This window comes from Podarcis erhardii (genome assembly GCF_964252035.2).
Source record: "Podarcis erhardii genome assembly, chromosome: Z".
NCBI classification, from domain to species: Eukaryota; Metazoa; Chordata; class Lepidosauria; order Squamata; family Lacertidae; genus Podarcis; species Podarcis erhardii.
In genome coordinates, this window is record NC_138504.1 from 28,642,653 (window position 1) to 28,786,831 (window position 144,179).

Genomic DNA, 144,179 nt, shown 5'->3' on the forward strand with positions numbered 1-144,179 from the left:
AAGGAATGGTCCACCTATCGAGTACTGCTAGGATTTGTGGAAGATAAGCCAATGCTGAAAAAATATGATGAAATTAAAAGCCACTTGACAGATAGGCTCCAATATTTTCAAATAAACCAAAGATTGAGTTTAGACAAGAGAGATGGTCTGGCAAAAGGAACATCTAAGTTTGAAAAAGAGCTAACTCATAATAAAGGAAAACATATCTCAGGAATATACAACTATTTATTAGAATGGGAAGTGAAAGAAGAGCAAGTTAAAGTTGTAATGGTGAGATGGGCACAAGAGCTTGGATATAATATCTATCTGGAACAATGGGAAAGATTATGGAGAAAGGACATAAAATTCATGGTGAGCTATAATCTTTATAGATGGCACCACGCTCCAGCAAAACTTGCTAAAATGTATAAAGGTAGATCACCAACTTACTGGAGATGCAAAAAAGAGTCAGGGACATACTTACGGTATATATGTGGTGTAATTGCACAGTCATCCGTGTATTTTGGGATAAATTATATAATGAATTCAAAAAGCTATTTAGATTTACATTCAGAAAAAGACCAGAAGCCTTCCTCCTAGGAATAATGTCAGCAGAAATTAGAAAAGATATAAGACCATTGTTTATGTATGGAACAACAGCAGCCAGAATATTAGTGGAAAGAAAGTGGAAAAATGAAACAACACCCACGATAATAGAATGGCAGGCTCTTATGATTGAATACCTTGAACTGGCAAATATGATGGGGAAAGTAAGAGGGCTCTCAAACCAGAAAGTAGTATACAAAGAATGGAAAATATTCAAAGATTACCTAAAAACATATTGTTCAAATAACATACGCAACAACAGCAGCAAGGATACTCGTTGCTAAGCATTGGAAAACCCAAGATTTACCCACACTGGAAGAATGGCAGACGCAACTGATAGGCTACATGGAACTGGCTGAGATGACTGGCAGAATCTGAGACTGGGGAGAGGAGACGGTAGAGGAGGACTGGAAGAAATTCAAGACTTACTTGCAAAAACATTATAAACTGTATGAATGTTAAGTTGGAGGCTAGATCATAAACAACTTGGCACCATTAAAATAGATGATGTGATTTATGAAGAGAAGTTCAAATTTGACAATGATTAGGTTAAATTTAAAATTGTTTAAGATTTCAAACAAGTGTAGATAAAATGTGTGAAATAACATCTGGAGATTAGCCATTAAAGAATAGAAACAGGGTGATAAATTGCTGGATTAAATTTTTAAATTAAGAACGCAGGAGTGGGAGATGCGAGGAAGTCCAAAGATGATAAGAAAATGTGTTATGAGATGTATTACTGTGTTTTATTTATTTGTATTGTAATTAAAAACTTTTAATAAATATATTTTTTTAAAAAAACAAATAACAATCTCTTCGCGGAACTAAACTGATCCTTGTAAAATAAAAGGTGTAAATGTTAATTTACTAGAGTAAAAGATAAAGGTACCCCTGACCGTTAGGTCCGGTCGCGGACAATTCTGGGGTTGTGCGCTCATCTCGCTCTGTAGGCCAAGGGAGCCAGCATTTGTCTGCAGACAGCTTCCAGGTCATGCGGCTAGCATGACTAAGCCACTTCTGGCAAACCAGAGCAGTGCACGGAAACACTGTTTACCTTCCCACCGGAGCGGTACCTATTTATCTACTTGCACTTTGACGTGCTTTTGAACTGCTAGGTGGGCAGGAGCTGGGACCGAACAACAAGCGCTCACCCTGTCATGGGGATTCAAACTGCTGACCTTCTGGTCAGCAAGCCCTAGGCTCTGTGGTTTAGACCACAGTGCCACCAAAAACAAATCAGGGTAATAGAAGGATGTGTGTTAAATGTAAATAACAATACAAGTACAATGAGAAGAATTGGAAGTCTTTCTTTAGAAATTCACTGAATGATTGTATAATAATACAAAAAAATGTGTATGTTTTCTTCCTTCCTTCCTTTTTCTTTTTCTGTCTTAATCTTTTCTTTTTTATCTCAATGTATGTATATATATAGGGACGCGGGTGGCGCTGTGGGTTAAACCACAGAGCCTAGGACTTGCTGATCAGAAGGTCGGCGGTTCGAATCCCCGCGACGGGGTGAGCTCCCATTGCTCGGTCCCTGCTCCTGCGAACCTAGCAGTTTGAAAGCATGTCAAAGTGCAAGTAGATAAATAGGTACCACTCCGGCGGGAAGGTAAATGGCGTTTCCGTGTGCTGCTCTGGTTTGCCAGAAGCGGCTTAGTCATGCTGGCCACATGACCCGGAAGCTGTACACTGGCTTCCTCGGCCAGTAAAGCGAGATGAGCACCGCAACCCAAGAGTCAGCCACGACTGGACCTAATGGTCAGTGGTCCCTTTACCTTATGTATATATATTGGTCACCCAGTCAGTTTCATGGCTATGTGGGGATTTGAACCCTGGTCTCCTAGGCCCTAGTCCATGGGTAGGCAAACTAAGGCCTGGGGCCCGGATACGGCCCAATCACCTTCTAAATCCGGCCCACGGATGGTCCAGGAATCAGCATGTTTTTACAAGAGTAGAATGTGTCTTTTTATTTAAAATGCATCTCTGGGTTATTTGTGGGGCATAGGAATTCGTTCATTTTTCTTCTTCAAAATATAGTCCGCCCCCCCCCACAAGGTCTGAGTGATCGTGGACTGGCCCCCTGCTGAAAAAGTTTGCTGACCCCTGTCCTAGTCCAACACGTTAATCACTTCACCACACTGACTTACATTGTTATGAAGGTTGCACGACTCCCCCAATCTCTGCCAAGCAGTGGCAAGATTCCAGGGTGTTCCAGGTGCTCACAGAATTGTTTCCCCATTGGGAAAATCAAGCCACCAATAACCTGGTTTATTGACACAGATTTACACCTGGATTCGGCAATGGAGAGGTTGCAGAACATTGCACCCCAAGAATGTCTCTCATTGCCCCCCTCATATATTCAGCAAGCTTAGGTCCAGAGCATCAGTCAGTCCTGGGTCCCATTCTTTTGGTGCAGCCTCTTCCAGCCAGTGCCAAGGGGGTCCCGCCTGCTTCCTCCTTCTTGTTCCCAGAACACGTTTAGATTTCAAAAAGGACCATTTTTCCTGTGACATTCCGCTCCCCTCACTTTGGCAACGTGCTAATTCTCTCGTCTCTGTCCACTCCTCAAAGGAATGCTGCGGAGGACAGTAATTTTGCATTCCCAATGGCCCTTACTGGATCACTCCTTGGTTCCCCATTGCTCCCTAATAGATCTGCACTTACCTTTTCCTGAGAATTTCCCAGGAATTTCTTGTCCAACACAGTTTTGCAGTTTGCATTTTCCCTTCATATCCCAAGTATTATCTGCATGCTACTGTTCATTTATGTCCACCATTCACTAACAGACTCTGGTACCCTAGAACTATGACATCCCTACCCAAAACTCAGGCTGTCATTTCAGTACCAGCCCAGGGATCGTCCTGGCTGCCTCCGTACAAGACTGTGGGTGGTGCGTGTTCCTTTGTGGCTTGTTTTTAAATCAATAAATGGAATTGCCAGAGTATCAGAAGAGGCATTTCATAACTTAATAAAAACCCAGTAGTACCACACTAGAATGGGCTGCCTTTGAGGGCTGATAAAAATTTACACAATAACCTACTGTTTTTGTGGGGATGCTTTTGGTGGATACAAACCTGGTAAACCTTGGTTTTTTATTTATTTTTAAATCTAGCATTTGGCTTGGGCCTGGGGCTAGAGGGCCATAGAACCATGGAATTGTAGAGTTGGAAGGGACCCAAAGGGTTACCGAGTTCAATCCCTTGCAATGGATCAGGTCCAGTGGTGAGAGCCAAAGGGTGGAAACAAGGGGATTTGTTATTGTTCTGGTCAGCAACTCTATGTAGCTAGGCGTTGCAGTCTCAACTCAATGGAAAACAGCCCAAAATATTACACTGGATGCTTGGTACAGCTCACTCTGGAATATAGCTAGAGTGGATAAAATCACATATCATATGAAATTTTGACAAGGACTAGAACCTCCAGACATTTCTTTTTTATTATTATGTGTCATTCCTTTATGACATATAGAGTGGAACCATCATTTTCAAGGCAACCCTCTTCACAATCTTGGCAAATCTAGAACTATGCTTGATGATCTAATAACGTTGATTGTCTTTAATTTTGCTTTGTTGTTTTAACTCATGTGTAATTACTCATCCTGCCTATTTTATAGATTTATTTTTCATCTTTTTATTTTTGTGTTGTTATAATTGTTCTCTGTTTTATATACATTATAAAATGAAATAATTTTTAAAAAAACCACAAAAGAGGGATCTCTTTTTTTTATGACTACCAATTACTGCAGTGCAGAAATGTCACATCTCCTTTTCATTCCCCTTTGCCTTTTCGTAATCAACAGAGTCTTCTTTGCTTGTCTTTGTCCAGCCAGCCAGAACAGCTGAATCCTCAAAGGGGGAAAGCATTTTTCAACGACACAAAGGAAAATATGCAACCACATTCAAGCATATAAATTTCTCTGCTGGAAGCCATTTGCAAACACAATCTATTTCCAAATGCTGACAATTCATACCAATATGACCAACATCTCAATTTGTATTATTTCAAGAAAGCAGATGTGTGTGGCTGGGAACAAGCTCCAGGAACAATCAGCAGAAATCAGTGCTATGTTAAAGATGAATTAACTTTTTTCTTTAAAAAAATTTCTTTTAGAATTTGTATTCCTTTAACTACGGTGTGCCATGATGTTCAGCTTCCTGTGATGTTTGTATGATGATCATGACATTTTGATTTGTTTTGCCCACTTGGCTCTGCAAAATTAGATGTATTTCCAAACCAAACAAACTTTGCAGCTGACGTTACCTTTGACGAAAGCAGATGCAATGAACATAAGAGGAAGAACACCTTTCTCCAGAGGTGAAACACAAAATATTTGCATTGTGACACAATAGCCTTTGAGAGACATCAATGCTTTGATGCATTGTTCTGAAGTCAGAGTTACACAAGGCAAGTTACAGGAATGAAGCAGGTAGTAGCAACCTGTTTATTTGGACCAAAGATCCAAATATATTTCATTTGTCACCTCACCCCACAAATCCCTATAATTTAAAAGGGATCAACGAGGTTATGAGTTTGGGGCTAACCTTGCTGACACTGACTTGTTCTATCCACAATAGCTTTGCTTTGAAGCAGTGGCACAGCATGGGAGGGGCACAGGGGCGGTTGCCCTGGCCACAAAATCATTAAGGGGTGCAAAATTTCAACACCTGGTGCTGCCTCAATACAGCTGTGTGCTTCTGGCACTGGGCTCTGTTGAAAATGGCTTCTCAATTTGAACCAGGAAGTGACCTCTCCAGAGTGTCTCTTCTTTTCTTATCTCTGCAGCTGCAATCTCCAGGGTGATGTGGATGCCATTGGGCGGTTCAATGTGCATGCATACTCCATCCATTTCCGTCCCTCCCACCCACCCCTCCGTGCGACCCCCCCAAGCACTGGCAACCCACGCTACACCACTGCTTTAAAGTGCTACCTAAAGGGAATCCAGGACTTGACAGAATAACTTAATCTCAGTGACTATGGGGTTTGTTTATTTGTTTGTTTTACTAAATTGGCAATCAAGTTGCAGGACTGAAAGTCTGAGTGCTGAGCTCCACAGGTGATGTATGTTTTGCACTGGATGAGATGGTGGCAGAACTGCAATCAAACCTCCCAATTTAAAATGGATTAATTAAAAGCAACCTTGGCAGGGGTGAATGAGCCTGCTGCTCCCTACTCTACCACTGCCAATGGTTGTTATGAGGATAAAATGAGGAAGGGTAGAACCCTAGAACATAATGTTATAATAAATTAAGCAAACAAAGAAGCATGGAACAGCTCCCAAAGGTAGTGTCAGTTCTCACAGACAGCACTTCTATGTGAGAGTATTGCCAATAAATGCTGTGAGGGTGGGAACCAGCCCAGGCTCTTGGAAAGACAAGCAAGACAGAGCGAGTATGAGGTGGTGGTTCTGCCTATTGTACCTCTCATCACCTCTTTTTTCAATCTGGACAGCAACAGCCCACATGCTAGGAAGCACACTGAGGCAGGAGAGCTTCAGTTTTGGAACTGGCTATGGGTTAGTACAGTGACTCCCAACCTTTTTCAGGCCAATGCCCCATTGGTTCCATAAGCTCATTCCCAGTGCCCCCTACCCTGCCCTATAAAAAGCATTAATCAGAGTAGTGCAGCAGTTCCTCCCAGAGCAGGCTTCTTCAAGTTGGAAGATAGCTGAAGAATCCAGGACAGGTAAAAGGAAGTTACATAGTTAAATTATGTAGTAACTACTTTCCACAGGGGCAGTGATGGCCACCAACTTAACATAAGAACATAAGAATAACACATCTAGTCCAGCATCCTGTTCTCACAGTGGCCAGCCAAGATGCCTGTGACCTGAGCAGGACATGAGCACAAGAGATTTTGCATTCCCGTTGTTTCCAACAACTGGCATCTGGAAGCATTTCTGCCTCCAACTGTGGAACTAGAGCATAGCCTTCATGGCTGGTAGGCATGAAGTCCTCTCCTCCATGAATTTGTTTTTTCAAGCTATTTAGGTTGGTGGTCATCATTGGCTCCTGTGGCAACGAGTACCACAGTTGTGCTGCATGAAGTGCTCTCTTTTCTCTGTCCATGCTCCCAACCTTCAGTTTCATTGGATGTCCATGAGATCTAGTGATATGAGAGAGGGTGGTGGCCCTTTTCTGAACCTTTTCCAAGTCTAAAAAAGTAAAGGTAAAGGACCCCTGACAGTTAACTCCAGTTGCGAACAACTCTGGGGTTGCAGCACATTTGTCTGCAGACAGTTTTTTGCAGGATCATGTGGCCAGCATGACTAAGCCGCTTCTGGCGAACCAGAGCAGTGCACGGAAACACCATTTAGCTTCCCACCGGAGTGGTACCTATTTATCCACTTGCACTTTGACGTGCTTTTGAACTGCTAGGTTGGCAGGAGCTGGGACCGAACAGCGGGAGCTCACCCTGTCGCAGGGATTCGAACCGCCAACCTTCTGATCGGCAAGCCCTAGGCCCAGTGGTTTAGACCACAGCGCCACCCACTGTCTACAATATCCATTTTGAGGTGAGTCAACCAGAACTGTAGACAATACTCAAAAAATGGTTGCACTATAGATTTGTACAACAACATTATGATACCAGTCGTTTTATTTTCAATTCCTTTCCTAATGATTCCTAAGCATGGAGTTTGCCTTTTCACAGCCACTGCACACTGGGTTGACATCTTCATCAAGTTATCTACTATAACCCCATGAGGGTATACATCCCATGAGGGTGTACATAAAATTATTATTATTATTGTATCAATATGCATCACTTCACACTTGTTTACAGTGAATGGCATTTGCCTCTTTACTGCCAATTCACCCAGTTTGGAGAGGTCATTCTGGAACTCATTGCAATCTCTTTCCATTTAACAACCCTGAACAATTCAGTGTCATCAGCAAACCTGGCCACTTCACTGCTCACTTCTGACTCAAGATCATATATGAATAAGCTTAAAAGGACCGGTCCCAATATGAATCCACTGTATACATCAGGGTCGTCCCTGATCGATCCTGGATGATTGCATGATCCCGATAGATCGCCTCCCCAACCCCCCAAAGGTCAACAACATTGGGTCTTCCTCCCCCCAAAAAGCTCAACCACCTTGGTCAATACAATGGGTTGATCACTGCCAGTTTTTATTTAGTGGGAGTAGATCGCAGTCTCTTGGAAGTTGGACATGCCTGACATATACCTATTTGCTTGCTGAGATGCTGAAAGAATTCCAATAGGTTTGTGAGACAGGCCTTTCCCTTGAAGAAGCCATACTGACTCTACCTCAGTAGTCTTGTTCTTCTATGTGCTTTATCTTTATTTTATCTTTAACAATACTTTCCAGCAGGTTTCCGGGGACAGACATTAAGTTAACCAGCCTGTAATTTCCAGGATCTCTCCTAGATCCCTTTTTTAAAAATTGGCGTTACATTGGTTACTTTCTAGTCCTCAGGTATGGAGGCTGATCTGACAGACATGGTACATACTTTCGTTAGAAGAGTGGCAAATTCACATTTGAGTTCATTGAGAGCTTTCGGGTAGATGGCATCTGGACCCAACGGTTTGTCAGTTTTTATTTTGTCTGTTAGGCCTAGAATGTCATCTCTTGTCACTGCTACCTGTCTTAGTTCTTCAGACTCAACTCCTGCAAATGTTAGTTCAGATAGATTTTTAAAGAGGATTGGACAAATTCATGAAGGGTATAAGATTATAAATGGCTACTAACCATGATAGCTATGCTCGGCCTCCGTGGCTGGAGGCAGCAATGCTTATGACTACCAGTTGCAGGAAACTACAAGAGGGCAGAGTGCTCTTGTGCCCAGGACATGCTTGCCAGTTTCTGACGGGCATCTGGTTGACCACTGTGAGAACAGGAAGCTGGCCTAGATGGGCCACTGGACTGATCCAGCAGGCTCTTCTTATGTTCTTGTATGTTTTTAGCTTTTTGTATTTTTTTCTGTGTTGTTTTAATCTGTGTAAGCCATCTGGAGTCCTGGTCTGGGGATAAGATGGGATATAAATAAATATTACTACTATTACTATTACTGCTACTACTAATTGCATTCCTGTTGAGATACAATAGGCACTCACTGTTGGGACTTCTTGGAAACATTTGAAGACATTTTTGTTCCTACAGTGAGGTCTAGCCCACCCATGAGAGCAGGTAAGGCGACCGCTTCAGTCAAAAGGATGCAGAGGGGCAGCAGATCTGGCCTCCAAGGACAGTGTTACCTGCTGCTGCTGCACTCCCCCTCCCCCGCCGCCCTTGTTTCTGAGGTAGGTCTTCATTCACCCTTTCGTCCCTGGTGGGTGGGGGGGCCCTGTTCTGTGGTTTGCCCCAGGTGCCAACATATCTTTGACCAGCCCTGCTAACAGGCTTCCTGAGGGAAGGGTATGCAATAATAGAGGGTATGCAATAATCCATTCTCACTATATAAAGCTCCCAGATTTATACATAGGACTGCCTTTGAATAATGCTGAAAAGTACCATGTAGTGGCCACCAAAATATAGCTATGAGACTTTTAACCAGAGCAGGTCAGGTGGTGCATGTACTGCGACGTCAGTGCATTATTATTCACTGGCTATCTGTTGGCTTTCAGGCCCAATTCAGTGTTGTTTGGTGTTTGATATATTAAATCCAGATGAGGAATCCTTTTCAGCCTGGGGTCCAGACCTCTGAGGGAGCACATACCAGTGATGGGTGTGGCCAGAGGCAAAAGTGGCTATAGCAACAGATATGACACCTAGCCTGGGGCCACAGGTTGTATTCTAGCCATGCAAAAATCAGAGGATTCTACACATACACGCAAACACTCTATAGATATCTCTCGCCATCCAGACAAGCAGGAGGCATTATCACAGTGCAGTGATGCCAGGCAAAAGCGCTCAGGGGTGTGTGTATGGGGAAAGAACTAATAAGGGACACGGCTTGGGGAAAGTCCTGAGGGCCAGGTAGATGTTTGTCATCCTGCCCACCAGTTCAGGGTTTGAATGGAGGGCCTTGCTCCATGTCCTGTTGATGGCAGAGACCCCCAGGCTGTGAACCCTCTGCTATAGGAGGTATGTCCATCTTCCTGGTGGCATTTAAATGCTGGGTAAAAATGGGTATTTTTCCATTGCATTTTTTGTGGTAGATGTTTGTATTTCAGTTTGTAAACATAACCTGTGAATCCTGTGTTGGGGAAAGCGGTAGGCAAAGGGGAAAGAGTTAAGTACTTCCACTACCCCTCCACTTCAAATACTTTCCTCTCCACAATGCTTTGCATTTAATATTAGACCCCACCCCTTGCTTTTTATTACACATGCCTGTGCTTGCATGCAATGCTTTCTTCAACCCTGGGACAATGGTTCTTTGGCCAGACTGTGCAACCTTTGTATTTGCTAAATAAATGATAGGTTCATCTAGCAAGCAATAGCTAAGTCCAGCCCTACAAATGTGTGTAATCACAAAGCTCTGGAGGTGGAGCAATAGAAGAGCTTGCAGCTTTGGGCGTGGGGTGGGTTCCCTTTCTTGGTAGTGTTTGTGTTGTTTTAATTCCAGGCAGAGTGTTTTAGGAAAACAGAATGGATGTCAGATTTCCAAGTCAGATGAACTTAAGAGCAAGAAAGAAAGAAAGAAAGAAAGAAAGAAAGAAAGAAAGAAAGAAAGAATTCTTCTGGATCAGACAGAAGTCAAGGCCTTTCATGTCCAGCATTGTGGCCAACCAGATGGCTGTGGGGGGAACCCACAAGTCTGACTTAAGGGTAACAGATTTCCCAGCAACTGGAATTCAGAGATCTACCTGGAGGTAGCATACAGCCACCAAAATTGGTAAAGGTAAAGGTACCCCTGACCATTAGGTTCAGTCGCAGACGACTCTGGGGTTGCATCGCTCATCTCTCTCTATAGGCCAAGGGAGCCAGCGTTTGTCCACAGACAGCTTCCGGGTCATGTGGCCAGCATAACTAAGCTGCTTCTGGCGAACCAGAGCTGTGCATGGAACCGCCAACCTTCTGATCAGCAAGCCCAAGGCTCTGTGGTTTAGACCACAGCGCCACCCGCATCCCTACCAACACTGGTAGTCATTGATAAACTTATCCTGCATGAATAATCCCATTTTATCTCATGATGTCTTGTGGGAGGGCATTCCATAGTTTAACTATGTGCTGCATGAAGACATCCTTCCTTTTCTTTGTACTGAATCTTCCTCCATTCCCATTCAGAGGGAGAAAAATGTCTATCCATTTCCCACATACAATGCAAAACTGGCAGGGAGAGGCAGAGATCCCAGCAGAGCCAATCATGGGTGGAGCCAACTAATTCCAGCCCACCTCCCCACCCACCTCTGTTTACTTCTAGAAGAGACAATATTAAACGGGGGATAATAATAATAATAATAATAATAATAATAATAATAATAATAATAATTTATTATTTATACCCCGCCCATCTGGCTGGGCCTCCCCAGCCACTCTGGGCGGCTTCCATAGAAACCAAAAATACAGTAAAATATCACACGTTAAAAACTTCCCTGAACAGGGCTGCCTTAAGATGTCTTCTGAATGTCACGTAGTTGTTTATCGCTTTGACATCTGCTGGAAGGGCGTTCCACAGGGCGGGCGCCACTACCGAGAAGGCCCTCTGCCTGGTTCCCTGTAGCTTTGCTTCTCGCAATGAGGGAACCGCCAGAAGGCCCTCGGCGCTGGACCTCAGTGTCCGGGCAGAATGATGGGGGTGGAGACGCTCCTTCAGGTATACTGGACCGAGGCCGTTTAGGGCTTTAAAGGTCAGCACCAACACTTTGAATTGTGCTCGGAAACGTACTGGGAGCCAATGTAGGTCTTTCAAGACCGGTGTTATATGGTCTCGGCGGCCGCCCCCCGTCACCAGTCTAGCTGCCGCATTCTGGATTAGTTGTAGTTTCCGAGTCACCTTCAAAGGTAGCCCCACATAGAGTGCATTGCAGTAGTCCAAGCGGGAGATAACCAGAGCATGCACCACTCTGGCGAGACAGTCCGCAGGCAGATAGGGTCTCAGCCTACGTACCAGATGGAGCTGGTAAACAGCTGCCCTGGACACAGATTTGACCTGTGCCTCCATGGACAGCTGTGAGTCCAAAATGACTCCCAGGCTGCGCACCTGGTCCTTCAGGGGCACAGTTACCCCATTCAGGACCAGGGAATCCTCCACACCTGCCTGCCTCCTGTCCCCCCAAAACAGTACTTCTGTCTTGTCAGGATTCAACCTCAATCTGTTAGCCGCCATCCATCCTCCAACCCCCTCCAGACACTCACACAGGACCTTCACCGCCTTCACTGGTTCTGATTTAAAAGAGAGGTAGAGCTGGGTATCATCCGCATACTGATGAACACCCAGCCCAAACCTCCTGATGATCTCTCCCAGTGGCTGCATGTAAATGTTGAAAAGCATGGGGGAGAGGACAGAACCCTGAGGCACCCCACAAGTGAGAGCCCAGGGGTCTGAACACTCATCCCCCCCCCCACCACTTTCTGAACACGGCCCAGGAGGAAGGAGCAGAACCACTGTATGACAGTGCCCCCAGCTCCCAGCCCCTCAAAACGGTCCAGAAGGATGTTATGGTCGATGGTATCAAACGCCGCTGAGAGATCCAGCAGAACTAGGAAACAGCTCTCACCTTTGTCCCTAGCCCGCCGGAGATCATCAACCAGTGCGACCAAGGCAGTTTCAGTCCCATGATGAGGCCTGAATCCCGACTGGAAGGGATCCAAATGGTCCGCTTCTTCCAGGCGTGCCTGGAGTTGTTCGGCAACTGCTCGCTCAATCACCTTGCCCAAGAATGGAAGATTTGAGACTGGGCGATAGTTGGCCATTGTGGCCGCATCTAAAGATGGTTTTTTAAGAAGCGGTTTAATAACCGCCTCTTTCAGCAGGTCTGGGAAGGCTCCCTCATGGAGGGAAGCATTCACCACCCCACGAAGCCCATCGCCCAGTCCTTCCCAGCTAGCTTTTATAAGCCAGGATGGGCAAGGATCCAGGAGACAGGTGGTTGGTTTCACTCGTCCAAGCAGCCTGTCCACATCATCGGAGGTAACAGATTGGAATTGATCCCACTCAACTTGACTAGACAGAACTCTAGCACTCTCCCGCCCCGGCACTGCTCCCACGGTGGAGTCTACTTTTTCCCGAATCTGAGTGATTTTATCTGCAAAAAACTTTGCAAAATCATTGCAGGAGAACATGTGGCCCGTACTGGGCGCCGATGTTGCAGGTGGTTCTGCTAAATTGTGAACCACCTGAAAAGTCCCCTGCTGCTGTTTTCTGCAGATGCAATAGAGGCGGTGAAGAAATTCTTCTTCGCCGTCGCTATCGCCACTTGGTAGGCTCGACGTTGAGCTCTAACCTGTGTCCGGTCAGATTCGGAATGAGTTATCCGCCACCGGCGCTCTAGCCGTCTCAACGATTGTTTCATTGCCCTCAGATCCGTGGAAAACCACGGGGCTGTCCGGGCTCCATGCAATCGGAGAGGGCGCTTCGGAGCCAAACAGTCAATAGCCCTGGTTAACTCCACATTCCAGCGGGCCACCAGGGAATCAGCTGAAAGGCCATCAACATGGGATAAAGCATCCCCTACCACTCTCTGGAAACCATTTGGATCCATTAAGTGGTGGGGGCGGACCATCCGAATTGGTCCCACCTCCCTGCAGAGGAGATGGGTCACAGAGAAGTCCAGTTGCACCAGGAAGTGATCTGACCATGGCACTTCTTTCGTTTTGCTTTTACTTAGTGTCAGATCACCAACATCCATAGAGGTAAACACCAGGTCCAAGGCATGTCCGCGGCTATGAGTTGCGCCAAACTTATTCAGGGACAGCCCCATGGATGCCATGCTTTCCACGAAGTCCCGAGCTGCCCCTTGTAAGGTCGTGTCGGCATGGATGTTAAAATCCCCTAGGACAACCAAGCTAGGTGTCTCCAGGAGAACATCCGCCACAACCTGAAGCAGTTCGGGCAGGGAATCCTTGGTGCAGCGGGGAGGTCGGTACACCAAAAGGAATCCTGTACTGCCCCTATTGCCCAATAGGATGCCCGGTGCAAACTAATGACTTCCTAAAAATCACTGCAACCCCCCGTCCCCGCCCACATGACCTGGGTTGCTGTGCGTAAGAGAAACCTGGTGGACAAGCAGCGGCAAGGACAGGCCCATCTACTTCATCCAATCAAGTCTCTGTTACACATGCCAGGTCAAGTCCTCCATCCATGATCAAGTCATGGATGACAGTGGTCTTATGAATCATTGACCTGGCATTGCACAGCAGCACCTTCAGGTCATGTGGGTATCCCTTGCTGATTCTAGTATCCATCCGGTCAGGACCAGACCCGGGATGCTGACAGTGTCTCCCCTACCTCAACTGGACTGGTTTTAAGAAGGCAGGCAGGTGGCGAGTGACTGAGTGCAGACTCAGGTTTATTTGTAATTTATTCCATTAAAATTGTACACCGCTTGTTTTAAAAAAAGAGAGTTAAAAGCAACATCCCTTAAAGAGGCTTACAAAAAAGATAAAACAATAAAATTATCAGTAATAAAAAATAACAACAATTAAAGACTTTTGAAGTTAAAACAATAGACTAAAAGCAGATTCAATCCATCTCTAACACCTGGGCAGGCTTGCCTAAGCAATGTTTTTAGCAGGTGCAGAAAAGAGCACAGTGAAGACACCTGCCTGATGTCAATAGGCAGCGAGTTCCAGGGTGTAGGTGCTGCTACACTAAAAGATTTGAGTTCTTACCAGTGCAGATTGGGTATTATGTGGCATCTGTAATAGTTCCAAGTCCACTGATCAAAGCAGTCAAGTGGGCATATATGGGGTTGGCAGAGCAGCCCTTCATTTCCCTGGATGGATTCAGTCTCTACCGAATCCTCTGCGATGTCTCTCTTATTCATTTCCCTCCTAATCTATAAAAAAAAGACCAGGAGTTGTTACCTTTCCTTGAGGAGTTTGCTCCAGTCCATTGATAATTCTGGTTGCCTTTTTCTGATGTTCATCAGCTCTACCATATTCTTTTTGAGATATGCATACCAGAGCCATGTATGGTGTTTCAAGTTTGAGTGCTTTGCTGAATCAAAGAAAGGGTCGAAGAAAGGGTCATTTTAATAGTGGCATGAAGTTTAACCCTAGTTTAAATTAAGCACAGATTATTCTGACCTAAGGGTAGCTGAATCCAGCCTGTAAACTATGTGGTCTATTTGTTCTTCTTCTTCTTGATTTTTATATATTATCATATATTGTGTTTCTAACACTGTTTTGCTTGTAAGTCTCCCAGGGAATATTTATTGAAGGGAAGATATATACAGTAGTGATACCTCAGTTTACGAACTTACGGTAATCCGTTCTGGAAGTCCGTTCTTAAACCAAAACTGTTCTTAAACTTTCCCTAATGAGGCCTCCCGCCACCGGTGCCCTTCCACCATTCGGATGTCATAGTGCTGGTTAGGCCTTCTTGTAAACCATAGCAGAAAGGTCAGTTTTGAGTACCTCTCTCTGTGAGTGAGTGAAGAGGCCGAGAATGTTTCAGGCACACAAACACACTCACACTCAAATCCATCTCTTCTAGGTGAGGTCGGCAGTGAAATGGTTGTTGTGCTTCCATTTTATTTTACCTTTTGCTAAGCTTTCTAGAAGTGCTCTTTGCTTTTTCCTTGGGGGGGGGGGAGGTACTACTCCCTGATCCCAAGGGGAGGGGCTGAATGGCCCCTTGGCTTCCTGGAGGGAAGTGAAAGCTGCTTCCAATGGGCTGTCAGGACTTTGGGGTTTCGCAGGGGAAGCAGCAAAAAACAACAAAGGTTCACAGCAGAAATCAAGGGGAGGGGAGCTATTTTCTTCCTGGCGTGGTAAGAGGTCTTGCATTTATAGCTCCCCAACCCCTTCCTTAAACCACCAGAGTTCACTGCTGAGACACTTGGCACAGCCATCCCGATTTCCCCTCACCCACTGGGTGGGTGCCCATCCTCTCCCAGTCACAGCACCACCAGCCAGCCTTCTTGGCTCCCACTCCTCAGGGTCTGAGTCTGGCAGACACCTGAGAGTCAAGGAGGCAGCATTCAGATCGCTCTGCCTCCTTATCCAAATGTCATCTGCTGCTGGTGGGAGAGGGGAAAAGGACTCAGGTTGCTGCCCTCGCATACAGGGCAGGGAGGTCTGGAGCAGCAGCTGCTGCCCCATAGGATTTCAATCCTTATGGATCTTCTGAAGGCAGGCGTGTGGGGGGAAATGCTGCAGCTGTCTCACAAGAGCAATCAGTAACAAAATAAAAGCAGTAACAATATAACAACAATTTATTATGATGGATCAAAATGCGAGAGCTTCACATGGTCTTCTGTGGAAGTAAATGCGCGTGGGCACACTGCTTGCGAAACACACCCCCCCCCCATCTCAAACGCATCAACCTGTTAACTGATGGGGGGGGTGTAGGAAGGAAAGAAGGTAGTAGGAAGGAGCCATTTTGCTGAATCTTTCTCCCCTTCCTCTTTCACTGGGCCCACCCAATAGCAGACTTTTTTTTTTAAAGAAAAGATAAAATAAGACACCCAGCTCTTGAAAATGTCCCACCTTCTTTGAAATTTGTTTTGTTGTATGAGGAGGACCCAATATGTGCCAAGCAGATGCCTGGGTGGAGGTAGTGGGGAATCCTCGCTTGCTCCAAGCCTGCTGGCTTAATGTAGACTGGGTAAGTTTATTTGGAAGGCCCGTTGTATTCAATGGGTTTTACTCCCAGGTAAGTAAGTGCTAGTGACCAGCGGGGGGCGAAGCCGAACAGCGCAATCCTCTCCATACCTGCTCAGAAGTAAGCCCTGCTGTGCTCAGTGGGGCTTACTCCCCGGTGTGTCATTGCTGAAGAGGGGCGGCGGCGTGGGGGGAGGGGAATCATGCATCCGCACAGGCAGGACAGGAATTGCTTTTCTCACCTTCACTTTTGGGGACTTACACTCTCTCCATTCTTCCAAACGTGTCTGATCACGCGCTCAAGACCAGTTTTCTACTACTACGACACTGAGTAGTGGTGGCGAAACATTTTTTTACACGCGCAAGCATTTTTCACCGTACAATAAAGTGACCTATATTTTAGACGCCATTTCACCCATTTAGCAACCTAACCCACTGCTGCCATGGAGGGGGGGCGTGGATTATCCCTGATTCTCCCAATCTCGGGGTTAATCTGTCGCCTCCCGTCGTCGGCCAAACCTCGGTGAACACACCACGCCGCAACCTTGCGGGCAGGGGGAAACGGGACATCTAGACAAGTGGGGGGGGGGGCCGCGATTCCAGAGCCCCTGAATCGCCTGCCTTCCCCCAGCCGAGACGCGGCCGCTCGAATTTTTCCTCCTAAATCCAACCATGACTTCAGAGGAGCTGCAAGTGCGCGCAGTTGTTGTTTCTCCTGGTGGGCGAGGGCTGCCATTACTCTCCCCCTCGGTTTCCTTGGGAGGAAAACAAAGGCCCCCAACACCCCCACCCCCACCCCTCGGCTGCAGGTGCTGCACTCCTATGCCCTTCGTATTCAGAGGCAAGGCCCACCAATACATTCTGGGTGACTGACAGCTGGGCTGAGCCCGGATTGCAACCGCCGGAGCGGTACCTTTGCAGAGCGGGTGGGGGGCGACCCCATCGCTCGCATCCTCCGCGGCCTCCTTCCTTTTGCACAAACAGCCTACCACCCTCCCGTAGGACGGAGACGTGACACCCCCGAGGCAGCTTCCGGTGGAGAATCGGGGCCGTGCAAGGCGGCGGCTGCGGCGGCGGCGGCGGCGACAGCAGTTCCGGACGCGCTGCCTCCCCGCCCGCCGTGAGCGTCTCCAAGCAGAGCCGCGCGTGTTTTGATCCAGGCGGGAGGCAGCTCGGCAAGGCGGAGGGGCGTGGCGTGGCGAGGCTTGTCTGGGCTGGACGCGGAGGGGGAGGGTCCCTCTCGCTGCGGCAGCAGGAGGAGGAGGCGGCGGCGGCGGCGGCGGCGGGATGACCACGGGGGAAGCTAGAGGAGGAGACCGAGGAGGAGAGGCAGGCAGCGGAGCAGGAGGAGGCGTGAGGGACCGGCTTGCAAGCGAGCTACAGCGTTAGCAGCCAAAGCACCAGCACCAGCGCCTCCTCCTCTTGCCGATCCGAGGAGCTCGACCGGCGGGCGCGATGGCACTGCGGAGTCAGGAGCAAGCGCTGTCAGAGAAGGGGGCCCTGGAAGACGAAGGGGAGGAGGGCGAAGGAGGGGAAGCCGCGGCTGGCGGCGCTGTGGTGGCCAGAGGGGGCCCTCCGGGGGCCGCGGCGCAGGGCTTCACGCCCCCCGAAGGAGGCTTCGGCTGGGTGGTGGTCCTGGCTGCCACCTGGTGCAACGGCTCCATCTTCGGTATCCACAACTCCTTCGGGATGCTCTACGTCTTGCTGCAGGACGACGGGGCCGCCGAAGACCCCTCGCTGAAGTTTAAGACAGGTGAGCGTCGGTAAGGGGCGGCTGCAAGGGTTAGGGGAGACCACTGCGCGGCTGGAGGGAACGAACAACGCTGAAACTCCGGCCTGCTGGATTTAGGGGAGCCTAGGCAGGCGGGCCAGAAGTAGATGGTAGTAAAAAGGTGTGGGGTTTTTGGAGGGGGTGGGAGGTAGGATGCTTCCTTCAAAAGTTCCGCTGGGGAGCTTGATCGGCGGGCCACCCTCTCAACACCCCTGTTTAGGGTAGCGGTGTGGAGTCCATCGCCTCAGCCATAGCTGTCAACTTTTCCCTTTTTTAAAGGGAAATTCCCTTATTCCGAATAGGATTCCTCGCAAGAAAAGGGGAAAGTTGACAGCTATGGTGCCGGTTTCCTGCCACCGCTCCCCGCTGCTTGAAAACTTCCCACAGTTGCAAAAGCTACTCTGAATCCCCCGAGCAATGACAACAAAAACAACAGCGAAACGTGTACAGCGCCGAGCGTGCTGCCGGCGCCTGATAGTAAATAATAGCGGCAGTGTGTACATTCACCCACGAGGAGGAGATGTGCGATTTTGGTCTCTCTGAGCATCAGAGCGGCTTGGAAGTCTTAGAGCCTCGCGGTTCCTTAGCAGCAGCCTATTAAGAACAGGAACACACACACACACACACACACACACACACATTTTGATCCTATTTTGAACGTTTAAAAACCTCCCTCTCCCCTCCTCTTTAGTGTGCAGGCCAATTAACCCTGTTGCATGCAAGTAGTGTATTTTTCGGAATCACAGTATTAATTCTCTAGTCTTGCTACCTAGCTGCAAATCATATTTGTATTCTCTATCTGGAGATGGTACTTTACACACCTCCTCCCCCTAGGTAAGCTTGGAAGCCAAACTATAGGGAGAAAATGTGGCGACTGTGTAATGCTAGAATGACTCTAGGAGTCCTGGAAGCTCAGCCTGGCACTCACCCCATCTCAGTCTCATTGTACATCTTGCATTGAGAACATTTTAGGTACATTACGTAGACCAGCGTGTGCCAACAGGGTGGCAGGCAATAGCCTGCACAGCCGCAAGGTTCCAAAAAGTGATGGGAACTTAGCCATACTGGTCAGGACTGATGGGAATTGTAGTCCAACATTTCGGGGGTGAACCAGGTTGACGAAAGCTGGAATATACTGTTCCTTCCTGGAGAACCTATAATCTTTCTTGGTTGACATGTCAAATGAGAAGTGGGCTGGTGGAAGAATCTGCTGGTAACGGAAGTCCAGGTAAGATGAGGGCCTAGAGCTTGGGATAGTGGTGGAGTCAGTGAACCTGTGGCCCTCCCAGTGTTTTTGAGTATAATTCTCATCACTGCTTACTATTGGCCATGCTGTTGAGGGATAGAGTCCAGCAGCATCTGGAATCCTATAGGTTTCCTACCCTGCCTTAAGAGGATCATTTTATACCAGTGATGAATTGTAGGTTCCAGTTACCGTGAATAAGGAAGACAAGAAATTATGCACAATGGCTTTGGATCATTGTTGTGTTTTAGTTTTGTTTTGGTGGTGGCGGTGCTGTCAACAGTTTTATTGTTTAGCTCCATCAAAACAGTTCTAAACTTACAATGCTGAAGTTGTTCACCATTTAACATATCTGGTTACATTTGTGCCCTCCAGATGTTGGGGCTTGAACTTCCGTTCGCTCCAGACAGCATTTCCTGAAGAGCACCAAGTTGCCAAAGGCTACAACAGATGTATCTGAGTGTAGGAAACTTTGAAACCGTAATGTTGAAACTACCCCATAAATCCGGATGGTGAAAGACTTTGGAATGGAAGCAAACTGAGTTTGTTTAGGGTGTTCCTATACTGGCTCTTGATTCTTGGAGTTCCGATTTCTTGTAATGTTTCACTTGTAGTTTTGGTGGGTTTTGTGTGTGTAATGGAATTAGCAGCAGGGTGGTTGATAGCTCCACCGCCCCCGCCGCTTAATAGGGAAACATTTAGTTTAACACTGATGTATGTAAACAAACAACTCTTGTGAACAAGGCCGGGTCAAGCAATATTGCCGCTCTAGGGGAAACTTAATTTTGCTGCCCTAGGCCTGCACTGTGTCGTTTTGAGGCTGGGAGAATTTACCATACTTCTGGAAAGGCTTTTAAAAATGCAGTCCTTTCCCCTGTGAATGGGGAAGGGACAGGAATGACAACTTGGAAAATGTATCCTTGGGACGCACCTATTCCCTGTCCCTTATCTTAGTTGTCTCAAATTTCTCTGACATGTGAGTGTAGCCACCCATGTCCCCTCTAAAGCATTTTGAATGTGGCTCCTCCTGAATGCCAGCTCTCCACAGAAGGCTGTCTCTGCATATGAATTTTTAAATGTATACACACACAGCTCTTGCATCAAAATGGCTATTTTCAGAATTTTGTTTCTACTTGGAAGGGGAAAGTCTGCAAGGGCTGAGGGACTGTGCGGTGCCAGTTGCTCCCAGGATGAGTTCTCCCTAGTGAAATCCTGTTGGGTATCACGTGCAACTGAACCATTTCATGCAAGGTGCCTCATGCATATGTTATTAATTATGTAACTGGCAGCAATTGCTTATGCAAAAATGCAGCAGTTCCAGGGTTTTCCCATCCCTGACAGGGAATTCTCAGACATTTTTGGCTTGCTCCTTTCAGAGGTTTGGATCTTGTGAAATTCCCTCTTGCTTGATTTTCCACTAACATACCTTGTGGTGCAAACGAGTCTCAACTTACGCTGGGGTTATGTTTGAGGGATAGCGCGTAAAGCCAACATTGTGCATAATCAAAACACATCGGGTTCAATGGCAGATGAGATTCCCAAAGTCTTTTTCTCCTGAATGTGCCCCCCTTAATTTTAAAAAATTATTTTTCCAGGCATGTAAAGCTGAATGTGCACAAGTTAAATGTGTGTAATTTTCAAGTTAACTCTGCTATTTTTGTGCAGAAGGAATTGCTACTAATTCATTTGCTGACATACACACTTAATATTAGTTACCGTACCTTATAATGGCCTTGGAAAAGAGGGAGAAAGCCAGTACTTCCAGTTTAAACAAGCTCCTTTACCTGGTCATATGGAGATGATTTCAACTCTCCACAGGTGACATAGTCTCCCCCCCCCCCATTACTTGAATGCATTCTGTTCAGAAACTTCCTGCTAAGTTTATGGTTCTGTAGAAGGCCAGGCCCCTGCTACCCAATAGACACCAATGAGTCTCATTTGATCTTTCACTGGGTTTTGTGAACAGATACACTGGGGAATCCCAGTCCAGATGAATTTGAGTATGTTCTAGGACTCACCATTTCATCAGTGTAAATTTCATTATTTTTAGCTTTTTCTTTTTTCAAGAAAAGTGTAGTAGCAGGGTATTACCATTTACCAGGGTATACAGGAAACAAAAACAAATAATAATGATAGTAATAATAGTAATAGTAATAATAATAATAATAATAATAATAATAATAATAATAATAATAAGGTTTTTAAAAAGAGTAAAGGACCCCTGGATGGTTAAGTCCAATCAAAGGTGACTATGGAGTTGTGGCGCTCATCTTGCTTTTCAGGCCAAGTAAGCTGGCGTTTGTCCACAGACAGCTTTCTGGGTCATGTGGCCAGCATGACTAAGCCACTTCTGGCGCAACTGAACACCGTGACAGAAATCAGAGCGCACGGAAATACTGTTTACCTTCTTGCCACAATTGTACCTATATATCTACTTGCGCTGGTATGCTTTTGAACTGCTAGGTTGGCAGAACCTGGGACAGAGCAATGGGAGCTCACTCCATCGTGTATATTCGAACTGCCAACCTTCTGATCAGCAAGCCCAAGAGGTTCGGTGACACACCAATGCAAATCAAGGCATCCATATTTCCCAAGCTGCTCTGGATGGTGAATCCTAAACATCTAAGTCCAAAGCATAGGAAATATAATCCCACCAAATGACCTTGGGGCGTTCTAGATCCTGCACCCTCCTGAAATCATGCACTTTGTGTGCAATTTTTCAGTAATAGCCCAAATCCAGAAGTTCTTACACTGCAAAGACAAATACAGGTTTTTTTAAAAAAAGTTTTTCTGTTGCTGCGCTGTTGAAATCATAGCTACAGCTAACATCTATGTCAAAAGCTCTTTTTATTTTATGCATTTAAAGGAGCTGTCCACTTGTAAAAGATTGTAAGGCTGCTGGAAGTGGTAATGGTGTGGAGATATGGTTCACATTTTGATTCTGGGCTGCTTCACATGTTGAAAGGCAGCAAATGCATGTTTCTCCTGGAAGTCTTGCTCCACCCAGCCGAAACTCAAATCTTGTTTCCAGATTGTTCCATTTTTGTTTCTCTAATATGAAATGCTTTTAGGCATTGATTACTTTTTGGAGAGTGGGGCATGAGAGAACTGGTTGCAATAGGAGTATACTGGAATTTTTGCAAGAGTCAGTAGTTCCCTTGGAGGATAGTTCCTCCACCCCTCCAAGCAACAGTCTTCTGTCTTTTGAGACATCATTTTAGTCCAAACTTACATTTGATTATCCACTTATGATTGTTTATTGTATGCTGGTTGTGATGTATTGTGACTTGATTAGCTTGGGCTGCAACCATGGATGTTGCAAGTTGCTTAATGATTCAGGGACATAGGCCCTTAGGTACAAATTTGAATATGCTGACCTGCATGTATGGAGAAAAAGTTAGAATACAAGCCAACTAATTTCCAGTCCGGAACACCCCTAATAATTTTTTCAGCTAATTTGTACCTTGAGCCAGAGCATCAGCTCCTGTTCAATTGGTTTACTCTAGTTAATTTCCCAATAGATCCTGCTCCTTATCAATTCCCTTCTCCTCAGTCATATGTATGTAAGTAAAAGTTAACAGTTCAGTTACTAAACATCATGTAAAATTCATAAATATTTAAATCAAATTCCTGCTGTAAACATTTCAATATGTAATAGCAATAAGAAGTTCAAAGAATTACAGCTCTCTCAGGTCGGTACGCAAGGCCATTAATATGGTGATAATGCAGGGTACCAAGACTTAACCATAGCCCACAAAACCCTTCATGTCAACTCTGCCCTCTCATCATCACAGGCTAAAACAGAGGTAGGTGAAAGAGGCAGCCTTTTTCACTACCCTGACTAATATAGCCCAGCCTATAAAGTGCCTTCACAGGGTACCAATGGTGCATTTTGAGATAGTAGATGAGCTGCTCCTGGCTCCTGGGGAAACGTAGGTCTATGATCCATGTGTTTGCAAATGCATTTGACACATTTCTGCTTTACATTCTTTGATGTACAGTCCCATTGTAGTTGTACAACTAAAATGTAATGAGTAAAGTGGACCAGTGCACCAGGGTTCACCTACCCAAACTGCTTTTACTCCACGTTCAGCAGGGTAAAGGTTATAGGGAATAACGGGAAATTCAGGCCAGACACTGTTGTTCCAAATAAACTTGAACAGAAGTTAATGAGCTTTGCCATTAACTGTCTTTTGGTTCGTTGACTTTTTTTTACAAGAAGGCTGAACTCAATGCTGAAAGATGCAACGCAGGTTCTGGCAAAAAGATGTAGTCCTGTCAGCTTGCCTCTTAATTCTCCTCAAGTGAAAATGGAATTGTTTTTGTTTCAGCCCATCAGGCACCACCAGCAGAGTAACAGTATTGTGTTGTGCTCTCCCTGACAATAAACCTTCAAAGTCAGCTGTGGTTATTCCCATTTTGCACATTGGGTATGGGAGAGACTGAGAGTAGGAACAATTAACTTGCTCAAAACTGTACAGTGCATTTGTAGCAGGGCAAATGCAGGCATATTGGATCCCAGCCACTACTGCATTTTAATAAAATGAAAATCTGAGTCCACAAACCATTGAGATACTTCTTCAGTATTCATTATCTGTGGTGCAGTATTCTTATGTGTGTGAGGCTGAATCCTAAGGATTGCTTTGGCTTGACCATGTGACTGAAAATACTGAATTTAACACAATGGGAGGCAGTGGAAGGGAGAGGGAAGGGAGATGGAGAGAAACAGGAGGAATATGTGATCATTTTAGTTATGCATACTTTGGCTTCATTGCTGCGCAGGATGGCTGTGCTGGCTGGGGCTGATGGGAGTTGTAGTCCAAAATAGCTGGAAGACACCACACTGGGGAAGGCTGCACTAAGGTTCTCAGGGCAAGACCTAAACTTTCTCCCAGCAGTGGTCCTGAGTGCACCTCTGTTCAACATGGTTAACAGGCAGCAATACAAGTCATTCCTGCACTTACCTTGATCCCCAGTGCACACACTTACATACATATTATATAGCTGCCTGCCAACTGCTGCAAGTACCTGGCAGGCAGCAAAATAGAGTAGTAAATGGGAGGATCTGGGGACTGGATTATAAGTCAGAAGCAAGAAAAGTTCACAAAATAGGAGGAGTAAATAGCTCTTAAGGACCCCAGGGATTGAAACTCATTTACCAGTCACAGCTCTGACCTCACCCATTGGCTTAAAACACTGGCAGGCGAGTTCAGTTCCCATAAAATGACCCCCCTTGCTAGATATTCCATAGGCTCAAGGAGACGGACAGGCCTCTGCTTGAGAGCTTAGTAATGAAGTGGACAAGGTAAAGGGGAGGGGGCAGAGGCCAGCTGTCCTGTCCATGTTTACGTTGCTGGAACGTGGCAGAGCTAGGAATGCAAGTTGGACCCAGGGACTACTTGAATCAGCAGCTAGTATGCCTTCAGTGAAGAAATAGCTTCCTAGGGAGGTCATGTGGTTAGAAAGTTCCAAAATGACTACAGTTTTTTTGTAATTGTGTCATTGAATGAAAACATATTTCAAATGGCTTGTTTGCTTGCTTGTTAGTTTAAAGAGGACCTTTTTATTCTAGCTTTTGAGGGATTTTGTATGCATTCGTTCTTTTTTTGGTTGGGGGGGGATAGAAACTATTTTTACCTATTTGAATTTTCACTTTAGAGGTTCACTTTGATAAGAATCCTGCAATTCCTGTCTTGCAAGGCCTTTCTTGCTTAGCCAGTCTCCCACCATTCCTTCCAGCCCCAAAGCTTCATAGACTTCCGTCACTCAGGAAGGTCCTCCCCCCTCAAACTTTCTGTTCTAGTGTGGAACATAATTCACATGCCTGAGCCACCTGGGTAGATTCTTCTTATTATTATTTTACACATTGGTTTCAAACAAAGTTGTATTTAGTTGTTTGCATTAGTTTTCTGCTTCTGCCAGCTTGTTACTTAGCTGACCTAGTCTGAAATGGGAGTCCTGTTTGGAGGATCCTGCCTTGAGGCTAAGGACTGTTCTCCCCTTTGTCCTAAGCCTTTGTTTGAGCTGTACGTATTTCGACCGCAGGTGGAGGCTTGCACGTTCGAATGCCTCTCTGTACAAAATAATCCTCTGCTCACCCCCCCCCCCAAGTTTTGGGGACAGGACTACACTGGTACCTCGGGTTAAGAACTTAATTTCTTCCGGAGGTCTGTTCTTAACCTGAAACTGTTCTTAACCTGACGTACCGTACCACTTTAGCTAATGGGGCATCGCGCTGCTGCCGTGCTGCTGCTGCATGTTTTCTGTTCTCATCCTGAAGCAAAGTTCTTAACTCGAGGTACTATTTCTGCTTTAGCGGAGTCTGTAACCTGAAGTGTCTGTAACCTGAGGTACCACTGTACTCTAGATCCTTACATGTAGTTTACCTTTGCAGAGTGATTTTTAAAAAATATGACCCAGCAATCTATTGCATGGGCCTCCCCCGGCAGCCTAAAGTGGTATAGCAAAATGCATGTTGACTACCTTAGGGAAAACAAAGCCTAAAGTCTGGTCTGTTCCATCCTGTGGCCACAGCATTCTGCAAACTTAAAAAAAAAATTGCTGGAAAAATTCCATTTTTGTATGCATTTTTGTATATTTTCTGAGCTGAGAACTGTGTTGCAAAATTCAGAGAAGTATAAGAAACAAAGAGATAACAGTGCTCTGTTCTATGCATGGGAAGTACAGACTGGGCCAGTTTGCTTTAAAATGTGGACCTTGAGTATCCTTAACTAGTACTGGGAGGCTTGGTTCAAATCCTCACTCAGCCATGATGCTTGTTGAGTGTGTCTGTCTTTCAGGAAAGCCTGCCTTGCAGGGTTCTAGATTCGTGCTGGTCTGATGCAGTAGAAATATATGTTAAAAATTTAAAAAATTATCCAGTAGCACCTTAGAGACCGAATAAGTTTGTTCTTGGTATGTTCTTGTTCTCATACCAAGGTATCTGAAGAAGTGTGGATGCACACGAAAGCTCATATCAAGAATAAACTTAGTTGGTCTCTAAGGTGCTACTGGATAATTTTTTTAATTTTTTATTTATTTATTTCTACCTTGCAGGGTGGTTCTGCTGATAAAAGGGATGGGAGAGAACTTTGCATGCCTCCTTAAGTGCTTTGGTTTGACATGAATGAAGCAAACCCTGTGTGGCAATATATTTCTCATTTTCCAACTGCCCATTCTTATTTGGTCAAAACAGAACCATATACCCACAAGAAGTAGGTACTGGGAGGCTTGGAGAGTCCCCACAGTTTGCAAAAGTACAACAAAATGAAATCCCAGTGAGAATTGAGCATGCCCAGTAGCTACACAATTCTTGCTGAAGATTGGAAGGGAGTAGAAACGGATTGAGGGAATGGAATGGAATATCCTGGAATAAGGCATGACTGACTGAGCACTGTACTGCTGCATTTTATTGCAGCTTCCACATCTTAATAACATGTGTTCTTGAAAGCTGCTTATCTCCCCGGTCTTTACAGGAAAGACATATCCTAACATTGTATTTTTATGGGACCACCTCATTGTGATATAGAAGAGTTGAAAAGGCATATCACTGGGCATGTTAGTGCCTATACTTCCAGTAAATGTTGTATTTTACTTTGAAAATCTGCCACAGCCTAAGCATGGGTCAGAAATTTACTGCAAGTTCCTTCTCTGGCACTGACTCACTTTATGGCCTTAATCAAGACACTCTGTGTGAGCTACCCTTGAGTTTTCCTTGTTCTTTTGGTGTGTTGAGTGTTGCACCTTCAGGCTGAAGTCTGCCTATCTCAGTGGATTGAGTGGCTGGACACTTGGGCCATTCTCTCATGGTCTACGTGCGGCACAGTTTTATGGACACAGTGTATGCCTGTAAAAATAGGACTTATGCTAAAGAACATCAACAGATGCAAGGTGTGGACCCAACCCAAACAATAACAGCGCACAGGGCTTTGATTATCCGTGTTTCAGCCACCTCTTGCAATGTCACGTTCTCCAGGTTTTGATCTTATACAAGACAAGGTTCCTTTAGATCAAATTTAGGACTAGGCTATCAAAACAACACCGGCAGTTCGTTTGTTTACATATACTGAACAATATACTCCTTTTAAGTGAAGTAGTGAAGAAGACAAGCAAGTACTGCTGTGACTCCAAACACACCCTTTAGTTGGATTGCTGTCTCTTCCCATCTCTTCAGCTTAGAGAGCTGCCTTGTGTTTGAGTCAGATCATTGGTCCATCAAGCCCAGTATTATCTACACTGACTGGCAGTGCCTCTCCAGAAGATGCCATGCCCTACCTGAAGATGCCATGTGGGATTGAGCCTTACGCAGAGCAGATGCTCCGTCACTGAACTGCAGCCCTTCCCTGCAAAACCAGCTGTGGTGTTTTGGAGTACTGTTTTTGCTCCAGAGAAGTGTTCAATAAATAAATAAATAAATAAATAAATAAATAGCAGCAAAAACTATTGGTGACATCTAGCAAATTCTGATGAGAACACACACAAAACAATCACACATTGCCAGGGAGATGTTGGCCTGAATTCTTGGGTTCTGACTCATGTTGGAACTATAGCTCTACCTCCAAAAGTCCTTAACCTCCAAGGACTGTATGCTGCTCAGGCAAGGAGGTTTTTTACTGTTTCTTCAATGCATTCCCATCAAAATGCTGACCCGTATTATTTTCCCCTTTCACAATTTTTGTGGACAATCCATTAAGTTAAAACACACACACACACACACAAAACACACTGGAAATGGCAAACCTGGATTAAAGCGGATGAAACCCTGAGAAGAACAATGTTGCGTGCATGCTGCAGAAACAAGCAAACAAACAAACAAGCCCTTGCATGCATGAGTGGCATAGAGTCCACAACAAACTCTCCTTGTGAAAACAAAACAAATTCCTTCCAGTAGCACCTTAAAGACCAACTAAGTCAGTTCTTGGTATGAGCTTTCGTGTGCATGCACACTTCTTCAGATACCAAGTGTGCATGCACACGAAAGCTCATACCAAGAACTGACTTAGTTGGTCTTTAAGGTGCTACTGGAAGGAATTTGTTTTGTTTTGACTATGGCAGACCAACACGGCTACCTATCTGTCTCCTTGTGAAGTTATCCTAAGACTCCAGGCCAGCCCATCAGTGCTAGCAAAGTCCACCCCCACCATCTGGGACTTGTAAAAGGGCCATAAGGTTCTCTTCTCTTCGCTCTACCTCTCCTGTAGTTTCATGCCACTTTTTCATGTTTTGGTATCTAGATAACATTGCACTTTGGGGGGGGGGGTGTCCAGGTGGCATTCTCAAGCTTTCTGCTAGAGCTCCTCCCCCTTTTTTTCAAAAAGAGACAGCACCATGAAGATGGAGTGAGGTGCGTGCTCACCACTTGTGAAATCGGATAAACTAAAGCAACTGCTCAACATTGCCACTTGTTAATCCTGATCCTGTACGGGATTATAACTTTTTCAAGGAGCTGCAGATGTCTTATTATACTCATGCTGCCTCTATTCTCACATGCCAGGGCTGAAGTTCACAGTGGGTCTTGGAAATGATGTGCAGTTAACCTGTGCATCAGGGGCCAGAAGAGGGATTTGCAAGGAGACCTGGTGGAACAGAAAGAGTATCTTCTCAGCAGTAGCAAGTCGGAGCTGGTAATGGGATAGTCCTTGGCTGCTGTAAAGGCTTTCCTGTCAATAAATGCACCTTAAGAGGCTGTCTTCTCTTCCTGCTCCTTGGCCAGCTTCGCCTTTCTCCCAGGTCTAAGCCAGGTCAGCAAGATGCTTTTCAGATTCTGCCTTCACTAGCTTTGTGAAAACAGGTAGCTGAATTATTCCCATTTTGCAGACCTGCACCTGGGAGGGAACACCTTATTCAAGGCCTCAGAATGAGGATAGGTAGGGCTGAACACTTAAGTGCTCAGAGTGCTTATCCAGGGATGGTAAACTTCCCCATGTTTTTGGAGGCCAATCTGTTTTCCCAACAGTGGGCTGCAAAAGTGCTGTGCCATGCAGCAAATCTCATGCAATTCTGATGCAGCCAGTGATGGGGTGCCTAAGCAGATCTGGCAGTGCACTTTAGAACAAAGTTGTCATTAGGCAATTAAGCACCGTGGACTCTTTGTTAGAAGCATACTGTCTGCCTCTCATAGCAGTGTGGAAAACAACTTCCCTCTAGGATATGTTGGCAGAGATTTTTATTACAGTATAGGGATGCCTCTTTGGAATCAAAGGTGCACATCCAACATTATATTTAATTTCCTATAAGCTTGGAGAAAGTATCAGGCACAGAGCAAAAGTGCACAGGATATTGGAGTTGCTAAATGTGTAGGACACTTGCCAGTGCACTTCGTTAAGTTCAACCCTGTCTTGGCTGACATAGCATAGAAGATGACCTCAGAGGGCTTTTCTGGACTACATTATCCCTTTTTTTTAAAAGAAAGAGAGAGAGAAAGAAAGAAAGAGAAAGAAAGAGAAAGAAAAGAAAGCTGAATGAGAAAGCTGAATGCATGTATGGGCACCTACATTTAGATGAAAGAAATTGTACCTACAAACCTGCCTGTGCATTCCTTCTAATTTTCCTCCTGCCCAACATTAATTTGCTTGGAAAGAATCCTGGGAGAAGAGAGCACATCCCTTTGTGGAGTGGGTGCATCAGTTTTTCAAATAAGTATATGCTCCCTTTTTAAAACAACATTTCCCCCCTTTCTGTGTGCAATTTATTTGCACACACAGACACTAATAATAATAAAAGAAACTTCACACACACAAAAATGGGTTGTGTGTTTCATCCACCCTCTCCTTCTTCAGTTTCCCCCAGTTAACTGAGGGAGGGAGGCAGCAGCCATATACCACTTCAGGCCATTGGCCCAGCTAGCTCACTATTGTCTACATTAGCATTCATCTGCCTTGGGTCCCCAGATGTTCTTGGACTACGACCCCCATCATCCTTTACAATTGGCCATGTTGGCTGGGGATGGTGCTCTTTGTAATCCTAGCAACAACTGGAAGACCCAAAACTGGGGAAGAATGCCTTTTGCAGGCAGCAGCTCTCCAGTTATTTCAGATGCTCTGTCACCAAGCTACAGACATCCCTGAGCACAGTATTCAGAGCACAAAGGCAGCAGCAACCTTCGCCACCAGACAATTGCGCTATAGAAGAGGCCCAGACTTCAGCTAGGCACCCTTCTCAGTAGAGTCCTTAACCTTGAACGACTTGTAAGCGTACCACTAGCCTGAAAGCTGCTGGTGGCAGATGGAGAATGGAAATTCTTGTAGAAACAGAGATATTATGAGACATTCTGCTGGGAGGGAATGGCTTTCCAGAGGCAGGCCGAAACCAAGCCCGGGGACTTTTCTGTGTGAGGTCCTGCTGGCTTAGAGAGGAAACCCTAATGGCACAGTGTGCTTGGGACAGCAGCCATTTTGAAGCCCAGCTGAGTAAAGCCGGCTGTATCCTGCCACAGATTGACCACAGTTCCTCCTTCGGATGGCTTGCTGCGAAGTGCTGTGGAAATGGGTGTGCCCTAAGCTCCCCTTCATCAACTTGGTACCTCCCGGAAGCTGTTGGAGTACAACTTGCATTAGCTGCTAGTCTTTTCAGGTGGGTAAAGACTGTTCCAAGCAAATGGGAGATAACTTACTAATATCTTAAATGACTTGTACTGCATTCATGCACCACCACTTCGGCCTGAATCATAATTTTCCTCTAACCCAGCCTTTTTGTCAACCCATTGGAAGTATTGCACTCATTTTTCTCTGGGAGGGTGGTGGAACAAGGTATGGCAATTGGTAGCAGTGTTATGCAGAGCATAACACGCAGCTATGGGTATGTCAACACTTCTACTTGTCCTGCCACTCCCACCCCGCACCCCGGATAAAGCGCTGCTTGCCACTAAATCAGAAAAAAACCAGTCCTCAGAAACTGATTGATGTTTGTTCTGATTGAGCAGTAAACGGGTTTTTCATGGAAACTGGCAGGACAAGTGGAAAACCTCTTGGACCTATGCTTTCTAGGCATGGGGCAAGCAGATGTGCGGATGAGCCCTTTAGGGGAATCAAATCTTAAGTCATTTGTTTCATTTACTTGGTTTCCGTTTACTGAATTTGTCATGTGTCAGCCCCTCTCCTGTCCTGATTCTCACCGTCCCCAGTGGTCTGGTGTTATTCCCCAAAGACATCTGGCCCTTGGCTTGAGTTTGCCATTTATTTGACATCCAAGTCATTACCTGATCACTGGAGGGATATTATTTCTTTTGCTGTATAATTTTTTATTAGCATTTTCAAACATTTTCACAATAATCTTAATATCAAATAATTGCATTGTTTCATAGCTGACTTCCCACCCCATCTCCACAGTGCTTTTACTCAAATCTTTTTGACTGCATTATATCTTTATTTATTACAAGTTTCTCTGTTACAGTTATTTTATCATTTTTATTCCACTGCCTTTATCTCAAATCCTGCCCGCGATTTCATTTGACTATACCATTTTTTTTAATAGTCCGTGAAAAGTCTCCAGTCTTCTATCAGGGATGTTGTTTTTTACCTTGCCACTGTGTGGTACCTTTTGCTCCTTTCCCTCCCCTGATTCTCTTTCTTTTGCCAAAATGTACCAGGGCTGGATTTGTTGATGATTTGTGGTTTATGTCCTGTGTTGCGTTAAAAATTCTCAATAAAAACTAAATTACCGACAACAACAATTTGAGATATCACGGTTTGAACCTGGGGTGTCTTGTTTCTGCTGGATCACTATGTTGCCATTCCGTCTGAAGCAGGTCTAGAAGGGCTTGATTTGTATGTGAAGGGGGGGAGTGCAGAAATAGGGTTCAGGGTACTTCTACCTCTTCAGTGCTGGGCTGGTAGAAAACAGCAAAAAATGAAACAAAAATAAAAACTAATCCTATAAATTGCAAGCTTTCTAGTGATGCAAACATACTTGAGGACTCATTTTATGCACACTTAAGAACTGTGACCCTGGGAAGACCTGAAAGTTATGTAATCAAGGCAGCGGGGTGGGTGGGTGAAATTTGAGAAAAGCAATGCAGGAGTTGGGAGTGCTGTGCCAACTCTTCCTTTCTTTGTTCCTCTAGCTGTCTCCATTAATGTGCATTTGCCATAAATCACCCAGAGGGTGTGTTCATTGCCCGGAGAATCTTCTGCTTAAGACAGGCTTTCTAACCACGTTCTGAACTTTAAATGCCAAGGGGTGTTTGAATTCTTCAAACACCATCTACTTGGCGGCGTTTCCTGCCTTTGCTCTCCTCACCCACTTCCCAAACCCACCCAGCCCTGCCTTCCTTTGAAACTGAAAAGAAAATAAGAGAAGTGAGAGAGAAAATGAGAGAAAATCGTATTGTAGCTCTGGGCAAAAAAGGAAGGGAGCAAACGGGGATAAACGAGCAGTTAGCAGCTATTAAACAGCTGTGTTAAAGTGGCATGGAAAAAGAGCATTTTCCATTGCAGGCTGGTCCACTAGGATGAATGGCTGTAGGAAGAGTGAATGGTCAAGGAAAAGCTGTAGCTCAGTAGGTAGAGCATCTGCCTTGCGTGTAGAAGACCCCAGGTTCAATTCCCAGTGGCATCTCCCTCTCTAAAATGCTGGAGAGCTGCTGCCAGTCAGTGTAGACAGTACTGAGATAGATGAACCAATGGTCTGACTCAACCAGGAGGCAACTTCTTATGTTTCTAACGGGGCGCAGCTCAGCCAGTCTCGGTCTGCCCCATAGCAAGCCTCCACATGTCCTGTCTTCTTTCTTATATCCTGTCCAGGAGGTGGCATAGGCTGCCACCTTCCTCTTTAGCTTCAACATTTCCCTCAGCAAGGAGGAAGAAGATGGGAATAAAACAAGAACCTATTGGATCTGGCTTTGACTGCTCCTGGACTCCTGTCCCGCTAGTTCTAATGGGCACCAGACACCACTGGTTAGTAACCTCCCAGCTAATACCCCTTTCTGCAAGGCTAGACAGGTGGTCATTAGGGTCAGATCACATACTGATCCACATTCCTTGTCTTGGACGAGAGCTGCAGCTCTGATCCACATGGAATAGGGTCCCAGATTCAATCCTGTCTGGCATCTCCAGGTAGGACTGGGCAAGGTCCCCTCCCCCGGTCAATCTGCTGCCAATCAGAGTGGGCAGTTCTGAGCTAGATGGAGCAATGGGCTGACACAAGATTAGGCCTGTCATCGTGGTGTTGAGTTCTAGCTTAGCTGCAAATCCATTTATTCTCCGAGCCTTCAAATCCTGCCCACTTAAAAATCAATGTGGGATTTGGCACAGGTTTCTTTGATTGTAGGATTACACACCTGAGCTGCAAAAACTATGCCTGGGTGCAAGCATTGATGGGGAACTTAAGAAGCAGTGAGATCTTCTCAGAGCCAGAGACCTGCTTCTTGACCTCCTAAGCAACCCAGTTCTTTTCTCCATAGGAGTGACTGGCATCCATTGCCCTATATGGGAGACAAGGAGGTACTGAAGTATGACGGTCCAACTTTTCATACCAAGTGGGCTGCAAGAGTATTTCAATATGGAACCCATGGGCCACACACTGCTTTGTTGCGTAGGGATGGAGGTAGGGAAGGGGAAGTGGAAGTGGGCCCAAAATTTGACACCTCTCCCACAGCCCTTGTACTGTGAGGCACTGGCAGGGCCCTTAAAGCCTTCCTACCTCCTTCCTAAAGCTGGGTAGTGCTAGCTAGACTTTGGGAAGGATGTGGGAGGACTTTAGCATCCTGTCAGAGCCTTAGGTCTTCTTCCCAAAGCCCAGAGCCTCATTTACCCTCGGCTTTCGGAAGGCGGCACGAGGGCTGTGGTGGTGGGGGCATCAAATGTTGCCAAGGTCCTCCAAAGAAGGCCTTGAGGGCCACATGTGGCCCTTGGGTCGCGTGTTGGACCGCCCTGTGCTGAAGATTGGGGACCAAACCTACTTCTTGCCCTAATTGATCATGGACGTTAAGAAAATAACCTTAGATTTGGATAGCCACTTCCTGGGTTCTGTTGCTTGGTCACGCTACAGTAGCAGACTGTAAACAGCTTTAATAAAGTGAATCTTTATATTCATTAAAGATAAGTACAAGAGCCACTTTAAAACTCAACTTTAAAAGCAGTTTAAACTCCTTCAGAATTGTTCTTACTTTCTGTGTTTATACAGCAAAACTCCCTAGTGAGCAAAAGCCTGGCAAAGGATTATCTCGATCTGCCTTATTAGTTTTGGCATGAGTTTTTTTTAAGGGGGGGTGTTGTCCCGTACTTGAAAGTTCTTATAAAATGTTTTAACCATTTCCCTCAAATACTGAAAATTGCAAAGAAAATATCTATATATTAGGGGTGGTCTAAAGGAAGATCAGGATATATAAGTAGGTTTCTGGGTCATTTTTGGTGGATTGGCAAAGATTTCCATCCCCTGATTGTTAAGCAAGAGCTTAAAAAAGCAAAAAAGGTGTGTTTCTGAAGTTAATGGACCTTGAGGAGAAACAGAAGTGTTGCAAGATTCAGGACACAGAAAAGAAAGTCCTTCATGCAGTGAATAGTTAAACTATGTGATGGCCACCAACTTGGATGGATTTATAAAAAGATTAGATAAATATATGAAGGACAGGGCTATCCAAAGCTGTTAGCCACAGTGACTGTGCTCTGCCTCCACAGTTGGAGGCAGCAATGCCTCTGAAGACCAGTTGTTGGAAACTACTGGAGAGACGAGTTCTCTTGTGGTCAAATCTTGCTTGTGGGCTTTCCATTGGGGCATTTGGTTGGCCACTGTGAGAACAGGATGCTGGACTAGATGGGCCGTTGGTGTGATCCAGCAGGCTCCTTTATGTTCTTTTGTACAAAGGGATCGTGAGTTCAGTTCCAGTGTTGACAACAGAGTCCTGGGTCCCACCACAAAGCTACTATTTCACATCAGCCTGCCTCTGTGAGCCACCGTTTTGCAGCTGGCTCTGGACCAAGGTAGATCCCCCAAATCTGAAGTCTGTTCACCTCCACTATACCTCTTCCATAGGCTTTGTGTGCCATGTTTTAAGCATTTCCATGTCACTTTCCAAACTGCAAAGAGCCAATTTTAGCTTAGTTTTCTTAGTGGATTTGTTGCACTGTAGATCTGAAGTTCTGAGATGTGCTTGAATCTCTACTGCAAAATACTGAAAGTTGGGAGGCCCCCTGAGTCTAAAGGCTGACCTCATAGCTATACCACCAGCCATTTTTTAAATAGTTCTTTTGAGTTTTTGCTTCCCCTCTCCCTCCTTTGCATAACTTTTCTGCTGAAGGATGCTAAAGCATTCCCCTGGTTTGTGGATTTTGGAGTTATTTTTTATTTACCTGGCTGCCATTGTTTTTTATGTGCCTTGAAATATAATACTTAAATAGCAAGAAAACCTGTTGGTAGAAAGCTTCAGTATTACTGAGGCATGTTCTCAGCAGGATTTAAAGACTAATGCAGGGCAGTGAGGGCACGTGGATTTGTATTAAGTACAGTGGGGGACGTGTGTGTGTGTGTGTTTGTAAGATTTGTAGGTGCTTGTATGAGAATGTTAATGTTTTATATGAATTTTTAATAACGTAATGTATCCATGTTTTTAAATGAAAGTTGGAGAACTTTGTAATAAGCAACAAAAAACCACAAAACTTTAAGAACAGCACAGTGCAGCACACAAGGAACAGCATGGTCCCAAATGGAGGCCACAACTTTGGGATTGTTATGATTATTTACTGAATTTACATACCGCCCTATACCCGGAGGCCTCTGGGCGGTTCACAGAATTTATAGAGTATGCAAAGGTTATCAGGTACAGAGAGAGAGAGAGAGAGAAGGGTAGATAAGAGGGATCATGGGTATAGAGATGCTTGAAGGTGTTGCAAAGTGATGAAGACTTTAGCTTTGAATCAAGATGCTCCTAGTTTGAATCTTTCATTTGCCATTCAGCCTTAGGCAAATGACTCTCACTGCCTCTATAGTGTTGTTATTATAAGGAAGGAGGTAATATATGTGAAGTACTTAGAAAGTGTGAAACAGAAATACAATTTTTTCAGTGTTACTATCAATGTTTACATGGAATAAAAGTGAAATTGCTTAGAAGTTGGGAACGTTTGTATGAAGTCATTCTCTTCTATCACCTCCCAACCATGCAATTCCCCCCCCCCCTTTATGTTGTAAATTGTTCCTTATCAATTGGCTCTTATTACACAAGTAATTAGCTTAATAGCACTCTCAGAATTCTCATTTGAGACCTGCAGCTCCTTGAACATCTTAATTTAATCAGCAAGCAGCCAAGCCTTGTTAAGATGACACATGGCCAGGAACTGTAGCAAAAGGACAAGAACGGGCTATCTGACAGAACAGGCCTTGTGGTCCTGAATAAATAATTAGAAAATAATGATCCCTGAACATGGAAAGGCCCTGGACGAAGAGGGCTACTGGTCTGGACTTAAGGGAGGAAACCCTGCCCTAGGCTGTGCCTCATAGAGGCATAAATAAAGTAAGGCCCATTAGTTGTGTAAGAACATAAAAACAATCCTGATGGGCAAGGCCCATCTAGTTCAGCTTCGTGTTCTCACAATGGCCAATAACTAGGGGGGAGTGTGCCTTAGCTATCAGAAGTTCGAGAGCAGCTAGTTCTCTTCACGGGCTCAGAGTTGACATGATGAGGGAGCAAATAGGTCTGTGCTCTCTGGATCCACCCCATCCGGCCTCACAAGAGGTGGGCAGGTCCAAAGTGGGGCTCTTGCTTTCTGCAGAAAAGCTTCTCATGTGATGAATACAGTGGTACCTTGGGTTAAGAACTTAATTCGTTCTGGAGGTCTGTTCTTAACCTGAAACTGTTCTTAACCTGAAGCATCACTTTAGCTAATGGGGCCTCCCACTGCCACTGCGCCGCTGCTGCATGATTTCTGTTCTCAAAGTTCTTAACCCGAGGTACTATTTCTGGGTTAGTGGAGTCTGTAACCTGAAGCGTATGTAACCTGAGGTACCACTGTAATCCCATGTGCTCAGGGATCTGAATGACTGAAAGGTGGAGAGCCCTCACACACACAGGCTGTGAATGCCTGAAGAGGGCTAATGTTGCCTTCACCAAACACAAATTGCTGCTTGTGTGGATCTCCTGATTTGCACCGTTTTCCGCCACACAGCTGGTGGGGGGGGGGAGGGGGAACCTGTGGCCTCCCAGAGGTTGCCGGCTGTGGTGTTTGGGGTTGCGTGGAGTTGGATCCCAGCCACATCCGGAGGGCCATAGCACCCCCCAACCCACCCCGTGCTATAGCGATGCTAGCTTTCGAAGTAATCAGACAAACTGAGGTGTGTTGCATGAGTCACACCATTATTTGCAGGGTTGTGTGTGTCTGCACACACCCAGTCTCCACTGGTCTCTGGGCAGAAGAAGCAGATATCTTGTGGATTGGGCCTCAGATTAAGCACAGAAGGCCTCCATTCATATTTCTGTGCTGCTTGGGGTGTGTTGCAAGCAGGCTATTTGAGGGCTGGAGTCTCGCTAGGCCTGTAGAGAGAGAGGCCTCATCTGAGCTTTCTGTTGCAACTTGCAGTCTGCAGAGCGTTGAAAATGGGGCTTTATGGCCCAACTGTCAGTTAGAACCCGAGCAATATTCCGGAGCTAAGAAGGAGCTAATCCTAACAGGAAATACCTGTCGGTAGCCTGTATATCTTGCAGAAATTTGGGCACCGGGTGCAGACGCCACCGCCACTTCCCTCCCCGCCCCCGGCCCCCCAGCTGCCTCTAAAATTAGCGACCTGGGAAGCTTTCCCACCCTCCCCTTCACTTGTACAGCGAGCCTGTTATTCGGTATTGCTTGGCAGAGAGCCAGAGGTCAATGACTAGAATAACAGGGGATTTGTTTGTATCTGGCCTCCTGGTGTCAAAGTTGCAGAACGTATAATGTTATGCTATAAATAATATCGAAACCCATGGCTAGCAAACAGTTCAATCTTGTTGTTCTGGCTGAAGAGCCTCCCAGACTTGAGAAGTCTGCTTTTAAGTTGTAAGAGGCTTTTCTCTCTCGTCTCCCTGCCACCCCCACCCCCTTTTTGCAGCAGCAGTCTTAAGAGCAAGGCAGACTCCCCCGAGGCCATTTCTTCCCCTTGCACCATTATTCATTCATTCATTCATTTATTTATTGTATTTATATCCCACCTGTTCGTCCAAAGGAACTGAAGATGATGTACGTGGTTCTACTGCACCTATTTTGAACACCACAACAGCCCTGTGAGGTAGGTTAGGCTGGGAAAGGCAGTGGCTGGCCCAATGCCATACTTGGTGAGCTTCATGGCTGAGTGGGGATTTGAACCCTGGTCTCATAGAATTAGAATTGTAGAGTTGGAAGGGACTCTGGTGGTCATCTAGTCCAATCCCCTGAAATGTAGGTCCTGATTTGACACTCTAACCACTACACCATGCTAGCTCCTTTGTCATAGCAGTACACATAGCAGTAACTGCTTGCTTTTTCCTTAAATACTTTTTGCATGAAAAGGAAAATGAACTTATGATATCTGGGTTTGAGGGCTGAAGATAATATTGGTTTAACAGGAAGCAGATTTGTTGGGTGTTATCTTGGAGTGGGCTACTAACATGAGTTTGACCAAACTGCGGGAGGCAGTGGAAGACTGGAGTGCCTGGTGTGCTGTGGCCCATGGGGTCATGAAGAGTCGGACACAACTAAACAACTAAACAACAACAACATCTTGGAGTGAATGTGTTGAATAGGTTTGGTTGGGGGGGTTTTGCATTTGGCTAACAGATGAAAAATGAGAAGTTCTCTTTTTCCTTTCTTTTTATTTTCTCTTAATCTTTTTTCTGTGTTTTTATTTATATTGTAGATTTGTGTTTTAGTTTATAAAGATACCTGATAGTAATATTTGTATTCTTGTCCAAATTTCATCTCTCTCTCTCTCTCTCTCTCTCTCTCTCTCTCTCTCACACACACACACACACACACAAACTTTGCTCCCTATCCACAAAAAGCCCACACTAGGATTTGGCTTCTGGGTTTAGGCCCACCCACTACCAGAATGTTCTGCTCAACCATTGGTTGATATCACCCTCTTGGCTGCATCCTTGCTGGCTCATCTATCTACACATGATGGGCCTAGGTCTACAGCAGGGACTTTCATCCCCTTTCAGCCCAAGGGTTGCATTCCCTTCTGACCTATCATCTGGATGCCACATTCCTGTGGTGGCCAAAACCAGAGGCAAAAACTGGCAGGAACACTGAATGTAAATACTACCGTCGTACAGTACACTCACACACCCCATCTCTCTCCTTCACCCAGGCAAGCAAGAGGCATTGTTGAATGACAAATTTAAAGCCAGGCAAAGACATACATGGAGGTTGAGAAGTAGGGGCAGTGAGGGGTGTGGTCGGGGAAGAGTCTCAGGGGCCAGATAGGGAGGCCTGAGGTTCCCCACCCCAGGTCTAAAGTGAAAAGTCTACATGCATATAGCATGCTTCTTACTTTTGACCTTCCCATGCAATGAGTAGGTGAGGATGGCCCAGCTGGGGTGACCTTGATCTTCCCCTCACATGATTGTTTGGATCCAATGTATTCATTCATTATTTCTGGCCACCAAAAGCCAGTTTTCATTTAAAACAAAAAGAGAAAAACAAAACACTTTCTGTGCTTCCCAAGGATTCCTCTCTGTGCGCTTTTTGGGGAGCCCTGACTTGTTACCTGGATACGTGTATGCTTGTACTATGTTCAGCATCCGGCTGCTGTAGGCATTTGAGAAATCTTAAATCTGATGGTTGTGTGTGGATTTTTGTAACAGATTTTAGTCTACTGTGCTGCTGCTAAGGAGCTGCGTACCCATATTCCTGGCATTAGTCAGAGCTGTGAGCAATGGGAGTAATAATGCCTTGCTTGTGCAATTTCCAGAGAGTAGCTGTGTTAGTCTGCTACGGCAAAATCAGCTAAGAGTCTTGTGGCACCTTAAAGAGTAACACATTTTATAGTGGCGTGACCTCTCATAGTCTAGAGTCTGCTTCATCATGCATCAGATGCTGTCATTTGATTGCCATAAAACTCTTCCACTAATTTAGTTTGTGCAGTGTAACCACATGTGATGTAATCAGGATGGAAACACAAAAACTACTGACAGATTTAACAAGACCCATAAACAGGACATAAGCAATATAATTGATAGAAACAACCATACAATATATTAAAAGGACCAAAGGTAAGGTTCGTAGCTCTATGGGTACACCATCTGCTTTACCTGCAGAAGATCCCAGGCTCACTCAACCCCTGGCAGCTCCAGGTAGGGCCAGGAATGTCTCTTGCCTGAAATCCAGGAAAGTCACTGCCAGCTTCCTGTAGGGGTATGTGGTGGACAGCTCAGCCAGATCAGAGTCTGGTGATACAACACCTCAGAATTCCACCAGAATTCTGGAGCCTCTCACGGATTGGCTACCAAGACAGACAGATGGGGTGTGGGGTGGCAGGGTGGGAGCCAGCACCCAGGGTGGGAGAGGGAGAATAAAAAGAGCAGTTTCTGAGAAAGTTTTCAGATATAGGGTTTAGTTTGAGAGATAGGGTTTGATCTGAGATGAGAGATAGGGATTAGGATAGGGTTTGTCTGAGACCGTTGGTTCAGATCTGAGCTTTATGTCTGTCCTAAGGAGAATTATCTATAGCAAGAGCAGGGGTAGGCAACCTAAGGCCCAGGGGCTGGATGTGGTCTTATCGCCTTCTCAATCCGGCCCGCGGACAGTCTGGGAATCAGCGTGTTTTTACATGAGTAGAATGTGTCCTTTTATTTAAAATGCATCTCTGGGTTATTTGTGGGGCCTGCCTGGTGTTTTTACATGAGTAGAATGTGTGCTTTTATTTAAAATGCATCTCTGGGTTATTTGTGGGGCATAGGAATTCGTTCATTTCCCCCCAAAATATAGTCTGGCCCACCACATGGTCTGAGGGACGGTAGACAAGCCCACAGTCGAAAAAGGTTGCTGACCCCTGAGCTAGAGTAAGGAGCCTTGTAGCTTAGAGAGTCAGGGCCGCTTAGATAGTAAGACCATGCTGATTGTCTTGGGAGAGTATGCAGTCAGGAGTTAAGTAGAGGGCTGAGTCTGAAGCTGTTTGTAATATAGACTATCTGGGTCTCATTCCAATCAGGGGAGAAGACTTCTTCTAATCTAGGTAAAGATGACTGCCAAACCAGTAACAAGGGGTGTTGTAATCCTCGGGGTCTGTTATACTATTTGGAAATGCCCCTGGAATAGGATTGTTAAGAGGCTGGGTAACTGACAAAAAGGGCCCCTAACACATGAACCAAAGTATTAAGCTGTGAAGGAAGTTGTGCTGTGTCAAAAGTATTTAACTGTAACACCTGTCACAACTAAGTAAAGGAACGAGAGGGAAGTAACAGAAACTGAGTTAAACATTTTACCACCTAGAAACCTTAACACCTACCTGAAGTGTAACAACTTATTTTTAGCAACTGAAGTTTAAGAGAAGCTGTGCGTTTAATACTTTGTTTTAACTCCTGCAACATCTTTAGATTTAGTGTAATTAACAACTCCTGACCCACCTTTGTTTTATCAACTTTGTTTTGTAAATAAAACCTTCCTTATTCGTTCAACTTCTGACTAAGACTCCAAATCACTTAAGTCTTCCCTTCCACAAGAACCCAAAAAGATTACCTGTGGTAATTTAAAATTTTGATTAATTGGTGCACTGTGTGGTAGGTTCGCAACAGGTTTAAGTTAGAGGTGGGATCTGCTACATTTAATAGGAGTTAGTGATAGGTTCGTTACAGGGTGTCCCTTCCCTTCCTTCTGGCTGTTTTCATTTCCTGAGTTTCAGTTAGATGGTTCAAAAGAGAGAGGAGGTAGTGGTGGTAGCTGATTTTGCATATTTGGTATTTCTACTACATGCTTTCATATTTCAAATATCTTGCAGCTGCCTGGTATAACAGGGTCTTTCTCTGTACTATCAGCAAGCAGATGCATCAGTCCTAGAAGCTCAGATTGGACTAGCACATGTGCAGGGAGGAAAGAACCCCCTGGTGGGGGTATCCATATCAGCAACTGTGTGCAGTGCACACATGTGCGTGAAATGCCCCATGGGTCTCTGTCAATGAAAGCTGGCCCATTCACGGCCAGGGGTGTGTACAGAACCTCCCACCCCTGTCCTAGATACTTTAGTTTCACATTCACTTCCACAGGTTAAAAATAAACATGCACTTATTTTGGGAGAAGAGCTATAGTGCAGTGGCAGAGCTTGTGTTTTGCATGCAGAAGGTTCCAGGTTCAGTCCCCAGCATCTCCAGATAGGGCTCTTTGTCTGAAAAGCCGAGGAGTTGTTGCCTCATATGCACATTCATTTGCATTCCCATGGCTGTGCTGGGTGAGGGGAGAAGTTTAAATCTCTCAGCCCAGGGGTGCAGTGGGGGCAATTCTTGCATCATGACACTGAGCAGAGGAGAGGGAGAGATTTGGAGTTGACAGTAAAGCGAGGGACCTCTGGGCGTAAGTGAGAGGGGGCCCAGCCTCAGTCAAGGTCATGTCCCAATTTCCCTCATTTCGGTGTTGGAGAGTATGGTCACCCAAAACATCTTGACAGGCACCAGGTTGAGGAAAACTGATCTAAATAATACCGATGTACCACTGGCAAGGCAGATGGCATTGTTTTGTTTTCATCTGAAGTGTGTATTTGGCCTCTGCCTGCTTTGGTACTGGAGCGAATATTCTTTAGTGAAGAAGGTAGACATATGGGAAGCTGTCTTATATAAGTCAGCTGCTTGGTTCATCTAGTTTGTTATTGTCCACACTGCTCCCCAGCAGCTCCCCAGTATTTCAGGAAGGAGTCTTTCACAGCCCTACTCAGAGGTGCCTGGATTTCAACTTGGGACCTTCAGCATACAAACAGGTGCTCTGCCACTGAGCCACAGCCAACCTTTCTCCCACCATCTCTCGGGCTGGAATGTGTGAATAGTCCCCTTGCTTCTCCTGAAGAATCCATGTCAGAAGGTGGGTTTTGCTCCAAACGAAGATGCTGGTTTTGCTTGCAGAATTCCCATTTCCTCCACTGTGGAGTAACATGCTCCATCTACATTTTTGGCTCTGTCACGACACGCTTTCTTGGTGGCAGGGGGGTTATTTGCTGTAATAGCTCAATTTTGACTTTTTTTTTTTCCATCATGGGAGCCAAAGTCAGTTAATCAGCCTTGCACTCCATCCTGCTCTGCATCTCACAAACCTGCTTGTACCTCTGGGCCATTGTTAAACCTTGCTTGCTCAATGAAAGCCAGTGTCTTGGACTCCTGCCACTCTCCCCACCCCACCTCACCCAAGTAGGGAAAGTGGAAGAGAATCCTGTTCGTTACCTGCTTAACACAGACAGCTTTGCAAAAAACCATTGCAAAAGTCTGCCTGTGCTACAGGCAGTGTGTGAAAGGAGACAAATGGCATAGCTGGGTCGTTTAATGGCCTATGTAGGTGTTGTTCTTTAGAACTCTTTCACCAGCTTTGAACAATAGTTTCTGTTTGCAGGGAATGAACTCTGGTTGACTTGCCTTTCTTAGGATAAACTTGCAAAGGAAAGTCACCTATATAATACAAGCAAGGGGCCTGGTGGCTTGATAGAGTTGCTATCCTATTCTGCACCCCCTTTTTTAGCAGAAGGTAGACCAGGATAGCATAGTAGAGGTCAGGGTCATTTGCAGGAGATCAGCAAGTGCCTTTGACTCAGCTGCTCTCTTTCCTAAATTAGGCTATACTACCTACCAGAAAGCTTGAGTGGGGAGGGGAGAACGACACCACACATGAGCTCATGATATGAGCCTGCTGGTTCAGGCTAGTGGCCCATCTAATTTAGCATTCTGGAGGCCCAGCAAATGTCTATGGGAAACCAGCATGCAGGATTCAAACACAAGAGCAGTCTCTCCCTCCCACCCTGCCCTGCCCATGGATTCCAACTACTGGTATTCAGAGGCATTTCTGCCAATCTCACAGGCAGAGCATAGACTTCATTATGGCTAGCAGCTGTTGATAGCCTTATACTATCCATGTGCTTGGGGGAACACTGGTCCTTAAGTGCCCCCTGCACCACCAATGCTACTGTTTTGTATTTATTTATTTATTTATTTATAACCCACATTTCCCTCCAAGGAACTCAAGGTGGTGTACATGATTCTTCCCCTCCTCATTTAATCCTCACAACAGGCCTGTGAGGTAGGTTAGGCTGAGAGGCGGTGGCTGGCCTTGGGGCACCCCATAAGCCTCATTGTTGATATTTACTGAGGGATCTGCCTGCTGCTGTTTTAGAGTACAGTGCAAAGATCCCACAAAAGGCATTGCAAATGGTGTTCCACGAGAGATAAATTAACTGAGTCGCTGAATCATCCTGTGAACTCAGAGTACCTGGCATTGATAGGGCAGCAGTATGCTCTCCCACCACCCTGTCCCCCTCCACACCCTTCCAGAACTGTTTTTGGGATGCTTTCCAGAATGGCCCTGGGACTTGAGTGCTGATTCTGTGGGAAAACCCCACACAATTGGCCCCACCTATGGGCTTACATCATTTGCATGTAGCACATCCCATAAAAGTGATTCCAGCATACCTGAGTAATGCATGTAGTTAGGAAAATTAAGCTGTCCCTTTGATATAATGTGTGAGATTTGTGATAGGGTTTTTTATTTTAAAAAGCTTTATAGCAACCACTGGATTTTGTGGTGAGGGTAATCAGCAGTGGGAGAACGCCTATTCAACTTTGGCTTCCTGTTTTCTGCCCTTATCAACCCCCCCCACCTGTTAAGCTTTTTGTTTTGTTTTTACTTTAATTTGGGGACAACTCAGATATACATCCAAATGAGTGCACCAAGGAAAGTCTAAGGCAGCTTTATTTGGTAGAACAGAGCAATGGCTGTTGGAGAGCCTTCCAACGTGGATTCCATAGGCCCATAAATTACATAGGCTTTTATAGAGGTATTGTCTCTGCTCAGCTATACACATGCATAGAAATGAAGTCATGTTCACAGATGGAAAGCATGCCTGCATTACCCAAGCTGATGCCTGATTCAGCAAGAAGGACAGGGAGCCTCTTTTTCTATTACACTAGTTCAAGGCTGAGTGTTTCTTACTCAAACATATTTGACACATTGCGTGGACAGGCGGAGTCCCCAGATCCCGAGTGGTCCCCCCCCCGTCATGTGGAATAACGACTCTAGACAACGTGCTATGGGATAAATTGGCCACAACTTTATTAAATTTCAAATGTGGGTAGACCTTGGCTCAGGCATTGGGCATTCTCCCTCCCTAGTCCCCAGCCAGGGACCTAGGGAGCATCAGGGTTATCCAGTGTGTGTGTGGGGGGGGATGGGCCGGCTCTGGAGAACATATGTTCAAGCAGAGATAGCCACCCCCGTTACGCCGCCGCAGGGGAGAGCAATGATGACCTTTCGGCGTACGGCCAAAGCCTCCCTTCAAAAACCCCTTTAACGGGGAACCCTGGTATCACCGCCGCAAAGAGGAAGATGGACTAAAGGATTCCGCCCAAGGTCTGATACCGCCAAAGTTGTGACGTTTTGCTACGGGAAAGGCGAAACCTGCCAATGCAGGGAAATTCCTTTCCGGCCCTTTAACAGCGACCTTATCGTAGCAGCGCCCGCATACCTGTGGAGACAGGTTAACCTGCAAAACCTATGAAGAAAAGTTAACCTGCAAAAGAAGACATTAACTGAGGGTGGGTAGGGTGGGAGAAGCTCTGGAGCCAAGTGAGGATTACCAATTAAGATCCACCCTCTATTGTGTGGGCAGGTAATCCCTCCCCCTACCTGGCCTGGTTTCCCTGGCAACACTTCCCCCAGGTGGGATTGGACAACTCACTGGGGTAGGCGGGGACCTCCAGGTATCCCACCTGAGGGAAGGCGAAGCCTATGTTGATGGGGCCACTCCAGATCCAGGGCTGCGCGCGTCCACGCAAAGGGCGCCCCCCGTTTTTTAAGTGGGGAGCGGTCATTATTAATACAGTCTGCGTAATGCGTTCTAGGTAAGGTGACTCAGTGGATTCCTATTACAGGGACCACTCAGGTGTACATCCAAAAGTTTTGTGAATGTGCTTCTCAGGTGTACATCCAAAAGTTTTCTCTCTAATGGTATGGTTTGCTTATAACCTAAACTGTGGTCTGGTTTGCTTATAGCCTAAACTCTTATCTTATTAAACCATGGTTTGTTTGATCACTGAAACCTTGTCCAGAAACTTAATTATAGTTTGTTTACTGCAACCCACAACCTCAAACTATGGTTTGCTCTTGGCTTACGCACTTGGTTTGTTTTAACCATGACGTGGTGCTACACGCAAATACAGCATCCTTCCTTACTTGTCTTTGTCTGTTATCTCAGACACTTGCCAAACTACAAAAGTGTGAGTCAGGAGCAACTGCAAAACAAGCCAAGATTGGAAGAAAGAAACCATGGTTCCTTTGGTGATATGTGGTATAGCTTGTGGTTAATTCATGGTTTACTTAACCAGCCATGGTTTAGCATTACATGCAAACCAGGTCAGTTTGCCTGTGCCTATAGAACACCAGCGCTATAGCAACAGGCACTGCCCAACTGCTCTGATGCCCCCTCTGCCTTCTCCCGTTGGGGAATAAAATGACTCACTTCCAGTTCCTTAATATGGGAGGAGGTTGCACCACTTGACTGTGGGGCACTTGCTCCTGCAGTGGCATTTGAGGGAGCAGGGAGGCATGTTCCCTGCATGTTAGGGGAGGCTGAAGCTTGCAAAGACTGGGTTTGCTCAGCTAACCAAGCACTACTGGTGGGAGGAACAATGCCTTTCAGCTGTTTTCTTCTTTCTCAAAGCAAGCAGTAGAAGGAAGTGGCAACCAGAGCAGCCAGCCAGTGTCTGTAGCAGGATTTATAGCATTATTGACATGACTTGGCCAACCTGGCGCCCTCTCAAAGTTTTGGAATACAACTCCCATCAGCCCCAGCCAGTTTTAACAATATTCCCACATCACTTTCAGAATCTTATGGTTGTGCTGACTGGGACTGATGGGAGGTGTCGTCCAAAAAATCTGTAGGGCACCAGGTTGGTGAAGGCTGCTGTAGGCAAACACATGAGACCTCCAAGTGACATGCACAGCTCTTTTGGATGTACGATTGTCTTGACTCAGGTGGGAGGAATCAACTACAATGTTTAAGTGTGTTTGTGTGTGGCATTGGGGCCAAACTGGGCTTCCGGTCTTTGGTTCCTTATTCCTGCCATGACACAGTAATTGGCAATGGATAAGGGTTGGATAACGGCGTTTCCGTGTGCTGCTCTGGTGCCGGTTCGCCAGAGCAGCTTGTCACGCTGGCCACGTGACCTGGAAGTGTCTGCGGACAGCGCTGGCTCCCGGCCTCTAGAGTGAGATGAGCGCACAACCCTAGAGTCTGTCAAGACTGGCCCGTACGGGCAGGGGTACCTTTACTAAGGGTTGAATCACTGCAATGTGCTCTGTGCACTGCATCTTATGCAGAACACAGCGGCTAGGTTGCTTGTGGGGGCAAACTGCCACCAGCATATAACCCTTTATTGTGGGATTTGCACTGGCTGACAATTTGCTACTGGGCCAAGTTCGATATGTGTTGGTACCAACATATAAGTCCTTATACAGCTTGGGACCAGGTTACTTGAAAGGCAGCCTTATCCCTTATACACCCAGGAAATCTGTATGGTTTAAGAGAGAGTCAAAGCCCACTTGGCAGTAACTCAGAGCAGGGCTTTTAGTGAGGCTTCCCCTGTTCTGTGGAATAGCATCTATGTCAAGATATGACAGGCACCCACTATCTGAACTTTCTGGAAACAATTGAAGACATTTTTGTTCCAACAGGTTTTCTCAGCAGGATAAATGAGTCTATACTTGTTAGGGTTTCAGTCTTGTTTTTAAATACATTTGTTGTTTTTGTGTTTTTAAAACTGTTCTTCATTATTTTACATGTAAATGGCCTTGAGAAAATTAAATTAAATTGTAATAATAATAACAATAATCTGGAGACTTTTTAATGCATTCCCTACAATATACTGGGTGTGCAGGAATGCAAACAAGCTCTCTTTCTCAAGCGTTGTGCAACACAAGCAATCGAACTCCCACCACTTATTTATTTGGCACACGCTGGAGAAGGATCAGCAACAGTCGCAACGTTCCTGACGGCTGTTTTAGCAAAAGTACATCTTAATTTCCAAAGCCTTGTATAAACAATGGGCGCTGTTATCACCCAGTGGGAGCGAAAGGGAGTGGGAAGAGATTGATGTGGGGAGAAAACATGCCATTATAGTGGGTATGCAGGGAGCGTAATAGAGAAGGGAGGAGAGGTGGCTGCTATGTAAACAGAAGCAGGTGCTTTAAGCTGGAGTGTTCTTATTCCAGAACCAGAATGTCTCCATCTTCCTCTTCATGTTGGCCTTCAGAAAACAAGTCTGGACTTTGAAATAAAAGGAATCAGAGCATAGAAGGAAAGGGAATTTGAGCTAGGCTATCAGTGCTGAATGCTGAAAAAAAATAAGAACATAGGAAGAGTGTGCTGGATCAGGCCAGTGGCCCTTGTTGTCTGGCATCCTGAGTGGGCAACCAGATGAGACATGCACAATTCAAGTGCAAGAACACTGTTCCCTTGTGCCAGGGGTGCCCACTTGAATAAAATATTGGGGGTCGGGCAGGTAAGCCCTGCCACACATAAGCACATGATGGGGTGAAACCCACACCATTTGAATGGTGATGCCCATCAACTTTGGGGTGCCCAACCCCCTCAAATATTGGCTGCTATGCCGGTTGCAGTTCCCAGATGTATTATTGCCTTTGGACATGGAGGTAGAGCATAACCATTGCGGCTAGTAGCCATCAGTAGCCCTCTCCTCCATGGATTTTTCTAATCCGCTTGTGAAGCTATCTAGGTTAGTGGCCATCACTGCCTCCTGGGGCAGCGAGTTCCTCAGTGCAGTGATGTGCTTTATAAAGAAGTCATTCCTTTTATCCTCCCCGAATCTTCATTGGATGTCCATGGGTTCCAGTGTTATGAGAGCAGGAGAAAAACTTTTCTCTTTCTCTTTTCTTCATGGCATGCACAGTTTTATAAATTTCTGTTATTACTCACCTTTTCTGTAGACTAAAACGTTGGTAGAAATCTCTCTCCCCCCACCCGCACCCCATGCACTGAGACTGGAAGACCATCAACCTTCCCCCACCAAAAACCCCACATGTTTCCTTGCCTTCTCTTTCACTTTGAACCTGAAATGATTTTTCCCATATGTTGGGGATGTGCAAATTGCCTTCCTGCTGGGTCCTCCTGGGCCTCTCAGGAAGCACCTGGCTAGTTGTTCTTGAAAAGAAGGCAGTGCGGCTAGTTGACCCTTTGGGCTGATGCAACAGGGGATGGCCTGCCTGCCTGCCTGCCGGTGCTTTCCTGTTGCTGCCTCTGAGGGTCCTCTCATCCTTTCTGTGGATATTTTAAGCAAGAGCATAATCTGGTTAGAAAGTCTTGGGTCATGCTGTGTTAGTAAGGACCCTAAAACAAGTTGCTAATTAGCCTGAACAGTGTCAGTTCCCTTTATAGCAGTAATGCCTGCCAGGAGACATCTTAGAACCTTGTGGGAGGCTGCGATAGCTTCAAGGAAGGTTATCTAATAATTCTGGAGATGTGTGTTTTATTTCGGGGTGGCAGGGAGATGCCAGGGCTCAAGACTTGGGTTAGCTTTGCTTTGGTTTGCAGAAGGACCTCGGAGGAATAGAAAGGGGAAGCATGGGCAATAGCTTAAAAATATGTTTGCATGTACCAATATCTGTATTTACAATGGGTCCATGTAGTCTGTTGCTGCATGTACCTCAGTCTCCAAGTGGCAAGAGATTCAAAGAGTTCTAGCACTTACCCAGGGTTCAGTTTCCTTGGAATGAAGACCAGTGGATATATACATGGTTTTACGGGCAAGAAACATCTTGTTCTCGCCCAATAGATGCGCAACTGCCGACACGCAGGTTCTTTTGGACCCTGGAAGAAGGTAGAACATGGTGGAATCGAGGTGGGATGGGGGCATAATGAGGCAGCAAGGGCTTATGCATGCTCTGCTGACTGCGTGGGGGAACCAGGAACAGAACCCCCGCAGAAAATGGTCGCCACCTGTATTTACACATATATACAACTAGAGCATAAGATTGGGGCAGGGGCTTACAGCATTAACACCCCAGTATATTTTGTCTTCGCATTATGTTTCCAGGGAAACTCCAAGTCACAGCTTTGGGGTTCAGCCCAAAGTGTGGCAAGCTTCTGTGCCTGTAGAATAATAATAATAATGCTTTAATCTTTTAAACTGGGTGTCAGGTACAGTGTATTGATTTTGCCCATGATTTTCAGATGTTGATGGCTGCAGCATTTCAGTGTCCTGGGGCACTTCTCCCCAATGAACCCCCATTGTAACCCTGATCACCTGTGTTTTCCGTGCAGCATTTATTTTGCTCAATTACGGAATGGTGGCAGCAACCGGCAATCTCTGTAGCATTGCAGAACGTCTATTCTTCCCGATTCTGTGTGCTTTCATTCACACCTAAGCCTAGCATGGAACTGATAGCAGCAGGGGCAATGCAGGGAGCGATGGTCAACAGACCTCTCAGACAGTAAGTCACACTGGACTTTTGAAAGATAAACAGCCCACACCAGCGCTTAGTCCTCCATCGCTTTGTAGCTCAGTAGCAGAGCATCTATCTGCTTTGCATTTCAGAAGGTCTCAGGTTCAATCCCCAGCTCCTCCAATTAGGGATGGGAATAGATACCCCACCTGACACCCTACCAGTCAGTGTAGACAGTATTAAGCTAGGTAGGCTAGTGAAGTGACTCAATTTTAGGCAGCTTTCCATGTTTCTAATTAAATCAGAATCAAGAGGACTGGACTCTTACTTCCCTTTTGAAAGAAAGCTGCTTAGTAAGAGCATCTTCTTTGCATGCAGAAAGTCCTAGGCCCAATGTCCAGCAGGGTAGGGACATTGAAGAGACTCCTGCCTGAAACCCTGGAGAGCTGCTGCCAGTCAGTGTAGACAGTGCTGAGCTAGATGAACTGATGGTATGACTTAGAATAAGGCAACTGCCCCTTTGTGTTTGCATTCTTTTGTAGTTCTAAGTGCTGTGTTCTTAACTTTGCACGAGCGACCTTGAGAGGCTAGCAAAAATCATTTTGAAATATTTATATAGAAGAGCCCTTTAATATGCTCTCCAGAAGCTTTATTTATTTATTCTTTCATTACTCTTTTAACTCACCCTTCTCAAGGGAGCTCAGGGTGGCCTATGCAGTCTTTTTACCCTCTCATTTATTTTTATCTTTGCAACAACCCTGTGAGGATGTATTAGCTGAGAGTTAGTGACTAGCCCAAGGCCACCCATGCGGTTAGCTGTATGGCTGAGTGGAGACTTGAACCTGGCTATCACTAATCATTGCCTGATGCACTATAACCACTGCACAAGCACTGACTTTGCAACTATAAATCTTTCAGGAGTCACAGAAGCAAAGCAGGAAGCTTCTCCCTTGCAGCTGACCAAAGAAGTCTCATAACCTCACTTTTTGACTTTTTAGTGTAGAGAAAAGGTGAGTAATAGGCAACATGATAGAAGTTTATAAAATCATGCACAACATAGAAAAAGTGGATAGAGAAAAGTTTTCCTCCCTCTCTCATAACATTAAGACCTATACACCTGCAAAGAAGCTGAACATTGAAAGATTCAGTACAGGTAGAAGAAACTTCTTCCATGCAGCCATGGGTGTAGCCAGGATCTTTGTTAGGAGAGGGGGCCAGGCCTTTTGTTGGCAGAATCTTAGTTTGCTATGTATTTTTATTGATTTGTGGGGGCAGCTGCCCCCTCTGCCTCCCCTTGCAATGCTCATTCACGCAGCCCATAGTTAAACTATGGAACTCATTCCCACAGCAGGCACTAATGAGCACGAACTGTAGATGGCTTTAAAAGAGGATTGGGCAAATTCATGGAACAGAGGCCAATGAATGGCATGGTGGCTATACAGTTGGAGGCAGAAAGGCTTCTTAATCCCAGTTGCTGGTAAGCACAAGAGGGGAGAGTGTTCTTGTGATTGAACCCTGCTTGCAGATCTCCTGCAGTCATCTGGCTGGCCACTGTGAGAGCAGGATGCTGGACTAGGTGGCTCATTGGCCTGATCCAGCAGGCTCTTCTTATGTTCTTAAAAGAGCAGCATCTGGCTCCTCGTGCCCCCTTCAACACAGCTTATAAATTTGTTCCCTTATTTGCCCATTGCCTCTTGAGAAGTCTGCCCTTCCCTTTCTTCCCAGACAACAGTCCTGTTTTTGTACATGAGTGCACATGAATTGAGTGCTGGTGGAGTGTCCCTGGGCCTTCAGAAGGAAGTCCCAGCACCCTGTAGTTGCACCACCTGTGCAAAGGTTTCCAGTGTTTGTTCTGACCCAGGCAACGTCACTCCTGGCCTGGAGGTAACAGAGGCCTCATCAGTGCTCACTCGGTCCTTTTCATCCACTGTGTGTACAAGGAAAATGAGACCAGGCTGGCTTTTGAGTGGGGACAAGGGCAGCTAGAGCGAGGGAACATTCAGGTAGCACGTGCCACATGCAGGGATATCCCAAGTGGCTTAGGCATGATGTCTCTAGCAATTCTGTTAACAAAATTCCACGCACAGATCTGTGTTTTTCTGGGCAGTGCCCTGGGATCCCATGACACTTGTTTTGTTGCTTGGCATTGCGGGGGGGGGAGGCGATTCAGTGGTCATTGATATCACTCTAGTCCTGAAACACATGACTGAGTGCCATAATAGTTAAACACAACCACCATGTTCAGAAGTTGTATACCCCAGAGTATTGTTATTATTAATTTCCCACCCTCAACATCTGGAGGGCCAGTGTTTTCCCATGCCTCATTTAGGCTGCCTTGTGGGGCAGATTTCCATTGGTGTAGTAAAAGATGGCCTGAAGGAATTCATTCAGTGTGAATTCCAACGCGAACTAAGCTGGTCTGCACCATCTGGGCTAATGATATTAACTGGATTTTTATCTTCAGAAATTTTGTGATGCAGTGCTTAGCTGAAAAAAAAAACATTCCGCAGAGCATTAAAAAGAGTGTATTTTAGCATAAATGGTGTTTAGAAATAAGTACCGTAGAACAGACTATGTTAAGTATATACTTTCAGAGGAAATAATTTAATGGAGTGTTTTAAGATGACATTTAAACATGAATTTTTGTGCAGGATAATGGGGAAGCTGGGAGGAACTAGTTGAATCCAACACTAATCCAACTCAGAGCAGACCCATTGAAATTAATGGATCTAAGTTAGTCACGCTTATTAACTTTAGTGGGTCCACTGCTGGATAATGGACCTATAAATGGACATCTGCAAAAGTGGCTTGGAGCAAAAATGGACAGATCCATCCAGATGCAACATTCCTGGCAGAGAGCTAATGCGGCATAATGTTTAGGGTGTTGAGCTAGGACCTGGGAGACCAGGCCTCAAACTCCTACTTGGCCATAAAGCTCACTGGGTGCCCTTGGGGCAGTCTTTGGCTTTCAACCTAACCTACCTCACAGGGTTGTTGTGAGTGTGAAATGGGGAGAAAGAAAGCTGTGTATGCCACTTGGAGCTCCTTGGAGGAAAGGAGCAGAATAAATGTAAATAATAATAATACCTATATTTCCCTATTTTTTGTTGCTGATGATGGTCTGTGATTACTCTGATGAGAATGCTCTGAACAGTTAAAATAGCAGAGAAAACGAGTGATGATGTGATAAATAGATTTCGCTTTTTGAGGAGAGAAGGATCTGTATACAAAAAATAAAATAAAATAACCTTAGAACAAATTGGTAGCAATGCTTCTTCAAAATGACAAGCAAGATTTCCTCTTTCTGTAGCCAAAAGAAATGATTGCTTGCTGCATGGGTGATAGATACAGAGAAGGCTATAGCAATGCATGGTTCTTTGCAAACACTGCTTTCCTTTTGTCTGAGATCCACAGTATACTTACTGAATTAAAGAACAGAAATTTGGCTGGTGACAAGAGACCACAGCGGGAGGAGAGATGCCCCCTCTTCACTGACTTCCCCCTAATAATTTATCTTGCTCAGTGGTGCTGACTGAGGTTGGTTGCTTTCCTTCTTTACTGTGTTTTTGATTATGTACAACATAAGCTGGACACATATTTTATATACAAAGCACACTGTACATCCACCTGCCATTGTGTTCTTTTCATAAGCAGCATTTCAGAAAAGCTATTTGCTCATTCACGGCATGGAACCACTGGGCCTGTGTTGGTCCCTTGAATTTCCTGTCTCTGTCAGCTTCGTGGCTGTGGCCAGTGCCAGCCTGAATGAGCTCTCTCTCCTATGCTCTGCTACACATTCAGCCTTCTTTTTTAAAAGGCTGCAAACATTTTTTTAAAAAATAGTCACAATGTTGCTCTAGGCTCTGGGAAGGGGAGGAGACAACACAGGACCTAGCCAAGTGGCGCTGCCCCAGATGAGGTTGCTCCACTTTTTGCTGAACCACACTGCAAACTTGTGGAACCATGTTTGAGAGCTTGCCCTGAGAAAAGCCTATGCTTAAGAACATAAGAAGAGACCTGCTGTAATAGGCCAGTGACCCCATCTAGCCCAACATCCTGTTCTTGCAGTGGCCCACCTGTGGGAAGCCTGCAAGTTGTATTCCAGCGCAAAAGCACTCTCACTTCCTGTGGTTTCCAGCAACTGGTATTCAGAAACACAACTGTGGAGGCAGAGCATAGCCGCTAGTAGCCCTCAATAGCCCTATCCTCCATTAATCCTCTTTTAAAGACATTCTGGTTGGTGGCCATTGCTGCCACCTATGGGAGTGAGTTTCATAGTTTAACTATGTGCTTTGGGAAGAAGTCCTGTCTTTTACGTGTCTTGAATCTTCTATCAGTTGTCAAACCAGCATTTCAGTACCAGAAGGCGCTTTCTTCTCAGGACAAAGAACTCTGCCGTTTGCATCAATCAAGGCCGAGTCAGCATATTTGCCTGTGCTATGAGTGTTGTCTTTGGAAGATGATAGCTCAGTGATGATGTTGACCCAATGTGCAGCAGCTGTGAAAAATGCAGGCGCTGGGCTGGTCCTTTTTGTCCAAGGAACTGATGTTCCCAAGGTCAAAAACAAGCAAGGGTAAAGTGATGCAAATTGGGGCAAAAAGAAAGAAGTGTATTCCTAGCTTTTGTTGTAGAACTGGGAAAGGTTCAGAAAAGGACGACAAAAATGATCAGGGGGTTGGAGCAACTCCCGTTAAGAAGAAAGCATACATTTGGGGCTTTTTAGTTTTGGGGACGTCAATGTGAATAAGGGAGGGCAGGAACAATAGTGGTGTGTAAAGTTTTGCGTGGTGAGGAGAAGTCCCCACCCTCCAATAGACCACCAAATGCAGCTGAATGTTGGAACAACAGACATAATTAGATAGTTCACACACTACAAACTCTATGGAATTTCCTACCTCAGGAGGTCATGATGACCACCAGCTTGGATAGCTTTAAAAGAGGGGTTAGACAAATTCAAGGAGGATGAGGCTGTCAGTGACTGCTAGTCATGATGGCCATGTTCTAACTCCCCAGTCGGAAGCAGGATGCCTCTAAATGCCAGTTGCTGGGATTCACAAGTGGGGAGAGTGCCCTTGTGCTTTTGGGCTCCCCACAGACCATTGTGGTGGGGCATTGTGAGATAAGGATGCTGGACTATATCTCCTAGTTGTGCGGCAATAAAACTGCTAGCAAATTTGCAAAGCTAAGGAGGACCCGGTATGGTTTCAAATTGGATGGGGGACCACGAGTTGAGATTCCTGCACTGCAGGGGGTTAGAGTAGATGACCCTAAGGGTCCCTTCCAACTCTACAGTTCTATGATTCTATGACTAGATAGGTCACAGACCTGATCCAGCACAGTTCTTCTGATGTTATTACATTCTGATCTCTTTGCTCTTTCTATTTATCTTTTCCTTACCCAGGGAAATGGGGGAAGCAAATTCCTGTTAACATTTGCTGCACAAAGTACAGCTATTTTTGAGAAAAAAATAGCCTTAAAACTGCTTATGCATGGAATCTGATGACTGGGCAAGGTTCCTTAAAGTTGCTTGAGTAGTATAAAAAGGCATTTGTCTAATATGTAGAGACCACCTTTATTTCCCGTCTTTTGAAGCTAAGACCTGACAGTAACACAAATTTTCATCTGAGTTCGTGGGGAAATACAGTATTGCCCTCATCTACAAAGTTTGTTACGTTTTGTTGTATGTAAGTAATAAAGGTAAAGGTAAAGGAACCCCTGACCATTAGGTCCAGTCGTGGCTGACTCTGGGGTTGCGGTGCTCATCTTGCTTTACTGGCCGAGGGAGCTGGCGTACAGCTTCCGGGTCATGTGGCCAGCATGACTAAGCCGCTTCTGGCAAACCAGAGCAGTGCCTGGAAACGCCGTTTACCTTCCCGTTGGAGCAGTACCTCTTTATCTACTTGCACTTTGATGTGCTTTCGAACTGCTAGGTTGGCAGGAGCAGGGACCGAGCAATGGGAGCTCACCCCGTCGCGGGGATTCGGACCGCCGACCTTCTGATCGGCAAGTCCTAGGCTCTGTGGTTTAACCCATAGCGCCACCCTCGTCCCTACGTAAGTAATAATATGGGTTAAAAATGTACATTTTATCACTGAATCTGTGAAAATAAATTAGTGGGGGAAAGGAAGTTTTTTAGATTCATTTGTGAAAAAGAAGCAGGCTGTTGAAACTTTTGGCGTGGCCAGAAAAGTTGCTGAATTTGCATGCCACATTGATTTTTATGGGTGAAAGTGTCAGATCTTCTGAAGTTGTGAATGCTAACGATCTTGCTTTACTTTTATCAGGAACAAATAAGTCTCTGGGTCTTTCCACCCTTTCTTGCCTATATTTACTACTTTAAAATCTGCAGCTCTCTCTCTCTCTTAATCATTAGCATCATACCCAATCAGCTTTAGCACACCAAGCAGATTAGACACAGTACATTCTCTTCTCTACCCTCCCCTCCATTAATATTCAGGAATTTTTGGCTGCAGCCAACGATTATGAGGGGCCTATGGTTGTTTGTGTTGGGTGACTTTCTCTGTTCTACTATTGGGTCCTCCATTGGAGTGCATGGGAGGGGGCAGCTGGCAAGTGCGAGACTGTGAGGAAATTTGCTTACTGTTAAATCATTCTTTCTAAACCTTCTCTAAGCAAATGTTTCCACCAGGGACAAAAGGGGTCATTCTCCCTAAACGAAGGCTGGTGTTTGCTAAAACGGGTGAGTGAGCAGATGCATTCGCTAAACTGGCCATCCATATTCTCACTGTCCACAAACCTGGCAGAGCTCCCAGGTTCTGTTTCATGTCCTTGCACACCCCGTTCCTCTCAGAAGTGAAATTCCTCCTGTCAAGCACCTGGAATGAAATGAGGCTGAAAGGAAAGGTGAAGTCTGCATGGAGCTGAGCCAAAACGAAAGTACAAATCCTTAAAGCAGGGGACACCCCATTTTTATGTCAAGTAATGATGGAGGGACGTTGGTAACTTCCCTTTCCCCATTTTGCATCGTTTCCTCTGATCACAATGCTGGGATTGGGCAAAGGGCAGAAAAAGCTAAAAAGGACCAATAGTTTTTCTTCTTGGCCAACAGAGGCCATGCCCAAAGCAATTTTCAGTTTTATGAGACCCAAATCTGCCAAAACATTTTCAGCCTAGGGTCTAAGACAGCCAGACATACAAAATAAGAGCTAAAACAAAACAAATTCCTTCCAGTAGCACCTTAAAGACCAACTAAGTCAGTTCTTGGTATGAGCTTTCGTGTGCATGCACACTTCTTCAGATACACACGAAAGCTCATACCAAGAACTGACTTAGTTGGTCTTTAAGGTGCTACTGGAAGGAATTTGTTTTGTTTTGACTATGGCAGACCAACACGGCTACCTATCTGTAACAAAATAAGAGCTAGTGAACCTGCTAGGTAACAAAAGTAAGTATGTCAGGCCCAGCCCCTTTGCAGGAAAGGGAGGGATGAAGGCAAAGGTGGCTCTTCATGTTTAACAAGAGCAGGTCTCCAGGCTGGCCCAGACTACCAAACCACGCTGACCCAAAAGTTTTTATAATACGTGTTAAGGTCCATTGCTGGACCCACTCTGACCTGAAAGAAAATTCCTTCCACCTCTAAGCGATTCTTATTTGGCTGAGCTGGATTGTGTGGGCTAGATTCATCTAGCCCAGTGGTTCCCAAACTTTTCTGGGCCACTGCTGTCTTGGTTCCATAAACTCATCCACAGTGGCCCTACCCTATAAAAACCATTATTCAGAACAGTGGTTTGCACAACCAACTAAGTAAGATAACAACACAAAAAAGTCTTACCAGTAACAGTTACTTGCACATTTATTCAAAACCCAATTAAAACTATTTAGTTTAATTAATTCAGTGAAATTGATGAACTTGATCTAGCATTGCCAGCTTTTCAAAGCCTGATGATTATTTTGCAAGAGTCTTAGATATGGCATTTAGTAGTGACTTCACTTTTCTGTAAATTCTTAGTGCTAGTGATAGCAGTTTCCCAAAGTTTGGTTTGAAGTCCCTTAGCAGGTGCCTTAAATCACTACATCGAACATCCCCCTGTTGACCCATGCCTCTTAGCACCCACACCTAGGGTAATCCTACCATGCCCTTTGGGAACCACTATGGGACGCGGGTGGCACTGTGGGTTAAGCCACAGAGCCTAGGAATTGCCAATCAGAAGGTCGGTGTTTCGAATCCCCACTACAGGGTGAGCTCCCGTTGCTCGGTCCCTGCTCCTGCCAACCTAGCAGTTCGAAAGCATGTCAAAGTGCAAGTAGATAAATAGGTACCGCTCTGGCGGGAAGGTAAACGGCGTTTCCGTGCTCTGCTCTGGTTTGCCAGAAGCGGCTTAGTCATGCTGGCCACATGACCCGGAAGCTGTATGCCGGCTCTCTCGGCTAATAAAGTGAGATGAGCGCCACAACCCCAGCGTCGTCCGCGACTGGACCTAATGGTCAGGGGTCCCTTTAACTTTAATGCTAGCAGAAGCCTGTGCATGAACTTCCATAGTGCAATGGGGCTTTCCCCCTTCTCTGCCCACTTTGTGCCCCTGACCCCTCAAAGTAGTTGGGCGAGGGGGTTAGAGAACCTCCAGAACAGTGCACAGGAGGAGAGAGAGAGGAAATATTTCCATTAGGCAAGCAGAAAGACTTGTACTGGTGGAGCCGTCTCCATAGCACTACACTTAATTGCTCTCTGACACATAGGCTGAATCCCCACTTTGAGATCTCCAGTTCATGCCCAGCTGCTGGCTCATGTCCTTATGGTAATAAGAATCAGATCCAATTCATACACACAGACCAGCAGCATGGGAAGCCGCTTGAAATGCAACAAACCAGAGCACCAGATGTTCCACGCACCAGACTGTGACGCCATTGTGGGAACTCTTCCTCATCTCGTCAGATTTGCAGTGCTATAGTGAAAGTCACTCTAGGACCATAGAAGATAGACTCCATCCAGCTGAGTTTCAAGGAACAACCGCTGCTAGCAGCTGTGTGTGTTTGGTCTCAACTCCACTAGGAGATTGTTTATTTAAGACAATATATATCAGTTTCCCCATGGTGCACCAGGAGCCATTCATGCATGGGAAACCTCAGCGACTGTCCCTTGGGAGTGTGGCTCAGATGAGCTTGGTTTGGGCTGCATTCACATGGCAGTTTATTCAGTTTCACCAGCATTTCCCTGTCAATTTGTGCTTGTTTCCATGTTTTGTGATCCTAGAAAAAAAATCCATTTGCAGCCCCCATAACCTGGAAAATCATTGGGTTAAAGTGACACAGAGGATTAAAACTCTTGACACAGAGTTTTAAAGGGCAGACCTGTGCCTACAAAGTGCAGGGCAAAGGAAAATGTGGATGAGCCTTGACTGACAGAGGCTCTCCAGGGTTTTATGCAAGGAATCTCTCCCAGCCTTACTGAAGAGGCCACTGTGGATTGAACTTGAGACCTGCATGCAAAGCAGATGATCCACCAGTGAGTTGCAGCCCTTCTCCTAAATGGGCAGAAAGGGTAGGGGAGTAACAACATTGTCCAGTGGTGTCTATTCTAAATCTTAGTTGAATACCATCCAATATTTTTATAGTACCTTGGTTCTTGAACACCTTGTGACTCAAACGTTTTGGCTCCCGAACGCTGCAAACCCAGAAGTAAGTGTTCTGGTTTGCAAACTTTTTTTGGAAGCTGAACGTCCGACTTGGCTTCCGATTGAATGCAGGAAGCTCCTGCAACCAATCAGAAGCAGTGCCTTGGTTTTCAAACATTTTTGGAAGTTGAATGGACTTCTGGGAACTGATTATGTTCGAGAACCAAGGTACGACTGTACTTGAGAATGGGGAAGAGTTACTAGGAAGCAGCAAATGTATTTGTACACCTCCCTCCCCCCTTCTCCCCCCCCTGCCAGCTGGTCCTCTGCTACTGAGTTGTTGGGCCACACTGACTCGCAAAACAATTTCACAATTTGGGCTTCTAGAAGCAAAGGAGTGTCCCTTAGTTCCCAGATACATTTGCACATCTTATAGGGTTGGCAATTTCTGCAATGGAGAAGAATACTCTGTGGTGATTGGGAATAGAGAAATCCTCACTTCTATGATGTTACGCAACAGTCAGTCTGCTGAAATACTGATGTGACTGATTAGCAGCCAAGCTGGCCTCAGATACCAAGCCAGTCACTGGTATGTGTGCCTAGCTTGCTATTAAGGCTCCTGGTGATTGTTTACGTTCATTTCCGTAAGGTAATAGGAGGTAAAAAGAGTTCAGATACAAAATTCCAGGTATGATGCTGCAATATGATCTTGAAAGATTCTGACCCTCTAGCCACAGTGTCCCTGAACCACCCTGCAGTGGTCAAATCAACCAATGTGATTTCACTTGTCGGTTGCCTGGTGAGCCATTGTTGTGAATGAGCCTCTTATTTTGTGTGTGTGAATATTTAGCCAGTAGCTATTTTTCCTGAAGGGGAAATACTGTGAAAAGGGAACTATGGATTAGGGATGGAGAATGAATTCTGTTCGGTTTTCATTTAAAGGTGAACCTAATTCACCTTTTCCAAAACAATGCATGAAGCAAAAATTAAGTTTCATGAGAACCTTTATTTTTAAAATGCAAACTGATCAGGGAGTTTGGAGAAACAAATTTAAGATGGAAAAACTGAGAGGAAATGAAATAGGCAGATTTGTCCTCCCCTACTATGGATGGATGAGCAACGTAAGCTCCCCTGTCCCCAACATCTCTGGAACACACTTGCCTGGTAGTAAGCCCCATTGAACACTGGAACTCACTTTTGAGTAAACATGCCTAGGATTACACAGTACATTGGCAACATTTTGAGACGTGAGGATTTTGCCCAACATCTGATCTCTCTTTGTGTGCTGTCACATTGATAAACCCAATTGCACAAGTGTCTTCACTGATAAGCAATCTCTGGCAATTGAAACCTATTAGGTAAGGCATTTCTCATTAACAGGGAGTGTTCTCTATTGTTATAAGGAGATGCAAACTTTCAGTAGACTCCAGGTATATTTCCCAAGTAGGAAGCAAGCCAGCAAAGAGCTAGATGATGTTGGAGGCTTATGGGCTGCTGCTGAAGACAGCTTTTGTGGTTTTATTATGGGCAACAGCACAACCAGACCAGAGGGCTCAGTGGATATGCTACCAGTAACTTCCATTGGAAAGACTGAAACAAGGAATGGAGACTAAACACATAGGCCTCCACCCCTTGAAATGCCCATAACATTTGTGTTTTAGCAGCCATAAGTAGGCATACATCCATGCCAGGGAGAAACTTGTCCATGCCAGGGAGGTTGCATCCTCAATAACTTGCCCGGTGGAGAACTTCTATGGTGTGAAGAAGAAGTGACCTTACCAGTGAGTCCCATGAAGGCAGACGCTTCAGGCATTAGACATAGAGGATCACTAGGGATGAAGAAATCCATGAATTTCAGTTTCTCTGAGCTTTTCCTTTTTCTGGTCTTAGGTTCTGTTCTCCACATTTCCACATTTGTATGTGGAACATCTTTTTAAGTCCTTTCAAAAAATGGTCAGCATTTTTAGTATATGTTCACCATGTTTCTGCGTGCAATTTTACCCAATGTAGCAATTTTTGCAAGGAAGTTTCCCTACCGAAATGAATTTTTTGGCATCCTGCTTTTTTTGCTGGGGACGGGGCAGAGGTTTACACATTTCCAATGGGAGCACTGCACCATGAAATTCTGAGAAGGACAAATTTCAAAGGGTGGCTGCAGGTGATGGTTTATGCATTGTTTCAGGAAATGCAAATTAAGTTTGCATTAAGATGCAAATCAAACTGAACTTTCCCCTTACCCTTTTGGGCATCATTCAGGCAGCACTGTGGGAGACTGAAAAACTGATTCATGGCAGATATGGGGAATACTTTTCCTCAATTCCCTTTTCCTCAATTCCAGCACCTCTGGACAACCTCCCAGCGGTGGCGTGCCTGTAGAGAGCATGGCATCATGTGCAATGCACTTCCATTTGTCCTACTGCTTTCCCCTGGGAAAACCTGCCGTTTAGCACTGAATGGCAATCAGGCGTTCCATGGATTTCCGTTTGTTCCAATTTGTCACTAAAGAGTGGCTTTTCCTGGAGAAAGCAGCAGGGCAAAGGCAATTTGTCACTAAAGCGTGGCTTTTCCAGGAGAAAGCGGCAGGGCAAAGACAAAACCACTTGAACCGTAGGACAAGCAGAAAACTATTCAGACTTATGCTTGCTAGGCACAGGACGAGTGGAACACAGGGGACACATGTCAAGGGGTTTTTCACACACAAACAGCAGTTATCTCTCTATCCTGGCATGCAAGAGGCATTTTCAAAAAGTGAAAGACACATCCTAGCCAGGCAAGAGGCCCTGATCTACACCTGAGCAGTTCCTAAGCATTTCAATCAGTGTTATGAAAGAGAAATTCACAGTGGATTGTGCTCCATGTTAACCAACAGGTAGGGATTTTGTTTGATTCTACTTCCGAGACACCAAAATATACGAGGCCGGGATTGTAATTGCCAGAATGCTACAACTGCAATGTCCTTTTAATATTGTAGATTATATTGGGTTCTCCTGTATTTTCACTGATGCATTTTAATTTTACGAGGCTGCCTTCTAAAGCTGTGTGCAATGCAGGAGAAGTCTAAAAACTATTTATTAATTAAAACCCTGGGTCAAAATATGGAGCTGCTCCTTTCAAATAAACAAGTGCCCAAGCTGATGTTAGAGCAGTGGCTCCCACGGTGGGCAGTGCCTCCCCCTGGGGGGCAGTGGCGTTACTGAGGGGCATGCAAAGAGGCAAGGGGGCAGGAGGAGGAGGAATGCTAGAGGTATAAATGACTATCAGACCTTGAAAAGCTGGTATCTCTGGATCAGGTTCACCAGTTGTTGTTGTTGTTGTTTAATTAGTTAATTAAACTAAGCAGTTTTAATTGGATTTTGAGTAGATGTGTCGTTAACTATTACTGCTTTGAATTTTATTGTGTTATTATCTTCCTTAGTGTGCGGTGCAAACCACTATTCTGAATAATGCTTTTTATAGGCTAGGCTGGAGAGACACTGGAGGTGTCTTCATGGAACCAAGTAGGCAACAGCTGAAAAAAGTTTAGGAACCACTGGCGTAGAGTAATATTGCATTAATATAAAAATGTTTGTTGTTTTGTTTTAAATTTGCTCTGCATATTTTTCAAATCCATAGCTTGGAGTTTTAAAGAGGTTGATTCTTATCTATCCTGGCATGCTGCTTAATTTATTTTTTCAGGCACTGATTCTGGCCCCTGTGGGGGGGGGGAGGAATTGTCTCTCTGATGCGTCTCCTCTCTTCCTCAGGGCTTGACATGCAGAATCTCCCTAATTTATCAGGCAACCCAGGAAGACTTATACAGTAGTAGCATTATTCTCTCTTTTACAGACTGAGACTCAGGTTAATTCTTTTGGATCCATTTTTTTCACAGATCCCTTGGAAGTGTGTGTGTGTGTGCGCGCACACGCGCGCGCGCACACGCACACACACACACACTTTCTACCTCTTGGGAGAAGTGGGGTATTTTATCTAGGGGGGAAAGGGGAGAGAAGTGAGCAGAGGGGCTGGTGCCCACAACACACTCCCATAAATGTGGCAAGCTAGCTAGAATCTCAACTACCTAACAATGGGAATGTCTAAGAGACTTACAGATTTCTTTGTGGTGCAAAAACATATGGGGCTTGATATTAGCAGAGAAGATCATGTGCAAGCTGTGAATCTTGAAAGGTGGAAAACCCAGAATGTTTCCATGTGGTCTGGTGGGACTTCTTTTTAATATACCCTCTGACTCAGATATACGAAGCACTTTGACGTTTCTCCTCCCCCCCTCCCCTATGTTGGGAAATGTGGGCTGTCTTGAAAAACTTGATATACTGTAATGAATGCTTTGCAATCTGGTGATGCTGTGGACCAGCTCTGCTCTTTTTCTCCTACTTTTGATGTTCTTTTTCACAGATTTCTTGGTTTCCCCCTACTTTTTGATAAACTAGACATTGCAATAAAACAAAAACCAGAACGTGGCCACAGGCTGTAAAACGTTTGCAACCCCTAGTCTTGTCCAATGGTCTCTTTTCCTCCTAGCACTGGGCCCTAACGAGCTCAAGTTCATCCAAGAGCTCCGGCAGTGACGATGTGAACCATGCTGTTGGGCTGGGATGCCAAGCAGAGTCAATTGATACCCCTGGCAGTTTAGGTAGGGCTGCCATATGTCAGGGGGAATTTCCGAAAAGGCGGTGCTTCTTTGTCATGGATCTTAGGCAAAAGAAGCTCAACAACTTTTGGGTTTTCCTTTAAAAAACCTCAACAACTTTCAGGGTGTTCTGGCAACCATTGTTAAGGGACATTGTGGCGTAGTGGTTAGCATGTCGGACTAGGACCTGGGAGACCAGAGTTCAAATTCCCTCTTGGCCATGAAGCCCACTAAGTGAGCTTGGGGGCTAGTCACTCACTCTTAGCCTAACCTACTTCACAGGGTTGTTGTGAGGATAAAATGCAGAAAGGGAGGACCTTGAGCACCTTGGAGGAAAGGTGGGAGATGAAACAAACAAACAAAAAACAAAGTTAAGAAGTTGGTCATGCCTAGAAACAGGAAGTCACTTTCTCACATTCTTTTTGGCATTTTAAATGTACTGATTTTGTGTCTGAGGACCGTGATGTGTTGCTGCAGCACCTGCTCTTTACCAAATACATTTTCACTTATTGGAAGACAAGCTCCGAAATGCTATTTTCAAGGTTGCTGCTTCTGTCTGTTCTGTGTGTGTGTGTGTGTGTGTGTGTGGGGTCTGGCCCAAGACATTTTGGCGTCTGATATGAATGACAAATTGATGCCCTTCTCCCCACCAGGGAACAATGGATAGATGAAGATCTATATAAGAAACAAAGAGGAAATAAAGATCCACATTGCAATCTGCTGCCCCTGTGGATCCTGCCACCTGAGGCGGTTGCCTCACCTTGCCTCATGGGTGGGCCGCCCTGGTTTGGGGTTTTTTGTTTCTTTTAAAGTGTTTTTGTTACTCTCCCTTTGAATTTCTTTTGTGTGCGCGCACACAAACGCGTCATCCCTGCAGCTGCACAAACCGACTCTCTGGCAGACACGGCACAGCTGGGAGGCATTTGGTGACATTGGTGGTCATGACTCAGGATTCAGCTCCGGCCCACTCCCCACTGTGGCACCTCACACATGTCTCTGTCTCTCGCCCCCACTCTCCTCATCATTGCCTTTGTGTTTTCTTTGCTCTCCATCCCACATTGCTCAGCTCCCAAGAATGCAGTCATTAAACACTCTTAACCTGTGGGTTCATTCCCCCTGTCACACACCCCCCCCGTTCCAACCCCCTAGTGTGTCAGACTAGGACCCATTGACCTTGGGCCAGTCACTGCCTAACACACTTGACAGGGTGGTTGTGGGGATTAATTGAGGAGGGGGAGAACCATGTATATACTACCTTGAGCTGCTTGGAGGAAAAGGTGGGTTATAAATGCAAAGAATAAATAATATGGGGAGGGTAATTCTTCTTTGTATACAAGAGTCCTATATTTGATAAGGCTACCTGTTAGGTCATTGCAGGAACCGTTGTTCTGCACTTGCCACCTTCTTACCAGGTACTATTTCAGAGCCATGGATCTCATAGCAGAGGGAAGGACCGCTCCCCACTTAAAACGGGGGGCGCCCTTTGCGTGGACGCGTGCAGCCCTGGATCTGGAGTGGCCCCATCAGCATAGGCTTTGCCTTCCCTCAGGTGGGATACCTGGAGGTCCCCGCCTACCCCAGTGAGTTGTCCGATCCCACCTGGGGGAAGCGTTGCCAGGGAAACCAGGCCAGGTAGGGGGAGGGATTACCTGCCCACACAATAGAGGATGGATCTTAATTGGTAATCCTCACTTGGCTCCAGAGATCCCCCGGTGCGCAAGACTTGCCAACACCAGCGCAGAGCACGGAATGGCCTCCGAAGGGCGCCCCGTGCTCCGCGCTGCCAGCTGCCGCTCGCAAGCCTTGCGCTCCCGGGGGGAGATCCCCCGGGTGCGCAAGGCTGGCCAACACCAGCGCGGAGCACGGGGCGTCCTCCGAAGGGCGCCCCGTGCTCCGCGCTGCCAGCTGCCAGCTGCCGCCCGCAAACCTTGCGCTCCCGGGGGGAGATCCCCCGGGTGCGCAAGGCTGGCCAACACCAGCGCGGAGCACGGGGCGGCCTCCGAAGGGCGCCCCGTGCTCCGTGCTGCCGGCTTCCACCCGCAAGCCTTGCGCTCACGGGGGGGGGAGATCCCCCGGGTGCGCAAGGCTGGCCAACACCAGCGCGGAGCACGGGGCGGCCGGCCGAAGCGAGCGGCGATGGGATGTGGGAGGGAGCTCGCTCGCCGCCCCGCGTGTGCTCGCCGCCGCCGCCCCGCCTCTCGCCGCCCGACTCGCCCGCCTCCCTCCCACGGCACGCCAGGCAACGTCTCGCGGCACACTAGTGTGCCGCGGAACACCGGTTGGGAAACACTGATGTAGAGTATCTCTGTTTCTTAAAACTTCTATGCATAATTTTCATAATTAACTATGTAAATCAATTAAATCTGCATCTTTTTGAATACAGCTAAGCAACGTATCTTGCATATGATACAGTGGGCCCCATCTAAGGAACGCAGGAATCTCTCAGTCTACACTGCTGGCAGAAACTCTGCAGGGTTTCAGACATGAGCCTTTCCCTCTCCCACCTGGATATGCCATTGGGGATTGAACCTGGGACCTCCTGCATGCAAAACAGATGCACTACCAATGCCCTTCTGCATTTCAGAATAGATGCCCTAGATTGAATTCGTCCTTTTTTGGTTTTGAAAAGTTAATTAAACTAACTGATTAAACTTTGTGGTTGTTGCTGCTGCTGCTGTAATAGTACTATCTGTAGTAGTATTACCAACCTAACTGGTAAATACTGAAGCATAAACCATGAAAGTCTTTGTATTGAACTGTTTGCCCAGGTCACTCACTCAGCGTCTGGTGGAACACGTCAGAAATGCGTGTCATGTCTACCGTCCCTCTGGAATTGAGTGCTTTGAAAAATCAATCGGCTGGCACTCTGGGAGGGGTGTGTGTATACACACATGCTTGTATGAGAAGCAACTGCACACCAACAGCTTCGGTGACTTAGCAGTGCAGAATGTGCATGCAAAGCATTAGTGGAGCACCCAGCCTGTCGCTCAGCTTGCTCTACTGCTCCACAAGCAGTGCTAGGCAACCAAAACCAGTGACCCACTTTTGTCTGAGGCCTGCTTCTGATGCTGCAGTGCACTGTTGTTTTTCTGCTCCTCAGCTGAGAGAGAAGAGCAGCATTTGATCTGCTATGTAAACATGGCGTAGATGGCAGTTGCTTCCAACACAAGGTGTGTGTGTGTGTGGTGTTGTTGTCGTCGTTTGCTGAGCTAGATAACAGCTCTCTGATCTGCAACATCTAGGATTTCCCCTCTCAATTCCAACCCCACAAGCAATCGTACAACTGTACAAAGTTCCAGTCTCCCCCTATCTCTAGCTTTTTTAAAAAAAAAAATTGCAATTTTTGTAGAAAACAAAACATGGCACAGGAGGAGGTCCATCACTTCTAGACCATGACAATAAAATAGGGGGAGCACAGTTCTGTACCCATGCATAGCAAAGAGCATAGCATTCTGGATTCAGGACTGCAGACTCTCCGCACCACCATGTGCAAACTGGAGGAAGTTTACCTGAGCCTGCTGGCCATATTTTCTTAGAATCATAGAGTTTGAAGGAACCCCTGAGTATCATCAACCCCCTGCAATGCAGGAATATGCAGCTGTCCCATATGGGGATGAAACCTGCAAGTTTAGCATTCTCAGCACCACACTCTAGCCAACTAAGCTATCCATCCTGGAGGACCACAGGTCCTTGTCAATCTGTTTTTCTTTTAATTTACACAGTGTGTGTGTTGCTGCCTACCTGCCATTCCCCTTATGTCATGTGACATCAGGTGATTTAACTTTGAATGAAGAGCGGTTGGAAGCGATGGAGTTCAAGCCACAGCTGTAAAGAACCCTTGCCAGAAGCAGGGATTGCAGTGACCCTGTTTTAGGAAGGGACAGTTTCAGAAACATTTGAGAGACATTGCTTTTTAAGATTCTAATAGACTTATCCTAGCCTGCTTGGACAGTGTTCTCGAAGCTACCAGCATGAGTTTGACCAAACTGCGGGAGGCAGTGGAAGATAGGAGTGCCTGGCGTGCTCTGGTCCATGGGGTCACGAAGAGTCGGACACGACTAAATGACTAAACAACAACAAAAGCCCGCTTGAGCTGATTTTATTTCATTTTTCTATCATAGAGTTTGGAGGGACTTCAGAGGTCATCTTCACCATTGCACCACCTCCACTCTCAGAGGCAGTAAATGCCTGTCAGTATCATTTTCTGAGTTATGACGCAGTTAAAAAATGGCGTCTCGCCAAGACAGGCTTGCCGGAGAAAGAAGGACAGGGGGGAGGAGAATCAGGATCGTTCGAAAGAGAAGGAGTGCTGGAATGCAAGTTTGACCTGACAGAGCCCCCTGATCTGTTTGATATATTGTTTGATATATCTGGCTAGCCTGTGGAAAAATAAAGGACAGACTAAAGGTTAACCTTGTTTATGGAAGCGTTGAACAGAGGCTGTCCCGGAGAGAGATAGTTTTTGAAGAGTACAAAACCCACACAGAGACGCCAGTTTTCAGTCTGCTTGTGAGAACCATCAGAGATCGCAAAGAAAGGAATATATGATAACAACAAGATGAGAAAGAAAGTAATAAAGGACTATCCGGATCGAACTGGATAGAATTGTCTAATTAAAGCAGTAAAATATGTGACGCCTGGAGTTATCTGGAATTTTGGACTCGTGACGAGCTTGATGTATGGGTACCCTCAACAACAAAATTAAAATTTGGCTGTATAATTTGGAACTAATGTGATTTGATTAATGTGATGTGATTGGCCTGTTAATAAAAATTATTTATAAAAGTATCATTTTCTGAGAATCACAAGTGGGGAGAATGCTGTTGTGCCCAGACCCTGTGTGCAGGCTTCCTTTAGGCACCTGGTACGTGAGAACAGCATGCTGGACTACATGGGCCACAGGCCTGATTCATCAGGGTCTTCTTGTGTTCACAACAGCCACTAGGTCGAGTAGCACCTCCAAACTGCAAACCTGGTCCTTCGGGGTGAGGGTTGTTCCATCCAGAACAGGTTGCATGATTAAAAGATTAATAATGCTGTACTGGCACAACAGATTAATAATACTCCAGTCAAATGCCTGCTTCAATAAAGAAAATGAAGTCTAAGGGCAGATCCACTCCACACATTTAAAGCACATCCAACACACATTTGAAATATATGACCTCCTCCAAAGAATCCTGAGAACCTTAGTTTCTTAAGTGTGTTGGGAATTGTAGTTATGTGAGGGGAGACTACAGTTCCCAGGATTCTCTGGAGGAAGCTTTGTGCTTTAATTGTGTGTTGAATGTGTTTTAAATGTACACCTGCATTTAACCAGGCAACAAACAGTCAAAAGAGCGAGAATCAATCTCTGGGATACCACAGTTTGGGAAACACCAAACTTCTATGCAGCCACAGAAAAGGCTCTGTCTCACATCCTAAACAGTCATGCCTGGTACATATATAAAGCCCTCCCCTGCCTTGTTTTATACGCCAACAATGACTACTGTGCAGAAGGTAATAGAAAAGTCGTGATCTCTTCCAAAGCCATGTCAATGCAGTCCAAGATGAAAATGCAACGCCTCTTCCCCTCTGTCTCTGGGCAGATATTGCAGCCAACACAGTTAATGCTGAGGTTTTTCTTTCTCAGTTGCTCCTTCCCTGCCCTGCAAACTCAGATCCTTATGAGGTAAGTTAAGGACAGAGTCAGTCATCAGTTTTGCAAATGACTCTTGCCTTGTCTTACTCTGGTGTAATGTCACCACGTTTCCCCCGAAGAAAACAAATATTTAACTCTAATCCATGAACAGCAGTGGGATAAAATGGAGCTTAGTCATTAAGGGTCAAGCTGCCCTGCATGCATATAAAATTTCAGCACAGCTGTGTTGACTCAGAGATTTTCATTAACGCTTTTGTCATTAACGTACCTCTTCACTTATTGATGATCCTGGTGGAGTTGGAAGGCCCTTGCTAATGCCAACAGGGGAAGTGCCCTCAGTTCATAGCCGGTAGTTCTCCAGGATCTTGGGCAAAAGATTTTCCGAAACCTGTTACATGGGATCCTCTCAACTGGAGATACCTGGCATTGAACCTGTCACCTGCATTAAAAAATAAATAAAAAATTGCAGCATTTATATCCCACTTTTCCTCCAAAGACCTTGAGGTGGTATGCATTGTCCTTTCTTCCTCCCTCTATATAATCCTCACAACAACCCTGTGAGGTAGGTAAGGCTGAGAGTTGGTGACTTGCCCAAGATTACTCAGTGAGACTCATGGCCAAATGGGGATTCAAACGCTGGTCTTCTAGGTTCTAGCATGACACACTAACAACTACACAACACTGGCTGTCTCAAGTACTTGATGTCCATGGCACAGAGCTATGGTCCCTCTCCAGTGTCTCCCAAATGCAGAGGGAAAGGGTGGTGCATGCAAAAGCTCCCAGGTTCAATCCCAGCATCTCCAGGTAGGGCTTGGAGAGAAGGCAGCTGGAAACCCTGGAAAGCAGCTTCCAGTCCATGTAGACAACATTGAGCTGGCTGGACGAATGGTGTGACTCTACATAATGCTGCATCCTAAGGAGCTGCCAAGCATCCCCCTTGCCTCTTCAAAAAGCTGCTCCTGAAGGTCAAGAGACCCTCTGCTGTGGCTTTCAAAGCATGAAGGGCATGGAAAACTGTTGTCACCATGGCATGGCACAGCACTGCACTGTACCTCATCTTTAACTAGGGATGGGGAAGAAAATCAAATCAGACTTCACCATGTAAAAGCAAACCTACCTAATTCGCACCTTCTGAAACTCCTGCTATACAGGACCTTCCTAATTGCTTGAATTGAGAGCTGAAAATGCACAAGTACCAAAGCGAAAACCAAACTGCTTCAACCTTAATTCTGTTTATGCCTTCAAAGTCCACAAGCAGGGACTTTGCTGACCCAAATCAGCAAACCTCTCCAGTTGCAAATTGGGCTGAAATTTTCCTTAGTGTTTACAAAGAGGTCCTTGTAGGAGGACCAACCGTGTCTGCTCAGCCTGTGTTCATCGGAGTCTAATGTTTATCCAGGCTGGCATGTTTTATTTAAAACAAAATGTTTTTGAGCAAAGCTCAGAACGGAAACAACTTTTAAGAGGGTGAGATATATATATATATATATATATATATATATATATATATATATCACACACACAAAGGTCTCCTGGACACCACATTTTGTTATTATGGGAATGTTCTCTCCCCCACTGTCACTGGGCGGACTGTGCAGACTCTTCGTGAAGGCTATGAATGTGGGGCTCATTTAGTATTCCCCCTCCCCAGTAAATAGTTTCCACAACAGTTATTTCCATGCACACTGTATCTTAGTGTGCCTTGTTAAACCTTCTGAACTTCTAATCCTAGCTCCAGCAACTGAGCTTTCTTCCTTGGCCTTCCCTACGCTTAACCTATTTCTCTTTGAAATTCCTTTCTGCGGTGATGTTCAGCCATCTGCTCTGCATTAGCACCTTGTGTCTTTGCCCTCTGAGTAGGAAATATTTGCTAGGCGCTCATTAGGCTCTGCGGGGAGCGGAAGCTACAGAATGGGTAAACAGCTCAAGACTTAACCAGATGGCCCTCTCTGTGGGCTGCAACAGGGCTCCTCGACCCTTTTGTCGAAGTGATTCGACAATGTGGCAATATGTCACCCAGGAGACATTGACATCCAATGACTGACAATAGCTGCTGCGCAGCTAGTTTTCCATGCCTTACAATGGGGCTGTCTCTCCATAGAGGTGGGGCCAGTCAAATGTTCACAATATCCCACTTGTGCCAGGGAGTGAAAATGCACCCTAACTTTCTTGACTGAGAGTTTCCCAGCCTTAAGCGTTTTGCTTTACATTGGAAGCTACTTTACATTTGTGAAGAAAGCAGCAAATATAATCAATAATAACTGGATATAACATGGATTGAACCCAGAATCTTCTGTTTGTGCTCTACTGCCAACCTTTTCTCCTCTTTCCATTCTTTAGCCAAGTTAGATAAAGGTAAAGGGACTCCTGACAAATAAGTCCAGTTGCAAACGACTCTGGGGTTGCAGCGCTCATCTCGCTTTAAAGGCTGAGGGAACCGGCATTGGTCCGCTTCCGCAGACATTTTTTCCAGGTCATGTGGCCAGCATGACTAAGCTGCTTCTGGCAAAACTAGAGCAGTGCACGGAAATGCCATTTACCTTCCTGTCAGTGTGGTACCTATTTATCTACTTGCACTTTGTGCTTTCGAACTGCTAGGTGGGCAGGAGCTGGGACCGAACAACAGGAGCTCACCCCATCGCGGGGATTCGAACCGCCGACCATTCGATCGGCAAGCCCAAGCGGCACAGTGGTTTAACCCACAGTGCCAAGTTAGCTGCCTCTAAATACATAAAGGGTCTTGTAATCATCATTCTCTCTATTTAAAATAAAGACCTCAGGCTGTGTCAGGATTGGGAGAGGTGGCTTTATTTTTGATATCTAGCTTTTCCTCCAAAAATGGAACCCGGTATTACTTAAATAATTATTGTTATTATGCTTTCTAAGAGCATAAGCTTCACATCTTGCATATTGCAGAGCCAGTTATTTCTGGGATCCTTAATCACAGCCGATATTACAAATATAGATGTTTGTTTTGTTATCTCCAATATGTTTTGCCCTTTCGTCTCCTTTAGTAGCTTACTTTTTAAAAGAAGGTATGTTATAACAAGAATAAGTTTTCAATGATACTTTGAGAATCTTGGTTATGTTAGTTGAAAAAAACATTAGGATCAAATTTTGGTAAATTTGAGTTTACGTTAAAATAGATAGTGGTGTAAGTAACCTTATTGGACTCTATGGTTCACAGACTTCCTTAAATCTGAATTGTTATAACAAGTTGACTCCTGAACTGGCAGAGCCCAACACAATGTGTGAACTACAAAAATCAGAAGCCAATGTATTTAGTTGTCCCTGAAGAGACGGCACATTTCAATTCCTTCAAAGTTCTGAAGGCATTAGACATGGTTCTCCATCCCCTTGAATTTTAATTCTCATAACAACCCTTTGAAATAGCTTAGGCTGAGAGATGGTAAGTGACCCGAGATCACCCTTGCCACCTGTGCCACAATATTGAACACCTGCATATCTGAGCTCCCTCAGAAAAGAAGACGCCTGCTTGCAAAGCTGCCTTCATCCTCTTGTGTAGGTTGTAGAGCTGAAGGCTCTTCTTTGCTTGCTCTGCACATTTTATCCTGAACATATAGGGTAACTCTTCCTATGGACTCTGGGTAGAAACCTTTGCAGACAGGAAGCTGTCTTATAACCAGAGCTGGCCCAATACATTTTTGCTTTTGAGGTGAAGGACAATATGGTGCCTCCGGCCCATGCTGTGTGCAGAAACCAACTGGACTTATAGTTGAATCTTACTTATTCCAACACTGGTGATGGGATGGCATGCTCCAAGGCAGCACGCTCATTAAGGTTGGCCAGGAGAGACCGTGAAGGATACACAGCTCTGTCCTCCAGCAGGCCAGGGCAGCAGCAAGGAGACTGGCTAGGGCAGCAGCAAGGAGGTTGCCACCACTGCCTTCAGTATCCAGTGGAAGTGGTTGCCTCACTGTGTCTAATGATGGGGCCAGTCCTACATATAAGACCATTGGCACATCCATCTCATTGTTGTCTACACAGTGACTCACCAAGATATCAAAGATGGGGTCTTTCAAAGCCATATCTGGTGGTGCAGTAGGTTGAACCCAGTATCTTTTGCATTAAAAACCCAGGCTTGACCATTACGGTAAATTACCCAAGTCAGCATGGCTTCTCCTTATACTCATTCCCTCCCTAATCCTATTACTCACCACCCTCCATGCAGGCACGCACGCACGCACAGTTATGAGATTTGCACGCCATAGCAGTGAAATAACAGGACTGGGCAACAGGTCAAGGAAAGGAAGAGTTGGGAGAAACTGGCTTGTCTAACAGTACCTTAGGAGATTTACAGTTCCAGTTGTGGGGAAGGGCTTTGGCTCTGTGGCAGAGCACCCCAGTTCAATCCCCAGCATCTCCAGGCAGGGCTGGGAGAGCTCCTACACGCTGAAGTCCTGGAGAGTCACTGCCAAGAAGTGTACACAATTGTGAGCTGGTTGGACCAACAGTCTGACTTTGTTTAAGGCAGCTTCCTAGGTTCCTAAGTGGTGTGCACCCTAGAAGCAAGAATTACTGCACATTACTAAGTATTCTCTGATCCTCTATGAAGCGCAAAACTGGGGCAGTGATTTCCCAGGTGAGGACCATGCATTTTGGTGCTGTGCCTGAGAAAGAGGAAGCACTGGGGCACATTAGAGGTAGGGCTGTGTAAGTCCAGCTTCAGATCTAACAATTAGGGCGAAGTGGCCAGATACTTTGCTGCAAGTTTCTGTGCTTTGCAAGTTGATCTTTTCAGATAGTGCAGAGCCAGGATTTTTGTTAGGGGGGCAGGGCTTTTGTTGGGCGGGGGGAGGAGGGCAAGACCATCGTGATTGGTAAGTTAGTTAAGTATTTCTATTGTTTTACTTGATCTGGGGAAGGGGCAGCTGCCCCTCCTTGGCTATGCCCAAGGCCTGGCAGATGCTCAGCAGCAGAGCTTTGTGGGCAGAAAAGCCTGCATTCAATCATTGACACCTTCAGTTAAAAATATTTCAGGGAGCTTGGCTGGGAAAGGCCTATCTCCTGAGGAGCGATTACCAATTAGATAGAATGGGCCCAGCAGAACCAATGGCCTAACAACATAAGCCATGTGCTTATGTTAAAAGTGTGAGCAGTTGGTCCATGGAGTGCACATTGCACAGACCCTTGTTGATAAGAAACTGCCTCAGGTTTGCTGTTAGGTGCCTCCCCATTCAAGAGCAGAGAGAAGATCTTAGCCAGTCAGTTAGCCTAGTAGTCTGCCCTGACTGCCAGTGGTTCACGAAGGCAGCCTTCCCCAAGCTGGTGTTCTGAACTCTCAACTCCCTTCAGCTGGTCTGATGGGAGCTGGGAGTCCATAGAACCTGGAGGGCACCAGGTTGTGGAAAGCTGCCCCAGGGTCTTAAGTGGGGGTCTTTTCCAGCCAGCTGAATGCTGGAGGTGAGCCAAAGTTTCTTTCTCTCCCACAGCCTCTTCAAGCCTGCCCTCCCCATCAGCCTTTTGTGGCTGGCGCTCCCAGACTCTTCTCAATGCTCTCCTTAATGGACATTTTCCTGTTGGTGTTCTTATCTAGTGTCGGCAGCCCATCCCCTCTTGCCTCCCAGCCCTGGCCCTGCATGGTTCTCAGGGCCTTCCCAGCCTTGCACCCCCGAACGGCTCCAGCTTTTGGCCAGCTTTTCATCCAAGCTCTTGATATTTAACGTCCTGCCTTAATGAGGGGAAGGTGTCCTGTGGGCTTCTATCCTGCTGAAGACAATATGTAAGTGGAATCCCCCTGAGAGGTGCAAGCCCGGAGAGAGTTTTGGAAGTCCAAAACAGGAAGAGTTCTGTTTGGGATTCAAAGTTGACGCTTTGCAGCAGCGGATGTTTGGAGAGAGGCGGATGTCGGCCCCTTGGGGCAGCCCCTGCTGGCCTCAGCAAAGAGTTCCAGAGCAATTCCAAAAGGAATAATAAACCCTTGAGGTTGTTGCCTGTGGGCCCCAGTGTCTTCAGAGAGCCAGCCAGCTGCACAGAGCCAGCCAGGGCTGCAGAAGGAACCAAGAAAAAGCAAACAGGTTTTGGAAAAGCAAGTCCCGCTTTGAAAACTTGGTTGCCAAAGAAATGTGGTGGCATCCGGTGCAAGAGGTGGAGTGATCTGCAAGCGGAACACCATGCAAAAATAATGTGTGGGCCTTGTCAACGGCAAGGGAAATTGCATTCAGGAAAGTCCTTCCCAAACTGTTGTGCACCTCTCTCCCCAATGCTTTTGTAGGCTTGACCAGGCAGCAGAACCAGGTGGTGAACTAGATGCACCAAGAGTCTGACTTGGGGCACTTAGGATGCACCCTTATACCTAGTCACATTTAACTCAGTACTGTTTGCACCCACTTATATCAGCTCTCCAGGTTTAGGCACTAGACCAGGCATCCCCAAACTACAGCCCCCAGGCTGGATCTGGCCCACCAGGCTCGTAAATCCGACCCGCCAGCCGGAACACCTTGCTAGGTTTATCTCAGCATGTGGGGACTGCAAGGACCTTGCCACCCACTCAGCCAGTCCCTGCGTGCAGTGGCATAAAAAGCGGGGGCAGGGGGAGGTGCACCCTGGGTGCCATCCTGAAGAGGGCACTGCAGGAGGTGTCCCCTGCTGCTGTGCGCAGCAGATTGCGCTGCCTCTGCGGCGCATGGTGTACCCTGCCCCCTGGATGCAGGCATGGCCGCTGCTCTGGCCATGCAGCTAACTCCGTGACTGGCAGGAGGAGCCATAGGAAGGCAGCCAGATGCACCCCCTCAGCTCTGGAGCACACGTGTTGGGTGGAGCAAGGCATGTGGGAATTCTCCTCCTCGGTTTAGCCGCGATCGAAAAAGGCGGGAAGGCGAGTGGCTGAGGAGAGATGGTGCCACTGGGACAAAAGGCTGAGGCGGGAGGAGGTGACAGGAGTGGCAGGAAAGCAAATGCCGAGCGCGCTCCGGCAATGGAGAAGGCGCTTCTGCCCCTCCCAGTCCTTCAGCATTCTAGGCTCACTACTCAGTCTTCATTATATGTCCTCCCCTTGGAACTTCCCGCACCTGCTAGAGTATTTTTGTAGTTTTGCAAACTTTGGGGACAAATAACCTTCTCCCTGGGTGTGAATGGTGTCACTCTGGCTACATGAGGACCCACCTTCAGAGAAGGGGGCGCACTCTGTTGGCACAGGTCTCTCTCTTCTGTGATCACCCTGCAGCCCCTTGAATGCACTGCTTATAAAGCCAGCAAGTTCCGGGGAAGCGTTTGCATTATCCCAGTCTTCTCCAACGGGATGTCCTTCATAGGGTTCGGGACTACGATGCCCTGGGGGCCAATGGGAGCTGTAGTCCAAAACTTACACAGGGGCACCAGGTGGGTGAAAACCGCTGATCATTTTGCCAGACAAGGGCTCCTTAATATTCTCTCCCATTGCCCCACCACCACGTACCTGCTGCCACTCGAGGCAGGAGTCTTGCTGATTCTGCTTCTCAACTTCCCAGTGAAATGTACATCATCCCCTTTACCTGCCTGCCTTCCCTCCTCTTGAATCCTCAAAAGGTTGTTTTAACTATCCTATGCTGGTTACACAACTAGTAGTTTTATGTGGCTTGGGATTTTCTGAGGGGCATTGGGGGGGTGCTGCTGGGTTTTTTTGGGCTTTGTTGTTTCTGGATGTAGGAGTTGTCCTAACAATTGGCGAGCAGAGGGTTCCAGGTTCGATTTGGGGTTGGAGGACAGGTGTGCAAGCTGGGGTGGTGGTGGTGGTTGTTAGGGGTTAGGGAGACACACGGGCAAGTTTGGTCATAAGGATGGGACTTAAGGAGACACGGGTGTGGGCTAGGTCATGGGGATCTGGGTTAGGGAAGCATTCATAGGCTGGGTCGTGAGGAAGGGTGTTAGGGAGATGTGTATAAGCTAAGGTTACCATATTTTTTTCAAAGAATCTGGGGACACCTTTTTTTAAAAAGAGGAAAAAAATTATTTTAAAAAATAAAGAAGTAATATCTTCTCTTCTGTGGTCTCCTCTGTCGCTCGGCCTTCCTCTGGGCCTCAGCGTGCTCTTGGAATGCTAGCTGCCAAGGAGTAGGCTTGGGTCAGGCCCAGGCTCGGCCATGTGTCCATGCCCTCCTGGTGCTCTCGTACCTCTCCTCCTTAGTGGCAGCAGTGGCAGGGGCACGGCAAGGTCAAGGCTCTCCTTTTTTCTCCTTCCTCTTTCTCTGCTCCCTTCTCCTCCTCTCCTCCTTCTCACCACATCAGCTCCAGGGTTTTTACTGGCCCCGGAGTGCCACTGGCCGGGTGGCCGGACGCTCTCGTTCCCGGCTAGATTTTGGTCGCACAGGAGGGGGTGTCAGTGGTCCCCCCAGTTGATGCGCTGGGCATCCCTGGTTCCCCCTCGGCAGTCTCAGCAGCCCAGAGCCAGCCTGGTAGTGCAGTTGGCTCTGGCTGGCTTCAGGAGCTGCTCGCTGCCGTAGCGCCCGCCATTTTGCCTCGCTGGAAGTCCCCATATGATGTGTCTTCTGCTGTTGAACCAATCACGCAGCATTCATTCCCTACTAATAAATCTACAACACTTAAAATACAAATCCGGGGACATTAAATGAAACCAGGGGACATTCCGGGGATGGATTTTGTCCGCGGACAGATTTGTAAATGTGGGGACTGTACCCGGGAAACAGGGACGTCTGGTAACCATAGTATAAGCTGGGTTGTGGGGACGGGTGTGTGCAGTCAGACACGTTTATAGGCTGGGTTGTAGGGACAAGCATTAGCCATATTGACCATCTCATTAGCCAAAAGCAGGTCCATACTTCCCATTGAAATACTTATAAGTTTATGTTGATTAAAATCGTTCTTCATTTAAATATTGTATTGTTTTTCCTGTTTTTTTTTGTGTGCACTACAAATAAAATATGTGCAGTGTGCATAGGAATTCATTCATATTTTTTAAAAAATTATAGTCCAGCCCCCAACAGTGTCTGAGGGACAGTGAACCAGCCCCCTGTTTAAAAAGTTTGGGGACCCCTGCACTAGACTTGGTGATTCCAGTGACTGAGCCCTGTCCCCAACAGACAAGGCTCCACAGCAGTTTCTTGTAGACTCAGTGATGCTGAAGCCCTGCAATTTTTTGTGCACTGTCCACATGACGAAATTCCTCATCAAAATGTACCCCACATTAATTTCTCCTTTAATACCGATTTACCATTTCTGTGGGGAATCTAGATAACTGAAAACTAAAAAGCACCATGGAAATCTGAATTAATTTGGGAGCAATAAGGATGGTGTTTTGATGAGGATGAAATCATGTGTGGACACTGCAAAAAACTTAAACATGTGCATGCATGACTGTAATGATTCTGGGTCCACAGGCTGACTATAGTTATGAGGAATGGTTCCTCATTACCCGCAAACACCTGATGACTGCTCCCAGTGGCTTCATGTAGATATTAAATGACACTGGGGACGGATTAGTGTCAGGAAGCCAAATAGTACTCTGCCAGTCCTTCTCTCTGGACTCCATCCTATAAGTAGGACTGGAGCCACTGTAATACCTGCAGTTCCCATTCCACTGAGTTGATCCAGGAAGATACTATGGTTAATGGTATCAGAAAGCTCAGGGTGATCAAGAAGCAGGAGTAAGGTCACACTCCCCATGTCCTGCTCCCCAAAAAGCTCATCCATCAGGCAGACCAAGGCAGACTCAGTCCTGTGGCCAGGTCTGACCCCAGATTGGAATGGATGTAAATATACTCATGTCTCCCAAGAATCCTTGCAGCTGCCCCGCCACAACTCTCTCCACCATCTTCCCCAAGAGGCAGGTATTCGTGACTGGTCAATAGTTGTTCCAATAGGTGTTCCATTTAGGAGTGGTGACGCCACCTCCTCTTTCAAGGCAGCCTGAACCAGACCCTCATGAAGCATTAACCATGCTCTGAACCCAAACAGGCAACCTCTTCTGCTAGATTGAATATGCCAGGAGGGCACATCAGCTGACTGCGTAAGCTGAGACTGATCCTACAACATACTGCCAACTCTGGCATTGTAATGATAAGCTTGTAATGCAGCTAAGCATATTTACCAAGAAGAAGCAGTGTGATGTAGTGGAGTCAACGCTAGGGAGATCTGTGTTCAAATCCCATATCAGTTGTGAAGGTCGCTGGGATCCTTGGATTAGTTACTATCTCCAATCCTCTTTTAATAAATAATACCTTGTGTTGAAATCAACGGGAGGTGTTGTTAGATAAATATTCCAAGAAATTTCACCATCTTTCTATCACTGCATGGGCTCAGATGGTTCTGAAAGTCTGTCATTTGTTTATTTTGAAAAGTTACAGACAGTTTTCCCTTGAACAAGAGGAGCTGGTTAATTAACACTTCAGAACCCTATTTTTTAAGTTTAAAAGACTGAAAAACCTGGTTTGACCACTGATGGGTAAGTGTGAGGCTGCAAAGTGCCAGTCCAGAGCCACCTTTTAGAGGCCCGTTTTGGAGCAGGTTCAGACCATCAGACCAGCTGTTGGTGCCAGTCTGCTCCATGTTGAACTCCTACTTCAGTAGTGAACCCCTCTATTAAGGTCCTAGGATCAGAGAGCAGAAACCTTGAACTTTAGTGAATGGTAACTGTTGACTGTACCCATGTCCAATAGACCCACGTCCAGCTCAGCAAAGTTTGTACAGTGATAGCCAGTTAATCATATCCTAAAGACAAGGAAGTCCATTCAGATCACTGCTTTTTCAAGTCTAGAACTTGGAAGAAGCTGGAGTCCTCAGAGCATGTTGCTGACTCAAGCTGTTTTGCAATAGTAGGGCAATCTGTAAAGTTAATTATTAGGTCCCATTTGACTTGGAGCCCTGTCCAATTTTGGCAAGGACTGCTGTTCTAAGAAGAGTATGTGCTGTGGATCCAGCTTGATGGACCTTGAATGTAGAAATATTCTTTTAAAGACATTAAGTTATCAACTGTGTGATGGGCACGAACAGATCTGGCTATGTTTCTGCTCAGTTTTGCAGGCATTCATTTATAACTCTGTTCTGTCCTTTTCCCATATTAATCAGGGGATGGGGATTTATTCAGCTGAAAATTGTATTTAAATACATATTTTATCACAAAATATGTGTTTTATCTCAAGGTATGCATCTCTAGATGGATTTTATACTGAAATACACATTTTAAAACATATTGTGGTTTTTATTTTGAGCAAAGAATCGTATCACAACACCCAGAGGTGTGAAACCCAGAGTATAATTGTGTTCCAAACCACACCTTAGTTCAGGAGGTGAGTTTGCATAGGAATTCACAGAAATTGAGTTCCTCAAACATCCTTAGATCTGTCAAATTTTTCCTTAAAGAATTAATTCCATTGATTTAACAGGACTGGTCTCATCGGTGGCTCAGGAGGCAGGGGTTTAGCACATGAGGGTTTAGCACCATTTCAGGAAGAAGTGTTATCTTTCTCATATGCATATGCACACTTATGTAGCATTGTATGAACCACACATAGAACATGTCAAAGCATCACAGGATTATTTTCCAATTGGTTTCTGCTGATTCTAGGATATATTCAGCTGAGGTATATTTGGTGTTAATTTATTATCCCCTTTTATTTGTTGAATTTATTATTGCATTTCTATCCCACCTTTCCGCCAAGGACCTCTCAGTGACATCATGGTTCTCCCCCTTGGCATTTTATCTTCTCATTCACCTTGTGGTGTAGATTAGGTTGAGAGACAGTGGGTGTCCCAAGGTCATCTACCCAGTGAGTTTCATGGCTAAATGGGAGGATTTTATCTCTGATCTTCCGAGCCCTAATCTGGCACTCTAAGCACTACACAACACTGGCTTGTTTAATGATACATCATTTTATGGATTTGTAGTGATTATTAACTGAACTGCCAGTTAATATTTCATGTTGTTGTTGTTGTTGTTGATTTTGGATGGTGCGGGCTCTTTTGCACTTCCTTTCGGAGGGAAAAGTGGGGTAGAAATAAAATGAATGGATGATCCTTGAGGAGCACGTATAGTTCTGTCCAGGTCACTTGTTCTCGCGTTCCTGTTGCAAACAATCAAATAGGCCTATATATTAGAGGTACGCGGGTGGCGCTGTGGTTTAAACCACTGAGCCTCTTGGGCTTGTGGATCGGAAGGTTGGTGGTTCGAATTTGCATGATGGTGGTGAACTCCCATTGCTCTGTCCCATCTCCTGCCAATCCAGCAATTCGAAAGCATACCAGTGCAAGTAGATAAACAGGTACCGCTGCAGCAGGAAGGTAACAGCATTTTCATGCGCTCTAGCTTCTGTCACGGTTTTCCATTGCGCCAGAAGCAGTTTAGTCATGCTGGCCACATGACCCGGAAAGCTGTCTGTGGGAAAACAACGGCTTCCTCAGCCTGAAGTGAGATGAGTGCCACAACCCCATAGTCACCTTTGATTGGATTTAACCATCCAGGGGTCCTTTACCTTTACCTTTACTTTATGCCATAGGTGCAAATAAGAACATAAGAAGTGCCTCTTGGATGAAGCCCATCTGGTTCAGCATCCTGTTCTGACAATGGCCAGTCAGATGCCTGTGGGAAATCTGCAAACAGAACTCAGGCATAACAGCCCTCTCCTCTCTTGTGGTTACTTCACTACCAATCACATGTGTTTTGTTCCGCTACACTGGGGGAGGGAGCAAATTCCATAGTCCAGGGGTCAGCAAACTTTTTCAGCAGGAGGCCGGTCCACTGTCCCTCACACCTTGTGGGAGGCCAGACTATATTTGGGGGGGGGGGAGAAAGAAAAAGGAATGAATTCCTATGCCCCACAGATGCATTTTAAAATGCAGTGATGCATTTTAAATAAAAGGACACATTCTAATCTGTAAAAACATGCTGATTCCCGGACCATCCGCAGGCCGGATTTAGAAGGCGATTGAGCCGGATCTGGCCCCTGGGCCTTAGTTTGCTTACCCATGCCATAGTCTAACCACATCTTCTGTGAAATAAATACTTTCTTTCTCTGTCCTGAATCTTCAAGATGGTGTGAACATTCCCCACCCCCCAGCTTCAGGGAAGCGCTGGTGCCTTTGTGACATTAGCCAAGTTTACTTTACTCAACTAACTTTTTATCATTGGCTGGATCTGTTTGAAGCCATTAAGCAAACTCATCTAACAGAATTTCTAACATGCTGTTCAAAGCTTGTTGCTAATACGGTCTTCCTGTTACTTCCTTGTCCTGGGAGATGTTGGAAGCATCCCTTAAGATCTTGCCAAAGAACCAAAACAACTACGTAGTCCTCCCAGTTTCCTACCATGTAGTATTTCATTCATTTCCCTCTCTTTTGGTATTTTCTAAAAGAGTTACAGAGCAATTAGAATCAACAGGCAGCAAGATAATTACCGTAAATGCAGGATTTGATTATTTAGTGGGGTATGTACGTAATTAGTAAAGCGAGACCACTCTGGAAATTCACTTGCCCCAGGTTGTGCAGATGTACCATGTTCTTCCCTGGATTGAACTCAGGGGCCACCAGTTCTGTGCTGGGCAAAGCACTGGTTGGCTGGAACTCAGCGATGTCAAAACTCACCTCCCCAAATAGTTATTCCACATAACTGTTGGGGATAGGGGCAAGACAGAGTAATCAATCAGTCTCAGTGGGCCCAGTGGTTCAGTGGGTAGGGGTTTTTTCCTATTAATACCAAGGCTGTGGCTTCAGTGCCCATGGGAGTACCTTCCTTAAGGATGGCCCATTGGCCAAAAGCAAAGCGCAAGTCATCTGAATTTAAAAATCCAATTAATTTCAATGGTTTCAAATCAATTGGAATTCAAGTGGGCCATGCCCTAGGCTTCAAACAATCCATAGACCAGTGTTCCCCAACCTAATGCCCTCCAAGTATTTTTGACTACAGCTCCTATCAACCCTGACCGTTGACCATGCTTGCTGATCAACTGTGTCCCAAAACTTCTCAAGACTGGGGAAGGCTGCCATAGACTGTACCTACCCCATGTTCAAAAGCAAAGTTCTGTTCCTCAGATGAGTTATGGTCATGGGAATGGTGAGTCGGCCAACTAATAATTGGCTATCCATGGAAGGAACATAGCAATCCTTCCTCAATTAAAGGAAGGATGTTGCAGTTCTGTGCTAGGTAGAACCAACCACCAGCAAAGTGTTTGAAAATTTCTTTCCCCTTTTTTTAAAGCAGGGACAGGAGATGATCCATTGAAATCTTACTTACGCAACTGCTGAGTCTCTAGGGATATTGGCAGAGACATCTGTCAGGAAGACATAGTTCAAAGGGATGAGCATAGAACAGGCAGCTCTTTCTATATACATAGTAAGAACAAAGGCTACCTAGGTGTGCAAAGCAAAATATTTGATCAACTGAAGGTCTGACTACAAGGGAGATGCAAAACTGATATCCAGAAGGACAGTTGCATTAGTCCACTGCAGCAAAAGTCAACACAGAGTCTTACAACACCTCAAAGACTAACAAATTTATTACATCATATGCTTTTTGTGGAGTGGGATCCTCTTCATCAGATGCTGGGTTCTAATTCATTAAAGTTTGGAAAGTTTGTGCCACAATATATGTAGTAGGCTGCAATCTGGACCATGTTGACTCAGAAGTAAGTCCTACTGAAAGCACTGGGTTTATTCCCAGGTAAATGGAATTGGATTACAGCCTTAGAATATATATTTGATTTGAATTAATTTTATAATGAAATGATTTTAGAATGTTGTATTATTTTATTGTTGTTAGCTGCCCTGAGCCCGGCTTCGGCTGGGGAGGGTGGGATATAAATAAAATTTATTATTATTATTAATTTATTATAGTTTATAAAGTGCAACTGAACTCCTCGGTTTTTGCTGCATTTAAATACAAAAAAACTCTGAAAAACAAAGTCTGAGAAATGCAACTGTATTGTTCACCCTAAGCTATTGTATCCAGGTGATGTTGTTCCATACACAATAATCTGCATTGACATATTCCCTGTGCTGAGAATGAAAGTCATGTTAGCCAAACCCTCGATGTGTGTGGCAGCTTTGATCTGTCGCTCTGCAATTCCAGTGACTCAAAAGCTCGTACCCTGTGTGGGCCTGCCATGTCTCTCCAAGCCTCAAACTTATCTCCACAACGACCAGATTTTAACTTGGTCAGCCAGCAGTTTTTACCAGAAACCATAATTCAGGTCAGCTTCATACCTAATTTGAGCTCTCTTAGGAAAACATGGTTTCAGACAGATTTGTCTCTTGGGATGGTGGAAATGAAATTCAGGGATAGTTGACCTCACACATTTGCAACTCGCCAGAAAACTCTCGCCAAGAAAACTGCCTGACTTGGCAGGCTGCAGTGAGGGAGGAAAGGGCAATTCTTTCTTCCAGAAGCAACCTATCAAAATGCTTGGCATTTGCAGGAGCAACCCCTGGGGCATAGGAAAAGGTGCTTTTTGCACACCCCTGGTGACGGGATGTTGAATTTATGTGTGGGCGACTGAACTGAGCGTCCTCAAGATATGCTTTAAAAGATATGTGAATTCCCAATGTACCAAGGGACATAGCCACAGGATGGAGGACAGCTTGGAGTCCACCATCACTAAAGAGCCCGAGTGATGTGGTGCTTAGAGTTCTAGAATGGTGGACGTTGTCTTCCATGGAGGGCCATAGCTTCCCTACACCTGGATTACTAGTGTTGAACTAGGACCGGGGAGACCTTGAGGGGGGGTTCAGACTTGGGACTTTCTGCATGCAAAGCATCTGATCTGCCATGGAGCTGTGGCCTTTCCCTATTCAAAGGAAGCAGCCTTATACTAAATCAGGCCACTGGTCCATCTAGCTCAGTATTTACACTGATGGGCAGTGGCTCTCCAGGGTCCTAGGCAGAGGAGTGCCCAAGCCCTATCTGGAGATCCCAGTAACTGAGCCTGGGACCCTCTGCATTCAAAGCATATGTTCAATCAATGAGCTCTGGACTTCCCCTGGATCCCTAAGGTATAGGGCCAGTCCTCCCTGACCACACGCATCACCCTTGCCAGTCTAGTCTGACATCCTTCAAACCACAGTGCCTTACCCAACACAGTGCAACCCTTATATAGGCACAGTGCCTTATATAGGCACACACAACAGTGCAGTGAAAACCTTGGTTTATGCCTGCCAATCTCTGCAGCTGGAAGGAGCATCTCTGTGCTCCTGTTGCTCGCATAAAGGGCAAAAAAGGTGGGCGCAATATTTTAAAGCAGCAGCGCCGGTTTGGGCGAACTCACAATTTTGGGTGCAAGCACACAATCCTCCTTTACATGGAGAATAGGGCTACCAATGGCCACTAGCCAGGATGGCTATGCTCTGCCTCCAGTTTGGCACAGTCATGCTTCTGAGTACTAGTTGCTGGAAACCACAGGAGGGGAGGATGCTCTTGTACCTGAGTCCTGCTTGCAGGTTTCTCACATGCATCTGGTTGGTCACTGTGAGAACAGGATGCTGGACTAGATGGACCACTGGCCTGATCTAGCTGGGCTTTTCTTAAGTTAACCTTTTCTCAGGGCAAGCTCTCAAACACAGTTCCACAAGTTTGCAGTGTGGTTCAGCTCAAATTGTGGGGCAGCCTTGTCTGGGGCATAGCCACTTGGCTAGGTCCTGTGCTGTCTCCCCCCCTCCCATTCCCTGGAGTAGCATTGTGACTATTTTTTTTAAAAAAATATGTTTTCAGCCTTTTTAAAAATAAGACTGAGTGTATAGGCAGACATGTGCCCCAAGTCAGACTTGCACCACAGGTGAAGAATCTGCTGAACTTCCAGAAAACACCCAGTCACTGTTCTCTAAGCAGATCCCTGCCTAGATAAGATAAGATGACTGGGATGAAAGCTTAGCATAAGGTTATTTTGCCTGGCAAATCCCCAAGTGAGAGATAGAAAGGGGGGGGTGTTGCATCCTCTGAGGATCAAAATTCAGCACATCATGTTTCCCTCTCTTTGCATTTGAAGTCCATGGGCCAGAGAGGCAGTCAGGATGCTTGATAAGCAAAAGTGCTGTTGAGATGCTGTGAAATAGTTTGGCTATTCTTGGTTCCTGCCCCCTCCCAGTGGACAGCTTGATGATGGTAATAAAAGTCTTTAGTGAATAACAACAACCCTCTTTTATTGGTCTTTACATTCCTTCTTAATCTGCTGTAATACGCCTAAGAATGGAACATTGAGTGTGGTTTGCTAGACCTGCTTGGACTCTGGTTGGCTTGTGACAGGGGTGCCCCCTCCCTCCCTTCTACAAAGTTATATATGAAAATTGAAATCAAAAGCCCAGTGAATGCTCTGTAGCCAACCTGTTTTCTAAACAAATTAGAATTAGTTTCTAGAAACCAGTAATTGCCCCTATAGAATGTGGGACCCACAACAAAACAATGGCTGTGTCCTCACCTTCCTAAGATGAGTGTTTCTGTTCAGAGCTGTATGTATACAGTACAGGGTTTTATGGGGTGTTAGGAGAGGATTAATACCTCTGTCGGAGGACACATCGTGTTCCTTCAGGGGTAGTTTGTCCACCTTGGGTCCCCACCCTGCACTCAGCTCTCACCTGTGGGTCCTAGAAGCTGTCAGCAGGCGACAGCGGCCACACCCGGAAACAGCTTCAACTGGCCAGCTAAACCAGGTGAGGGTAGCCAATGGATCTCAAACCCTCAGTGATTTAGGGACTTCCCCTGCATGTGATGACAGGCTCCTGCAGATTGAGCAGACAAGACCAATAGTGGGTCCACTGTTGAAGAAGTTGGTTTCTGCACATCCTGTAGAGGGAAGTGATGGGCAAATGAAACTCATCAACCTGGGGAGGTAGCTCATCTAGGAAAAGGGAAACTGGTCCTAAACCTCTTCTGCTTTGCAGGATATTTTTGGGATAAGAAGAGGCTAAGGAGTAAACCCTACGCAAATCCAGAGTGGAGGCCTTGTACGCCTCCTTGTGGCAACTCCTGCAGGCACATTGGTGCCTAACGTATTGCTCTGCTTTTCTTTGGGCCACATCAGTGAGGCCGAGAGGGGGTTCTTGTTGCCTTGGCAGCCCAGGACCTCCACACACTGCCCAGGCTTGCGCCCCAGGGAGGTCACTGGTGCTGCTAATGCAGTGGTTTGACTTCACTTCCAGAGGTGCACTCTGATGTCTCTCGAGATAGATGGATGCAAATAAATGTTCAGGATTCCAGCTAGCTAGTTAACCCAGCTCAGGGCATTCCATCTCCAGTCTCCCAATTTTCTTTCCCAAACAAACACAAAACATTCCACGGCTCTGGAAAAAGCTGTTTTCACTGGGCTACTTCTGAAACATCTGGAGAACACCATATTGGCTACCCTGTCTCACTCCCTTACTTGGTAATGCTGATGATTGAACGCATGTGCAAAACATATGCTCTACTCATCTTCTCAAATTACTTGCAGAATTACACGTACTCAGAGGAGGCTTCCCCTTGCAACCCTGCTTGAATCACTGTTCTGGTTTTGTCTCCTTCTAATCAGGAGACATCCTTAGAACAGTTACACGGGTCCTGAAATATAAGAATGAAGTAAGGCTTTCAATGTAAACCTTTCGCAGGTGTTAAAGAGAAGGCTGCCTCCAGTTCAGAAGAAAAGCTTCCAGAAGCTTGGTGATGGCACAAGGGAACTGTTCTAGTCAGTGGTTCCCAAACTTTCTTGGGAATGTTTCCCCCCTTAGTTCCATAAACTCATCCCCAGTGGCCCCTACCTTGTATTATTCAGAACAGTGATTTGCTTGACCCCCTAAAGAAGATAATAGCCCAATGAAATTCAAAACAGTAACAATTAATTGCACATTTATTTAAAATCTGATTAAAACTATTTAGTTTAATTAATTTATCCACCTCTCCCTTGCCTCTTAGTGCCCCTCTAGGTAATCCTGCTGAAGGTGGAACCTCTCCCATTGGGAACCACTTCTCTAGTTCTTCCCCCCTGACATCAGTTGTAATACCCTAAGCAGCTCACAGTTGTTTCATCCTATTTCTGTATCCATCTGATGGAATTGCAAGATGGGAAGTGGTTGGGGAAATTTGTACAATGGATGAGGCCTGCGACAGGATGTCGTGCACTTGCCTGCTGATCCTCCAGTGAGCATGCTCCCTTCCCTGTCCTTAGGGGAAAACCACTAATCCAAGAAACAGATGCCTTCCCACTATTTCTCTAGAGGTCAATTTATGATGAATGAAAAGACTTGTTGCAATAAACACAGAGGGCAATTTTTAATAGTGGTGTTTTTGTAGCAGAGTTGAGCAAAAATGCCCAAGGAGATTTGAGGTTTTGCCTTAAAACAATTCCTTCCTTTTCCTTTTTTGTTCCTGTTCCTGGAAAAACAAGTCAGTAAAAAATTAATTATCCATTGTATAGATGGTTTGTCTCACTTAACAGGGCTGCATTTGCAAATATCCAGCCTTAATATCTATAGCTGCTGGATACAGTTATCTCAGCAAGCAACTAGACTGGCTTGTGCCTTCATCTAGGGCAGCAGGTTTGGGGAAACTTTGGGCCCTTGCATGCTGCTGAATGACATCTCCCATCTTCCTTGGCCATTGATCTTGTTTGGTGGGGTTGATGGGAATTGTAGTTCCGTAACCTCTGGACAGTCAAAGGTTCCTCCCACCTTATCCAGGGGCATGGTCTGAAGACATCTGCTGCAGGAATCTTGCAGAATATAAGGAGGTTTGGGTCTGGTCAGTGCCCAGATAAAAGACCTCCTAGAAACTATGCATACCACCCTGAATACTTTTCTGAAAGAAAAGTATGATGATGCTACTAGTAATAATAATCAATTTACAATGCTATATATAATTATGAAAGAGTGGGAATAATTTGTTAATGAAAAGGTAGGTGTTTCATGTATAAGCATGAGATGGTGAAATTCTATAGGTAAGGACTTCCTTTTATGTATCCTGGATCTCAGTAATAAAGGACTTAAGAGAAGCCTCCTGGATCAGGCCATTGGCCCATCCATCTAGTCCATCATCCTGTTCTCACAGTGACCAACCAGATGCCCGTGAGAAGCCTGCAAACTGGACCCTGGCACAAGAGCTCTCTCCCCTCCCATGGTTTCCAGCAACTAGTATTCAGAAGCATTTCTGCCTCCAAACTGAGGCATCCCCTTCACACTAAGGAAGAAGGGGTGAGGAAAGATCTACTCCAGGAACAAGGAGGGAAGAAAGATTGACGGGAACTGCTGCCCATGTGGACACTGCTGCCTGAGGTAGTTGCCTCACCTTGCTTCATGGATGGGCCAGCTAGCCCTGGCAAGTAGCCATCAATAGTTCATGAATGCACCCAGTCCTCTTTTAAAAGTTGGTGGCCATCATTGCCTCCTGTCGGAGTGAGTTCCGTAGTTTAGCTATGCACTGCCTGAAGGAGGACTTCCTTTTATGTAGCCTGGATCTTCCAACATTCAGCTTCATTGACTGTCCATGAGCTCTAGCATTATGAGAGAGAGAAACTGTTCTATATCTGCTTACTCCATGCCATGCATAATTTTATAATCTTCCATCATGCCACCTCTGACTCGTCTTTTCCCTAAATTAGAAAGTACCTCATTCTTCAGCCAAAAAGTCTCTCAAAGTGACATATGTGCAATCAAGTAAAACAAGACAGTTCTGCCTGCAGGCTTATAGTCTAAAAGCATGACATGCAAGGGGGAAGGGGCAGAGAGGGAAGGGAAGGGAAAGCAAATTCAGGTACCAGTTCTTAGATAGTATTATTATACTGACCAGCTGGCACAGAAGCTCACCAAATGCCAACTGTGCCATGTTAAAAGGACCAAACACTTAATCTTGTCATGCTTTGTTCAAAGCATCACAGTTTGCATAGCAACAAATGACTTCTGTGATGGCTGATCATATGGAAAAAATTCAGTCCCTGTGTGACACGGATTTAACATGGTTATCAGTAAGCATCATTTCTTCTCTGCATTATTCTGAGTATCCTTTCCAAAGTACACATTCCTCACTGAACAACAAATCTGGGCAGAAGATATGGCCTGGTAAATACTGCTATCAGTATTGTAAAGTTGAATGGAGTTTCCCTCCCAATTTTCATCAGTTTCAGCCAGCAAATACAACTTCTACAAATTGGAGGCCATAGACCAGTGGTCTTCAGCAGGTGGGTTGGGATCCATTACCCGGTCACAGACTGATTTTAACAGCAACACTACCACCATACAAATACACAGTAAAAAATTAAGCAATAGGTTCTGAAATGCTTGTTTGGGTTAAAAGTTAAAGGTCTGAAGAAGCTGAAGACTACTGTTCCAGAACAGCTACCCCATTCTGGTGCCCTACAGTTGTTTTATACTATAACTTCCATCAGCCCCAGCCTGAAACATCTGGAGATCACCAGATTAGGAACAGCTCTTCTACAGCTTTTTCCCCCCTTTAAGGGAAGGGGGAGAAAGCAAAACTTTCTGAACTTCAGGTCAATGGGTTTTGTGTGCATGCTTTTTTGGATCTTCTCCCATGTGACCAAATTTCAGTCCAACTCTTCATGTGTAAATCCTTCTTAATTGCATTCTGAATCTGGTCCATTAAACTTAATATCTCAAGAAGCTTTTGTGTCAGTGTTTCTTGGACTAAATTCCCCCTTAACAACCACATCACAGGATGAATTTCAAACCATACAGAGACCATATAACATTTTACTGCTGCAGTTTCAATAGACAGGAACATTTTTTGGAAGTATCCAATTTAATAAGTCGGCTCCAGCTTGCTTTTTCCAGCCTCACCCCCACCTACCCCACAACTGCACCTTTTCATATATATCTATTATTTGCAGTATTTTGGAAGTGAGCCACGTAATCCTATTAGAAGTACTTGATTACACTGTGTGCCCTGTTTGTATCCAAAAGAGCCACTTGCAGTAAAGGTTTGCCTCCTGTCTGCTCTTTCTCCGGTTGTATTTTACCCAGCCCAAACAGGAGCCCAGTTGGAGTGAAGTCGATCCCAGGGATCCCCTGCTGTGTCTCAATTATTGTCCTTTTTTAAAGCTTTCAATTTATTACAGGAAAGCCTTTGGCTAAATTGGTTTGGGGAGGGAAAATATAATTAATTTGAAAGATAATCTGCTCTCACAATGGAAGGTTTCTTTGTACTGAGTGTCTGGGAAAAGGTTGGGTTGAAGAAAGCACTCTGGACATCTTAGCTTCCTTCTTAATTGGGCACTTGCTGTTCTCTGAATATCTTGAGGCGTGTTGAGGACTGGCTGTACTGGGAGACCAAGTCATTTGCTGAATTCATGCAGTACAAACGGAAACTCATAACTACAGAACAACAAGACCATCCAGAGGCTGCATGGACAGACCCCTTTTTCAATTGATTTAATAGTACCTTTTTGTTTCAGATGTTAGGTGTGTTGATCTAGTTCAGCCTCTGCCAACCTGTGACCTTCCAGATGTTTTTGGATTCCTCCTCCTGTTAGTCCCAGCCCCAGCCTGGGAGTGCAGCAGCACCTAGATGGCACCATGATGGGGAGGGTGAGCTACTAGGCAAGGCAGCATATCCAAAGGTAGCACCCCATCAGCCAAGTGATGAAAGTAGAAACCTGTTTCTTTGGACACCTGGAGAAAATATCTCACACAGGAGGCATAATATAGGTTTTAAGGGGAACAAGAAATGCAACATGCAGGCTTTAAAACTGAATTTTGCAGGTAGTTCTGGTAGAAAGAAACAGCAACAGAGAGGTGGAGAAGGGAAATTTCATAGAATCATAGAAGGATCCTGAGGGTCATCTGTTGGCATTGTGTTGCAGCTATTGCATGAGCAGCTAAAAGAGATCAGAGCTGAGATGGATAAGATAGTGAATGAAAATAGACCAGAGAAAGATGAGATGGGAAATGAGGTTAAAGAAAACAGAGACTTTTGGAGAATATTATTGATAAAGGACTGCCAGAACAGGGAGAGCAAAATGTTAAATTTGGTGGCAATTGATGATAAAATTGTGAGGATCTTCACACAGGTGCTCTTGTGTGAATAAAGGTGAAGGGTATTGTTTCTCAACATGGAGGAATAGTTGTTGAAGTTATTGGAGGTAAAGTTCTTGTGCTGGACTGGAGGGTAATTCTTGTTGATGTAAGTTGATAATAACAATTGAGGAACCCATATTTTGTGTGGAAAGGAAAATGAATGGACTTGAGATGTTTGGGTCTGAAGGTTGGAATACTTTGAATAATCTTTTTATATGTATCTGACAAACAGAGAATCAGAAGCCCTTTTTCTTTTCTCCCCCCCCCCCGTTTTCATTCTTTTATTACCTTTATCTTTCTTCTCTTTCTTTTGTTCCCCTTGCTGTGTGTGTGTGTGTGTGTGTGTGTGTGTTTGTGTGTCCTCTACTCTGGGTCATTGAAAGGATTGTATGCACATGAAGGTGATGGTTGGTTGGTGAAGGACCCTGTGCGAGAGGCAGGGCTAGAGAGGTTAAAAGCAACAAAAAAGGCTTTTATGGGTATGTTCGTAGCAAAAGGAAGAACAAAGAAACAGTGGGATCACTCAGACGAGAAGATGGTGAAATGCAAACAGGAACTCCTCAATGCCTTCTGAACTCCTCAATGCCTTCTTTGCCTCAGTCTTCTCCGATAAAGAAAACAATGCCCGACCTGAAGAATTTGGAGCAAATGATTCAGCAGAGGAAACACAGCCCAGAATAACTAAGGAGATAGTACAAGAATACTTGGCTAGTTTAGATGTATTCAAGTCTCCAGGGCCAGATGAACTGCATCCGAGAGTATTAAAAGAACTGGCAGATGTGATCTCAGAACCACTGGCAGTCATCTTTGAGAATTCCTGGAGAACGGGCGAAGTCCCGGCAGACTGGAGGAGGGCAAATGTTGTCTCTATTTTCAAAAAGGGGAAAAGAGAGGACCCAAATAATTACCGCCCAGTCAGTCTGACATCAATACCAGGGAAGATTCTGGAGCAGATCATTAAGCAAACAGTCTGTGAGCACCTAGAAAGGAATACTGTGATCACCAATAGTCAGCATGGATTTCTGAAAAATAAGTCATATCAGACTAACCTGATCTCGTTTTTTGACAGAATTACAAGCCTGGTAGATGAAGGGAACGCAGTGGATGTAGCCTACCTTGATTTCAGCAAGGCATTTGACAAGGTGCCCCATGATATTCTTGTAAAGAAGCTGGTAAAATGCGGACTTGACTATGCTACCACTCAATGGATTTGTAACTGGCTGACTGACTGAACCCAAAGGGTGCTCATCAATGGTTCCTCTTCATCCTGGAGAAGAGTGACTAGTGGGGTGCCACAGAGTTCTGTCTTGGGCCTGGTCTTATTCAACATCTTTATCAACGACTTGGATGATGGACTCAAGGGCATCCTGATCAAATTTGCAGATGAGACCAAACTGGGAGGGGTGGCTAACACCCCAGAGGACAGGATCACACTTCAAAACGACCTTGACAGATTAGAGAACTGGGCCAAAACAAACAAGATGAATTTTAACAGGGAGAAATGTAAAGTATTGCACTTGGGCAAAAAAAAATGAGAGGCACAAATACAAGATGGGTGACACCTGGCTTGAGAGCAGTACATGTGAAAAGGATCTAGGAGTCTTAGTTGACCACAAACTTGACATGAGCCAACAGTGTGACGCGGCAGCTAAAAAAGCCAATGCAATTCTGGGCTGCATCAACAGGAGTATAGCATCTAGATCAAGGGAAGTAATAGTGCCACTGTATTCTGCTCTGGTCAGACCTCACCTGGAGTACTGTGTCCAGTTCTGGGCACCACAGTTCAAGAAGGACACTGACAAACTGGAACGTGTCCAGAGGAGGGCAACCAAAATGGTCAAAGGCCTGGAAACGATGCCTTATGAGGAACGGCTAAGGGAGCTGGGCATGTTTAGCCTGGAGAAGAGGAGCTTAAGGGGTGATATGATAGCCATGTTCAAATATATAAAAGGATGTCACATAGAGGAGGGAGAAAGGTTGTTTTCTGCTGCTCCAGAGAAGCGGACACGGAGCAATGGTTCCAAACTACAAGAAAGAAGATTCCACCTAAACATTAGGAAGAACTTCCTGACAGTAAGAGCTGTTCGACAGTGGAATTTGTGTGGTGGAGTCTCCTTCTTTGGAGGTCTTTAAGCAGAGACTTGACAACCATATGTCAGGAGTGCTCTGATGGTGTTTCCTGCTTGGCAGGGGGTTGGACTCAATGGCCCTTGAGGTCTCTTCCAACTCTATGATTCTATGATTCTATGATCTCCCAGAGTGGGAGGCTGGGAGAAGAAAGGGAAGCTCCCAGGTGAGAGCTAGGAGGGTCATAGGATTATAGAATCATAGAATTGTAGAGCTGGAAGGGACCCTGAGGATCATCGGGTCCAACCCTCTGCAAGGCAGGAATATGTAACTGTCCCATACGGGGATCGAACCTGCAACCTTGGCGTTATCAGCATCACACTCTAACCAGTTGGGTCCACTCCCTTCTGTGTGAGACAAGGATTAAGATCTACCTTTCAGAGAGGGCTTTGAATTTTCTTCACTCTTTTTCTTCTTTTTTTAGATTAATATGTTTTTTATTGCATTGTATGATGGAAAAGTTTTCCCCAAAAATTATTTGGAAAAAAAGAATTTTGTTTCTTGTCATTTGAATCTATTGGCCTTTGGAACTCTCCTGACATCACACCTGTCACTGGTCCTTCTTCACACCTTGATTGTTTTTGCATGGCTGAAATGTGTTCTTTAACTCTGTTAATATTGATTTATTTCATAAAATTTATTTGCAGCTTGATTGTAAAAAAAATAAACAGCTCAAAAAACTCAAAGCGATTTATGAAAAGAACAAAACAATATTTTTTTCCCATAAAAGCAGTCAAAAACAGCTATTTAAGACATAAAAAATAATAATTAAAATCAATGATAAGCTAAAACATGAGTGCTGCCACATTAAAATATTGAGTTCTTACAAATACGTAATGGTTAATATGTGGCACTTAGACCAGGGCCAGTTTTATGAGTCAAAGTGGTCAACTGGGCATATATGGGATAAGGCATCTCAGGGAAGCTGGTCCCAAGTTGTGAAGGGCTTTGTATACTTTTAGTTAACGTTTTGAACTTGGCCAGGCAGAAAATTGGCAACCAGCACAAGTCTCTGAGCACAGGTGTTATATGCTGGCAAGGTCTCACTCCTGTCAGCAATCATGCTGCAGCATTCCGCACTAGCCGCAGCTTCTAGGTCCAGGTGCAAGGGAAGCCCCATGAGGAGCGCATTGCAATAATCCAGTCTTGAAGTCCTCAGAACATGAACTACCGCCTGATACTAATGCCTCTTGCTTGTCTGGATGAAGGATAGAGAGGAGTTTGTGTGTAGAAAGCCTCCTGCAGAAAGGTAGCATTTACTGCTTTTCCTGCATTTTTGTGCCTGGCCCCGCCCACTTCTGGGAAGGCTGCCCACAAGGGAAAGTGACCCTTGGGAGGAAAAAAATGTTACCCATCACTGGTCTGGAGTCTAAAAGGACTTAACTGCACCTTGGCTGCTTTACTGCCATTGATGCCCAACTGGATCTTGCTTTTACCAGGTGCCGTTCTCACCTTCCTCTCCTCCCATCTCTCTTTTCCCATCTGCAGCCTGGGTTGGATCCTTGGGCATGGGGATGATATTCTTCTGCTCTCCTATCGTGAGCATCTTCACCGACCGGATCGGCTGCAGGACGACGGCTGCCTCGGGAGCGGCCATTGCCTTCATAGGGCTCTTCTCCAGCTCCTTCACCAAGTAAGTCTTCAGAACTTTGATCCTGCATCACTGTCCAGCATTAATGTCTGGTGTGAATTGTGTTTTAGGGCTCTTCTTATACTCTGTTACCAAACCAAGGCAATTGGTGTTTTAGCGAAGAAGAAGAAGAAGAAGAAGAAGAAGAAGAAGAAGAGGAAGAAGAAGAAGGAGGAGGAGGACCCAGATCCTGCACTGTGTTTTTCTCTTCCTGATTGTCACTTCAGATCAACTGCAGAGGTCCACTTTCATGGAGAATAATTGCAACTAGCCACGAGGGCTATAATAATAAGAATTTATTATTTCTACCTCACCCATCTAGCTCGGTTTCCCCCGCCACTCTGGACAGCTTTCAACAGAACATTAAAAACAGAATAAAACTTCAGATATTAAAAACTTCCCCAAACAGGGCTATGCTCTGCTATCCATGGTTGGAGGCAGTATCCTTCTGAATACCAGTTTCTGGGAACCACAGGACAGGAAAGTGCCCTTGTGCTTGGGTCCTGCTTGCAGGTTTCCCACAAGAATCTGGTTAGCCACTGTGTTAGTACAGTGTTGGGGCTAGATGAGCCATTGGCCCAATCCAGCAGCTGTTTCTTATGGGATAATGCTAGACAAAGCCAGTTTGTGGCATGCATCTTAGGTGGTCCATCCCATGCATGCAAGCAACCATCTGAAGTGCCTGATTCCGTTGACACCCTTCAGAGGGGCATGCATTTGCAGAACGTTGCACATTCAGGAATCTCAGCCTAAGAAGGGGTGCAAATTGAGGGCCCAGGAGAAGATATTGTCCTGTGTACCTGGCTCTAGCCAGCCTGAAACATGGAGCCTTCTAGTTATTTTAGAGACTTGCAAAGGGCACCTTTCCCCTCTTCTCCACCTCATCCAACCTCCTCCTGCGCCCCATCCACCCTTGGTGCTGTGCGGTATAGTGCAAAATGGCTCAGGATCCAAGCTGTCTGTCTGATATTTGGGTTTATTGTTGCTACTAAGATGCAAGAGGAAAGGATGTATTTCAACCTCATCACGTACACATTCCCTTCACAACCCTACTGCTCAACCCCAGGGTATTATTAGGCTCAGCCAGCCTAGTTCTCTCTTCCCCTTCTCCTCATTTACCCGACCCCAGCTGACTCTCAGTGTCCTTCAGCCATAAACGCAATTCTTAGGCTTGCACAGCCCGCCTAACTGTAAACCCTTTGGTTGTTTCAATGAAGTCCTATTCAGAGCAAACCCACTGAAATGGATAAACCTAGTCAGTCATGTCCGTTAACTTTAATTTTATTGGTTTTTCACATAATGCAATAGAAGATTCAAAATGTAGAACAAATAGGAAAAAAAGGATAAAATCCTGGAAGTAAATAAAATAGTATATCTAATAGGAGATAAGGTAACAAGAAAGGAGAGGCAATGCACATCAAATAAAGTGGCCCCATTATTTTCAATATAAGTATTATGTGTCCCAACAAGGAAGGTAGCAAAGTTTGTTGCAATAGTTTGCATTGATGTAGGAGATGATTACTTCTACAGGGTCTGGTTCTGCTATTCCATTCTTAGCTCATACGTGAGTCCAGGATTTTAACGAAGCGGTTGGGCAAGTCATATGAATCCCATCTCCCCCAAATCAAAGGCAGCAGCAAGAACAGAACTTCCTGTCATTGACATTCAGTCTGAACCCAGAGGTTCCCTCTTCATGCAGTGAAGAGTTGCCTTTCTTACTTTTATGTTGTGCTGCAGAGTTCTGCACTAACTGCAGCTTCTAGATCAAGCACAAGGGAAGCCCCACTTAAAACACATTGCAGTAATCTTGTCCCCAAGTAATATTCTCTTACTATATAAAATTAAATCTGCATTCCTAGGGTGTACTCTGAGTATGCAGAAACTTTCAGTCAGCCTTGTTTTGCTTTGAAATTTACAAGCATTCAGCCACCTATGTTCAAATGTTTAGTGACATAAAACTTTTCCCATGCCTTTTAGAGCATTTTAACCACTGTGGTACTGCTCTTAAGATGTCGCGGCCTATAACTCTCATTGTCCTTGGCCATTGACCATGCTGGTTGAAGATGTTGACTGTGGTAGTCCAAAACATTTGGAGAGGACCATCATGGTGGTTACCCTGGTTTAAGCTTTTAGTGCCGGTTGAATGCTAGAGGGACTTGGGCCCAACAAGAAGTTCGGCTGAAGCAGGATCAGCATCTTCTGAAAGCCTCTTGGGTCCTTTCAGGGATTGTCCACACTTGACTTATCCTCTGCCCAGAAAGCAGGGGTCCAAGTGGTTTCCTCCTTCCCCGCTCCTTTCCTAGGGAAAACCTGCTCTTCAGTGCTCAATCAGAGCAAATGTCAATCTGGAGAAAACCTGAATTGCCAATAATAGCCATCTGCCTACTTGGAAATAGACCATCTTCTCTGAACTATAGCCCAGATGGCCACATCCTTCAGCTTTCAAAAGAAGATTTTTTTTCCTGCCACACTAAAGTCATTAATAACTGCTAAATGCAACATTAACATTAAAAAACAGAGGAGGTTCATGTTTTTATGTAAGCCAGAACACAATGATAAATGGCCCTTGCAAGCTTTGCTTGGCTATGCATACTAAAAGGAAACATCAGGATATTAAATGGGTTTTTAGCGAAGAATGCATTCTTGCCATAAAATACTTATTTTCCCCTCAGCAATGTGCTGTTCCGACCAAAACACAGAGTTCTTTTTCTGTTTATTTTTAGGGTTTCAGAATGTCTGAGGCTTTCATGCTTGCTGCAAGTTGCAGGTTAGATTTTCAACAGATTTACAGGCCAGCACAATTGAAACCATTCAGTCTCCCTCTATCTTTGAAGCATCGTTGGGCGGCCAAGAATTCCATTCCATTTGTCCTTTATAACCTGTAACTCCTCCAGCCAAGCTTCAAATTATAGGCTATGACCAGAATCCTCAAATTTAAAAAACACAACGCCATAAACTGCTGGAAAATAATGGAAATAAATCATGTTGTTATGACTTGAGGTTGGGGGTGGGAATACCACTTTTATGTAACATTGTAAAGTATCTTAAAATCTCTGGATATAATCCAGCCATAATTAGGCACTGTTAAGAGATTATGTAAATGTTGACTTCATTGTATTGGCTTGTATTAAATTCAGATTTCATTTTCAACTCCACTCACTTCAAGCAAGAGAGCTAAGCACTTATTGTAAACAAGTGGTATTTTTTAAAAAAAGGAGAATAAAAAACTAAAGACATGTTTAAAGTGTCCCACTGAAATCATTAAGATTAAAATGCCACAGCTTTGGCTGGATCCCACCCAGTATTCAGCTCCAGAAGAGAAACCAGGCAAGATATTGTCCAACTAAAGCCTTAAAAGTACAGTCGTACCTTGGTTTTCGAACTGCCTAGTTCTCAAATGTTTTAGCTCCCGAACAATTGAAACCCGGAAGTGACTCTTCTGGTTTTCAAGCGTTCTTTCAGAAGCCAAACATCCGACGGGACTTCCACAGCTTCCGATTGACTGCAAGAGCTTCCTGCCGCCAATTAGAAGCCATGCTTTGGAAGTCGAGTGGATTTACAGATCAGATTCCATTCGACTTCCAAGGTATGACTGTATAGTGACCTTGGAGAGATAATCTAAACCTGAGGGCAAGGCAGAGGACTCCTCCACACTGCTGTCGTTACTGCAGCTGCCTTCTGCAACGTTCTTGACACAATAGTGCATTAATGGTGGATTTGTTCTGCTTTATTACTTGTTCTGCAATGCTTCCCCAATGCTACTGCATTATTGCTATCAAGAGGGACTGCAGCATGACAAAAGTGGGCCAAAAAAAAACCCCTCAGAATTTTTTGTTTATTTATTGAGAAGTTTTAGAATGTATACTGTTTGGCTATGAGGCAGTATGACTGGCCCAAAACATTTGCAGGCCAAACATCCTTGAAAGTGGGGGTTAATTTTTAACACAGAAAGTTGATTTATACCAATTCAGTTCATCTAGTCAAGTATTGTCTGTTCCTGATGGACAGCAGTTCTCTAGTGCCTCTAGAAGGGTCTTTTTCAGCCCTGTCACATGAGTGGTGGTCTTTTTGTAACTAAAGGTGCTAAGAATTGGACCTATTATGGTATGACAAGGCAAAGGTGTATAAAAGTTTTAAAAACCATATTGTCAGGAAAGCATTATACAATGTTTGGACTCGATACAAAGATTTGTTGGAAAGTAAAACTCCCAGGTGGTTGTCACCAATGGAAGCTAAGGCGGTGAAAAAACTTAATATGGGCTCTAAATGGCCAAAATATTGTGAAATTCTAGAACAAGATGGTGAAAAGGTTAAACTTCAGAGTTATGAGAAATTAAAGTCCAAAGTTCGAGATTGGTTGCATTACCATCAGATAAATGAGACATTTAAGCAGGACAGGAAAATAGGATTCCAGAAGGAGAGGTCAAAATTAGAAACAGAATTGTTAGAACCCAATACAAAAAAATTGTCAAGAATGTATAACTTGCTGTTGAAATGGAATACACAGGATGAAATGGTGAAATCAGCTATGATTAAATGGGCACAAGACATCGGTCATGACATTATGTTCGCTGACTGGGAACAGTTATGGACCACCGGTGTTAAATTTACGGCATGTAATGCCTTAAAAGAAAACATAATGAAAATGATCTATAGGTGGTACATGACCCCAGTCAAGCTTGCAAAAATTTATCATTTGCCCAATAACAAATGTTGGAAATGCAATGAGACTGAAGGTACTTTTTATCACCTTTGGTGGACCTGCCCGAGGGTTAAAGCCTTTTGGGAAATGATCTATAACGAAATTAAGAAAGTCCTTAAGTGGACCTTTCCTAAGAAACCTGAGGCTTTTCTCCTGGGCATGGTTGCCCAATTGGTGCCAAAGAAGGATAGGACCTTTTTTATGTACGCTACCACAGCAGCAAGAATTCTTCTGGCAAAGTATTGGAAGATGCAAGAACTACCTACTCTGGAAGAATGGCAGACAAAGGTCATGGACTTTATGGGACTGGCAGAGATGACCGGCAGAATCCGCGACCAGGGGAAAGAGACAGTGGAAGAGGACTGGAAGAAATTCAAAATATATCTTAAAAATTGTTGTAAAATTGAGGAATGTTAAGATGTCAAGGGGTAAGAAGTAGAGAATTACAGCTGTAACTAACAAGTTTATGGAAACGTAATGAAAGGGAACTAATAGACAAACTGACTAAAGGGTTGCTAAAGAATTCCAAAATAAGGATGCAGCGAAAGGGAGGTATGGGGAAGTCGGAGGAAAGAAGGTGTATGAAAATAAGATTATGAAATTATACATGTTTAAATGTTTTGTATGTTTTTGTCTTGTGTTTTGTTTGTTTTTATTATGTGTTTGAAAAATGAATAAAAATTATTTAAAAAAAAAAAGAATTGGACCTATTATTTATGTGTATTGCAACTCAGCTATAATACCTGTTACTTGATACTCTTTGAGATGGCATGGAGTTATAAATGGATGACATGGAGTAAGATGACACCTCAGCGTGCAGTACCATTTTCTTTTTTTAAAAAAATAATATTTATTAAAGTTTTAAATGTTACAAAAAGAGAAAGAGATAACTCCAAGTTAAACAAAAACTTGACAACACATCACAATAATGAAAGAAGAGAATAGAATTTTTTTTAATAAAAAACAGAAAAACAGAAAAAACAATTAAAAAACACAACGAACCTGTCAGGGAACTGCCATCGGAGCCCAGGGAGGTGGCGAGACTCCCAGACGCTGGGGAGGGAACCAGCAGGGGGAGAACTTCCGCTGAGGAAGTAGAGGAGGGGGAAGCGTCGGAGGGAAGGCTCAGAGACGCTTCCAGCAAGGGCAGTGGAGAGAGCTCAGGACCTCCCATTGGGACGCCCATTCTGCGCAGAAAGCTGTCGCGCAGGGAAGCTAGGCGGAGACTCTCGGTTAAGGAGCTTTTATGTTGGAAGAAATTCAGGAAACGCCCACTGACGGATTCTGCCAGCGATTAAGACAGCCACTAAGTAAGGGCTGTCCGGGCAGCGAAAGTTTTAGCCAACTACTCAGCTTGGAGCGGTGTGGCGCTTACGCACAAGCAACCCCTTATCCCATTACAGAACCTTCCCATAACTTATCTTTCATTTGCTTGTTTCCTTGACCTCCTCGCACCTCCCTTTTTTGTATTCTAGTTCGGTTAGCTATTTCAGCAAATCCTTTCCATCTTTCCCAATTTTTATCCTATAATTTATCTTAATATAATGTAACTTTACCTTTCCTCCTTTCATCCATTAACAATCTATTTTTACTTAATCCTTTATAATATTTCTGCTAAAGCCACATAACTTCATTCCAGCCTCCTTCTAACATTCCTTAATTTTACAATGTTTCTGTAGATAAACTTTAAATTTCTTCCAATCTTCTTCCACCGACTCTTCTCCCTGGTCTCGGATTCTGCCAGTCATTTCCGCCAGTTCCATGAAGTCCATTTCACTTTCTGTACAATACTCCCCCAATTCTTGGTAGTTCCTCCACCCTCAGAAGCTTGAATGTGTTTGCATATCCTCCAACATTTCTCCAATGAAAATAGGGACGTGATGTTGTTGTTGTTGTTACTATTATTATACCCCACCCATCTGACTGGGTTGCCCCAGCCACTCTGGGCGACTTCCAACATATATAAAAACATGATAAAAAATTAAACATAAACAAACTGCCCTATGCAGGGTTGCGTTCAGATATCTTCTAAAGGTTGTATAAGTTACTTATTTCCTTGGATCAGGGGTTGCATAACTCCAAACCCTCTAATATTTTTCCAATGAAAATAGGGGTGTCCTAAGGGAAAACGGGACATTCCGGGATCAAATCAGAAGCATCTTCTGTAAATCTGGGACTGTCCCTGGAAAACAGGGACACTTGGAGGCTCTGTGTTTTGTGACACAGGAGAATGCATTTTCCATGGCAGCTCTTCAGCTGTGGAACTCCTTTCTCATGAAGGTGCATCTAGCCCCCTCGTTATACAGCTTCCGGACGATGCTGAAGACACATCTCTTTACTCAGACCTTTGACTCTTGAGATACATCTTTTTAGGGACCAACTTATTTATGTAATTTTAAGTTGTTTTAAACTGTTTTTAATAATACATAATTTTGTTTTTTAATAGTAGCATTGTACCTTAATTACTGCCACTCAGCCTGGGAAGGGCAGGTAATAAGAAAAAGAACACACATTACCCCATGGTCAACAGACTTGTGCTGCTTTGTCAGAGGTTTCAGATCATGTTCTGAGATGGCAAATTAGGCTTAGCTACCATGGGCTGTGGCTTTGTCATCTCAAGAAAACTAAGCAAAATCATTTACTTGAAGACACTTTCCAAAAGGGCCGATAGATCATGGACTGCACCGAATTTTGCCGAGGGTTGCACAGAATATTTGAGAATCTGCCAAGTACCTGCACCCCAGCAGGAGGTCTGCTAAGAACCTGCTGCAATGAGGAGGTAGATTCACTGAAGGAGGAGAGGCATGGAGGGCATCTTTCCCAAGGAGCCTAAAATCTGTGCTTTGCTTTATTCTGATGTGGGGCGTTGACTTCATTTCAGCTAGCCTTGAAAACTTTCATTTTTGAAAGCTGAGCTGTGAGGGAAGAAGTGAGTGGAGATCTTAATCTGTTCTGGGATCTGTTCTCCATCTCTGCACATTGGCACAGTACAGTTTGCATTTTTATAGTCCAGAGAAGAGTTTCGCCTTTGAAGTAGCTGAGCGCTGAAGTTGTTAGTGGCTGTGATGTTGTGCTTCTCCCAAGGTGTCTCTGATGTGGTTCTGGAAGAACTGAAAATTGGCTTTCAGGACAGCCTTTGAATAGCATCAGGTAGAAATTGTGTGTCTCCTTGTGCTTGAGTAGCCAAGGAGAAAGGCATGTCATGGAATAAATGATACCCTCATAAATGTTTTCTTAATTTCCTCTTGCCTCATTTCTTGTGGGCAGGACAACCTATACCTGCCTTATTAGGAGCAATTTATGAATGTGCTGTTTTTAGAAAAGAATAAGATGTTGTTTTAAGCCAATTTCCTTCCACAGTACATTACAAGGCTCAACAGACAGGGCTTTGTTGAGCTTTCTGCTGAAATGCAGAGTGGATGAAGCTGTATGATTATCCTTCTGACATGAATGGCATCGCCTTCTGGCAGCCATCTTGTTATTACTTTTTTTAAAAAAAAGAAAGAAAAAGTCTTAGTAGTTGGAAAGTATTGGAGTGGTGCTGGTAGAGATTACTCCCAGAGTGGCTAACCAGAAGCGTCTGAGATGCCTGCAAGCAAAGCTGCTGTTGCCCTGCTCCATTCCTGTACTGCAAGCTGATTGAATAACCATTCCTTCTCCACAGGTAATCTTGGTATCTGTACAGTGGTACCTCGGGTTAAGAACTTAATTCGTTGTGGAGGTCCATTCTTAACCTGCAACTGTTCTTAACCTGAAGAACCACTTCAGCTAATGGGGCCTCCCGCTGCTGTTGTGCCGCCGGAGCACAGTTTCTGTTCTCATCCTGAAGTAAAGTTCTTAACCCGAGGTACTATTTCTGGGTTAGCGGAGTCTGTAACCTGAAGCGTCTGTAACCTGAAGCGTCTGTAACCTGAGGCACCACTGTAGTTCTGCATCAAGAACTGGGGTGGGAGGCGATGATTAGAGATTAGGGATTCTCAACACAGCAGTTTACCAGACTATAATTCCCAGTGTTGTAGTGCAGATATGTCTACATAAAAGAGGAAGGCTCTGTGGACCAGAGCAGGATGTGTCTGATGTCAGAGATAAACTCAGTAGTAGTAGTAGTAGTAGTAGTAGTAATTTCTGTAGTAGCACCACCACAGCTACCCCGGTCTATAGAATCTTCTCCTAAGGGATCCCTGCCTGGTGCCAACTTCCTCATCTTTTCAGCACCAGGCAAATAGATTTTTGCTCCCCTGGGCATTTGAGTAACATCATTGCCTGGATGAGTTGCTCTTCTTTCCTTTAGGGTGTGTGTTCAGCTTAGGTTGGAATAGTATGTTTGAGAAGAGCCCTTTTATGATACTGTATCCTTGAATCTGGTTTTAATGTGCTTATCTGATTTTCACTATGTTACTTTTACTTTGATTTAGTTTACTAAACCTAAGTTGTTAAACTCCCCACATACCTGAGGTGCATCTGAAACCCTCATTGTAGAGCTTTCGACGAATGCTGAAGACACATGTTGTTGTTGTTGTTGTTGTTGTTGTTGTTGTTGTTGTTGTTGTTGTTAATATCCCTCTTTTCCCCCAAACTCAAGGCAGCTGACACAAATTCAGACAACACAAATAAATTACAAAAAAGCTGAAAACATATAAAGGATAATCATTGAAAGATAATTGAACCCTAACAGGATTAAAACAATATAAAAATCAAACATATTAGAATACAGATAATAAAAACAGCATAGCACCTTTGAAAGCCCTTTCTTTAAAAAACAACAGTCAGTTCCCAAAGGCCTGTCAGAATAAAATAGGCTTCATCAGATGGTGTAAGAACAAAGACATGACGATGACGATGGTGATGATGGAAAGTAACTGGTGTTTATTTGTTTCCAACAGGTCTCTTGAAGTCCGTTATTTCACTTATGGAGTCCTCTTCGGCTGTGGCAGCTCCTTTGCCTTCCAGCCCTCTCTGGTCATCCTTGGTCACTACTTCAAGCGGCGCCTAGGCTTGGCTAATGGCCTGGTGACGGCTGGCAGCTGTGTCTTCTCCATGGGCCTGCCTTTCCTCTTGAAGATTGTTGGCAGGGCCATTGGGCTGGCCCACACTTTCCAGGTTCTCAGCGCCTTTATGCTCGTCCAGATCTTCTTGTCCCTAACTTTCCGTCCCATGTTCCCTTCGACCTCTGACCCCCACGACGTGGAGCACGTGAAGCTAGACAGCCGGAGCTGGCGGCAGCAATGTGCATCGCAGATGCGGAAGTATTTCAGCCTGAGGGTCTTCAGGAAAAAGACCTACCGGATCTGGGCTTTCGGGATTGCAACTGCCGTTCTGGGGTACTTTGTACCTTACATGCATCTGGTGAGAGGAGGAGAAGACAGTTGGGGGTTGGGAAAGGTTGATATAAGGGAGTGAGGGATGGTGACGGTGGTTCAGAAACCAGTGTGATTAGTTTTTGATGAAGAAGCTCCACAGGAACACAGCCAATCTGAGCAGGAGGGAATATTATGAGACTAATTCTGATTGGCTGACTTTCCTCCTACCTGGTGAGACTGTAAAATTGGTACATTGCCACTGAGGGAAATTTCATAATAACGATTGCGGGTTACACAGATTCCTTATTGCATGCCAGTGCTTGAAAGACTTCGCTGTTATTACAAGCCACCAAAAATAGTTCATTGAAAGTCAGCCAAGCTGGAAACATAAGAGCTATCCTGAAACTCAGCATCTTGAGAGCATTCTGCTGCCTCATCAATGGATCCAGCACTGTAGCTAAAGTGAAGGAAAACAGTTCTCTTTGCCTAGTGCTGAGTGACATGAGATGCTGTTAAGTCACAAAGCAGATATCATCTTACCCATTTGTTTGCTTGCTAAACTTATACAACGTATTAGGAAAAGAAGAACAAGCAACAACAGCACCAGCGTCCCCCATAACAGTGATAGAATACTTTGGCAGCATGCTAACAGTAAACAAAACAAGACTCCAACCTACTGACTAGCAGATAAAAATAAAAACTCAACACCAAGAGCGTTGGGCTAGGACCTGGGAGACCAGGGTTTGAATCCCCACACAGCCATGAATCTCACTGGGTGACCTTGGACCAGTCACTGTACCTCAGCCTAACCTACCTCACAGGGTTGTTGTTGAAATGAGGGGGAGAACCATGTAAGCTGCTTTGAACTCCTTGGAAGGAAAGGTGGATATAAATGCAATAAATAGTAACAGCAACAATATCCTCCCTAGCCCCCAAATCACTCACATTAACCCAATTTTTCTTCTTTTAAATCTCCCCACCCCACCCAGAAGTCTGGCATTAAGGCCAGCTGCTGTAAAGTTGTGGTGGGTGAGTCCAGGGTCCTCCAAGTATGGTCCAGCACCTCTCCTCTAATTTCATGGGGAGCAGCAGCAAAAGCAGAGCAGGAAAATGGTAAAAGTTTCACCTGCTCTGCACTTGTTTTGGGTGTTGCTGTTCTCCTGCTGCTGGAAGTTAATTTATTCAGTGATATGAGATTTCAGGGCAACTGAAAATACTTCTTCAGTAGGGTTGAGCACTATATCCTAGGCATTGTTATCCATTTTTAAAGTGACTTTTTTTTTTTTGCCGTTACAGTGATTGGTTAGAAACAAGCTTGTCTTTTAAGACAGCCTTTCCAGAGCAGATGCCTTCCAGATGTTTTGGGCTGCAACTCCCATCAGCCCCAACCAGATAGCCATGCAAGGACTTTGCTGCCCTTCCTATAACTCTGTGGTGTGGAATACCAGGATTGTGTACTGGGCAACTGAGTAGGGCATCAAAAGTCTTTCAGAATCCTTTCAAGATCCCCTTCAGTGTGTAATTGATATATACAGTACTTAATTTTCTCTCTGCAGAAACCCAAGGAGATGTTGTGCCTGCATAGTGCACCATGTGGGAACCTTCTAGAACAGGGTAGGGCATTGCACATTCTTCAGAGCCTGTAAGAGATTATGGATTATGGCCGGAGAGTGTGCAAAACTGATATATGCATATTGCCCAAGTCCTGTTGGGATTATGCATAATGACTGGTGATTGTACAATTTTTTGTTTATGTATATATATATATATATATATATATATATATATAGACGTTCTCCAAGACATGTTGGCGCTTACATGTGTTGACCAGGAAATTACACCCTTCCCTCTTCATGGCTGGATTATGTGCACATACTCCATGAGGCCTGGTTGTTATGTACATTAACCACCCAACTTACCTCTCCCTTAACATGTGATGCTTCTTGTGAAGTGGAGGAACAATATGGTGATATCAACATCACATTATGACTGTGAGGTAGGTGAGTCACCATGTGGAGCTGCTTTAAGGGTCTCTGGTTCCAAAGGTCCCCTTAGGCTATACTTCAGCTTCCAGTTCCTGAAGGCCCAGAACAAGACAATGGATTGTATGCAAGGCTGTCCCAGTCATGGTGCCAAACTAGATCTCTCTGGAGAGCCAACATGTGAGTGGCATGTGCTTTTGTTTCATGGAGCCATTCTCATGATTGACAACTTTCTGGTCCCCAGGGCCCAGACAGTGCTGTGAAGGAGAGGAAGAAAATAAACATCAGGCATTATGAATGAAATAAAAAGATAGGATCCGCGTCAAAACTTGATCATTGAAGGTGCTATTGTTACAATTCTTAGCAGGGGTGACTGTGGGGAAAAATGAATTCAGAGCAGCAGACAACCTTGCTAGTGAGGCAGATCGTTGGAGCTTCTCAACCCATAATTCATTGCTAACCCAAACATTGTCTGTGCTGCTGTGGTCCATTCACACTGCAGGTCTCAGGGGTTGCTTTTGCTTCAAGCTCCTGCAGGTGAAGCCCACTGTAACAAATGCACACCTGATGTCCTTGTTCCCTCTATCTCCTCACTTTCCCAGGTGAAGTACGTGGAAGAGGAGTTTAAGGAAACAGAAAGGGCATGGATTCTGCTGCTTTGCATTGGAGCTACATCAGGGGTTGGGCGTTTGGCTTCAGGGCCAATAAGTGACCTCATCCATGGGCCGAAGAAGATTTACCTACAGGTAAGCAGTGAATCTCTGAGTTGTTACAGCATTTGTAGTATTGAAGGACCATTTCCAGTCCGCCTCTTCAAATAAACTTTTGGGAAGGCCGTCTATTTCTTCACGGCGCAGTCAGTGACCTCCTGCCTTCAGAGTGCAGGTGCTCTGTGCATTTAAGTCTTTCCTACTGGTGATACTTACTTTTAATATTTAACTGGAGCATCTGTGAGAGGTGTGAATTGTCTGGCCCCCCAGACCACTGATGAGGATAGAGTCACTGGGCCCTGAGAATACACAAATCAGCCATCCTTCCTCTTAGGTGCTGTTCCTAGTTTACAGTCCTTTCAGTTTCTTAACCCCCTTGGGTGTGGTGAAATCGCTCCAAGTTTGTTGCCTGAATGACATTAGTATTTTGTCTCCTCAGGTTGCCTCCTTTATACTCTTGGGTATAATGTGCATGATGATCCCACAGTGCCAAGAGTTTTGGGGGGTCATTATTGTCTGCCTTTTCCTTGGACTTTGTGATGGACTCTTCATAACCATCATGGCTCCCATTGCTTTCGAGCTGGTTGGGCCCATGCAGGCATCTCAAGCCATTGGTTATCTCCTGGGACTTATGGCCATTCCAATGACAGCAGGTCCCCCAATTGCAGGTAAGTGAATTGTCAGGCTGGGTTACCTTGATCAAAGTAAATGGTTTTTGGAACGTCCAACAGGACTTCTCCCTGCAGAGGCATAAGCAATTGATAATGGGTGTGCAGACTCATACCGGGCTCTTGCCTTAAAGCCCAGAAATCTCCATGTAGTCGCAATTGGACCTGCACCAGTAGCAAAATGTGCCTGGCACCTGGGGAATTTGGAACGCTGTCCAAGTGGCACAGCCACGAGTGCATTCCAAAACAGGTGGAAGGCACCAGGTTGGCAAAAGCTGGTTATAAAACCATTCTCTCCTGTTTTGTAGGGTTTCTCGGTGAACATTTTGGGAATTACCACCTCGCCTTCTATTTTGCTGGTGTTCCTCCCATTGTTGGGGGTCTGGTTCTGTCTCTTGTTCCTCTGATCCATCAAAGACAGCTCAGGAAGAAGCGGCTGGATTCTGGGAAAGACAAGATGCTGGTTTCAGAGACCATTATGAACGGAGAGCTTCTCCCCGGTTCTCCAGCCATGGAGGCCCACATGTAAAGCCATCCTTCAAATCTCCCAGTGCCCTGGTGCACACACTGTCACCACCAGCATTCTCTGGCACTGTACCTGAGCCCAGCCCTTCCCGAAGAGGAATCGAGCTTCTTCGATTGTAGGCAAGGACTGGTCACGTAAGGACAATCCTGATTGGACAGTTTCACCTTTCAAGTTGATTCTGTTTGGCTCTCTCCTACAGAGAGAATTCTTGTAGCGCTATAACTTGTTTGCCCTGCTATGATTGTTGGCACAGCAATGGATTACACATAGGAAGGTGTTAAAAGTTTTAAAAATTGATTCCTCAGTCCAGCCCCCTCCTCTCCACCACCAAAATTCTAAAGCCATGCTTGGATATCTTGCCTTGAAAGTGGAGTTTAATCTCACTGTGAGATCCTTTGGGAGTTAATTTTGTATCAGCCAAATTCTCAAAAGTCTGAAACACTCAAGGAGGCTAAAAAAGGTAAATTCTGAATCATGTTTTTTCTTTTGAATCTGACTCTGAAATTGTAGGAAAGCGTACTTGGTTTTCTTAGCGGCCTTTTTCAGATAACTTTTTTTGCCACCTACTTTTACTAAATGCATCCCTCTGTCAAAAGGATCCCTCTCTGCTTCCTCCAATTCAACTGTCCCTGTGGCAGATATTGCTTCTCTCAAGGTATGCAGTCCAGTGTTTTCAGAATAGTGTTCTCCAACCATTGCCTGAGTGGGTCCATTGCATAGGAAAACAGATTTAACTCTTGAAAGTGTGGGTGGTGATGTCCAACTCACTAATACTTTCAGTTTGGCAAAATGTAGTTTATCTCTCTCCATTAATATCTCATTATCGTCCAAGCCGCCACCCTTCTGACTTGCAGATTTCATACAGGACCAGATTTAGAATAATTCTTTTACTAGAAAGAATTTACAGAGCAGCATTTCCGTGTGCTGCTCTGGTTCGCCAGAAGCGGCTTAGTCATGCTGGCCACATGACCCGGAAGCTGTATGCCGGCTCCCTCGGCCAATAAAGCGAGATGAGAGCCGCAACCCCAGAGTCGGTCATGACTGGACCTAATGATCAGGGGTCCCGTTACCTTTACCTTTACTAGAAATAGTGCATTTGGGCCTCAAGGAAGACTGCTCCATAGGAATTGGTATGTGCATTTCTCTCCAGGATTGTTTCAACTAGAATAGTTGAGGTTGATAAAACCTCCCTCCTATTTGCACAAGGACTTGAGACATTCATTCCAATGCAGAATCTGCAACCCATGTGTGGAAACAGATTTTCTGCATGCAGAATTGTGTTGAGTGCCCAAGAACCCTCTGCGAGTGGGTCTGGGTGGGGTGGGGTGGGGAGGACCAGCAACTTGTTACCACATGTGGGTCTTCACAGGAATCTCCATTTGGAAGCATGAAGATTGGTCTCCTAGGAGCATACTCTTCTTCCTGTGAGCAGCAGCCGACATGTGCACAGGCTTCTGTTATACTTGGGAGTTCCCTGGATCAGGGTAATCTTTGTGTGGGAAAAGTGGTTCCTTAATCCCCTTGCTAAGGTAGCTAATCATCATATTTCTTCTGGTTTGGTCTGGGGTCAGTGTTGTAGAAGCTCCCGAAAGCAGCCAGGCATTTGCCAAAATAAAAACTTTGCTTTAACCCCAGCTGAGATTTTGTGTTGGGTCATGTGCTGATGTCTTTCTGCTTACTCACCTTTGACTTCTCCATCCAGTGTCACCTACCTCTTGGGAAAGGCCTGTTCAGGTGTTCGTATGTGGGGGTTCAGTTCCAAGGGTTCTGTGTATACATGAAAATCAGTATACTCAAACCCTTGGAGGTGCAAGTGAGTGGTAGGGAGAGGAATAACCCCCCCCCCAATACTCCCAGAGCCCACATGCCAAGTGGGCCTTGCCTGGGAAACTAGATGGAGAGCTTAGAAGCTGCCAGGTAAGGCCCTCTCAGCAGGCAATCTCTGGAAGGCTAAGGATGCTTGCACGATATCTTGCAGGAACTCAGATGGCACTGTGGAATCTTATGCAAGCATCCCTGAGCCAGTGCACTGAGCAGGCCTTAGACCTCAAGCAAAGCAGAGCTTTAAAGTTCTTTATACGCCAGGTAACCCGAAGCAGACCTGGCACAAAGAGTGCCTTTAAACTCTCTACCCTGCTTGGATTTAACTTGCACGATTTCAGCGCACCTCCCTTCCACTGCATATGGTTGAAATCACGCCTTTTCACGTCTGCATCTTTCTTTCGAGAGTATGGAATAAGATAGAGGGATATTAAGTGGACTAGAATCTGGGAAACCAGTGTTAACATCAGCCATGAAAACTCATTGTATGTGACCTTGAGCCAGCCACTGTATCCGAGCCTTACCCATCTCACAGGGTTGCTGTGAAGTGGCTCCTTGAGCTCCTTGGAGAAAAGGTAGAATAGATATAATGCAATACTGATAAATAAGGAGTGAACAAAACAAAAAAGTTTCTCTCCAACCTGCTTTTCCCCAATTTTGAACTGGGGAAGGTGAGCTGGGTGTGGAATAACGTGGGGAAAAGCCTATCATAAAAATCAAAGGAAAAATCAGATCTGGGACACAATCAGGATATTTAGGGCTACAAACATTGGACTTAATGGGCAGGTCATTCAGTATGTGGCTGTCTGCTAGGACAAGCTTGCTTGGCTGGGCTGTGCAGGCAAGGTGCAATCCATGATCCTATAGTGCATATAGACTCTGCAAGCTGAACTCCCAACCAAATCATGTTCTGCACCACCTGCTTTTTGGCCCGACATCCTTCTTCGAAGGATTGCCCCAGTAGTGTTTGTGAACTGACCTCCACGGTAGGCTACAAACAAGGTAGTCAGCCTGTGTGGGGACTGTACCACACTCCAGACCTCAGCATAATTGAATGCCTTTTGACACCAGGGATGGGAAAAATAGAAAAAATAGAAAAATAGAAAAGACAGATAAGTAGGTGCTAAAGGAAGACAAGGCTGGAACTGTATTCCTTGACACTTCTTCTGTTTTTGTTTCAAAGGAATTATTTGCTATCCATGGGCGTTCAGCCCAAATGAACCTCCTTCTCACCCCACCCCGCCTTCCGAAATGGTTCAGTCTACAAAAAAATCCCCCACCACAATGAGAGCTGGGACCCAACCATTATACCTTTTATGAGACCTTGTGCTCTGCACACCCACTGTGATAACAGTCATATTTCAGAGAGGTGGGCTGTACTGAGGGCAGGAAGAGCCTCGATTCCAGGCATCTGGGAAGCCACCTTTCATCCACAGCGCAGAATGGGAACAAGCCCCCAGAAACTCCCAGTGGGCTGGTTGTTATGCCCAGAATGTATGTTGCAGAGACAGTGCAGTAGAATCAACCCTTTCTGAATCTACCAGAACTTGGCAGTGCCTCAGAAGCCTTATCTCCTGGTCAAGGGACATTTGTTTAATGTAGCCACTGAGTGCTGGTGGATTCAGAAAGCTACTGACATATAAAAAGAAAGTCCTTCTTCATGCAGTGCATTGTTAAACTATGGAGTTTTCTCCCACAGGAGGCAGTGATGGCCGCCAACCCTAACGGCTTCAAAAGAGGATAGGATAAGGCTATCCATGGCTACTAGCCATGAGGGCTGTGCTCTGCCTTCACGGTTGGAGGCAGCTCTGCTTCTGAATACCAGAAACCCTAGGAGAGGAGGGTGCCCTTGTGCTTGGGTGCAGCTTGAAGATTTCCCATTGGAGCATCTGGTCAGCCACTGTGAGAACAGGATGCTGGACTAGATTGGCCCCTGGCCTCATCCAACAGGGCTCTCATTATGTTCTACCGTATTGCCTCTCTTCTTAAGGTAATTTACTCAGAGTATTAACCATCTGTAAGTTGCTTGAGCCTCATCCACTCAACTAACCCATGGAGGTATCAAAATCAATTGGGTCCTTCCCTATAAAGACCATTTAGAGAGTGAGAGAGGAGGGGGAATCATGTGTACGCTTCTCCCATCCACCTAGCTGCCCTTTTGTGTTCCTTTTTCCCCCAATAAATTTTTATTGTTCTCTTTACATATTCTTTCTTACAATACTCTAATCAACACAAAACCATTTTAGCTCTGCCAAGCTTGTGACCTCCCTCTCTCCCTTCAGTTGGTATCCCATATCACATCCATTCACGTATTTTATCTTTTCACTTTTTTCATATACATTGTAGGAGTTACTTCAGTCCTGCTAGTGTCCTTAAATTTGTACATCTATCTTTTAAATATACAGTGGTACCTCTAGATGCGAACGGGATCCATTCCGGAGCCCCGTTCACATCTAGAAGCAAACGTAACCAGTGATGGCACGTCTGCGCACACGCGCGCCGCTTTTTGCCGCTTTTGTGCATGCGCGTGATGTCATTTTGAGCGTCTGCGCATGCGCAAGCGGCAAAACCCAGAAGTAATGCGCTCCGTTACTTCCGGGTTGCCGCGGAGCGCAACTCAAACACGCTCATCCTGAAGCACATTCAACCCGAGGTATGACTGTACAATAAATTTACTCCCCCCCTTTTGTGTTCTAAGCTGATTGTTATTTAAGAATAGCCATATTCCTGGATATATTATGTATTCACGAGATATACAGGGCTTTTAAAAGAGAGAAAATCTAGTTGTAGTGTATTGGTTAGGAGACAGAGTTCAGGACTGAGAAGCCCTCCTTCAGATCTCACCTCAGCCACAAACTCAATAACTAGATATTAGTCTAAAGCTTACCCCTGCCCCCAGTCAATTTACAATATCAGGTCTACTGCCCTGCCTTCAGGATTGTTGTATGATTTACAAGAAGATAATGCATGTAAGGCACTACATAAATACTTACAATTATGCTTTCAATTTTTATCATATATTTCCACGAGCAGTCTTTGTACTTTGCTATGAATCTTAACCTCCGCTTGCCAAAATAATGCCCATACATACAATATGCTAGTCTGAGATCCAAAACAGTAGCTTTATCCTTGAAGCCAAGCCTTCAGTTCCCTGTGTCAGGGCCGTTTTGATGTTGCAAATCTTCAGAGAAAATGCCCCCATTTTCCTGCCTAGATCTTGAAGGCCAGAGTCTGTAAGTGGACTGTTTCACTCCTGTTCCTCACCTCTTTTTGCCTGTTTTCTGTGCTTTCTGTTTAATGACTCTCCCTCGTTGGATGGAAACAGCTACTGTCTCTTGTCTTCTGCCAAAGGTAGATCATCACTGTCCATGATATATGAGTACCTGTTAGGATCTGCTATCATTGTCACATCTTAACCACATGACAGAGGCAGCATTGTATAATGTTCTCTGCAATCTGTGACTTATGAAATCTTCACCTGTCTCGGAGATAAACTGCTGAAATCAAAGTGAGAGCACAATGATGTGTCATGGGGCAGCTAAGCTGTGAGTGGGTGGTGGGGGCCTGCTGGTGAATGTGGTGATCACATTCAGATAAGGCATGTTGGAGCCACACTTTCTTGGTAGTTTTCACTCTTGAGTCTATAGCTCTAACATGTTAAACAGTCATGAAAATGAAAGAGGCGTTTGACTGCCACTGCAGCACTCTGAGATATGTAAATGCCATCCCCTGAGGAAGAGAAGGAAGAGAAGGTGAAGAAGATAAATGGTATACTTTCAGTTTTTGGTTGCAAAATCTTTTGCTGTATCGCTGAGATATGGGGACGGTTGATGGGGTAGAGGGAATAGAAAATTCTAGTTCCAAATGCTGTGGTGGTTTGCCAAATGCTAAAACTGGTGTTAGCAGGCAGTTTTTCCTTCTTTGTGATGCAATTTGTCCTTGCAAGATAATACTGTTTCTGCAAAACACTAGACTGTTGGAGCCGGAGGTGCAGTTTGTGTAATCCTCTGATCAACATCAGTTTGGAAGTCCAATGATCACTTCCATTAGAGTCCCTGGAAGCCTTTTCAGAAGGACCCATTTTTATTAGGATGAAATTTCCACGTGCCTGAGGGGGCAGAGGCTCAGGCAGGGCACAGAGTCATCCAAGATGGGGAGGAAACAGCCCCACGTGGTGCCCTCCCCCCTGGGTTGATCATGCCATCACAAGTTGTCCCCTCCCTTTCTCCTTGCAGAAGAAAATGCATCAAGGCTGAATGTGAAATTTCGGTTTTTTCACACAGTGTGATGCTTCCATAAGAGAGCCTGTGGTGGAAACAAATGAAATTTGTCACCTCAGAGAAAACCGTTCAAAACAAAACATCTGTGTTTGATGGGGGCAGGGAGTGGCTGTTGCCTTCACCCCACCCCACCCCCGCTCATGGGTTTCAAGGTGGAATTTGGCAGACCAAATTGTTGGAGGGGAAATGAGCCCTCAGTCTGATCCTGCTCTTGTGGTCATACCTTCTTATCATACAACATAGTTTTCCACACTGCAGAATTAGTAAGAAGAATGAGCTGCACTAGCAAAGAGTCTCTTCCTAGAGCTAAAAGGCACCCATCAGAAAGAAGTAGTGGGGCCAAGTGGATATGCACGCCAAGGATTATCTACAAAACCAGGCACACTGCCTCCAATTTTTTATTACATTGTGTGTGTGTGTTTTCTGATTACCCCCATCAGGTGGGGTCTTTATATGTACATCATGGTTTGGGGACCAAATTCTACCCTGCCCCTTAATGGCATAGTCCTTACTTAGTGAAGAAAAGTTTTAATAAGTGCCTCAGAGTAGTAATCACAGAGGTAAGGAGAGAGTTGATGGGGAAATACTCTTAACTTTGATGAGATGGCGTCCACCTGGATCCAAATGGCTCTCACACACCATCTCTACAATGGACCAAATTGCAGTCCTGGCTTTAGCAAATTCAAACTCATTTTTTGCTTTTGCTTCCTGTTTCATCACTTTCTTAACTGTTTCTGTTGTGGGTGGATTTAATTTTTTTCCAGTCCCAGGCTTTAATTCTCCACTGCAGTGCATCTACATAATTACCGGTGTGCAGATTTGTTGGGAGTTTTGAAAAGCAATGGGAAGGCCTCCCAAGGCTAGCCCTAGACATGTTTCTGCTGGAGGGGAAAAGCAAGATGGCAAGATGGAGCTGAATGTTACTTCAACGCTGGTACTCCACTGCATCTGAAGCAGCATGGTAGTTTGGTGCAGCTAGGACAAACTGTGTAGCTTACACCAACCAATGGGGAATGCCCAGCATGCTTAGGAGGAATAGCCAGGAGCTGTCCCAACATTTGCCATTTGGGGCTTCCATCTCACTTCCTAACAATAGAGCTGGCCATGCTAAGGGATAGGAGGTTGAAGGAGCCTTGATCTTCTCACTGTTGAATCTGCTTGCCTCCCCGGAAACACTTAATTTCATGTCTCAGTGAAGCCCTAATACAACACATGTGCTTGCCTTCCCCCTAGTCAGTAGGAGTCTCTGAATATACAATGTTATATCAAAACCAGCCTTAAGGACTGTGTAATATCAGAAAGAAAATAGTTGCACAGATTGTTTCTTTATTCCCAACTTGTGTCAATACACAAAATTTTTTTTAGAGGAGTGGGGAATCTTATATGCAAATGCAAACAATCAAAAACACCCAGTATATACCCTGTTTTAATTGAAATTGTTGGCATTATTCATTACAAGTGGTTTTATTCTATGTTGAGGCTCAGCACTTTAGGGCTCCCCATAAGGGTGGGAATGCTGAGTGTGCATGTTAATATAAAATATTCTGATATTATAATAGGATAAAAATGATATCCTCTGAAAATTAGGTATTTGGAAAGCGCTTGAAAAACATATTAAAAAGTTTGCTTCCTTTTTTTTAAAAAAAAAAAACATAGAAGAAAATCTTTATATTTTGCTTCTGAAAGACTTGACTCCAACAGGAGAAAAGTCACCACTTACTGCCTTCGCAGTCCCTTCTTTTGGGATGCTCAGCCTTTGCCACCAGTCCACAAAGCTATTGGCCTTTCCCCTTGGCCCCTTCACCTTCCAGAGTTGAAGCTTAAGGCACAAGTAAGCTCCAAAATCTTTCATTTCCCATAAGCTGTTCTCAGAGAGAATCAAGGGAGCAGGCAGGATGTGGCACTGAACTTGCAATCACATCAACTGGTGGGGCAGGGAGGCATTTTTATTGGTGCTTTAAAACACAAGGTGGGGAAGATTTACCCTCCACAGTTCCAAAACTCTAGGGGCTGTCACAAGTTGAAGTTTTGCTTTTGATGTTAACGGCATTTTTAGGGTGGGGGTGGGGGTCTTATTGTGACTGCAGCAGGGAAGGGAAGGGCTCCCCAGCGAAAATCCCTCCAGTACACACACATGCACACACACCTGCCAGTGATGTGTTTAAAATCATGGTCTGTTTTGGCACTGAGACAAACTCAAAATCATCAAATTTCTTTGATGGCGACTTCGCTCCATACTATGTTATGGCCTTGTTTCTCTGGGTACCATATTGCTTTTGCAAGTGTTTTCTGGGTACCATGTTGAGTTCTTATAGAGTAAGTCAGTGGAGAATTAGCACCCCCTGCCACTCATTCGGAGACTGCAACTGCAGCTCTCTTGCTGTCTTGTGCCTTTTATGTCATTTGTGTCGAAGCAAGAGAACCACACTGTCCTACTGTTTCTATATTGCACCCTGGTTATTTAATTTAGATCCTCATACTCTTGCATTAAATAAAACATTGGCCAAGGAAAAGGCTGCTACCATCTGTTGCTCCATAGCTTGCCAGCAGTCTGCTTAGCCACGCTTTTGCTTTCCTTATGTTTTTTTAAAAATCCATATCAGCATTTCCACATTATTATTACTATTATTATTAGTGTCCTGCTCAACATTCTAGATGAGAGCCTTGCACAATGGAATGAAATGCCAACTCTCAAAGCCATCTGCAGGAAATGTGGGGACCAGCCACTTGCAGATTTAATCTTAGCTTATTTGTCTGCCTTTGATGGTGGTTAGGACTGGTATGAACTAAGAGTGTCCTGTATTCTCATTCAACCTGTGTGACATGCATATTATTATTATTGTTGTTGTTATTATTATTAATTATTATTATTATTATTAAAAATACCAATAAGATTTCCTAGCTGATTGTTTTCTATGTAGATGTCTAAACTGTATATATAAAGATTTTAAATTTTTGCTGCTGTTGCGTTTTTTCCAAAGTTTCCCCCCATTTGTCTCCAAATTCTCTGCCTGCCAAGACAATCGTATAAATCAAATTTTAAGTGTATTGTTATTTGCTCTACTGCATTATGCTAAAGGAATGAAATGTTTTTGTACAGGGTTTCCCCCCCCCCCTTATGTACAGTAGTTGTTGTGTTGATGGGGAAGAGAGTCGTGCTAGTCTGAGATCTTTGTTTCTGATCATCACGATTCACAACTGGATTGAAATTGTGTTTCTTTGGTAAGAGTTTGTCCTTTTGTCTGAGTCCATCCACATTCTTCTGACTTTGAAATAACCAACTTTGCCTCAACCCCGGACTTTTGCCTGATGTGCACAGTAAATCAAGTTACTTAAGAAGAAATGCAATGTTTCACCACTTCGCAACTGATCTTCCCAGTGTATCCAAAGTCAGCAAACTTGTTTTTCCTGTAGCGGAATTTGTTAAAGGAGTAAAGAGAGGGAATTCTTGGGAAACATCTCGCTCTGTGTGTGTGTGTGTGTGTGCATTCCTCTACACAGATGGATGAAGGACAGTTGCATCATAACAAATTCCTCCTGAAAGATTAATTTTTGTTTAAATGGATTTGCAGGGTGGCAGAACCTAAGCATGCTCCTTGAAGACTGCCTCAGGTCTCCCCCTACAGTGACTGTGTTGTTTCTTTTAGCTTCAGATAATGAAAGAGAGCCTGTGGTCATATCCACACCACACATTTAAAGCACTCGTATACCACTTTAAGAACCACAGCTTCCCCCCAAAAATTCTGGGAAACTTTGTCTCTTAAATTGGTAGGGGGGGACGCATTTAAGTGGATGGTGTGGATGTTACTTTAGTAAGAATTGTGTTATATGTATTTAAGAGACAGGATGCTGCTTTTGTGATCCATGAAGCACTATTAGCTTCATGAAGATGGAATAACACAGGTTTGCACATTGATTTCTTCTCTCTGAGCAAGTTTCTACTACATCTCATGGCTGTGAAGATACTCTTCAGACACTGAAGCAACGATCAACTGAAATCTCAGAAGCCAGAGGGTTATCTGAAGAAGACCTCCATGGGATGCAGGAGAGCCTCCAGTGCCTTGCAAGTTCCTCACCTTTCCCTGTAACCAGCAAAATTGGGTTGAATACTCACAATAGTAAAATGATGCAGGATACACAATGCAACCTATTTTTATTAGGCAACTCATAAATGGAAATAAATAAATATATAAATGAGAGAAAATATGCAAATCCATTTGTTTGCATCATTTAGGTGGGGGCCACAGAGTGAAGCTTTCCTTAGTGGAGGAGGCACATGAAGAAGGGCCTCAAATGACGATTACAGGGTCTAAGTCAGTTAATATGGAGAGAGGCAGTACTTGAGGTATCGCGGTCCTGAGCCATTTAAGACTTTATAGGTTGAAACCAACCCTTTGAATTGGGCCTGGAAACTAATTGGCAGCCAATGCAGTCGAGCCAGAATCAATGTACTATGCTCAAACCATCTTCAGAGGCAGCTCCACATATAATGTGTTGCAGTAATCTAACCTAGAAGTTACCAGAGCATACATGACAGAAAATAGGCTATCCCTGTCCAGATAGGGGTGCAACTGGGCCACCAGCTGAAGCTGATGGAAGTCACTCCATGCCACCAAGGCCACCTGAGCCTCAAGCAATAACTATGAATCCACTGGTACCCCCAAGCTATGTACCTGCTCCTTCAGTGGAAGTGTAACTCCATCCAAAGCAGGCATTACTGCATCCATCCAGTCTAGGGATGGATTGTCCACTAACAATGCCTCCGTCCTATCTGGATTGAGCTTCAGTTTGTTGGCTCTCATCCATTCCACTACCAAGGCAAGACAGCTGTCCAGCATATCCACTGCCATACCTAATTAATTTGCTAGTAAGTTTATCATGTAAGAAATAAGTAGCTTCACATGCTGGAAAATGTGCATTTCCATGAAAATGCACACTGTGAAGGGATTTGGCAACTGGTCTGCCCTCCAGGCACATTAAATCAAATGCCAATACCAGGCATCCCATGTCAGACATTCCCAAAAACTGAAATGAGTTGCTTTCATTACAGATACGCTGGCAAAAGTGGTGATTTTCGCAATTGCTTTGAATAATGTAGGCTTGCACTTCGCACCCAGCAGGAATAAGAGAAAGTTGCACTGTAACCACTACAGTATTACATTGCTTTGCTATAGACTCCTAAAACCAGTAGGGAACAGCTTCCTGCACCAACTTTTATTGCCCTGCTTGATGGTCATATAGGTACTCAGATTACAGTTTATGTTCAGCGTCCACAGATGTAAGTAACAATGTGTATTGCATTTTTTTTGAAGGGTAGATATTTGCAACAGTGCTATTACTTACTCCAGGGACAGCTTACCAATGTCCCCGTCAATGCTGTTGAACTCCAGCTAGCTTAGTCAATGGATAAGGATGATTGGACTTCTAGTTAGCGGCCTCCACCATACTCAGTCACAGAATGACATGACATGGAACAGCTGCAGTTCTCTTCCTCTCATACCAATAAGCTTGCTTATGGCAGCAAGCAGCTCTTGAGCCAGACTGTAGGGAGAGGTGGGAAGCGCCATCAAATAATAATACAGATAAACCCGAGCATGCAACAGAAGACTGTAGCTGCCATGACAGTAAATGCAATATATTTGTTGACACTCTTAACAGCAGACAAATAACATGTCAAAATACCTTGGAGAAGTGGGTGGAGAATGCAAATAACTTACTGTGATTGCAGAGGTGGGGAACATGCAACCCTTGTTGGACTTCAGCTCTCAGCAGCTAGCTTGGCCAATGGTCAGAGGTGATGGTAGTTGCACCCCAGTAACATCTGAAGGGCCTCCATGGGTTCCACATCCCTGCAATAGAGCTTGTGGATGCCCAGGACCAATCACATTCAGTTATGCTCTGGTCAATATAGACTATTGCCAGGCAACTGCTCAAGGTGATAAGCCATTAAGGCTCATGGGGGCTACACACTGATAATCAAATAAAAGGGAGAGATTCTGCCAGTACTTCTCAAGATCTCCTAATCTGCCCTTTCCCCATGTGGTGACCTCCAGATGTTTTGTCCTGTGTCTCTCATCAGCCCCAGCAGGTATGGCTAATTGTCAGGGATAAGGCAAATTTGTATTCCAAGATATCTGGAAGGAACAAGGTTGTGGAAGGCTGACCTAATATTCATGGTATTTTGAACAATGTTGCACCCGGACTCAGAATCTAAATACTTGGTTGAAGAAGATGGTATTTAAACATTTATGCCAGCAGTGAGGAACCAACACTCTTTCATGTGTTGGAGTCCCACTCCCATGAGCCTAGCTGGGGTGATGGGACATATAGTCTAGTGATATCTAGAGAGGGACAGTTTCCCTACTCTTGGCTTACAAACACACATATCCTGAAACTGAGGCTGTGGGCAGTCTTGAAGAGCTGGAAGCAATTTGAGCGAGGCTTTGACTCACACAGATTCCTTTTGTGTATATTCTGCTTTTTTTAATAAAAAAAATTGAAAGAACACAAAATGTTACTTTCCAGGGGCAAATGTTAGATGAGTTTACCCAACACATGCAAATCCAGCCAGCTCTTTGAAGGAGGGGAATCTCCCGCTAAAACCACATGAAAAGCATAAACTTACAAGTGTAATTACAGAACCAGTCAGGTTAGTAAGTGGTTCCTCACTTGACAGAAGGTTTCGGTTTGCTCAGAATTATTTCCTCCTTTTGGGTCTGTGCCTCATCAGAACTTTCTATATTCCCCAGAGGAGGGGTGTTGTGTTATGCTTTTTCTTTGCTTTTAAACTTGCTTTTGTATTTATAAGAGATTACCTCTGTGTTTTTGAAATTAGGACCATTCTCTTCAAATTCAAATGTTGATTGTTGACATTAAGCCTGTTTTGTGGGATTATTCTGAAAACTTTTTGGAAATGTTTATTCTATTTTTGTAGAGAATAAAATGATGGCTTTTGTTTTTTAAAAAAACAAACAAAAAGCAAACCCACAAAACCCTGGGATTTGTACAGCTCTCTGCTTGTTTTTCTCTTTCCAAACTTGGCACAGTAGACAGAGCATTTTTTTTAAAAAAAGTATATGGCTGGGGTTGCCAACTAATCAGAACAACTGAAATAAAATTGGCCTGGCCTTCTCCTGTGTCATTAAGGACAACTTGATATGCAGGTGAATCCACCCTTATCAATGGCTAATATCTGCACATCAGGCTGCTCTTAAAAGTGGCAGAGAGCAGGTTGTTGAGGAAGAAAGAACATGATGCTTTTGGAAAGCGGACCATGAAGGGAACAGCTGTCCAATGCTGTTTGACTGCTGCTACTGGCATTCAGAAGCCGTGAAATGACCCAGGCTACAGCCATATTTGGTAAGGCACTCAGTGGAGCCCATATCTTCTAAGATGAAGAGCCCTGTGCATATTTCGCAGGGCTCTTCCTCAGATGCCCAGATGCAAAAAGCCTTCCTGCACTTGTAACAGTACACAGAGGGTTGTTGCCATCTCCATTTTATCCTCACAACAAGGAACAGTGCCAGCATGGTGGGGCAATGCCACGCCACTACCTTCCCAACAGCATTGTCACTGCAGTAGGGATGAACCAGCAAAGCAGCCATGGAGGCCTACAACTCCTGCCTCACAAGAAGCCTGCGGGATAGGTTAGGCTAAAAGCCCATGTCTGGCACGATGTTAACACAGAGAGCTTCATGGCTGAGTGGGGACGGTTATATAGCAGAGGAGACTTCAGCAGGTCTATCTTGTCAAGATGCAGCTATTCAAGTTGCAGAAGCCCTTTCTCCTCTTTCGGATGTGGCCACCTTGCCTATGACCTTCTCTAACAAGGAATGTTCCCACCAAGCCTTTCCCACCCGTCTTGCTCACTCCCAGGTCATGCAAACCATAAGAAAAGCCAAAAATGTCTCCAACACTCCCCTTTTATCAAAGTAAAGGCACATTTTAAAAGTGTAGATCTTTTCCGTTTTGTATTGCAGCACTTCTTTATTGGTATTGATTTATTAAAATGTTTAGGTCCTGCCTTTCCATTTTTAAAAGAAAGCAAACAGCCAAGGCAGCTCACAACAAATTTTAAAACTGGTGGATTAAATGAATGAATGTAAAAGATTTAAGAAACAGCAGATTTTAATAAAATGCAGTGCCACAAAACTCTCTCAAGTCTCTCAAAATCATCAGCTCAACCAGTGAACTTCCAGACTGAAGATAACAGCATTCAGAAGACAGCCCAAAGACACCAGAGAGACACACACAGAGAGAGAGGTTGTGGAGAAGCAAGGCAGAGAGTGGCAGAGCTAAGAGGCAGCCACAGAGAAGATCTTCCTGCAATTCAGCTAAGCACAGCGCAGATGTTGAAGGGATATGGAGAAAAGCCTCTCTGGGAAATCTTCATGAGCTGACAGGATCATATGGGGCTGGGGGGGGGGAGGCAGTCTTAAGCTGCTTGGGACTTTAAAGATAATGACCAGGCCTTTGAATTAGAGTGGCCACTTACACATTGCCAAAAAAAGGAGAGAGAATACAGTACAGCCACACATACACACAGGTGGAGTGGTTAGAGTGCTGAACTAGGGCCTGGGAGACGAGGCTTCAAATCCCTACTCAGCCATGAAGCTCACTGGATGACCTTGGGGGCCACTCACTGCCTCTCAGCAGATTGTTGTGGGGATTGAGGAGAGGGAGAACCTTGAGCTCCCTGGAGGAAAAGGTGGAAGATGAATGCAATAAATAAATAAAATAAAAGGATGCTGATTTGCACATGCTGATTTGTATGTGCATATGTACACAAAGGAAGACTCACTGTAATAGAAATACAATTCCCCTTGAGGGAGGAAGCCGTGGCCAAGTGATCCATGTGCCTGACCTGCTTAGTTTGGCACAAGCAAGAAAATAAGCAACTTCAAGGCCCCTTCTGCTATCCCTGCTGAGGTTTCTTCATGTGAAGGGTGCCTTCAGATAAGAGAGCTGTCCTCTGCAAAGTAGGATATATGACACCCTACTATTAATTGGGCCTGGGATTAATTGGGCTTCCTGGGTTCAGTTGCCGTTCTAAACTGGCTCCAGTCAACACATTGTGGTAGCCTGAGCCTGCATTTCCAGAAGCTTTTCAAAGGCAGTCATGATGTTTCAATAACAAGCACATATGTCACCCTGAGCAGATCCATCTCTGGGCATGGGTTTGGCAGGCTATAATGGGCAAAAGCAGCCCTGACCATTCCACAAGAATAGCCAAGTCCAGAAACACCCCAAAGATTGGAAAAACTGAGCTTTTAAAGGGAGAGTGGCTGTTCCACTGACCAGGAACATCTCTGTGTTACTTGAATGAAGCTTCAACTTGATTTGCCCCAATCCGGACCCTCTCTGGCCTTAGGTACCAATTCAGTATCTCAGTCAAATGGTGTGGGGAAGTCTGATGTTCTTCAATAGGCAATGATGGAAGACAAGTGCCCTTGAAAGACACATGCACAATATGATCAGTGTGCAGCCACCACAAGGGAGGAAAGGTGAAAATGAAAAACAATAGCTGAAAGTTGTGCTACGCAAAACACTGGCTTACTTTACTTGGTGTGCATGCACCCTTTTCCTTTGTCCTATTGTCTCTTGCCAAAGAGGTATTTCAGGTTCTTAAAAATAAAATGCCTGTTTCTCAGGTGAATTTAGGTTGGATGAGTAACAATTTTTTCTTTAAAACAGCTTTCCACACTGACCCTGAGCATGGTCTCATCAGCTTTTGAAGGGAGGGGTGGTAGGGAGGCCTTAACAGGCGAGTGACCATCTCATAAGAACTAACAGTGTACTCATAAGAACTAACAGTCTCTCCAGAATCCTTTGCTCCTTGCAGTGGTTCCTCATCGGTCAATCTCTGCAAAAATAAAAAATAAAATTACTAATCTAGAAACTGATGATAAATCAATATTTAAAAGAAATACTGGAGGGCTACACAGGAAACAACTGAAATGAAGTTTTGTGTCATTGGTACTACCTTTAAAGTCAGAAGTCACCAGTGTGGTTTTGGATATTAGTTCCCATCCTCCCCAGCCACAAACTGATAGAAGTGGTAGTCCAGGACCTCTGGAAGCTACCACACTTAAAACAGTGCTTTGCACTTGTTTGCATGCCTAGCATCACATACAACTCAGCCTTTCATACAGCGACCATTTAAAAATGGGAACTGACAGAAATAATGCTATTCTATGAAGACACCTAAGGGAGTTCAGCATTCTCTGCATAAAGTAAGTGGTGCGGGTTTCATGTTTTAAAAGGTACTTTTCTCACTCTCATAGTGGTGTTCATTCATTGCACACCACATGCAGAATAGGAAGGAAGAAGAGAATTTGAAGTCACACATGTCTGGCAGAGGAACACATTTTGATTGTCTGGCAAAAGAATTGTGCCTTTGTGATTGCATCCTTCCAAGTGGCCAGTGCTTCCTGGGTTGCACTCATTATCATCTCCTCTCTGCATCTGTCAGCTTCTAGAGTACACAAGATCACCTCAGAACCTGCCAAGATTATAAAAAAGAAATCATTCTTATACAGAGAGAGACAAACCCGTTCATTTCTGTTTCTCTCACTTCATGGTTTTTCCAACCGTAAGTTCGGTTTGCCACATTTCCACATCAGTTTGGACTATTTCTTTTCTTTTCAAAATCCACACAAGGATGACACGCAAATTTCATAGAATCATAGAATCATAGAGTTGGAAGAGACCACAAGGGCCATCGAGTCCAACCCCCTGCCAAGCAGGAAACACCATCAGAGCACTCCTGACATATGGCTGTCAAGCCTCTGCTTAAAGACCTCCAAAGAAGGAGACTCCACCACACTCCTTGGCAGCAAATTCCACTGTCGAACAGCTCTTACTGTCAGGAAGTTCTTCCTAATGTTTAGGTGGAATCTTCTTTCTTGTAGTTTGGAACCATTGCTCCGTGTCCGCTTCTCTGGAGCAGCAGAAAACAACCTTTCTCCCTCCTCTATGTGACATCCTTTTATATATTTGAACATGGCTATCATTTGTGAAGCGTTCCATTAAATATATAAAAAAAACCCACACAAACATTCATTTTCATATGTAAAGCACTTTTGCCTAATCATTTGTAATGCACTTTTCAAGCCATTCCACCCTCAGTAATACAGTAGGTCCAATTTTTGCACACTTTTAGACTGGAGAACTGTGCCACAAAATTTGGAGAAGTGTGACTTTTAAAGGATATACCTTTAAAGGTATGTGTTTTACCTCACTTGCTAACTTGAGAAGTGTGGACTGTGTTTACATTAAAATATGAACAAATTTCTTCCCCACCTCTACTCTTAAAAGAGCATTGAAGTTGCACCCTTCCTCTGTCATCTCCTATCTGGATGTGAATCATTGCTGCACACGTGTCCAGAACCAAATCCAGATCTATGGCAAACAGCTACAATTACTGATGGCAATTTCTATAGTGGGGAAACAACTTGGGAGGGTGTACCAGCCCTGCATGCAACCCTTAATTCAGGTGTGGAGAAGCTTTGGCCCTCCAGATGTTGCAGAACTACAACTCCCATGAGCCCCAGCATGCATGGCCAATAGGCGTGAGATGATAAGCATCGTAGTCAGGTCGGGGGAAAGGTTGCTGCACTCTATGTGTCAGATGCATATGCAGTCCTTGAACATTGTTAATTTTCTTCTTAAAATGGGTTAAAGCAGTGGTTTCCAAAGTGGGTGGTAGCACCCCCCGGGGGCTGTGGGGTTACCTAGGGGGTCACTGGAGGTGTAAATGACTATCAGACTTTGAATAGCTGGTGTCACTGGATCAAGCTACCGTAATCAGTTTTGTTGAACTTATCAAGCCAAATAGTTTAAACTGGATTTTGAATGAATGCTTAATTAATTGTTACCATTTTGAATTTTATTAGATTATCTTCCTTAGTGGGTCATGCAAACCGCTGTTCTGAATCATGCATTTTTAAGGGTAGAGTAGGGGCACTGGGGATGAGCTTGTGGAACCAAGGGGAACCACTGGGTTAAATGGTTAATTTGAAAACAAGCAACTATTGGGATATCACACTGCATTTCTAGTTTCTTCCCACTGATATCAGAGAGCTGCCAAAGGGCACATTAGACAGGAGACTGGCTGCAAAAGAGAGAGGGAAGATGACTTTATTTGTCAGAAAACAGTTCCAGCAAGCAAGTAGCCCTAAGGGAGAGCTGAGCAATTCAGCTCTCATCTGGGGATGATGAAGTTGAATCAGAAACCCTATCAAGGCAATATACACCACTAACTTAGTCTTTGGCATTGCCGTTGTGTGAAGTGCCCTTGATGTACCAACAGTCATCAAAATTTTCACTATTTAAATATCAGGGGGTAGCTGACATTTATTTTGGCATTTGAGATAGCTCAGTTGGTTAGAGCGTGGTGCTGATAACGCCAAGGTTGCATGTTCATTACACATATGGGACAGTGGCATATTCCTGCGTTGCAGGGGGTTGGACTAGATGATCCTTAGGATCCCTGCCAAACCTATGATTCTATGATTCTATGATTCCATGATTAACAACATCCTCTGGATCATTCACACAAAATTCAAACAATATGATATGAGCATATTTAAAATAGTAAAACCACTACAGTAAGATTGACATAAGCACCAGCAATAAGTGCATAAAATCTTTTTGGAAACAACATATATAACTCAACCAGAAACAATTTGTTTCGTACATCAAAAGATAGTTTTAAAAGAGGATTAGACAAAATAATGGAGGAAATGGCTATCAATAGCTATGTTCTGCTTCCATTGTTGAACACAGTGTGCCTCTGAAAATTGCAGGCCCCTGCTAAGCTTAGGTCCTGCTAGCAGGATTCCTAGGGTATCTGGCTGGCCACTATGAGAACAAGATGCTGGGCCAAAATGGTCCCTTAGGCCTGATCCAGCTGCAGGGCAGCTTTTATATGGAAGTTGTTGTTGTTGTTGTTTATTTTCCCCAGACATAGAACTCAAGGCAGCTTACAGATGGTAAAGAATAAGAGTTTATAGTATTTGTAGACTGCTTTGGGGGAAGATCTCACAAAGTGGTTTACACAGTGCTTTTCCCCCAAGAAAAATAGGTGCCAGAACTCACATTAAAGTAGCTCACTTGGTTAGAGTATGGTGCTGATACTGCCAAGGTTGTGGGTTTGATCCCCTTATGGGACAGTCACATATTCCTGCATTGTAGGGAGTTGAGTTGTTACTGCTTCTTCTCGCCCCTGCTCAGACGACCCTGTGGTGATGGTTAAGGGGGAGGGAGGGGGCCCCCATGGAATCTGGAGGGTGATATGTAAGAAAGTGAAGGGATTTGGGGAGATGATATACAATGAAATGAAAAAGATGTTAAAATCTACATTTGCAAAGAAACCAGAGATTTTTCTTTTAGGGATTACAGGAAAGGAAATAGTAAGAAAGGACTATAAACTTTTCCAATATGCAGTTACAGCAGCAAGAATCCTACTGGCCCAGAAATGGAAACAAGAGGAAATACCGACAGTAGAAGAATGGAGACTGAAGCTGACAGACTATGCAGAACTGGACAGACTAACTGGGAAAATCAGATATCTTCGAGACCAAAAGTTCACCGAGGACTGGGGGAAATTTGTTGAATATCTGAAAAGAACGTGTGATGTGCAAACAACGCTAGTGGGGTTTCAAGAAGCACTGTGAAAGTTGAGATATATTGTTAGAAAGAAATAGAAGTGGGAGGGAAGGTTAATGGCAATATAAACAGAAGAAATGCGTAACTGAGAGGTAAATATGGATGATTGTCAGAGAAGCTGAAGGAAGTCCATATAGAGCTAAATTTGTGGAAATTTTGATATGATTGTTTATTTGTGTTGGAAAATTAATAAAAATTATTATATATAAAAAAAAAGCAATCTGGAGGGTGATAGTCCCTCAAGCTTCTTCCTTCTCCATTCCGCTCAGGGCAAGATGGTTCTTCATTTCTCCCAGGTGCCACTTTCATTCTTCCTTCAAGATCAGAAAGGAAGGCAAAGAGTAAAGGTAAAGGACCCCTGGACGGTAAAGTCCAGTCAAATTCGACTATGGGGTGTAGTTCTCATCTCCATTTTCAGGCCGAGGGAACTGGTGTTTGTCCACAGACAGCTTTCCAGGTCATGTGGCCAGCATAACTAAGCTGCTTCTGGTGCACAGAACATACTGACAAGTGCCAGAGCACACAGAAACACTGTTTACTCTCCCACCACAGCAGTACCTATTTATCTACTTGCACTGGTATGCTTTTGAACTGCTAGGTTGGCAGGAGCTGGGACAGAACAATAGGAGCTCACCCCACCATGCGGATTCGAACTGCCAACCTTACAATCAGTAAGCCCAAGAGGTTTGATGGTTTAGACCACAGCGCCACAGCATCCAGCAGGGTACCAAACTTGATGCAAAAGCCTCTGTTGTTCTCCTCTGTTCTGCAGATGGAATTATGGCTCACCCCGAGTTTGCTCTCAGAGCCTGCCATGGAGAAAGTGCTGCCTTTCTCCACCCTTCAACCTGCTGCCACCAAGTTCTTGTTGGGCTTTTGACTGATACAATCAAACACAACAACTCTTTATCATGACTCCATCTTAACCACAAGGCAAGTTCAAACCCCAGTTTCACATCAGTTCTGCACGATTGCTGCTCTCACAGCAGGAAAGTTCAAATGCAACACTTTTAAACACCTAGCAGTGGAAAACTACAGCTTTGTATTTTCCCAGAACATGTTTGGCTGGAGCAGTCTTAAGCTCATCTTGGCCAAATATGTGTGTGGTGGGGGGTTCGTTACTGTAATCAACCTCACCCAGGAGACCGATAAACAGAGGTTATACTAGGAAGCCTAATTTTATTTTCTTTTTTAAAAAGTCACATTCCAATCCCCAACCCCACGTTTCAGCTGGGTTAAGCTATTTTTTAAATTCAATCTGGGCTTCAGCTAAGCTCTTGGAGAATGTGAATTAAATATGCCAATTGGAATTGTGTTGGAGGAAGAGAGAGATTCAACTGCCGGCTTGGAATCCAGTGTGAGAACTTGCTCCATATGGACAGCTCTGGTTCTCATTCATGGGATGCTAAGGCTGAAATCTTAGAACCACTTACCAGGAAGGGAACACCATTGAACTCAGCAGGATTTACTTCTGAGTGAACACGACAGCACTTAGTCTTAGTGTACTCAACAGGACTAACAATTCAGCAACAGGCTGAGACTCTGCCTGTTTACTCAGAGGGAAATCTTACTGTGTTCAGTGAAGCTTGCTCCTAAGTATGCATGCACAGGATTTCAGCTGTTACACCTGACCCTATGCAAGTGAGCAGACCCAATTCTGATGGGAGTTACTGCAGAGTAAGCAAACTAGGTTGACACTTTGCTGGGTGGGTAGCAGCAGCCCCCTGAATATAGTGGGAGGAATTTGCTTCATGGAAATTAGCGTCTGGCTGCCACGGCAAAGGCGGGGACCCACCAAAAATCACAGGCGGGAGAAGCCTGTGAACGTGGGATTCGGCTGGCACCTTTTGCGCCTCCCCTACTCGTGGGGAAACCCGGTTTCGGGGATCCGGAGCGACGTGGGGTGAGTGGCGCAGTGCTTCGAATTGACTGCTTCTTTCATGGAGTGAAGCCGCATAGCTGTTGTCGGAGAGTGCTGACTTTTTCCTGTGAACAATTTGATCTTAAAACAACTACCCGTGAGTAGAACGGAAAATTGGATTTTTAAACGTCTTAATTTGGCACTGAAACGGGGAGGTTTAAAACAGGAAGTCCGCCTTCCCCTTTTGTAAATAGACTGAAGCAAAGAGGCTGCAAGCTAAAGTCTTGGAAAGTCTTCTGTAAAGGATTAAACCTCCATCGGTTAAAATCATTAACCCCCCCCCTTGGAAGCAGGAGAAGAGGGGAAAATTTTTGGATCGTGTAAGCCTGCAGGAGAGAGAGCGAAGAAAGATAAATTACCACCGCTTTGAACCTGGAAGAGGGCTGCTAGTAAGACTCACGTTTTGGGAAAGTTCATTGACTGTGAATAAAACGTATGTGGACAGATAGCTAAATAAGAGAAATATATTGTTTCCATTGTTTCCTTCTGCGTTTAAAAAGGAGTAAAAGTAACCGAAAATTGAGAATAATTTTGTTGTTTGAACTGTGTTTAAAAGGACTGATACAAATAGAAATTGTTTCCCTCTAGAGGGAGCCTTTGAAACTGTTACAGGGGTGGAGCTGGGGGGATTACCAGCTGCAGAGATAAAAAACTGTGAGAACCAGGGATTGACCTTGGATTGGTAAGAATGTCGACAGAAGAAGCCTTGGTGATTGCATTATGCAAGATAAGTGCCTCATTGGAACAGCTTCATAAGAAGACGGATGTGATGACTATCAAAATTGACAATTTGGGACAAAAAGTGACTGATTTGGGACAAAAAGTGAACATCTATACAGAAACTATTCAGGAATTGTTTCAGGAATCTACTTTGACATGGCAAATTGTTGAGAAGGCAAGGGAGAAAGTTGTTGTTGAACCTAAAGTAATACAAGTGGAGAGAGTCCCAGTCTTACAGAGGCAATTTGATGAATATAAGTTGTTGCCTTCTATGACTGAATTTAGAGAAAGTCAGATTTTGAGGATTGGAACCCTGCTTGGATTTGAGAAGGAAAGTTGGATAGATTCCCTCATGCAGGGATGTACTGACCTTTGGGATTTGGACTTGGGCCAGGAGGAGATTGGAGTTGTGGGGACTTTCAGTTTTGGAGGGATTTTGAAACACGTCCTGTAACATCTTTTGGACTTTAGTGCTAACTACGGAGATTTGGCTGACCTGTCAAAAAAGAATAAAAATATTGCTAGGTTGGAGCCTCCCCGACATCTACTCCTCGGCATCAAAGGAAGGAAATTAAGAACAAGATCAACAGAAGACAAAGTAAAGTGCATGTATAAATATGAAGAAGATCTGCAGAAGGGACTTGGAAAAGAGTTAAGAGCCTCGGACAGAAGATCACCAGGTTGATGGACCATATGGAATAGACGGAAAGGACTGGCAGAATCCGAGACCAGGGAGAAGAGACGGTGGAAGAAGATTGGAAAAAGTTTAAAGTTTATTTATAGAAATATTGTAAAATTAATGAGTGTTAGAAAAATGTTGGAATGAAATTATATGGCTTTAGTAGAAATGTTATAAGGAGTTAAGTATAAATAAGTATTATGGTATTAATGGAAGATAAGGTTAAAATAAGTTAAGTTAATTATATGACAGAAAATAGAGAAAGAGGGAAAGGAATTGCTGAAATAATTAATAGAAGTGGAATACAAAAAGGGAGGTGAGAGGAGGTCGATGAAACGAGGGAATGAAAGATAGGGCATTGAAACGGTATGATGTATGTTTTTTTAATTTTTTTATGTTTAGTTTAATGTGTTAATGTTGTGTTGTGCATTGTATATTGTATTGTATTGTATTTCTTTTGCCTTTTTTCTTTTTTCTTTTTTCTTTTCTTCTTCTTTTTTTTGTAAGATTTAAAAGTAATAAATATTATTTAAAAAATAAAATAAAAATATTAGTATTAAAACATATATATGCATTAAATAAATAAATAAATGACTCAAGCACTGCACTGACTTGGAAAAAACAACAAAAATGGCAACTGGGGGTGGTGGGATTCAGGTAACTTACAGAAAGTAGGAAGAAGCAGACCTGCCTTTCAAGTCTAAGGCTGCAAATTTATGCACACTTACTCAGCAGCAACTTCCACTGAACTCAATAGGGCTTGTTCCTGAATATTCATGTACAGGCTTGCTTTATAAAGCTGCAAAATCCTATGCATGCTTGTCTGGGCTAATTTCTGACTAAAGGCAGAGCCACACTGCACAGCTGCCATTACTTGGGAGTAAGGCCCATTAACTTCCAAAGAAATAAGCTTAAAATGGAAAAGCTGGGATCCTAGCAGAATTCCAAGGTAGGAATTATTTAGAAAGGATCAGAGCCCCCCCGAACTTGAAGCATGGGAAGTCCCCCCAAACAAAATTATAATTTGGCAGAATATTTGGACTATATGATTTGTATAATTTGGACTATTTAATGTGATTTGATTGGATTGTTAAAATGGAAAATTTAATAAAAAAATTTATTGCAGGCTGCAATAAAAACCTTGTTACTACAAGGAGGGGAAAACTAAACTAAAGATCAACAAGAGTTCAACTCTGTGGGCAGTAATTATAATTTATTTATATGCCGCCCATCTGACTGGGTTGCCCCAGCCACTCTGGGTGACTTCAACAAATGATAAAACCACAGAAAAAGGTCACACATTAAAAACATCCCTACACGAGGCTGCCTACAGATAGCTTCTGAAAGTCAGATAGTTGTGTGATGCCCATCCCTTGGTCTCCAAGAAAGAACCACACATCATTGTTAAGAAGGAGAGGCCTGATGACCAGGAGATGGACAAGTCTGTTTCTGGTAGTTTAGGTGAGGAAATCTCCTGTTGCCAAGGAGAAATTATTGTGAGACCAGTAAGAATCTAACTAATTGGGTAAGAAGGAGGCAGGTCCTGTTTAAGGAGGACAGGTGGCAATATTTAACTTCTTTCTGACCTTTCTCATTGCTTCATCAACAGGATTACTGAGTCCACCAACTGAGACTCACTCACTTAAGAAATTCAAGAATGAACCACCAACCATGGAAGTTTCCCTGTGGCCAGAAGAGTGGGCAAAAAGTACCACCCCCAACTTCCTCACCATTTTTGAAGTGAAAGCCTAATTCTGAGAGTTCATGTGGTGCAGTATTTAGGTCAGGGGTGTGAATGTGCCACTCATGGGCACACATGTGAACAGAGAGGTGCCTCTTTTGGGGCCCACAGGGTTCCCTCCCCACTTTGAAATTAGGCTTGAAACAAGCATCCTAATATAGCCAACAGTTTGTGCTTGGTTGTAGTGGGACATGGTACCTTAAGGGCTGCTTCTGAACTTTTCTCTTCCATCCAAACATTCTCATTGCAGATCTGGAAACTGGAGAAAAACACATCTACAGTGGGTGAATGAGCAAAGGAAAGCATGGCTGGATGATGTCAAGAACAATGGCAGCATCTGGTCACAGCTTTAAGGGCTGGACCTTGGTGGTCTTGCCCACTGGGGCATCTGCAATGTGTCCATAGATGTTCACCAGTCCAAGGTGTACACTTCCATCTATATCTTTACAGTGAGAATGAGATACTGAGCAGCCTGGTTTATTACCACATGCAGAACCAAGAAAGAGACTTCCTTGTGCATTGGTATGGCCACACCATTGGACTTTTGGATGACATTCTAGCATAGCCTTTTGCTACCCTTTCTTCACACAGTCTATCCTTCCCCCCCTGAGGAGAGGTGTGCTTCCTGAAGGATGACCACTTCTGCTTTCAACATTTTAAACTTAAGGAGGGCATGTTGCCTTTCACTAGAACAATCAAGACCCCCAGCATTCCTAAAAGTCAGGCGAGCTTGGACTCAGGGGGCAAAGGGAGGAGTGGAACATAAGAAGAGCCTGATGGATAAGGTCACTGGCCCATCTAGTCCAGCATCCTGTTCTCCCACTGGCCAACCAGATGCCTACCCTGCAAGAAACACTCAAGCAAGACCTGAGCAGAACAGCATTTTCCCCTAGTCTGTGTAGTGCTGGTAAATACTTCAGCCCATGCAAAAAACTATAGGCAAATGGGATGATAAGTCATTCTATGTTGCAGAATGTTTCTGTTATATAAACTTCCTCTCCTTCCATTGGCAGCAGAAGCAATTCTCTGCCAAACACAAGGACATTCACCTATTGCTCATTAAAGCATACACAGATTTTGGAACTGATCTAACATGCTTCTTTTGACAAGGATCCAAACTGAAACCTCACTGTCTAGTTCAAGCCTGCCTGCTCAGCTAACACATCATCTTTGTTCAGACCACAGAAGAAAATAGCTCCCTAGTGTTCCATGCAAGGGCAGCTATATCCCAGTAGTAGCACCCATGAGAGGTCATTGGACTCCAGCTCCCATCCACCCCAGGCAGCAAGGACAATGACTAGGGATGACAGTTCTAACATCTCGAGAGAACCATGGGAGCTATTACTCTCACATTACCCTACTGGCTAGTCCATAGCTCCAAGTTATGCCTTGCTTAGATATTCCCAACATGGATGACCCCAACCCCCAACTTCTAGTATCATGAGTGAGAAAAGCTTCTCTCTATCCACTTTCTCCACACCATGCATAAATTTGTAAACCTTTATCATGTAATAATAACAACAATAATTGTCACCTCTTACTCACCTTTTCTCTAAAAAGGCCCCAAAGTTCTAATTTTCCTCCAGTTTCTCCATCCCCTTGAACATTTTGGTTACCATTTTTCATCCAGAACTATAGACAGTATTACAAGTGTGGTTGCACCATTGATTTTTTATAACAATATTATGATATTGCCAGTTTTGTTTTCAGACCTTTTCATGTTCCCCAGATCAATGTTTTCACATCAAGCTACTCAGGACGACTCCACAATCTCATTCCTGGCAGTCAGTCACTGGCAGCCCATACCCCATTAGTGCATGTTGCACATATGTAGGGATGGCATATTTCAATAAGTAAAAATCAGGACACTCCAAAAGTTGGCATTTTCAGCACAATTTAACCCATGGTGAAATCAGACATTTGCCTGATTTACAAAAAAATATCCAGGACGCCATTTTCAGAGGTGAATTCCAGGACATGTCCTGGAAAATTAGGACATATTGCAGACCTACTATATACAGTGGTAGCTCGGGTTACAGACACTTCAGTTTACAGGTGCTTCAGATTACAGACGCTTCAGGTTACAGACTCTGCTAACCCAGAAATAGTACCTCAGGTTAAGAACTTTGCTTCAGGATGAGAACAGAAATTGTGCGGCAGCAGCCGGAGGCCCCATTAGCTAAAGTGGTGCTTCAGGTTAAGAACAGTTTCGGGTTAAGAACGGACCTCCAGAACTAATTAAGTTCTTAATCCGAGGCACCACTGTATGTGGTTAAGATTTTTTTGGTCCCAATACACATCAGCTGACATTTGTAAACTGAGAATTATACAACATGCTTTGATAGATAGCCTACATGTGAAAAGAGGTAAGAAAGCGTGCCTGAAAGATTATTGTTAGGAGAATCTGCTTACTCAGACTGTATTAAGAATGAGTCAAGGATGTGTGTGCAGGGGGGAAAAACTCAGCCTTGAGCTAGTAAAAGGAGGCACCCTGTTCTTACTAGACTAGGCATCCAGCTCTAATAACACAGGCAGCCGTCGCAGCTGTGGGCAAGCTTGGCGAGGCTGCTGGAAGGCCTGATGGGGCCCGTCACTGGCCATAGAATATTGAAAGGGGCTCCCGGCCCTCCAGATGGAGCCTCTGGCTTCCGACTTGCCTCCAGGAGGAGCAAGGGGAGGGGCGAAGCAGTGGCCATGGCCGACTTGCTCCCTCTGTGCAGCCTGGCATGGAGCAGCCCAGCAGGAGCACATGAACTGGTGAGCCAGCAGAAGAGGTATCCTTCCACAGCAGGCATAGTGACCCCCTTGGGGGCTGCCTGCAAACTACTATGGTGGTGGCCCGAGCACTGAGCACACCTGGCCAGTGGGTGGTGGCAGGCGTCAGAGAGGCAGGTGCCCGGTTCTGGGGAAGCATCTGACAGAGGGAGGTAGGCAGAGGGGGTGCCCCGGACATGCTGCCCGCCACCACACCAACTGCCTGCACTTGCTGCACCTACCTGGGTGCACGCTGACTTGACTCCTGGCTTAGAGGGAGCATGGTGCAGCGAGTGGGCAGGAAGGCAAATCCACCCTCAATGTTTTCTTCATTGGCACTGCTGAATGGCCAGCAACCTAGATGGCTTGAAGCGGAGGGTTGAACAACTTCATGGAGAACAAGGGTATCTATCAATGGCTACTAGTCACGATGACTCTGCTCTGCCTCCGTGACTGTAACACTGCTGAATACCAGTGCTGGAAACCACAAGAGGGGAGTGTGCTTTTGTGCTTGGGTCCTGCTTGTGCATTTCCCAGAAGCACCTGGATGGCCACCAGCAAAACAGGATGCTAGGCTAGGTGGGCCACTGGCTCTTATGTTCTTAAAAGGAGTTCAGCATGGTGGGCCTAGACCTGGGGTGTGTTTGTGGGGGAACCAGTGGCCCTCCAGCAGTTGCTGGACTCTGCCCCCCAATCCTACATAGCAAAGAGTCATGGGTTATGGGGGTTAGAGTCCAAAAGCATCAGGTCTCCCCATCTCTGACCTTAGCCATCTCCCCCAAGAACCCTATGAAGAAGGGAGGCCAAATGGGAAGAACACATTCCTGGACACCCAGTGTACTTCACAGATGAACAGAAACTGGACCCCAGTGATCTCTCCATGCCTTTACTGGCATGTGTTGTGTTGTAAATGCTACCCTAAATTCATTAGATAAAAGAACAAAAACAAGCATAATAAAATCCATAGCTAGACCAGAAAATGGAAGGCAGCAAAAGTAGCTCAGGGATGGGGGGAGGGATCCTGTAAAAACCAGGTTGGGAGTCTAGTCTACTATCAGTTACGTACAATTTGCCTATTCAGTGACTTAGCTTTGTAAGCCTCCCTAAATTGGGAGAGGGGTTACCAAGCAGATGCTCAGAACCTTGTGCCACATGGGAGATAACCAGCCTTATATGACCAACATGCATGAAAAGGTTAAGACCACAGAGTAAGCTTACCTTGGGAAGGACTAGGTAATCAAGCTTTGTTCCTATTCAGTCTACCTGAGAAGCTCAGCAAGTGAGTTGTTTTTGTGCTGGTTGCTGCAGCTCAGATCGCATGGCTCTTACAAGCCATTCTTGTGTTCCTATGCCAGTTTTGGAACTTTCACCATTGTAACTAAGCCAAATTTTGCTGCCTGTGTTTTCTGAATGCTGTAAGAAAAGCACATGAACCTGATCTTTGAAGAATATGTAAGTAAACCAATGGTTTACTTACCAAACTTGTAGCCTTTTTCTATGCTTAGGGGAACTTTGGAAAGAACGTAGAAAGGCATATTTTAAAGGTTTAAGCCTATGTTTCTATGCTTTACTTTGCTGCATATTTTGTGATTTTAAATATCTGTTGGGGTTCTCTCACCAAACAGTACTTGCCTCAAACCTGGATCTTGGCATCCAGGGAATTCTCCTTTTATATACTCAATTTTCCTTGCCACCAACAGCATGTGGGTAGTGGAATGGGTAGACTTTGTCCTTATTAACATGTTTCTAGATGTGCATTTTATGTATTTTGTGTTGGCCATTGTTTTAAATTGCTTTTCTTTTTATCAACTCACTTTTAGACCTTTTGTATGGTGCAAAGTGAATAACAACAACAACAATAATAATAATATTGTCAAGAGAGTTGGAACGTTTTCGTGGTGTTTGTTTCACATATAGCTGCTTTGCAGGAATGCTTTGTTTCTCCAGTTGATTGCATAAGGAGTCTGGTTTCAGTCCACCATTCCTGACTACAAGGGCCAAGGGATGAGAGACAGACAGATTTATAAGCAATTAGGGAGAGTGAGCCAGAGAACAGATCAAGCAAAGGCTTTGTTAACCAAGGACCTCACAGCAGCCAAAGCCTTTGGGCTCGAATTGCCAAACACAACACATGCATAAGGATCCAAGCACTCACATCTTGCGTTAATTCAAAACAGAAGCATTTAATGTCAGAATGTTCATTTTCTTCCAAAGGGAAAAAAGTTGCCCGACCCCTCCAACCAAGTAGTAAAACAAGTCAGCAGTGCCTAAACTTCTATTGTCAATAAACCCTCTGCATCTAGCAGTACTATATCTCAGGCCCGGTTGTATACATTTCCCAAACTTGTCACAACAACGAAAAAGCACATGTTAAATACTCCCCCACACACCAAAAAAACTGCTGATTCAAGTAATACACTATTTTTTCTTGCTATACAATATCCCCCTCTTCTGGTCAACTGGGTTTCTACAAGAAAAACGGTGACAGCATCAGCCATTCAGACTGCATTGATGCTCATTCTTTGGGCAGCAAGAAAGAAAACTAAATGTTGACAGGCTCTTGAGAACCCCAAACACCCACCCACACTGGAAGCTGCCTGCTGCATCCCTGCACAAGTCTCTGTTCTGTTATTACCTCCTACCAATGAGCGTCTAAGGGTAATTCTGCTGCATGTCAACAGGAATGATTGAATTATCTAAGTCAATCTTGACCAACCTGGTGCCCTGCAGATGTCGTTGGACTACAACTCCCATCAACAGCAGCCACCAGACCATGCTGCCCAAGGCTGATCTAAGTCATTTGTGCAACTTGATTAGTGTAAGTGACTATAAGATTGTAGGATCTACCTTTTTTCTTTTAGTAGGACTCTGTGAACCACCAACCAAAGAGAGATGCAAAATACATACACTTAGAATTAATTAGTTATGAGCCCAATAATTTGTTGGGTTGCTGTTTTATTTGATCAGTGGTTCCCAAACTTTTTTTTTCAGATCACTGCACTCTTGGTTCCATAAACTCATCCCCAGTGCTCCCTACCATGCTGATTTTAAAAGCATTATTCACAATAGTGGTTTGCACTAAGGAAGATAACAGCACAATTAAATCCCAAATGGCAACCATTAATTGCAATTAAATCCAATTAAAACTATTTAGTTTAATTCAACAAACGTGATGATCTTGATCCAGTGATACTAGCTTTTCAAAATATGATAGTCATTTACACCTCCAACTTACCCTGCTCACCATGGGCGTAGCCAGGATTTTTGTTAGAGGGGGCAGGACTTTGGGGGGGGGCAGGACTTTTGGTAAGGGGGCAGAACCAATGTGAGTGGTCAGTTAAGTATTTCTATTGTTTTGCTTGATCTGGGGGGGGGGGCAGCTGCCCCTCTGCCCCCCTTGGCTACGCCCATGCTGCCCACCCTATTGCTTCTAAGTGCCCCACTGGGGAATCCCACTGCCTTTCCCCCAGGAGATGGCACTGCACCCAACTCTCTTGGGGAGAAAAGGTGTCTCATTTTGTTAAACAACTAGGAGTAACACAGAATTATTCCACCCCCCGTCCCCCAACAAAAAAACTTTCTGAAAACTTTCCAGGTACTTTATTTTCCCAGGGAAGATTTTTCCATTTCATAAATTCTCCAGTGCCTATTGCAAATTAAGTATTAGCCAAGCTTCAGTGTGTTTTGGTTTGTTATGAGAGCATATGAGAAGCCTTCTGGATCTAGTCAGTGGTCCATCCAGCATTGTGCCCACAGTGGGCCAACTGGATGTTTCAAAGATAAGCTCACAAGCAAAACCCAAGAGCAAAGAGCACTACCTTCTCCTGTGGTTTCCAGCAACTGGTATCGAGAAGCATACTATCTCCAGTTGTGGAGTCAGAGCATAGTTGTCATGGCTAGAAGCCATTGATATTGTCCATGAATTTGTCTAATCCTCTTTTAAAATTCTCCAATGACAATGGTTTGTTTACTGAACAAAATAAGCACGTTAAATTGGGTTGTTGTAGGGCATGAGGAAATTTTTCAGTGCAAACTGAAATCTTTCCCTGATGCAAATTACCCCAAAGACACAAGATCCTGCCACTCCTGCTTCTGTGCTGGTGGCAGATGCAGTGAGATACATCTAGAGACTTCCTCATGAACTTCTGCTGCCTGAGGCAGCTGCCTCAGTCCACCTCCTGTGCAGGCCAGCCCTGGGCTCCATAATGGTGCACCAATGCCTAAGGAGGTTGTTGTGGACATGTCCCCAGTTCTCAAGTCAGAATGCATTCTGGCATTCAGTTTCCACCCCTGTCAAATGAACTAAGATTTTGAATGAAAATCAGGGATTGCCGAATCTGCCGTATTGCTACATCAGGAATAACATAGCACATATGATGAGCCTGATGGCAAAATGGCCTAGTCTGCGAGGACGGCATTGCCTAACTTGTCCCTTCTACGACAGAGTATGGCTCAGGTTTTGCAAGCAGGATATAAAAGTGGTGAAGCCCCTGATGAGACACACAATCACTTTTACTGTGAGTGACACCAAGGGACAAGGATACAGGCCAGCCAAACAATTGTGAATCAAGTGAAGGCATCCTTTTGCAAGGAATTAGAGGGCATCCTTCTCAGGCAGATGCAAGGAAGAATATTGCAATGAAGCATGCTTTCCTCCTGGGTCCATGGTAAGGTGCAAAGGCAATGCTTTCATGCTCATGTTAAAGGAAATGAATCATAATGTTACCACAAAAGTTGTTCCTGGAACTTGGGGTAACCAGCAAATGCTTCCAGACCTCGCAAATGGCACAGTTAAAAGTTTCTGATGGGATTCCATTGTGGATATATGTGATGACTCTGTTCTATGGGTATGGTGGTGTCACAGCCAGCAGTGCTTCCAGTGAGACTTCATTGTTAGGCACATTCAATCACTGGAGGGTACCATGCAGCAAGTTGCAGCAGCTCAAATGACATCTGTGATCAATGAGGATGATGGGAAATAAATGGTTCAGAAAAAATGTGAGTGCTCGATGTGCTTCTGAAACAAATGAGGATCTCTGCAGTTTCCCAGAATCCCATGTAATTAATGACAGTGCTCAAGAGAAAAACAAATTTAGTAGCAATACCCAGGTCAGGAATGCAAACAGTGTACTAAGTACAATTTTGGGGAATGATGACAAGGAGGTGATTGACAGATGGCAGAGTATAATTGTACCAGAGTTGACAGTTTGTGTACAGCCAAAGAAGTGCATGGAACCATCCCAGTCAAAGGCCCTCTGATGTTTCTTCTTATCTGGCAATCACTTACAGTGGTACCTCTGGTTACGTACTTAATTCATTCTGGAGGTCCGTTCTTAACCTGAAACTGTTCTTAACCTGAAGCACTTTAGCTAATGGGGCCTC

At 44.8% G+C, this 144,179-nt stretch overlaps 1 protein-coding gene across 1 annotated transcript; it reads left to right on the forward strand.

The window, feature by feature from the left end:
- Positions 1–17,526: 17,526 nt before the first annotated feature.
- SLC16A2 (solute carrier family 16 member 2) lies at positions 17,527–112,847 on the forward strand. The gene is made up of 6 exons (XM_081847145.1): positions 17,527–18,011; positions 97,184–97,328; positions 106,911–107,373; positions 109,912–110,055; positions 110,459–110,687; positions 110,996–112,847. Exons 1-6 carry the CDS (start codon positions 17,714–17,716, stop codon positions 111,214–111,216), a joined length of 1,500 nt encoding a protein of 499 aa, XP_081703271.1. The 5' UTR covers positions 17,527–17,713; the 3' UTR covers positions 111,217–112,847.
- Positions 112,848–144,179: the final 31,332 nt, after the last annotated feature.

Coding starts and splice junctions, on each gene's coding strand:
- SLC16A2 (XM_081847145.1), top strand. CDS start 17,714: ATGGCACTGCGGAGTCAGGAGCAAGCGCTGTCAGAGAAGGGGGCCCTG. Junction 110,056..110,458: donor CGAAGAAGATTTACCTACAG/GTAAGCAGTGAA, acceptor TTGTCTCCTCAG/GTTGCCTCCTTTATACTCTT. Junction 110,688..110,995: donor AGCAGGTCCCCCAATTGCAG/GTAAGTGAATTG, acceptor CCTGTTTTGTAG/GGTTTCTCGGTGAACATTTT.